This window comes from Haemorhous mexicanus, chromosome 3 (genome assembly GCF_027477595.1).
Source record: "Haemorhous mexicanus isolate bHaeMex1 chromosome 3, bHaeMex1.pri, whole genome shotgun sequence".
Taxonomy (NCBI): domain Eukaryota; kingdom Metazoa; phylum Chordata; class Aves; order Passeriformes; family Fringillidae; genus Haemorhous; species Haemorhous mexicanus.
In genome coordinates, this window is record NC_082343.1 from 10,016,567 (window position 1) to 10,155,416 (window position 138,850).

The window sequence follows — 138,850 nt, forward strand, 5'->3', positions numbered from 1 at the left end:
TTATTCTCCTCAGTGGAGGTTATGGAACAAGGAAAGCCCTGGAAGAAGCTCTTGGTAAGTTTCTTTTGATACCAAATGGTGTCCCCCTGGTGAAGTAAATAAATTCCTATTTCAATTCACTCATTTCCATTAATTTCACTTGAACTTTTAGCACAATATCAAACATTATTTTAATATTATATTTCAGTTGTTTTATTAATATTTGCTGGTATAATGCTTTGTTATTATAGAATAACAATGTGTGTACCTTATGGAAATGGAACATTTAGATTTTGTTGAATCAAAATATTCTGTTTTCAAGACCATTTGATTTGATTATTCTCATTAGTCATTTCTGGAGGAGGGAGAGGGAAGAGCATTTTATTTTGAAATTTGATTTAAAACAAAAATTACTTTTGAAATTTTGGGATTTTATCACTGACTAAAACTGCTGGTACCTGGCAGGGTTTTTTGCCAAGAAACAAAGAAGCTGACAAAATTAGGCACAAGATGAGCGAGGACAGGGTGGTTGCTGGTGGTCCTGTCTGGGGGCTGCAGAGGTTTCCTTGCAGGTCAATAGATGAAGCAGAGCTGTGTCAGAAGATAAGGGTACTCAGCTCTACAAATTAAATGTCTCAGCTTCTCTCTCAACATCTTATTGCCATTTTTTGTCCCTTCCTGTGCTGATGGCATTGCTTGAGTTCTTGCTGCCCCAGGAGAGAGAGACTGGGAGAATATCCTCTCTCTCCTTCACATTTGCTGTAGGGCTCTCCAACATTTTGCACACTGCTGAGCAGGTCGAGGTGAAGGACAGGCTTGTCCAGCCCATCCTTGTGTCCCCATAAACAGCCAAATTCACTGGGGATGCAGGACTGAGACACCAGGCTGGAACTGAGCAGGCCTGAGGTGCTTCATGGAGTCCTGTAAATAACCCAAGGATGTCTGACCTAAGGCTGCTCTTGACAAGTTACCTCCCAGAGAAAGTTAATTCCTGTGCTGTCTGTCTTTCTGGCACAACTCTCTTATATATGCCCAGAGAAGGCACAACCCAAAAGAAATGTAACTTAAAAGTGCCTTGAACATCCAGGAGAGCTGGATGCAATTAACTTGTGGATGAGGGGAGCTGGATGACCTTCACATCCCTGATGGATTCACTCCTGAGCTGAACACATCTAAGGCTCTGGCTGTGTCTATTCATCAGACTAATGGTGGGATGGTAGTTGTGCTTATTGGATTAAATCCTCACTGAGCCATGGGCTTATGCTAACAAACAGCAAGCTCCTCAAAGTCCTTGAAGTGTGTGATGTTGCTGGTTGCTCCTCCAAAAGCAATGGGAGGAGCAGTGTTGCTTTTCAAAAGCAAAACTGTGACAGAAGATGCATCATAGAGTGTAATAAAGACTTTTTACCATATCATAAAGAAGCCAGATCAAAAGTTTACTAATGCTAGCCATGAGTAAATGCATGCCAGAGTCTCAGATGTGATGGCTCCTTGCTCCTCAGGAGACCCCATAAACTGTAGGACTGTGTCACCAACATGTTTTATGGAAAATCCTTTCCTTAGGATTTTTTTCCTCCTGAGAAGCTGAGAGGCCTCAAGAACAAAATGTAAGCAATGATTACCTGCTGCTGTGGGATGCAACAGGTGGATCTGGGATTGGTCTCATCTGGTTGTTTCTAATTAATGGCCAATCACAGTCCAGCTGTCCAGACCTTCTCGGTTGGAGACAAGCCTTTGTTATTGATTCTTTTTCTATTCTTAGCCAGCCTTCTGATGAAATCCTTTCTTCAATTCTTTTAGTACAGTTTTAATGTAATATATATCATAAAATAATAAATCAGCCTTCTGAAACATGGAGTCAAGATTCTCATCTCTTCCCTCATCCTGGGACCCCTGCGAACAATGTCACAGGACTGCTGATGTGGCAGCATTTTACACTGGCCTGCTCAAGTCCACTCTTTTTCTCCCAGTGGTGGGAAGGAGGGTAGGAAGGTTTCCATGCACTGGAAAAAAATGGGTAAGTGACAAGTGTGGCATTTTGCAAATCCTTCAGTGGCAATTGCTCAAACCATCCTGGTGCTTGAGTGTCACCCTTTTGTTAACAGAAGTTTGGGCTGAGGCACTCTCAGGTACTATTGTCCATTAAATTTTTCCTCCCCAAAAAATTCCCCCGAGGTTCTTCTTTCTCATTCTTTATTAGTGACATCTAGTGACCAGCCAGAGTCATGCAGCAAACGAATAAAATCGTAATTAATAAGTTAGACTGAACTCACATGATAAGAAACTAGTTGGACTATTAGTTTAACAAGTATTTCTCACTGCTGCCAGTAGAGAAATCCATCAGGCTCTTGTGTTTGAAATTATCCTTTGCTCCTCAGCCTTTGGCAGCATGCCAAGGGCTGCCTTAGCTCCTGCAGGAGGTCCTATGAAGAAGGTCCTCAGCTGAGAATTCCCAGAACGTTTTATGATCCACATAACAGTCTTGGGGTTTTGAATTTTGATGTGCTTTAAAGGTTCTGATTTCCAGGCATCAAATTTTCAGCTTTTCTTATAAATCAGGTTTCCTCAGGATATCTCGGATGGATGGCTAAAAGACCCAACTTGTAACACCTCCTTTCAGCCTGCTTTCCTGAGAACAGAGGAATATTTTATTGCATTGCCAGGATTTAAGTGAGTCTCTACTCCCCACCACCTTGCAGCCCAAGCAACACAGCAGCAGACATCTCTGAGGCCATCGTGCTCCTCCTGAGCTTTGTGCAAAGAAGAAACCATGCAGAGCAAAGTGCCTGAGATGGCTGCACAAGTACTGAAACCCTAAGTAAATATTAAAAAAAAATCATTTGGGAAAGGAGGCAAGTAGGAGAGGCACTTTATAGTGCAGCTACAGCAAAAAACACTTGAAGTTCTTGTTTTCTAGTGCACAAATCTGGTTTGAGATGTAAATCTAGGGGGAAATGGGCTTGGCTTGGCCTGGTGTTTGCTACTGCAAGATTAATCTGTAAAAACAACCTGAGAAAGAGGCCTCTTTTTCCAAAGTAGTGCTGCACTGGGTGAACAACAGTGCCCAGGTGCAGAGCAGCCCAGGTGTGAGGCTGTTGGGATCCATGGAAGATGCCTCTGCCCAAATTCAGGTGTAAATCACACCATAGGCCAAACCCAATTGCATGGATTTTATTTGGCAGTAAATGTGAGTTAGAGAGGTAGAAAAGAGGAGAGGGAAAATGAGAGAAGAGAAGAGAAGAGAAGAGAAGAGAAGAGAAGAGAAGAGAAGAGAAGAGAAGAGAAGAGAAGAGAAGAGAAGAGAAGAGAAGAGAAGAGAAGAGAAGAGAAGAGAAGAGAAGAGAAGAGAAGAGAAGAGAAGAGAAGAGAAGAGAAGAGAAGAAGAGAAGAGAAGAGAAGAGAAGAGAAGAGAAGAGAAGAGAAGAGAAGAGAAGAGAAGAGAAGAGAAGAGAAGAGGAGAGGAGAGGAGAGGAGAGGAGAGGAGAGGAGAGGAGAGGAGGGGAGGGGAGGGGAGGGGAGGGGAGGGGAGGGGAGGGGAGGGGAGGGGAGGGGAGGGGAGGGGAGGGGGAGGGGAGGGGAGGAGGGAGAGGAGAGGAGAGGAGAGGAGAGGAGAGGAGAGGAGAGGAGAGGAGAGGAGAGGAGAGGAGAGGAGAGGAGAGGAGAGGAGAGGAGAGGAGAGGAGAGGAGAGGAGAGGAGAGGAGAGGAGAGGAGAGGAGAGGAGAGGAGCGGAGAGGAGAGGAGAGGAGAGGAGAGGAGAGGAGAGGAGAGGAAAGAGAAGAGAAGAGAAGAGAAGAGAAGAGAAGAGAAGAGAAGAGAAGAGAAGAGAAGAGAAGAGAAGAGAAGAGAAGAGAAGAGAAGAGAAGAGAAGAGAAGAAAGAGAAGAGAAGAGAAGAGAAGAGAAGAGAAGAGAAGAGAAGAGAAGAGAAGAGAAGAGAAGAGAAGAGAAGAGAAGAGAAGGAAAGAAAGAAAGAAAAAGAAACAATCAGTGAAAAGATCAGTGAGGATCCTGGAGCCTTTCTGGAAGTGCTCCCTTTTTACAGCCTTAGGTCAGGGTATCCACAAGGTGGTCACAAACGTTCCCAAAACCTTGAGGTGGCATGTGCATCAGCAGCTTGCCTCCTTTCCCACAGTTTGACACAGTGGTGGCTTTTGTCTGGATGCATTAGGCAGGATGTGCTCACCAGACCTCAGCTCAGCTAGGCCTGGAATTTGCACCTTCCTGCTGTGAATTTCTGCCATCAGTGCTTAGCTCAAGGTGCCTCTGTGGTGGCTTATTTTATGGCAAGTTCCTTCTGTGGCTTTGACAGTGTTTTCAGAGAGGCAGCTCTATTTTTTAAGTCCTTTTAAGAGGCAAAGCAGGGAGGCAGAGATGTGAATGAATGCCCCACAGTTTCTATTTTTTCTTGCCTCTTGGGAGATGTGGAAATACCAATCTGGTCTTTGCCAAGTGGTCCAGCTGAGGAATACAGCTCCCCAGCAAGGTTTCAGAAAGGTTTCTCAGCAACCAAGCCTCCACACTGAGTGGAGCTTGTGCCTCACTTAAAAGGCATTTAAAGGGAGCTGAATCAACGCTGGGGTTTGCCATGTACACTCACCAGGGCAGGACACAAAGTCTGTGCCATGCCTGGCCTGCTCCTGATACTGCCACAGAAAATGGGGTGGGATGGGATGGGATGGGATGGGATGGGATGGGATGGGATGGGATGGGATGAGATGAGATGGGATGGGATGGGATGGGATGGGATGGGATGGGATGGGATGGGATGGGATGGGATGGGATGGGATGGGATGGGATGGGATGGGATGGGATGGGATGGGATGGGATGGGATGGGATGGGATGGGATGGGATGGGATGGGATGGGATGACAGAACTGGAGACACCCAGCTCTCCATCCTGGCCAGGCTGCTGGTGCACCTCTGCTGCTGAGGGAATCTGAGTGTGAAATGCCAGCCCAGCACGTGGGAATCTGCAGAGCTGAGCTGAGCTGCAAGCAAAGCACAGTGAGGGAGGGGGAGCAGCAAGACTCAAAGTTCCCTCTGTGTCCCTGCTGTACTTGTCAGTCCAGTCCTGGGTCCCCAGGGGTCCCCAGGGGTGCCTAAGGGCTCTGGCTCTGCAGGCTGAGCATGCTCCAGCCCACAGGCTGGGGAGGGGAATGTCTCAGCATCATTTCCTCTGAGAGATGCTGCAAATGATAGGACTGGTGACAGACTGAATACAAGAAGTGTGGCAGCCTCGAGCAAAGCCACGGCCAGAAGGGCCACAGCATTGTGTCCTTAGTCAGAGCAGATGCTTGTGACAGTGGCAGTGACCTGAAACTGCTCGTCTTGTTACTCAGGGAGGGCTGCAGCCATGGGGCTGGCAAGTGTGGAACAAATAAACCAGGCTCTTCTCTCCTTCCTGAGCTGCCTGCCACACTCAGATCTCACTTAAGGCCAAGAGAACAGTGAAGCAATGGTGACAGCTGGCACAGCCCTCTACAGCCAACACACTGCTGGAATCTGCTGCTGAAACTAATTCTGGACAAGGATGGCTTGGCCAAGGCCTTGTAACTTTGATCTCCTTTTCTCAGACTCTATTCCCCTGCCTTTTCCTGAGGTTTCATTCTACCTTTACAGCACCAAGCACCCCAGGGCAGCGACCCCAGGTTGCCACTGGCATGTCCACCCTCACATGCACTTGCCCAAGAAGTTAACTCCTTTCCTCCTTGGTCCCCAGCACACTGACTCATGGGACAAGCATCCCACAGGAGTCCTGTTCTTGCCTTTAGGGCCCCTCTCTGCTCCAGGGCTGACACTTCTACAGGAGTAGGTGCAAACATCTGGAACAGCTGCTGTGAAAGCAAAATTTCTCCAGCTGCTCCTTCTATCCTTGAAGAGGAGGTGGAGAAGGGGGTGTGATCTACAGCTTGGGCAGCAAAGAAGGCTCCACTGTGGAAATTCTCCAAGCCCCTCCCCAGGCCATCCATCTTGTCTTGCACAGGACACACCAGAATCTCCTGTTTAATATAAGTCATGTCCATCCCCTGGGAGGTGGCTGTCCCTCTCACAGTCCCACCCTTCACAGTGAGTGCCATTCAGGGCAGAATTTGCAAGGCCTACTACAGCCTTGTTGAAAAACAAGACATCTGCCACTGGTGTTTTGCTGGATATGAAAATGCTTGACGAGTGATGGAATTTAAGGATGTGGAAGGCCTCAGACAGCACCAGGCTTTGCTTTCTGCCCTCCAGATGACTGAGAAATGTACTGTGAGAAATGTCTCTTTAGCAGCACACCAGGCTAAATGCCATGGTCAATGTACCAAAGCTGGGCAAGAAGAGAAATGGGGATTTAATTTTTATACAGCTTGTCTCTAAAAGTCCCACTTTTGATTTGGAGCATTTCCTTATCTTCAAGAAGCAAATGAACTGTGTGGAAACTTCCAACAGTTCTCAAAGGAAATGACAACACCTGCAGTGTGCCCCTGCCTTTGGAAAGTCTATAGACAACTGTAGGCACTAAGAAAAATCATCTTGGATGAAAATTGAATTTATTTGTTTTTTTACCATCACCTCCCTGCCTCTCTGGCAGTGTTGCAGGCAGTAACTTACTGGAAGCTCTAAGTAAATCCATGAAACACTTGGCTGCAGCAGTCTGCATCTGAATGCCTTTGCAATTTTCATTTAATCAGCTGGCAGCTGTAATGAGAGAGATGGGTCTGCAAAGGCATCTCTGTCTGAGGAGCTCTGACACAGTTCCTGGCAGGCACAGGTGCCTTGCTCCCAGACAGACTGCAACAGGAGGTGTGGCTGGGAAGGGCTGGAAAGGCTTTGGCAGCACCTGGAGCACAAACCTGAGGCAGGAGAAGTAGCTAGGAGGTGTTCAAGAAGAGAAGGCAGCCTTGGAGCACCCCCTGAAATGCTCCACAGACCTGTCACCCTATTGTGGGAGTCTGTGTCCATGCCCACCTCCCTCCTGATCCCAGCTGGGTCATGCTGATCATGGTCCCCCCTTGCCTTCCCGTCTGTAACTTGGCTCCACTTAAAAATCCTGATGCAAACAGGCAAACCTTTCAAAGCTGGTGCTGCTGCAATCATGTCAAACTACACAGTGTTTATCACCAGCTTAATTATTCCTAATTGCTTTACTTGCAACTGGCAGGAGCTCATTAACATGGCTAAAAAACCAATCAGACCAAGAAGCTCCCTGTATTTTACTGGGTATCTCAATTCAGGAGGGCAGACTTTCGCTCAGTTTTCCAAAGGAAACACTTTTGTGTCTGTCAGCGGCTGCTGTTGTTCCATTTTCCCTCCTTTAACATTTTCCCACTGTTGTGTCCCAAGCTGGCTTGATATGAAAGATACAAAAATGCTGATTTCTGTCAAACACCATGAATATAGGTGGCTGGATAGAAAGGAGGAAAAACAAACAACAACATGGCAAACACTATTAGCCATGATTTCATATTTACTTTAAACCCTCTAGTGAGAATATAAAAGTGTTTTGAGCCTCAGACTGATCCTCGAAGCTCCTATTTTATGGCATCCGACACCACATTCCTCTAAGATGCTCCAATTCAGCTTAGAGTCTACTTTTTTGTCCATGTGGTTCCTTTGTTCTGCTTTATTCAGAAGCCCATAAGAAGGAGAAAACAGCATTTCTATGACAAGACCATAAGGCCACAGTGGCTGTCATTAAACCTTATTGGCGTTCTCTCAGTATTTATCCACTCAATGCTGCATTCCCTTTCTCATGGATTGCTTTATGCTGGGGGGTTCAGTATTACTTGGATCACCAACAGCATCACTGGGAATTGTTCTGGGTACCCTGAGATGGGTGAAGCTCCTTTCCTGCCAGTTTTTCCATCCTGGGACTCCTCAACCTGGCAAGAGCAGACAGTGGCAGGAAAGACTCAGGAGAGGTTCACAAACAGCCCTCTTCTTTTCTGCAAGAAAGGAGATATTCCTTCCCACCTTACAGGCACTGCAGCAAACAAAATGTGTGTTCTCCTTCTGGCTTTTCTCAGCAAGTGCTGACCCCTCTCTGTTGGAGATCCCTGAACCCTTCACCCACTCTGTTTTATTCCTCTCCTGAAATGACTGGCAGTGCTGCCCAGAGCAGGGCAAACTTGTAAAGAAAGGTGTGAAAAAGACCTAAAAATTTTGCCTTCCTTTACAAATCACAGGTGAAATTCTCTGTTCTCTTCCCAGAAATGAAGATGTTTCCCGTGGAGAGCAGCTGGATGGTCAGCAGGGGTAATCCTCACCAATTTGTACCTGTCCAGGTGCCAACATCAACTGCCCCACACACACAAATTTCTAGTTTGGCATTTTCTACAAAGTGCCAAACAGACTGAGAGATCCACCTGGAACATCTGGGGAGCTCCCAAAAGGTTTTTAGAAACACCAGGCAAGAGGAGGCAAATTCTCAGTGGGTTAAGCATTATGTCCCCATTGGTATCAACAGGCTCTGGCCATCCCCAGCAGCTGATGCCAGGTCTGGCACCAGAAATTCTCCAGCTTCACTTTTACGAGATCTTGAGATGTACTTGTGGCTCACAGCAGAGCTCTGTGCCAATGTTGCCTTGCAAAAAAACCCCCAGTGTGTTAGTTTAACATTATTAGCAAATATTTAGCTCTGCTGCAGCAGCACTTTGTGGTTATTTGATACCTCCAGGGACAACTTTCTTGAAATAATAGGTGAAGTGCTGGGATTTGAGAGAGCTGAGTGTAATTCTCTGCTGTTGCAGACTCAGATCTTTGGCAGATCAAAGAGCAGTGCTGTGCTGTGCTAGGGCATCTGGGTACATCCCAAACCCTTGGGAGAGGGGGTGCAGAGTAATGCAATAATGGCTGTACGGTTATTTTGTGTGAAAGCATGGAAAGCTGTTCAAATCTGAAGGGGGTGATAAAACCTAAGAGTTTCCAGGAAAGCCCAGTCAACCCCAAAATGCAAAAAAGGGCATTCAGTTGTCTTGTCTCAAATATGAACACAATATTTTTCCAATCAGCAAAAAAAGTTACCCCAGCACCCAAGTGAGGCCTGTGTGGTTGTAAAGAAGGAGTCAAGATCTGGGTTCTAAGGAGAAGCATATTCAGGTCCTGCTCTGCAGATTTTAATGGTCTATGAGCAAATAACCTGTAATTCCCACATGTGTGGAGTTATCTGGCTTGTAAATGTATGTGCCTTACAAAATGCTGGATTTGCTTGATCTTTTCTGCTATCATAATAATATTTATCCTGCCTTTGCATGGAGAGAGTGAGAAGAACAAACTTTTAGTTCTAGAATATCATCATGGGCTGGGCTTCATGCAGACAAAAATGTCAGGTCTAGAAACAAAAGGTGGTGTCCTGGGTGCAGTCGTTGAATCCATCCCCAGCCTCGTGGAGAGGTATCCAAGAAAATTCCTGTCTTCTCTGAGAACGATTTCGTCAGCATTGAGAGGAGAGGGTGACATGGTTTGGGTGGCAAGTAACTCTGATCCAGGAATGTCATTTTTCAGCCTGACTTCTCCAGTACTCCCAGCTTTCATGTTTAGCCTGCAAAACAAAGCAAATAAAAACATCACAAATAATCAAACAGCTACCTTAAGATAATATATGAGAGGAGAGGAGAGGAAACTCTAGGTTAGTGATGAGTGGTCCATGAGAGTAACATACTCACTCCCCCCTGCAGTGCCATGGTTCCTTCAGCTGTGCATGCAGAGCTTCTCTCCTTGGCAGGAAAAGGGATTAATTATTTAGTTAATTAGTTAACGTGCAGCAATGTGAGGGTGGGGAAAGGCTGCAAGATAATTGTTACCATTATTATTATCAAAACCACACAGCAGCTTCTCATAAATGCCTTCTTTATTTCTCATGTAAATGATGTTGTCAGTACCAGAAGAATTTTTCATCTCAAAAATTTCTATTAAACAGCTTTGTACTGGTCTCCAATTTGAAACCTATTCTAACAAGCAGACAATATGAAACAATGCCTAAATTATTTACCACAAAGATTTAAAGCACAAAAACCGTGACAAACCCATCTGAATTTAACGGATGGATGCAGAACACACTGCATCTGATTTCATAAATACCTTGGTATCCAAACTGTTTTTTGCCCTTCCTATAAAATGTTTTTATGATGACAACTTTATTGGTGCTGAAATTGCTCCTTTCCTGATGTTCAGATCACAAGAACTTTGTTTGCCTTTTGTGCATTACCCACGATTATTTTGTCTCCTTACCATAATGCTCTCTATTATTTCCCTTTTTCTATATAGATTATTTTCTCACAGTCATGTCCCCCCTGTCCAGTGGAGGGGCGTGGCTGGGCTGGTTGTGCAGCAGCAAATAAAAGACCAACACACCTCAGCCTCATCCCTGAGGGAGAGGCAATGGGCTGCAGGGACCATCCCTTCCAGGACCTTTGTGTCCTATCAGTTGATATAAAAAGTCTGTTTGTGCTGGGGCAGCTCCATGGGTGCCACCAGCAATACATCAGTGAAGCTGCTTTTTTGTCCAATGTGTTTGTTTTTTCCTTGCTGACCTTTCCTTTGGAACCGTTGTATTGGAAATCGATGGCAAGTTTTATGTTCTGGTTTTTTAGCTTTGCTGTCACAGCCCAAAACTGGCAAGAGAGAGAAAACAGACAAAAGCCTGAAGAGGCATTTGGCAGGCAGAAAGAAAATAATTATCCCACGTGCTGTTTTTTAAAATATCTCACCAGCCATTCTGTGGCAGAAGCCTGGGCTCACATTACAGCTCTGGGAGTTCACTGGATTGCTCCTGCAAGCAGTGTGCATCCCTCTGCACTCAGTGGGACGTGGCTGAAATCACAGAACAGAAATCAAGCAGAGGTGATGCTCCAGACCTTGGTAAGGAAATGTGTGTGTGTTGCTAATCCAGCTCGAGCACTTCTAAGATATTGGGCATGGCTCATGTTTGGCAAGTGAGCAGCAAAGCACTTCCTGAGCCATTATCTGCCAAGCTGCTGGGCATTTTCTGTAGCTGCATCTGTGAGCAGTTCTGCCATCTCTTTCCTGTCTCCAACATATCTCCTTGATCACCTCTTTAAGGGAGCCAAGGAATGCTTAAAAGGGAATATGACTTCGTCTCATCTCAGATTTTGGGCATTTTTGTACTCAAATCATTAGCAGATAAGGAAGCTGTTTGCATCCCCTTTGGCAGTCAGGGATCAGTCTTTTCCAGCAGCTTCTTTTTGAATGTACTAGTTGAGAGGTTGGAAGAGAATTACTCCTGTTTAGGGCAATATAGATGTTTAATGCACATTTTCCAAAGAAATAGCACAGCAAACCAAAACTGGAAAAGACCTGGTTAAAGAATATTTAGAGAAGTTATGACATCCTGAGGAACAGCTGAAGTTTTTCCTCCTGCACTTTGTAGTCAGGTGAGAAGACCCCTACACCTTAAGAGGTTATCTCTGTAAATTCTCTGTGCCTGAGGAATCCAGGAAGGCAAGCAGAGGAGTTCATCTTTCATGACAGAATGTAGAACCAAGGAAATTGCAGTAATCTAATACCCAGAAAGGCAGAAGATAAAATTATTAAACAATATCTTAGTAGTCATCTAGGGAATAAACTGATAAAAACAGCCAGCATAGATTATTCAAGAACCTACTTTCTCAAACCATTTCTAATTTCATTCCTTGTCAGAGCAACCAGCCAAGTGGATAAAGAGGAGGCAGCAGATGAGATATGTCTTGAATTTATTAAGAGTATGACATTGTCTTGCATGACATTCTCTTAAGCAAAGAGAGAAATATGGCCCAGAGGGTGCACTCATAAAACTTGTGGATGGCTCTGTGCTGAGAACAGCACCAAGAGCTTTGGAGGGCAGGATTAGCAAAGGCTGGATTAGCTGGGAAATTAGCAGAAATCAGTGTAGATGACTTCAGTAAAGATAAGAGCAAAGGAATTCAGGCAGCTGTGAATGATTTCTTCTGGGGTATCTGCCACTGCAACCTGAGAGTTTTTTGCTGTAGGAGCTCTTAAGAAAAATGTTTGCCCTTCATCAAAATGAGTTGTGAACTTTCTTTCCATGAAGGGTCACTGGAAAAGCACAAAGCTATCAGACTTCATTTCTCAAAAAAAAAAAAAAGTTGAAATTCTCTGTGCAGGTTTGCTCTTCAGTTATTCCAGCCCCAAAGTGACTGCTGACCCATTCTTAGTTTAGATGGTGTATTCAGATATCTAGAGCTGTTATTTTTCAGCTAGACAGACTTCATGGAAAAGAGCATCCCTAATAAAACCCACATTTCCTGTGGCAGAGGAAAAGATGCTCCCTTGGGATGAATCTTTTGGAGTAATTAATTAATTAACCATGGCTTTCTTCAGTTCTGATTGAAAAGCAGAGGAAAGAGTGTTGCTGTGGAGTTAAATGCTTTGGCTTTATATTGCAGTGGATATTACATTTACCCTTTTCATTTTTGGGGAATGCAGCTGAACTGTACTGCTGGAATGAAGGATGTTGAGAAAATAAACACAGCAGACAACAACAAATTGCTTGGATGGAGTGGCATGTGCCAAAGCATGTGCCAAAGACTTTTCATGCCAAGAACACCAGGCTGCTACCAAAGCTGTATAAACCCTTATTAAAACATGCTACAAGAGTTTAGGATATCTAAAAAAAACCCCAAACCCAGTCTGCTAGATTTGGTTATCAGTAATATTAGGACCTGCTTGCCCTGTTTCAACAGCAGGAGTCACCACAGCACCAAGTGAGCCCAGGGGCAGGAACAGGGGACAGTAATCACTGACACATCATTTTCTTCACTTTATATGTATGTGACATAGCTCACACAGAAATACATCACTGATCTTTACAGAGATAGAAGACAAAAAAATAGAATTGGTGAGACAATTACACTTTTTGAAGAAATTTTTAGGTAGAAAACTTTTTTCCACTGGACGTTGAGCACAGCAGAAAGAAGGGAGGAGAAGGAGTATTGGAAAAAACACAGTCATGAAAACTCTTTGTTTGATGTTCAGTACACATTCACTCATTGACATTAAAAAATTTTTAAAAAAAACCACAAGTAAAAAAGCCTAGTGAAATCAAAAACCATTTTCCACTAAAAAATACCAAGTAATTCTTCAAGGAAGTATCAATGCCTTAACTGAAGGATTTTTCTGTGAGCTCTGTAGGGTTCATTTCAATGTTACCCAATGCAGACATACATTTTTGTCACTGCACTACCACCTGCTCTTAGCTTTTCTTTTGCAGGGAAGGTAAAAGCCCTGAAAATTCATAGTACAGCAGTAGAGACACCCCTTGCAATCTAAGGCAGAGATGTTCTGCACTAACCACTGACAAACAGTCTGAAAATCTTGAAAATCAAGTTGTGTGTTTGAAGAAAACATGTTTAGATATAAAACCGGGGAGCACATTTATGCATTTCCAAGAAATGTATATCCTGGAGCTCAGGTTAAACACGCACAGACTTTGCCTGTTATTTCTAGTATAAATTATAAACTTGCTTTTGTCTTTTTCCCTGGAGGGCCTTTGCAAAGTTAATTGTCCCTGACTCCTTGCCAGCATTACCTCAGTAAATACAATATATGTGCATTGGCAAATGCCTTGCACTGTGCACATGTCAATTGCAATAGATCAATAAATTATTTTCCTGTAATCTCCAATCTAAGAGATGTTCTACAGAGTTTGCAGAGAGCATATCACTCTGTGGAAGTGCTGGTGTAGCACCCCATCTATAAATATATTAAAATATTCAGAAATATATATAAAAATATTTTTAGCTGGATGGACTTCTGTATTGGGTGTCTCTGGCAAAGCTGGATGACTTCTTTCCTCAGGAACTCTGTCCCAGGCATGACTAATTGTGCCTAGAGGTGGGCTTTCCAAATGTAGGAAGAAAAGCACAATATCATAAGCTTAGTGCAGTTGTTTCCTCTGGATCTGGAGATGCCCTGACTCTCCCAGGCAGAAATTCCACTGCACAGCCCCAGCCACTTGTTTCTGGACTTCCACCTGGGTGCCCATACCATCACACTCCACACCCTGTCAGGAGTGCCCCAGGGTCTCCAGCTGCTTTCCCACAGCAGGTTAGAGCAGTAACATCCTTCAAGCCTTTAATCTCAGTGCCAGCATCATCACAGGCTCACTCCAGTGGAAGTCAGAGGACAACTTGATCCATTGCAAAATGATGGCTGAGTTAGATCATCATTTCCCCCTTTCACAGCTGCATTCATTGCTCCTTCCCATTTGTCAGTTTTGCAATTTCTCTGTCAAAATTCTCCTCTACCCATTTCGAGGTCAAAAGTTTCCCAGTACTGTGGCAGGTGTTTTTTGTGGTTTTTTTTTGGGTTTTTTTTTTGGGGGTCCAATTAGAGATGGATTGTTCATCAGAAAGATGTCAGAATTACAGCAGCACAATTAACCCTTATTGTTTCTAGTGGCAGGACAAGTCTCAGCAGCCCCAGGTGAAACCCCTTTGCTCTATAAATCCCAGCTCTGCTCACATTTGCTGTTACCAATCTGTGCAGCCTGACAGATGCATTTTTCTTAGCCTATGTACAATCTCCATTTGCATGGTAATGAGCCTTTCCAAAGGCATCAGCAGGTGAGAGGGAGATGAACTCCTTCCATCAGCTGTGGTTTTCAGGAACAGGAAAAGCTCCAAGAGAGCCTGGCCTGAGCTTAAAATTAAGATTTGCCACCACCAGTGATGGGACAAGTTGCTGCCAAATCCACTTGTGATATAACCAGCCATATTTTAAGATGCACTAATTTATATACACTCTTACCATAACATTGGATTAAAAGAGTGGACAGGAGACAAGGAATAATAATTTGACCAAGTTCTGGTGGGCTCTAACCCCAGTTTCCTATTGAAGGTTATTCTTAACACTGCACAGCACCATTCATCTTCCTCTCTACCTTTTGATGACTGACACTGGAGCTGCTGCCCAATTTAAACCTCATCAGACTCTCCTTGAGCTCTGGAAGATAATTAAATTCCCTGGGTACTGCCCCATCTCCAGCTGTTTTCTCCTGGTGTATCCTTGCCATAGTTCACCCCTTGCATTCATGTGAGCCTCTCCTCTCCAGCCCTCCCTTAACTCCTAAATTTTCTCCATCACTGTATTTCCAGGCTGATCAGTCCCAATCTGCTTATCCATGGTTTCCTTGTCCAACAGCTGTGACAGACTCCCACTGTCCCCTCTGGAATTGGTTGAAGCATCCCCTAAAGACCCTCCTGAGGTGAGCAGACCCTGTGCAAGGTGTGGGCTGACAGTGACCTCCTCCCACAGCCACCACAACGATCTTCTCCAGCCCTTCTTTAATGCCTCCAAACACCAGATTTGTTTTTCCAGCACAGGTGATATTTATCCAGGCACCCACCATCTGTTTTCACAACTTTCCTGGCACAGGTGCTGTTCACTGGGTAAGCTGTTTCCTCCTGCTGGGATGGTGCAGAAAAGCAGGTCCCAGCTGTTTTCTTCCTGGTGGTGCCTGGTTGTTTGTCTGGGCTCACTATTCCCATGCATTCCCACTATTTCCTTGCATTATCTTGTGAGTTACGTAAAGGTAATGTTGTACAGAAACCCCATTCCCCAGACAGTGATTGAATTTTTCTTATGTCATTAAAGGATTTGTTCCTCTGTTGTTTTCTGTAACACTGAGTAATTCCCATTAAATATTAAGTAATTGATTTGCCATATTTGTCTGGGGGCTTTTTTTTTTTTTTTTTTTTTTTTTTTTTTTTTTTTTTTAGTAATTGATTCATTTAGTCATTGTAATTACAGTAAATCAGCTAACTAAAAATAATGCCAAATAATTAATTTACCTAGTATTTAAACATTACAAATTGCCATAAATGACTGCAAATTACTTGCACACAGGGTAAATTTTCTTATCACTTGCAGGAAATGGAATGAATAATTTCCAAATGTCATTTATGTGTGCTCTTGTTTGGTGCTCTGCCGTTCCACCTAGTGAGCAATGCACAGGAAAATCCAGTTACTGAGGCTGATCCCAAAGCACTGAGATCCCTGACTTTCCTCTTCTCAGCTAAATGAGGCAGTGTAAAGAGAGGTTAAAAAACCCTAATTACACTTATGGGGGAGTCTGATCACCTTGCTAACAGGTCTAATCTCTCATCTGAGGATTTTCTGTTGCCTAATCAGTCTTAAATTCACATTTCTGTTGCTTCACTCACATGAAACATGAACATTCTGGCAATGCCTCCCCTATGTGGTCACCTCTTTGAGGAGGGGGGAAACTCTGTATGAATTTATAATCTTTGCAATCTCCCAGCTACTGGTAAATCTGGTTGAAACTATCAAAAACAGCAAAAAGGCATGGAGGGAAGAGTAAGGGAGACAGATACTGATAAAAAGAAACATTCACAGTCCTCTTGTTTCTATAGGAAGCCATGTGAATAAATAGGTTTCATGCCTTTCATCAGCTGAGGTGCCAAAGTATCTCTGTGCTGCTGAAGATGGGATTAAGCCAGACCCCCTCCAGTCTCTGCTGTGACAGAGCTTCTTTCCTCTGAAAACTCAGTGCTGAGGATGGTAAAAATTCAGCCTAATTAGATTCAAAAGGACAAAACAGTGGGCTGTCTTGGGAGTCCCACTTCTGTCTTCTCAGTCCTTCATGTGTTTGTTTTGAAGCATTAGTGAAATGTTCTTGTCTTCTTGTCACAGCCCCTGTGGGAGCAAAGCCAGTACAGAGAGGAAGGGGCTTGGCAGAGCCCCAGATCAGATTTTATGAGCCCACCCCTCACAAGCACTCAGGAGTTTGCTCAATTATAAAACATGTGATCAAAGAATCATAGAATCCTGGAATTGTTTGGGCTGGAAGGGACTTTAAAGATCCAAGGGCACTCACTAGGTCAGGTTGCTGGGGGCCCCATCCATCCTGTCTTGAACTCTTCCTGAGCCGATTTGGAACATGCACACAGGGATTATAATCCAAGGCAGGACTCCAGAGCTGATGAAATCCCCCTGCTGACCCTCTCACTGAGCTTTGGGTCACATTTGGAGCCTGCAAGAGAGATGTTTTTGTACAAACCTGGGCAGAAGGTGTGCTCCAGGAATGCAACTCATGGTGACTTAGGGGACATCATTCTGTCAAGGACTTGAAGTCCTCAGTGCCAACTGCTTCACACCACGGGACCAAAATCTTGTTTGTATCTCATTTTCTTCTTCTGTTAGGATGGGTTTTTTCATTCAGTCAGTGGTTAAACTTGAAAAGAGAAGTTTAGAGACATGAGACAATTTCATCCTTGGAAATATTAAAAACCTGAACACATTCAGCCATGAGCAACCTGCTCCTCCTGGCCTTGCTCTGAGCAGAGGGAACAGACCAGAGTCCTCCAGAGGTCCTCTCCAGTCTCAGTTATTCCGTGCTTCCCTTGCTTGTGTCACATATTAAATACATTCTGTCTGAAAAGGCCCACAGCCAGTGTCCTAGTGATGTCTCTCAAAGCTTCCTAGCACACACAAAACACACCTGCAGGATTTCTCCCTCTTCATCTCACCCTTGGTGTGCTTATGTGGGTGTTGAAAATCACTCCAGAGTATTTAACTAATTCTAATTGAACTATTCTCATTGTCTCACCAGTCTCACTCGCTCCATAAATTGGCCATCCCTCAAGTTTTGCTTTCAGGCCCAGTCTCAGGTTTGAGAGGGATTTCCAGAGCAGGAACAAATAACTAATGATGACATAATATTTACTCTGGCATTGCTGGCACTTGAAATTTAGAAGTACATTCAGACCCCTCCTTAGTCAAAATAGTCTTGATATTTCCAACAAATACCAAAATGTTTCCCCAAGTTCAGTGGAAACACTGAAGAAACGGGCAAAAGATTATTTCTTTTGCCCAATCATTTTTTTCACGTATTTTAAAAAAAGGAATGATGTTTGCAATGAATCTTTCATTTCCAAATACCAATAGGGAAATTCTCTTCTTGTTTGTTTTGCTTCTGATATGGTTAACTTGGCAGAAGCAAAAGGAGTTCCTCAAGTATGGCAGCATTGAGGAATTTACTTTTCACCCTGGAGGAAAAAAAAATTCAGCTGCAAAGCTGTGGCAGAGCTTTCCTCCAAAAAGCCCCCAGTGGCTTCTGTCGCCTTTGCTTTGTTCCTACTTCCCCTGCATCCCTTTACTTCATTTGTAATCCAAAGGACACTCCTCCAAAAGCTTCCCAGACCATCTTCCATCTGTCTTCTCACCAGGTGATCATAAATCAGCTACTTCTTTATCTTCTCCTTGGCATTCCCTGCTCCAGTGGGTCTCTCCATCCCCATGCTTGCCATATTTCTCTGCTCCTCCTTGGCTTGCCTTCAAGTAAATTTCCCTTCATCATAGTCCAATTTTCAGTCCTGTAGGAGACAAGAAAAAAAAAGCCAAGTGAAAAGAATTCAATGGCCTGCACAATCATAAGCATATTTGCCAGGCTAGATCAGGAATGAGTTGTTAATGAAAATGAAGGATAAAATTGTAACAAATGCAAGGGGTGCTTTTTTTTCTTTTTCCCCAGTTGAAAGTCTTTCTAGCTTGGAGGTAAGAACAATCATTTCATTATTTCTGAAAAGACCTGGCAGGAGTCCAGACCCAGAATTTGATAGTGTTGAGAACTGAGGTAGGCATAAAAGAGTTATTTCTATCTCAATGAGATTTGATGTTCCACTTAAAATCAGCAGATCCCCTGCTGGTGTTAATTGGTGTCAGAGAACTGTTTCTTCTGGAGCAGCTCAAAGAGACACCAGCAGAGAAACTGCCTTGCTCTATTTCTGTGTTTCCCTTCCTTCCCTTTGCCTCTCAAGGGAAAAAAAGCCCATCTGAAGTATGAATGCAGATGAGAAGCCTGAAATTTGCTGCTCCTCAACTCTTGTAGGGACCCAGGTGAGAAGAAATTGTTCCAAAGGCCCCAGTTTGCATGGCATTTAGGCACCTGTGCTCCTTCAAGCATTCCCTTTCTTGAATTGAGCCTGGAGTGTTCCCATCCCAGGGAGGGCTCAGCAACAGGAGTTTAAAATGCTGCAGTGTAATTCTCCTCTCACTCAGAGATTTCTGGTGGCTGAAATGTTTTTCACAGGGCTGTCAAAAGATGTGGGGTTTTTGCAGGGTGGCTCATTACTACGGCAACCAGCAGAGGGGCCTCCCCTTGCCCAGCAGCACTGATTTCAGAGATCAGGGAGGCATTTCTGCTGAGTGTGCACATCAGCTGTGGTGGCAGTGCAGACAGTCCCAAAAGAGGAGTTAAAAGGAAATTGAGTTAATCAACGTGCCCCACAAAGCCGAACATCTGGATGCAGCAGCTACATCTGGTGTAGGCATAGGTGCTGAGCAGCAACTAGGAGGTGACAAGGGTCTAGAAGAGTTTTTTCATCTCTGTGTGGTGACTGGCCTTTGACACAAGCTGGAGTTCAGTTATGTGCAGTGTACAAAAGCAGGGGAAGTTTGCAGCAGCACCTTTTCAGTCTGGGGAGGGGCAGAGAAAACGAGAGGCTGAGCTTGGAGAATGTTGTGTTTCCCAGGTTGCACAGGAGTTTAACTTTCCATTCAGGGCAAGATAAGCTTCTAAGAAAAATTACTCTCTTCCATATCTGTAAGAATGCAATTTGATGTGTTTTTAAGAGAGAAAAGGGTTTTCTTCCTCATTTCCAGTAATTGCCTAGCAGTTGCCAGGCAAAACAAACAGAAGGCAGAGAAGTAGTTTCAATCCAGGCGATCACAGCCACAGCAGCATTTAGCTTTTGCAAAGTGTGCTGCAGTCCTAACCTGCTCCTTTTCCTACAAGAGCAGCCACCAAGGAACCATTTGCTCACTCTTTCATCCTGTTCTTAGAGGGTTGATGTTGGTCCACCAGCACTGGCAGCTCCTGAGCCCAGAGAAACAGAAAGAGCCTGAATGAGGATGTGGGACTCCAGGGGCTCCCCAAAATGCAGTTTATTCCATCCAAGATGTTTCAGCAGCCCAGGGTGGTGGGTGGCAGAGCCTGTGCTTACAGCTGTCAGCTCCAGCTGCAGGCAGGCCTGGACACCCTTAGCTTAGGTTGCAATGCATTATATACTTTCCTTTGTTGAGCATCTTAACACAGAAGAATCAATCTATACCTTAACTTTTATCTATAGCCTATCATAACTACTGTAATTACCATGTTCATGTTACTGTTCTCCAATCACTAAAAGTCAGTACATTACAGTTTAACCCAGAAGTTGTTTTTCTGTTTTCTTGCAGTGGAAAATTCTGAGACCTTTTTCTACTGGCAACATTGGCATGTTTGTTTGCCTGTGGAATCTTTCTGCTTGGTAAAAACATCTTGTTTGAGGTGGGTTTATCCTTTGCCCTAAGCTATAAAAACCCCTTATAACTAAGAGACCCTTTGCTTTCTTAGTTACCCAGTAAGACTGGCTCAGAAATTCTTTTCTTCTATATCAAAACTTGCTTCCATCTCTATTCTTCTTCAGACTCTACATTCAAAAATCTTTCTGCCAAGCAGACATATCTGTGAGGCTTTCTTGTCAAATTTTCATCCTCCCCAACAAGAAACAGCCTGGACACCTGCTCATTTTCCTGTATGTGCAGACAGTCCCTTCCCACAAAACCTGCAAGGTGATTACCTCCCACAGCTGTTCCTTGTGCCTATCTTGACTTTACTTTTTCCTTGCACCACTTTTCCCAGAGAGACCTCTCTGAGATCACTTATTCCCTGGATACCAAGAGAAGGCAACCTTCGGGCAGGGATGGTGCAGTCAGGGAGAATGGTGGGACAATCACAGGGCTGGCAAGTACAAGTGCTGAAACTCAGAAATCTTAGCTGATACAAAGGATTATTCAGTCCAGTCAGACTGTTCTATCACGAGCTGTCTGCACCTTGTCACTCTGCAAGCTCTTGCCACAACCCACAAGAGGCATTAGCCTTCAGAAAGCACGAGGCAAAAAAAGTTGCACCAAACCATTAAGTCAGTTCCTAATTTCAAACCTGTTGGGACCCAGGACATTCCTCTGGCTGCCCTGGGTGATTCGAGACCCTGGCAGGGGGCTCAGAGACCTTGGCAAGGAGTCAAAGACACCTGTGCCTTCCACTTTAGCCCATGGAAACAATTACCAACTTTGTGTGAGGATTTACAAGCCACAAGGGTTTGAATAGAACGATAGTGAATTTATCACCGTTTGAAAAAGTAGAATTTTGGGGTTTTAGAATGGGGGTTCAAGAAGCAAGATGGAGGAATCTGGGAGTGTCCTGTCCTTCTTCGTCTTCTTCATCTTCTTCTTCTTCTTCCCCTCCATCTTCTGCTGAGATGGTGACACTTCTGGATTAGTTTAGGGTAGAGACAGACTGTCTAACATAGGTGATAGGTATTGGAAAATTATTGAAAGTAAAGTACACGTAGTTTCAATATAAAAAGATAACACTGCTCTGAGGGTGGTCAGTGCCACAGCCTGACCTGCTGGACAGATCTCCACAGGTTCAAAATAGAAAGTATTAGATAAAAGAAAATAAACAACCTTTAAAACCAGAGCTGAGGAATCTCGACTTCTTCATTTGCAGGGTGGGAAAAAAGACTCTTTAATACCTCAGGAGCCATTCCAGCAACAACAAATCCGAGAAAACCCACTGCAGCCAGAGGACAAATTCCATGCACTCACCCTGCCTCAACCAATCCTGCCAAAAATTGGTAAGGGGGGACTTTGGCAAGCTTGCACTGTCCCCTTCTGTCTCCTCCTGTGGCCCACACGTGCCTCCTCCTCTTGCTGCACGCTCTGATGGCTCCGTGCAGCACCCATCTGCACTGCCTTGGCGCTGCCAGGGGACTGGCCATGGCCTTGCAGTTAAAATCCAACAGGAGCAGGTGGGAAAACACCACACACTCCCTGGAAACTCTGCTTTTCCTTTGCCAAATCGGCTGCAACTGACTCCTCTCAGACATCCCAGATGAGGATGCTGCTTCTGCAATAGAGAGAGCTGCATTCAGATTGGATGTGATGAGATGTGATTTTTGTTGAGCTGCACCACATTCCCATCTGGCAGGTGTCAGCATGCCAGAATTGCTGGGACCATGCTAGTATCTATCCATCTGCCCATGTGGGTCATCATGCTTGAAATACCACAGAGACATAAAGCAAAAATCAAAATTCTCCTGCTCAACAGCTGCACACTCTGGTGATTTCCTAAAAGAAAGGGAGGGGTGGAGAAGTCTGTCTTCACGTGGTCACTCAACCTGTTAGTGGCTGTCTACAGCGTCACCATCTCCCTCCAGCTTTGGAACCCATCAGCTCAAGGCCTGGGGACACAAAGGGTGAGCAGTTAAGTTGGGCATCACTCATTTTCCCTGCTCCTGGTGTGTCAGATCAAGGCTGCTGCCAGCACAGTGCACACACCTGCAGGCAGTGACAGATTTACAGCCCTGTCCCTCTGTATCATTTGGCTCAGAGGCCCTGACCCCCAGCATCAAACACCCCAATGAAAACAAAGAGGCTGGACTCAGGTCAGTTCAGGGGAGAAGTGAAACCTCTCTGCAGTCTGCATCAATCCAGCCAGGGGCCAAGAGGGACTGGGTGACAGCTGGGAATGTAAAGTGTAAAACCACAGGGAAATGGGCAAGAAAAGGCTGGGAGGAAAGAGGAAGGTCTCAGCTCTGAAAAACAGATGAGCAGTATTTAATTTCAGCCCTGCTCTCTGTACTCAAAATACAGGCTATCTCACAGAAGACAGTGTTTGATTAACAAACATTAGCTGCAGCCTGAAAAAGGTATCTCCTGAGAGGCTCCACACCTGGCACTTGCTAAATGCACCAATATTTTGTGCCACTCTGCCATTCACTGGCCAGAGTCTGGCTAGCACAAGTCCCACTGATGGCTACCACGTGGCAGATGACCATGCTATGGGCAGGACTGAGACACTGCCAGGTAATACAGTGGCTACTGTGGTGCTCTGGATCTCTAATAATCTGACTGGTCAGAGCAAGACTGACCACTGACCATCACTACCTTGTGGGCACAATTCAAGTTTCCAGCATGCTTCAACACCAAGAATCACCAGGGGTTTAGGATTACTGTCAAAAAATGTTGAGTCACATCTCTACGTGCACCTTCCTTGGAGGTTCTTATGGGATTTTTACACAAAAGCACAAACACATCCTGGTTACACCTACAACAATATCAGCCCAGTGCAGCTGGTGTCCAAACCCAGTCAGATTCTGTCAACACCCATTTCTTTATTGCCTGTTCCAGTCTCTGCTGTCCCTCTTTGATCCAGTGGCTCAGACCTTTCTCCACTCCTGTCCTTCCAGGACAGACCTTCAGTCACAGACAGGTGAGAGAAGGAACATGTTACAGGGACTTGCATTTGGAAAAGCCTTCCTTCCCTCCTCCCACACTGTCCTGGACATTGCTATGGGGGGTGTTGAGAGTTCTACCAGGGTTCCTGTGGAAGGATTTCACTGCTCTCTAACTCGTGGTACTCAGGGACCACAGTAAGCATGAATCTGCATATGCCCAAAATCCTTCCTAAGCAGCAATTCATTCTGCAGCAGTGACCCCTTTTCTGTTCATGCCAGCTGATCTGTGCTGGGGACAGAGCTGGTAATCCTGCATTTTCAGCCTCAGAACCCAGAGGGCAAATAAGAGGAACGCCCATTTATCACCTTCTACAAGGCTATGAACTTTGTGCTCATCTTACAAGTTTGGGGAATTGCCTCCTGCTCTTGAACTCACAAACTTGACAGGGATAGAGTAAAAGCAAGTAGATTTTAAAAATTCAGTGGTCCAGGCTCTTTCCAGAATCTGTCACTCACTCTTTCCCCAGAGAGACAAGAAACTGAGATGAATGTCTCTGCTGGAGTTGTGCCACATGGACTAGTGAAGTGGGACTTTTCCCCTGTGAGCAGATTGACTTCAATTCACCCCAGCTCTATTTCAATGAGCCTTGTCCTAAGGCAGCCCCCTGGGAAGGAGGAAGGGTAATTAACTGATGCTTTTGGGAGCAGCCCTGCGATGAAGGTACCAAAAATGAGCCAAGGGCAAGAAGACGTGGTGCTTTCACATATGCATATTTGTGTGTGCATGTTTTCACAAGCAAACTTCAAACAGTGCCATCAGGGCCTTGCAGAAGAAGAAAGGCAACAGCAGTAAATCTAGGAAGCAGCTGTCTGACAATCTGCCTTCAGACAAAGTTTCTTTCAGACCTGAGTCCAGCCCTGTGCTTCCTAATACCCTGGCTTCTCATCTGTCCAGTTTTAACTCTTAAATACGTCAAAAACACAGTAGAAGCAAAAAAAAATATGTGTTTCCATTCCAAACCTATAGCAATGAATTAGCTGTGATTTTTAAGGAGGAAAAAAACCAAACCAGGATTCCTTAATTTGCTATCTGGCATCTCCTGCTTTTGCTCTCTGACCACTGTTCCCATGCTCTGTGGGACAGGACAGGAACCAGAGCTGCTCCCCCACCTCCACCCTGCTCGAAACTTTCAAACCTCAAATCTGGTCTGCCTTTGAAATCAGAGCTTCCCATCTGTCTTGATTTGGAAAGACAGGTGCCTGCTAAGGAAGGCAGGAGCCTCCCCTGAACTGGAAACTCTAAACCCCCTCCCTCTGAACTGTTATAAATTTGAAATTAAGGGGGGCTCTCAGGCAAATATATGGGGGCAGGAATAACAGTTCTTTTATTAGGGAAGAGAATAACAAAAATAAACAATGCAGTAAATCAAAACAACACTGACAGAGTCAGAACCCAACCTGACACCCTGTGGGTCAGGGTGTTGGTAGCAGTCCAATTGGAATTGTGGCTGCAGCCCTCCTGCAGTGTCAGGTGTGGTTCTGCTGGAGCAGGGATCCTGTAGAAGGGTGTAGTCTTCCTCTGAAGATCCAGTGGAAGAGGCAACTGTTCCTCTGGGAATCCAGTGGAGATGCTCTTCTGGTGTCCCAAGATCTCAGATTATATCCAGTTGGGAATGCTTGGCTCCTCCCTCTGGGCTCACATCTGCCAATGGGATGCTGTAGTTCTTATCAGTCATGCAGTGACATCCAACAGCCTGTTATCAGCAGGTGTCTCCCTGGAGGGAGGATTGGTTGTGGAAGAGATAAGGAAAACTGCCCACCTAACAGAAGACAACTGCCATACCCCTTACAGGTGGTAAATAGAATACACATTGCTTGGCAATCTAAAACACCATATTTAGTTTTTTCTTTTTCTCGATGCATGTCTCACTTGCAAGCAGAGGCAGGTGTTTGCCTCTGCACAGCAGGTTCCAGGATATACCCCTTCAAGCCATGTGTACAGCCAGATTTGGGAAGGGAAAAAATGAGCCTGGTACACTCTGTGGGTCCAAGGGTGCAGCAAAACCCCTGAGGGGCTGCTGAAGCCCTGGCAGGAGCTCTGGTGGGCAGCACTTCTTCCCCCAGAATGCCAATTTGCAGCCCTAGGTCTCCCAAGCTTTTTTTTTTGCTGTTTTTCTGACAACCACAGTATGTCTCCTCTCCCCATGCTGGCTACTTTTCTTCATCAAAATCAGTGCTGAAAATAAAATAAAATAAAATAGGGGAATTATTTTAATAGCTTTTAAACACCTAAAAATCACTACACCCCAGAGGAACCCCTGGCAGAGTTTAGCTCTCTACATCTGTTCTGACCTCCACTGAACACTTAATTCATGAGTTTCCATGGCATGGGGTGATCAGAAGCCAATGTGATTATTATTCATTGCATTTACACTTTGTCTGAAGCACTTGCAGGTGAGATGAAAACGCTTATTCAAATGCAGGCTCTAAAACACTGTTCACAAATCCATCTGGGCACCAATTAAATTACAACACAAATCTAAGATGTAGCAGCTTCTTTTATCTGGAGACAACCAGAACAATGCCTGGGTAAGGAATTCTGAGAGCACACAGCTTCTGGTTATAACTTGAGGCTTTCATTAGGGAAAGATTTCACTTGGCCCTCCTTTAGTGTTTTTTTCATCTTTTGCTGGAAGTCCTTGAATCACTCTTTCTCCTGGCTGATACTGACAGCTCTTTTTAAAACATGATTGATGGCCCATTGTCAATAGCCATCATGCTTCTGTCAGAGAAGTGGGAGACATGAAATAATTCCGTTTTCAATAATTCAAGTGATGTTGCTAAATTTGGGAAACAGACACTGGGAGGAATGAGGGCATGACGGAACCTTTTTGGGGGAAAATAATGAAGGACTTGTCACTGAGTTTTAATTTGATCAAGACTGTAGTGGTATCAATAGACCAATAGATTTGTATTCCAAACATTGCTCTCCTTCCAGTTTGAGTAATAATCACCCAGAGAAAATAATCACCCAGAGAACACATAACACATAATATGATATCTTTTCTACAAGAGTTTTAGGTGTATTTAGTCTTTTAGTTCACTTCTATTGTTCCTGAGTCCTGAATCCACCTTAGACTGTTGGGAATAGAGCAGACATCAGCCCATGAACACATCCACGAGGTTCACCCCAGGACCGATTCCGTCCCTGCACAGAGATGTGCTCCTGTACCCCGGGGGCAATGGAAGCAGACTTCATGCTGCAATTCCCTTCCCTGCCCATCAATAACATTTTACTTTCCAGCTGGTTCCTGCTGAGTCCTGCGCTGCAGGGCCCAGCCCAGCATTTGAACAGACTACTGATGGATGTTTTAAAACCAGTGAAGGTAGGAAGTAAACTTTAACAGATGGAAAAAGACCCCCAAAAATCCATTAGTGTGTCTTTCTCAGTTGAATTTAATAGTCTCTTAGCAGCTGACCTTGTCCCTGCTGGAGGTAATTACACCATGTAATCAAGCCACCAAATAACCTCCTTGTGCACCATTTACGTGCTACCACTCAGTAATGCCACTGCCTGGCTCTTCCCTGCTCATCCTCTCCAACATACTGCTCCAAGGGGTGGCAGGGCACCATACCTGCAGCAAGCTACACCTGAGCACCAAAGACTAGAAAGGCAATCCAGCTCTGTCTGAAAATCTCCCCTGAGTGTGACCACCTAGGAAATCTCTTTCTGCATCTGAGTGATGAGTAATTTTTTATCACTGGTGGATCATAGAATCACAGACTGGTCTGGACTGCAAGGAACCTCAAAGATCATCACCATGGACAGGGTCACCTTGCACTAGATCAGGTTGCTCAGAGCTCCATCCATCTTGAACACTTCCAGGGATGGGCTATCCATAAGTTTTCTGAGCCCCCTGTTGCAGTGGCTCACCACTCTCACAGTAAAGAATAATTTTTTTTTTTTTTCTCTTCTTTATCCTAACACCTTGGAACTCCCTACTGTTCTGCCAAACTCTGCTGAAGTGAGGCTCAGAGTTTCAGGTCTGAGGGCACAAACACATCACCACGAGCTAGCTCTCATTCCAGAGGAAACCAACCTAATCTTTCACTAAAACCCTAGGGCTGAGTTCTGGCCTTGGAAGACAGAGCCATGCCAGCCTGGCAAGAGTTTCATTAAGATCACACACATCTAGCTGAGGTTCAGGTCTCCAAATGGATACCTTGGCAAGGAACAGGCCTTCTCCTGCTCTCCTAACTTATGCAGGGCCATCTTAGCAGGGAGCAATCCAAACAGCATCCATATAACTGGAAGAAAGCTGATCTCATCTACCATGGGGAGGCAAAGCAGGCTCCTGACAGCTTCTCTGTTACAGGTCATGCCTACATATGGGATTGGAAAAAAGAAAAGAAGGAAAAAAGAGAGAAAGATCAATATAATAAATTTACTCTTCATGCTTCTCTGCTCTCATTCCACTTTGGTGATGGATGGAAGAAACAGCAACAAAGTGACTGGAATTTCAAGTGGCAACACGAGAATTTATCCAGCTGTCTCCTTTTCAGATCCCACTTTTCTCCCACCATTACACCTCCTTCTACCCCAGTTTTAGAAGTTCCTCTCCTAAGAGGGGAAGGAACTCTCCAGGGGCTTGAGAGACCCTGAAAGGTCCTCCAGTCACCCCTCCCTGTACAGGAACCCCTTTTCAAACCAGACTCCCTGTTCCCAAGCCACTCTCCTGACAGCTCCAGGGAGTTTGGATCCTGGAGAAGAGCCCCTCTATGTTTAATAGCCCACAATTAACTTTTCTTCTCCCAGATTGCCTGAGCATTTTTGAACCCAAGCACACACATATTGGCCACCACACCAAGCAGCATGAGGGAAAAAAAAGGTGATTTTTCAGAAAATTGTGACCACCCCATGGTGCCTGGGAGTGACTGTCTAGAACACCATCAGCCCTTCCATTCTCCATAAGAATGAGTAGACCAGGATGCTCACAGAGCACAACCATCCTCATCCTGCCCCCAAAAAAGCTGCCAATTAGAAGCTGGGAGCACGCTGCTGGGAAGAAAGCCCAAATCTGCAAAAATCCTTTTTTTTCATTCAATTTTTTTTTGAGTGAAATTCTGAATATCACTTTCATGACACAGGGAGTTCTGCATAAATTTCTCGTCTAAGCTAATTCTTGAATTCTCCATAGATGTCAAAATAAAACAGCTCCATAGCATGTGGAAGACTGAGCAGGATTAAAATACACCCCCATGAAAATGAAGTTCCATGGATGTCATAATAATGACCCATATTATGATGTCATAATAGTGAAAGCCCAAATCTGTAAAAATCCTTTATTTCATTCAAATTTTTTTGGAGTGAAATTCTACATATCACTTTCATGACACAGACAGTTCTGAATAAATTTCTCGTCTAAGCTAATTGTTGAATTCTCCATAGATGTCAAAAAAAACCAGCTCCATAACATGTGGAAGACTGAGCAGGATTAAAATACACCACCATGAAAATGAAGTTTCTCCTTCTCTGACCAAAACAAAGAACATTTAAGGCCAGAAAATGTGGCATGCACACACTGTATTTTTTTTTAATGGCAAATCCAAAATAATTCAGTGCAATTTTTCTCCCCATTAAAAATATAAATCAAAGCTACCATATTCTCATAAAAGAATTTGCTTCCAAAAAACCACGGCAATTTCTGATGGCAAAATCTGCTGTCTGGAAAGTTTCCTATTTAGCTGCAGAAGGAATGCACTGTGAGATGTTGCATTCTGGAAGTGCTGACAGAAAATAACCTGGTTTCTGCTCCCTCCCTCCTGTACATCCAACCTGCTGAGCTGTGCTTGACCTCTTTCAGGAACCGTGGGATCATGGAGGAGAGAATTGCACAGATTCCCACGATGATTCTTTTTATTGATTTTGCAAACTAAGGAACTCAGCTTTTCCTTCAGGAGCAGTAGAAGGGGTAGGTGATAACACAGTCAACACCACTGAGCAGTTTTAGCAGGCACAACAACATCTAGGTTGCAGAGTCAGTATTTTGCAGGAGAGGCTGATGGAGTATGTCCTGCTTTCTTTTTCCTAGAATGTTCTCTGCTCAGAACTGAGGGGCAGAAATGCTCCACTCTTCAGAGAACATGTAATTTTCCCTTGTGCTTGAACCCAAAATTTGTACCCTCTATCTCCCAGTTTAATTTTCCTCCAGGTGCAAACACAGTAGGGGAATAATACAGGTGTGTGCTGGACCTCAAGGGACAATAATTAGGGGGCATTAAGGGATGCAATCTGAAATGCCATACTTGCAGTCTCTGCTGATAAACATTGCCCCTAACTCTTGTTGGTACAAAATACCACTAAACCAGTGGGATTTGCTGTAAAAATTGCCTTTTTGTGGTCAGGCATCCAAATTTTGTCCTTCCTTGATGGATATTCACCAAATAGGTCTTTTATTTTTTGACAGAAGGAAAAATGGGAACTTTCAGGACAGTTATCTCTGCATAGTGGAGCGATACAGATTTAATCAGTTCCCATCATCTGAGCAGCACAGTTTCTACCAAGGACCCAAATGGTGCAGACTGCATCATTGTGCTTATTAAAGAGCCTGACTTGGCCTTCATTAGGACTAGTGGGGAGACTATCAATGACACCTAAATAATTTAGCAGTACGGGTCATTAAGGATAAGAAATTTCCTTCTGGCAAACCTGAGGCACTTCTGAAAAATCCCACTGAAGATTATTAAGTCCACCTGCCCCCGACAGGGCAGTTCTGCTGTGTCCCATGAAGAAAATCTCTTTTAAAACTGTACATTCCCAAAGGCTACTCAGTCGTGCTGTTGAGTCACTTCTCCCTAACTGCCTGAATGAAGCATTCCTATTTTTTTTAACAAACCATCTGCTTTCCCAACTGTGCATTGCTCCATAAACACGGTGATGTGCACATAAATGCCAGGAATGGCCACAAACGCTGCAATTGGGCAGGAGATGTTTGCTGACTGAAGGACTTGCAGCGGGGCTGAAGTGAGAGCCATCCCATAATCAGCCACTGGGAGTCAGGGGATGGTGGACACACTCTGCTCTGACCATCCAGAGCACAGAGGGAACAACAAGGGCACTTAAGGAGAGATGCCAAATCTCCTCTTTCAGGGCTCCTAATTTAGAGGGAACGAGGCACCATCCTTTTGCTGTCAGAGTGATGGGGTTTCAGGCAGAGTAGCTGGGAAAAGGAATTTCCAGGCTGTAGGGAGCTGAGTGTCTCATACAGCTGATTTTTCTGTGTTACTGGGTGCTGCTCTGACCCCTGTCCATGCAGGGGGAGCTCCAGCAAGGATCAATCAGCTGCTTAGTTGAGCCTAAAAGGGAATTAGTCACATTAGTGTGGCCTCGGGGATGTGCAGGAAAATTACCCCAGAAAATAAATGTTGCAAAGGAAGCAATTCTACCTGCTGCTAAAGTAACCCTGGCAGCAGAAAGGAGCCTTGCTTCATTCAGGGGCTCCTGAATTTCTTCCAGAGTGCCTTGCAGCAGTGGCAGTAGATGGAAGGAGTGATCTGTGCCTAGCAGAATTATTTCCTTCCTGCCTGCTTTGGCAAGGCATAAATCTCTTCCCTATTACCTGAGGTATCTCCTCCCTATTCCCTCATTGAATCAGGGAGCCTTTCAATTCAACAGCAACATTCATTTACTCTCCATTTCCATGAGCACAGGAAGCAGAACAGCCAGGAGCTGCAGTGGCAGTCCCAGGTCAAGGTGAGCTGTCCCTGTTGGCAGCTCCCACCTCAAGAGCCCTGGGCTGCCAAAGGAGATGCCTCTTCTCTGTACCACCTTCCTGGATTAAAGGAAAGGCTCCTTATCCATCAGGGCACAGCAGCAAATGAAATCTAGGCTGGTATTTCCACAAAGCACTGTGAGAAGAGAGAAAACTGTAATCACACCCTCCCCATCCCTCACCTTTCTCCCCTTCTCTCTCCTGTTGTCCAGCACTTCCACCTTCCTCAACAAATCCTGCATAGCATCTCCAATGGAAATCATTCCCCTAAGGGAAGATGGGATTCACTCCCTGAGGATGTCCAGTGTCTCTGGCAGCAACAGTTTCTCTCCTCAGCCTGTCCTTGAGGGCCTGGAGAGGTCCCTTGGCTTGGGGACTCTTCATTCTCAGAGGTGATCTCTCCCTCTCCATAGCCATGAGTCTGGGGAGGGATTCATTCTCTGGAGATTTCAGTCCAGCCCAAACAAAGAGACAAAAAAATTCCCATGCTGGAGTACTGCTAGGGAAGAACTCTGTTGGGATGAAGAAGTAACCTGTGCAAATTTTGCTGGTGCTGCCCAGAGGAAAGGTAGCAGCAAGTGATCTTGTGAATTCCTGCCAGCCCTGCTCTCTGTGATTTACCTGCTGCTGGTACCCAGGGCCACCAGCATGGCACTGACCTACCTGGTCACAAAAGGCATGGGTAGGGGGGAAAGGAGAGGACTGAAAAGCTGTGCTTAAATTGCCAGAGGGTCTTTTTTTGTCCTCCTCTGCAAGGGTGGGCACTGAAGAGTTGCCAGGAGGAGTCCTGTCAGGTATATTCTTAGCAGGTGGGAATATGAGCATGGGAAGGGATAATTTTCCTTTCAGCACCTGGACCTGCTGGCTTTCCAGTGAATGTTAAATTATGTGGCTGCCTAGGAAAGTTTTTTTAACTTACCTAAAGATTTCAATGGAATACAAGAGGAGCAAATCCTCCTCTCCCTTCAACCTTTTCCTTTCTTTAGCATTTTTCAAGTTTCTGTGCACTTCTTCCTCATACAAGTGTATTAGGTGCTTCAGTTACCCCCAGGGTGAAAAATGCTCCTCTTTTTATAAACCTTTTAGATTGTTTAAGCAATTTGTTCCAAAGGCTTAATGCAATGAGTGAGATTTTGTTTTTTGTCCTACTCCCCAGTGGTGCTCTGATCATCCTTTTCATAAACTTATTTCTTGGTTCAAATGAAGTGAAATGACATGGGAAATAAGCTGGGATCTCTACATTGTTCATAATTGATTTGATACAAATATTTGATAGTTCTGAAACTCAGTCATTTGAGCAGATAGCAGAGTATTTCTCAATACTCACAGAGAATCTGATTTTTTTTTTTCCTTCAGAACTGCCCCTCTTGAGAGCCTTCACTCCTAAAGTTTCAGCAAATTGACACAAAACTTTCAGCACATAACTTAGCAGGGTGGGTTTTTTAATCTATTTTTTCATCTAGACTGTCTTTCAAGACTTGAAATTCTCATTAAATGATTTAGGGCTTTTGTCAAGGTCCACTTTTCTGAAGAAATGTTTTTTGTTTACTCTGTTTTGTTGAAGGGGTTTGTTGTTAGTTTATAAAGGGAAACTGCTCTAATTAGGACTTCAAAATAAATATTTTTTGCCAATGGTTTCCCAATAGAAATTATATAACAAGGGAGTCTGACTCATGAGGGAAATTAGATGTATTCTCTGAAGGATAGCTCCCATATGACTCTCTGGCAGTTTCACCAAATAATTGTATTTCCATATACTCCTACAAAAATCAAATAAAGATTGCAATTTCACCAACATTCTCCGTTTTTTGGGCAATTTTCATTGCAACATTTTCCAATAGGAAAAAACCAAACAAACATCACTTTCTGTGGGCAAGGCAAGCAAGACATTTTTGAACAGCCTTGGGGACAACAGAGCTGATGTGCAAGAAATTAATGTGAAACTTTCTTGTGACAGGCAGGAATTATTGTCAGCACCCTGCTCCTCCAGTTAGGTGGTCACCACCTTCCTGCTGTTTAAGTCAAAAGGAGATATTATACCTCTGGGGGAGTGTGGCTCCTGTGGCTACATAAATTTTTTAAACTTACAATGATTTATTAAATAGGGTAATATTTTACAATACATATATTTTACAGTGTGTGTGTATTGTAAAAGAACAACGTGTGGATATACATAGAACAATCTTGAAATTATCTCTCTTGATGGGGATTTATTTCAAATTAAGAAGAGCTACAAATTTAGAGGCACAGTTAGCTGCTGTGGATGCTGGTCCAGAGTCTGGGGTTGTTGTGAAGCTACAAGAGACATTTCCTGCTCTGAAAATTTTTCAGGCAAACTGTGCATGGACCCCTGAATATTGTATGAAGTGTCATCACTGTGACATCATTAGAGATGAGAGATGTCAACAGAGGGAAGTGATGTGACCAGGAGTACACCAAAATTCAGTGGCACAGTAGTGACCCTGGCCCAAAGACAAACAGCACACCCCCAGTACCCACCAGAAGGCTGCTGAGGAGGCAGAGCCTCACTTCATTCTGGTCCATAGAAACAACAGAAATTAGCTGAAATTACAGATTCTAGCTGGATTTAAGAAAAAAATACTTTATAATAAGGATATTCAAGCACTGGAATGGGTTGTCCAGAGAGCTGGTAAAATTTGTGTTCATGGAGAACTTCAGGTCCCAACAGAACAAAGTCCAAAGCACCCTGGTCTGAATTCACATTTGACCCATTCTGTTCCAGGGCTTTCCACCAAACTGAATGAGCCTCTGATCTTGTGCAGCATGTTAACCTCACTGTTCTCCTTGTTTTTCTCTCAGTTTTGTTTTTTGTTTGTTTGTTTGGTTTTTTGTTTTTTGTTTTTTTTTTTTTTTTTTGTGTCTCTGCTCTTCTCTCTGCCTGTGCTTGGGTTCCTAGACAGTGATCAATACAGGTCAAGAGCTGGGCCGACAGCTCTGTGCAGAAAGAAGAAATATTTGCTTATTTCTGCTGCAGCTGAAACCACATCATAACACAGTTCCCCTTTCTTTGATAATTAGGAAGAGGCTGCAGCAGGAACACAAAACTGGTGAGCTGGTGAACAAGCTGCTGTCAAATGGATTTGTACTATTGGTAGTTATGGTTGTGATTGATGAGTTGAAAGAATTCTGCTGGTAAAACTGAGACAGCTTCTGCCAAGCACATCACAGGCATGGCATCATCTTCTGCACTGCACAGAGTGCTACGACCAGCAGTAAAGGCAAAGCTGTACAGCACTGCTCTGAAAAAGGGCCTGACTTGCATGAAGCCAGGAAACCAGAAAAGAAGGAAAATAATGCTCATTCTACTGGAACAAAGCCAGAGAAGAGGAGCTGGAGAAATTGCCCACACTGTGCACCTCTGCACCACAGCATAGAAGAGCTGGCATCACCCACAGTGACAAAATCCAGCCTCAGAGCTGTGCTCCTGGTGCTCATTACCCCTCACAGGCAGGGAGGGCACAGAGGAAGCCTCCTGAAGCTGGAAAGGTCACAGGGCAACTAATGGCTTTAAACTGAAGCAGGGTCAACTTGGATTAGAAAGAATCAAGTTTTTTATGATGAGGATGGTGGAACAGGTAGAGGTTGTAGCTGCCCTGTCTCTGGAAACATTTTTGGTCAAGCTGGACTGGGCTCTGAGCAAGCTGGTCTCAGTGAAGATTTCCCTGCTAACTGTAGGGGTGTTTATTTAGGTGGTCCTTAAAGGCCCCTTCCAACCCAGACTGTTCTATAATTCTATAATGAAGTCACTTGCCAGAAACTGTTCCCTTGATAAAAATCCTCTCTCTCAAGAGGATTTATCCCTTGCAAGAGGGAAATAGCACTGGGAAGGCATCACCATCTCAAATTATCCTCAGCCACCTTCAGTGATGCATCCTCCTGTGCAGCAGTACCAGTTTTTGGTTTCTCTGGGTCTGGATTGAGGACACTGGAGACAGTAGTTCATGTTTGGACTCAGATGTTTATTATTTCTTATCAGAAATAAAACAGTTTCACTGCTGTGAGTTTGGAAGCTTTTCATTAGCAAGGCACAAAATGGCTAACTATCTCTTGTTACAAGGTCTTTTAAGACTAAACTCTCCAATTAAGAGCTGACACCTGGAGTATTTTCCCTTTTAACCCAATAACTGGTCCCTGGAGGCCCACAATGAGGACTTTTCTGTCCAATTACAAAACATCACCCAAACCCGAGAAGGAAGAAGAAGCATGAAGAAAAAACTCAGGACAACACCCTGTGCCCTCCATCTTGCTTCCATCCACAACATACTAAAAATCCCAAAACCTAAATTTCTCACCAAGTGATACACTTACACTGCTCTCTATAATCTATTTCACACTTTTGTGGATTCCAGTCTATCTCGAAGTCTGTGAAACTTTCTCCATGAATGAGGGTCAAAGTCAGTGCTCCCCTGGGGGTCAGGGCACCCCAGAGCAGTAGAGAAATATTCCTGGTGCCCTGGGTTTCCACACTCCTGTAGCCAGCTCCTTCAGCACAGTCTGCTGTAAACACCCTCTTCACGTGCAGCTCAGAGCCTGGCTCCTGCTCCCTGATCCGTGCCACTTCCCAGGCCAGCAGGCACTGTGAGTGCTGAAATTAAACAGATCACTCACAACTGGCTTTCTGTGCAACAGCCCTGCTTAAATTGGCTTTCCCTGAGTGTTCAGCCCAGCGTGCTGCTGGCTTTTGCAGGAAATGAGCCGAAACCAGCTCCTGGTATGTTGAAATGAAATCCAGCTTTTCAACATTTGCAGGAAGAAATCAGGGATGGCTGAGCTGCTCAGGAGCACTCTGGCATGCCTGAATCCAGCCCCTGCTGTCCAGAGTTGGAGGCACCCACAGCTCCCTGGAGGGCATAAGGGATGGGGCAGGGTAGATCTGCATAACTTCAGCTTTGGCAATAACCACAATGGCACAGATCAGGTGCTCTGACCCCCATCCATGGGGAATATCAGCCACACCCCAACCCTTGGCATGTGGAGCTGCTGAGATTTCAACCTCCACAGATGGGAAGCAGCACATTGTGTCACAGCTGCTGTTTTGGTGCCACACACACGTTAGGCAGTGTGAGGATGGGTAATGCCATGTGCACGAAGGCAGGAACAAGTCAGGAGCACGTTGCACAGCCAGCTGTGGGAGGTGAGTTTATGACTCAAAACCCTGGATAGCTTAGGCTATAAAATACCCAGGATTTGGGGTTTTCTAAACTGAAGGTCCATATCAAATAGAAAATGGAGAAAAGCCTTTTTCACCTTTGCAGAAGATGGCTGCACAGCAAAGGGGCTCCTGCAAGAATGAGTTTGGTGCTGAAAACAAAGATGAGCAGCTTTTTTATGTACCCCCACCTTTCTCTTTCTTCTCCTGCCTTGGGTCTTTCCTGATTAGCTCTGCAGGAGGAAAAGCTCACTTTTGAGCATCGTTGTTACTGCCCTATTTTCCCCTGTGGAGGAGATCAAAATGCCCATCCACAGCTTGGCTTTTGGACTTTTCCTTATGGCAAGTTCAAGAGGAGTCACCTTGCTCTCTGCTTATGGGGTAGGATGCACCACAGGGGCAGCTTTGAAAGTGAGTGGGGCAAAAAGCTGAAGCATCACCCAGTTGGAAATCCTGCACAGGGACAGAAACCACGGGGCTGGAGGGGGTTCCACAAGGGATGAGACATCAGCAAGAGAGGCAAGGGAAGGTGCAGGAGTGTGGAGCACTCACTCAGCCTTGGGAGGAAAGCCAGAGGGAGCCCAGGGCTACACGGAGAGCTGCAGGTACAGAACAACTCATGCTTTCCCCACTCACACAAACATCCCTGACCTTCCAGTGGAAGGCTGGATGATCCAATTTGCAGTGAGAATGTAGTTCATTAGAAGCAGGAAGGAAAAAGGACGCATCATCAAATTGATGGAAATAACATGGTTTTGAGGGTGCTGACATGAATCACAAATTGCATGAAATTTGTTCAGTAGAATTGGGTAGGTCAGAGTGATTCAGATGTTTCATTTAAGCTTTTCTTTATGCAAGTGCATCCATTCTTCTCTTTGAAAGGAGACTTTTATTTCATATTTTAAAGGAATAATAGAAAGAGCTAAATAACCTGAAAGTTATATGAACTATTTTATCAAGAAAAATTCAAGGGGTCCAAGGTATAATGAGCACTTGAATAACAGCATAAAGTACTTATTTTACCTCAGCAATGACCCCAACACACCAGCTTCCCCAGAGCAACATGGGCCAGAGCCCTGAGGGACTCTGTCCTGCAGAAAGCTTTCTGGTTTGTGCCAATAAAATGAGAGCATTAGTGCACGAAGCTTGCAGAGATGGAGAAAAAATCCCTCAAAAGGATGAATGCTGTATGACAGCCAGAGGCAGAACAAAATCTCATTCCCTATTCATCACTATGGGTCTATTTTCTATGAGCTAATGCAGGTTCAGGTAATAATTAAAGGAGGTGGGAGGGACAGAAAAGCTTCCTCTTCTTCCCTTTCACAAAGTAAAGAAGTTTATGAATTATGGGATGTTTATTTGTAACAAAAGTGGCACCTTAGGTTTGTGATCTCTACACAGCTTTCATTTTGAAATCTAATTATGCAGGAAACTTTTATCATTGCTAATCATGTACTTGCAATTAATACATTGAGGATTATTTTCATTTCAGTGTCTCACTTCAGAACAAAAAGCAATTGCAAACCATCTGCCTTCCACTTGAATCTCTTGGAAAAAACTCCCCTAGGCCTGAGAGGAGCAATGCTTTCAAATCCATCTCAGCTGACACCTTGACACATTCTGCATTGGGCAGAATTAAGAACACCATCATCCAAAGGCCAAATGTTTTCATCAGGGTGAGAATTAAATAATGTGAAATCAATACCACGCTGTCAAACTTCTGCCTCCGAGAAGATTTCTGCCAGGTCCAACCTACAGGTGGCCAGGAGTTCACTCCTCAAACACACCTGCACTTAACACCTGCATATGGCATTACTCAGCTTCCTTCCTGAACAACGTGAGAGGAACATCTGCATTTTCCCCAAGGCAGTGATTCATGATTCCATCTCTCCTGCTGCAGCTGCTCAGGAGTGACGTGCAGTCAAAAAGGAGCAGAGAAGGAAAAGAAAGAGGTAGAAACGTTGTGAATTCCTGTTGGGTTGTGTTTTCCAGCAGTCCTGATTGAAAAGTAATTTCTCTCCATAAATTGGAAGCACAATTGTGCTGAGAAGGATGTGCTCAGAAAGAAAAGCCAATGTCAGAGAGCTTGAACCACACTCCTATTTTTCAATAACTTCTTCATCTGATAGTCTCCAGAATCAATCAGAAAAAAAAAAAAAAAAAAAAAAAACATTTCAGCTCCAGCTTTTCTCTGCACAAATGTCTCTAAGATTTCTGCCAACTGTCAGCATGTCTGGCTCATCAAGGAGAAGCAGAAAAACTTCTAAGCAAAGAGATCAAGTGATCCAATTCCCTGAATGTTTAACTCCTCTGATTAAATACTCAAGGCTGAGGCTCTGAGGGTTTATTTATCCTAAGGTGGAGCAACAAATTAAACATCTGATGCTTCTGCAGCCTGTCAGGGAGGTGTCACTCCCAGCTGGCCTCAGTTACCAGCATTTGTAGCCAACAAAAGGAAAGAAAAATGCACTCTTTGAAAAGCAAGGCAGAAAACGATAGATGGGAAGGAAGAAGGCAGGAAAGAGGAGCAACCTGCCCTCTCAACCTATCTGCAGAGGGCTGCAAAAAAAAAGGGATGGAGTGACACTGGCTGTGTTGGAAGGGGATTGCCAGCCCCATGAGCAGCAGTGGGTGTGGCAGGAGATGACAGCTCTTGGCTTGCCCCATTTTCACTCCTGCTTTCACCCCCAGTGTAGCCATGCCCTTTAGTGGGCTGCAGCCTGAAACTCTGAGTCCCCAGCTGCCAGCCCCTGGCTGAGACTCAGCTGTTCTCAGAAAACAGATCTGTACCCCTGGCCAAGGTCTTGCACCACCTGAGAGACATCCATCCTGGTGTTACCCTCACATGGCTCTTCCCTGGAAGGTTTGCATGGATCCATTTTGCATAGATCTTCTGTGGGTGCCAGGAGCACAGAGCCAGGCTCTGCTCAGTGATGCTGAGCAACAGGATGGGAGGCAAAAGGCTGTAACTGGAATGCAGGAAGTTCCACCTGAACATGAGGAAGAACAGGTTGCCCAGAGAGGTCGTGGAGTCTCCCTCACTGTAATATTCAAAAGATATTCAGGAAGTGTCTGGAGGCAATCCTGTGCAATGTGTCAGAGGATGAACCTGCTCCTTGAGCGGGGAGGACCAGGTGACCACTGTGGTGCCTCCCAACCTGTCCCACTCTGTGATTCCATTTGTCTGCCCCTCTAAGGCACATCTGGGTGTTTCCATCTCCTGACTGGAGGAACCTTCTGAAAACAGTACTAGCATCCAAACCAGATCAAGAGGAAAGTGAATCCTGACTGGCTCTTATTGCTTCCTCACTACTCAAACCTCCTTAGAGAAAGTTTGCAAAAGTACAGAAGAGAGAATTAATAGTACATTCTCATGTGCACAGCAGATGATAGTAATTTGTTCAGTGTAAAAGTTTTAAAGAAAACAAAACTGCAACACCAAAAAAAAAAAAAAAAAGGAAAAGAAAAATATCTTGCATCTGTTTATGGAAAATAAGGGTCCTACCCTGCCTGAAATTATTATTTTTCTGTAAGGGGAATGAATAAAGCCTATCCTAAATAATTTTTCAGCTCACTGGGAAAGCATCTCAGCAATTTATAGCCAGATATTCATTGGAAATTGCTGAAGCATAAGCAGCACTACCTAACAAAAACAATCCTAACACTTCATGAAAGTGTGTAGGTGGAAAGATGCAGATACTGTAGAGCACAATTAATTTCTCCAAGTAGTAAAATCACCCATGTTTCATAAGGGTCAGATTGAGAGAGTTAGGAAATGTTCCTCCCTGAAAATTATATTATGATCAGGCAGTTTATTCTGCAGTTGCCAGAACAAATTAAAAGTTACATATTGACAAAATTGCCCTGACAAATAAGAGCTCAGCTCCTGTGTAACCACAGCAGTGAATACTTACATCCACTAGCAGGTCCCAAATGAGTCTGGGATAATTATTTTGGGTAAGAAAGGAGAACCACATTATCACAGAATGGGTTTTTGGGTTGGAAGGGACTTTGAAGGCCATCTAGTCCAACCCCATGCAATAAGCAGGGACATTTCCCACTAGAACTGATTGCTCAGAGCCCCATCCAGCCTGACTTTGAATTATTATCACCATTTTACAAGCTAAGGAAACTGAGGCACAGAAAGATGAAGGAACTTGCCCAAAATCATCCAAGGCCCGTAACAGAGCCAGAAAACAACTTAGGATCCTAGGGTTTGGGACACTGTCCCTCTGGGAAGCAGTTTAGCTCCCTCTTGCCTCCACCAAGGCTCCCTGCCAAGCTGAGAACACCCACGGGCCAACCTTGCCAAGGTGTAAACCTCAGCACCAACAAAGGACCTCCCAAAACCTGCAGTGGACCACCTGCAACAGACAGGGATGTGTGGACCTGCATGCTTGCCTTCTGGGTGAATGTGGAGAAGCTGGACATCCAGTTCTGGGTGTCCAGAATTTCATCCTGGAGGTCACAAACTCTGAAGACCCACTAGGACTCAGGGGAGCAGTGGCAGTGACACAACAGCCTGAAGCCTGCAGCAGGAGAACCACAGCATCCACTATCCCACCCTTGGAGGAGTCACAGATTGATGCAGAGCTCCCTGTACTACTGGGAACCTGCTCTTAGGTCCTCCTGTGCCATCCATTCTCCAGGCTGAGCCTCTCAGGGCAATGCCCCAGCCCAATCACCTCTGCAGAACTTCAGAAACATGGAGAAGACACAATTCTTCCCCAGCACAAAAGGGGTGAGCCACAATTTGTCCTGGCCCATGAACACCTCTGTGCATGCAATCCATTTTCTCCTGATCCATCCACCACCCCACCACCCCAGTTACTATGCAGCAGCCAGATGAGTGTGGAGCACGTTTCCCTCCAGGATCAGCAATTCATCTTTCCTTGGCAGCCTCTCAGCTCCTGCAAAAACACTTTGTTCAGGCCTGCAGGGCTGGGAGTTTGAAGAAATGTTACTTCAGCTCTAGCACAGACCAGTAAATGTGATTTGTGCCACTGCTGGTAAAACGTCATGAGCTGCCTCATGGTCCTTTCCACTGCCCTTTCTCCTGCCCTGACAGTGCAAGAGCTCAGGGCATGCAAATACAGGAGGAAATGCACCAATAATAACACCATTTTGTGACATTTGGGTAATTGGTTTTATGAAGGGCTATAAATAAACACAGTTCAGGCAGCAGTTTGTGCATCCTTGCAGGAATGGTGGCAGTCCATCAGGGAGAAAAAGTAGCACTGCCAACCTTGCTCTAAACACCACCAAATTTGCGTAAACATCCCCAGAAGCTCCTTTTCCATCCCTCACAGCCTGAGATGTCCCTTCAAACAAGGTGTTATTTTGATTCACAGATGGCTTCTGCCTTGGGAGCTGCAGGTACCTGTGCTGAGCTCTGCCTTGCAAGGGAAAGAGGAGCTTAGGAGAACCAAGTAACCCAACACCATCCTTAGGCATCTGTCATTCTCAAAACTATTAGGTTTTGGTGCAGTCTGAAGGTTTTATCCACCTTCTATCGTACTCCATAATAACAAAAATTGAGCATACCAGCAAAACTGACCTATAAAAATAACCCTAAACTCATTAAAAGTAAGACATAATGATAAAAGTCAAGTTACTCCTGAGATTAAATAAAATTAGTGAAATATTCTCTCAGATCTCAAAATCCTCAAATAATGGTAGCTGGTAAAAAAATACAGATAAAAAGGAAAAAAGCCTCACACCTGAGTGTGAAAAAAGACTTTTCCTCTGCTCTGGCAACAGCCTCAGAGCACAGAGTTAGCTCTGACCAAGGATTGAATCATTCTATGTTAAGCACAGAAACCCAAAGGCTTCCTTCAATCTCACTGTTATTTTCTCCTTAAATTGAAGAGTAGGAAATAATAATCATGAGTTTGTCTGTGCTCTTACTGAAGATTTCTTTCGAAACCCAGTAACTGAGGACTGAGATGCAGCTGGTAACAAGACAAGCATCACTACAAACTTTCTGCCATTCAGTAGCTGCTCAGCAGCTCTTTAGTGGCTGTTTTGCCTCCAGAGAAGAGATTTTGCCTTCCACCACCCCAAGCAAGCACTGAAGAGAGGGGATCTTGTGCAGAGCTATCTGGGGACTCCAAAAAGGAAAAATATTTTCTTAACAGCCCACAGGAGGGTTTGGAGGGGACATTCTGGCTCCCCCAGACACCACAGCTGGCACTTGGTCATGCTATCAAGAGCCCCCATCATTTACTCAACACTTTGTCTAAATTCACATCCACCTCATTAAACTCTGGCTGTTAGCAGAAAACAAGAAATTTAGCCATGCCTGACCTAGGCACAGGCAGGACCATCCCCAGCCAAGCACTCCCAATTAATATTTGCACCTTCCCAACCTTTACCATTTGATATGAGACAATTTGCAGTTTTCCCAGTCTTGCATCAAAGTGGGGACTTTCACCTTCACAGGGAATGAGCTCTTAATTGATGGCACAACATCCCAGGAATGAGCAAGCAAGCAGCCAGCAAAAGAAAAAAAACCATCCTGATTTTCATTTCTTCTGCACAAGGATCCCAATTATGCCATATATCACATCATTTGCATTGCCACAACACAGCCTTTTATATCTGCTTGAGTTGCCAGCTATTTAATCTCAGTCCACCTTTAAAAAAAGACTTGTAGAAAATGAGATGCTTGCTTTATGCTGATGCAGTTAAGGGAGCTAATTTCAATTCCAAAGCAAACAAGATTTATGCAAGTCAATAGACTGAGGGGTCCAGGAGCCAACTAGAATAAGGCTCTCATTCTGGTTTAATAATCCCTGGGACAGTGACAGGAATTTACATAAACTGAATTCTCCAGATCTCATCTAATTTTGGGCAGTAATTTCGTAGGGTTTGGAGGACATTAAACACTGATATCAGAAGTGCACATACAACTTTTTCCAGCTTTGCATGTGGCCCTGAAACATATTTGGGGCAGCAAAAAGACAGTTTCCCATTTGGTGCTTGGTTGCCAGTATTGAATGCCACTGGGATCAAAAAAAGGGCAGTTTCAGTGTCTGCAGAGTCACTGATTTACCTGCCCATTGCAGGGTGTGCCTGTGTTCAGGAGCTCCAATATTTTCAAGCAGGGCATGTGTCAGCAGCTGCTTGTTCTATGCAAAATTCTACAAAAGCACAACAGGTTGCATTTCAATTAGACCAGAGATCTGAAGAATCACTAAATTAACCTATCCTTAATCTATTATAACATCCAGATTCTGCTTCTTTTCTCATGGCAGCATACTGAAAAATAGCTGAGTATCTCACCAAAATAAGTTAATATTTTTCTATCTGATCCTGGTTTTCCCGAAGAGCTAAATGTAAGGAGATATCTTCAGTGTAACATTTTCAGCAGAGCTCAGGAAAGTTCACAGCCCTTCCCTTCACATATTTATGTTGGTACCTGTATAAAATTTGTAGCAGCCACAAATACAATTTGTCAGTCTCTGGGTTAGACTGCTTCTCCAGGTACCTGCCAGGTACAAAGGATTAGTGGTCAAGGATGCTCATATTTCAATATCCCAATTCCCACACTTGTTTACACAGCCTCAGGATTTCTGTTTGCAGGGACATGACTGACAGAAGCCCTCCAAATGTTTCCATCACATCTGAGCTATTGAGAAAAAACACATTTTCTATTACAGAATAGAAATCCCATAGCAACAAAACCAATCTTTATCATCATCTCAGAGAACACTGTAAACACTCCTCCACCTAGGGGCAGATACACTTGGGCTTGCTCATCGCACTTACAACAAACAATTCTCTTCAGAAGCAGGACAAGAGAATGGGGTTAAATTAAAGTAACTTCCTTCAGTTTGCATAACTCCAGGACATGACTGAGAGGTGTCTGCAGGCAGTGCAAATACCCAGGCAAAGAGCTGCAAAAACAGGTGCTGATCCTGCAAGAGAGGATCTGTGGTGAACATCCAGGATTCTGAGGGGATGATTGATGTAGTCCTCCCCTCAGCCCTCCTGACTGACCAGGGAACATTGATCAGCCCCCTCTAGTGTCCTCCTGCCTAGGTGATCAGAGCAGGCTCCAGGCAGGCTGGGTCAGAAGCAGATGTACCTGGGAAGGATGCACACTCGGAAGCAGATGGACCTGGGAAGGATGCTGGGATAAGGAACAGGGCTGTGGCAGATGCTTGGCGCTGTCTTCCTTTAGCTGAGGGTAAGAAACCGGCTCATCTTCCATTCCTGTACATCTCCTGTAAGATGCTGACCCCCTGTGGAAGGATTTTATGTTACATGTATGAGGCGACAAGAGTTGAGAAAGGACGGCTCGACTTAGTCCCTGGTGTCTGGAGGATCCAGGGACCACTTTTCCATGCTGGAAATTCATCCAATACTCTTGCTTGCCCTGCTCTTCGCTGCTAGCAGTGCCTTATTCTCTCTTCCAGTCCAGGAGGCACAAGTGTGATTGTCAGACATCTAAGTTTCAGGAAGGCTTGTGAAACTGAATCTTCCACAAGATAATACAAATGCTTCAGTAAAATGCAGATACTAATGATTAAGCCCAGGGAAGAGCAGCCCAGAGGGACATCTGGTCACATCTACAGCTTAAGTGCTGGTTTCAGATGCCATCACACAGCATCTTCCCCAATGGCAGGGGTTCCCTCAACATTCTCTATAAAAATAAATTTTTTTAAAAAGTAAAACTAAATACATAAACCTTGCTTGCCTGTGTCAGTATTTCAGACCAAGTCCAGTGGAATGTGACCAAAACATGTTATTCTGGGGCCAGTGTTTAATTTCACACTCACTGCTCACTCTCACTACTTCCCAATCGAACTGGCTCTGTTGATATATGGAGGATGCTCAGTGGAGCACCTGAAAACCTGTCAGGCATTTTTCCTCCCACCTCTCCTCCCATTATCAGCTGAGAAGCTCTGCAGGTAGCACTGAGCTGACATTCTCTGTGACCAGGTGGAAAATTTGGTTTACAGCAGGTCTCCTCCTTGGTGAATCTGACCTTCCAGACCCCTTATCCTCTAATATCTGAATTCCTTGCTTTCCTAGCACAAGCATCTGCAAGAAGCACTTCCTACATTTGGAAAGTAGTTTACAAGATCACAGAGCAAATAAGTTTCTTGTCAGTTCTCCAATTTCCTATCAAACTGAGATCCCAGACAGTTTTGTTCATGCAAGCAGCTGGGCAAAAAGCGTGTCAGAGCTGTAGAAACATCATGTTTCATTACTCTTTCAACATCTCACAGAAGAAATCATTTCCACTGAACCATCTGGGGTGTGCAGCAGACACTGAAAATGTCGGATTAAATAGGAAAAACATTCCCATCTATGTTATCTGGCTAACACAGAAAGCAGTGAAAAGACCTGCTGTTCAGCTAGGAAAAGCAGGTAATTAAAAATCTGTAGTCAACTTAACCAGTCCCATGGGTTTCACCAAGGGAAGGTCAGTGTAATTAGCCAACCTGCCCAGCCCAGCCATGCTCAGAGGCCCAAAACTAATTTCATTTTATAGGTCATGGCTTGTCTTAAGAGAAGCCTGCTCCTGAAAAGTTCCCACATACCCCTTCTGGAACCGGCTCTGGGATCCCCAAGCTCATCAAGCTGTGATTCTGCCCAGATGGAGCTTGGTACACACAATGCCACCCAAGGGAGCTGCAACGTGGTGTCCAAAGAGCATCTGTCCCACTGGCTCTGGTACTGCACAGCTGCATTTGTGAACCAAAGTCTCCCTTAAGGCCCAGCCAAGCTTTTCTCCAGCCTCCTCCTGCTTTTAGCCAGTCCTGGCACCTGGAGATGGTAATTTTCCTCCAGGGATGCCAGGGCTTCCCTCCTTGGCCCCACAAGAAGGGAAAAATCCCCACTCTGTAGTCACTTCTACAGATGGAGACACCACCTAGGACAAGGGAGAGGGGCATGCTTAGTGTAAGCATCACTATTTCACTGAAACAACTCTTCTTTTGCTAGCTTTTATTCTCAAGACATAAAATCCATTCCCTGACCTGAGTCCAAATTTCTTCTACAGCTGGATGCTGAAAAGTGGTGGAGTTGGCAGGACACAATGTATGAAGTTTCTTAGCTTGTGGGGAAGAGAGAACAGTGCCTCCCGGCAAGGCATGGTGCAGTGAGGGCATCATGGGCCACTGGGGGATCTTCTCCAGCTGGAAACAGGGAAAGGTTTTCCCCATCATCAGCCCTATGCTCACACACACCCACATCTCCCTCCAGAAAGCTTAAAAATAGGGTCCAGCACACGCTCATTTATCACAGGGATGAGCATCTGAGCTTCTCCTTTTCTTCCCTGCTGCAAAATCCCACCAGCAGGAGCCCACCAGCTCAGGGAGGTTGGGCAATGCCCTGTGAGTGAGTGATGATACAGAGGAGAGGTTTCAGCATGTGTCACCTCAAGCCCTGGGTCCTGCCCCAGGGTGTGCTGTCCCAGTGAGCCATGACTCATGCCAGAGGGTCAGCAGGGAGACACTCAGAAGGGATTTGCACCGTGGAGCCTGCAGGTTTGCTGCTCTTCTCAGGAAGAGTCCTTCTCCTTTACCCTTCCTTGCCCAGGTGGGATGATGCTGCCCAGAGAGGAGAAACAGGCACCTGTCCTCCCACCTTCTCATCTGCAGGCCACCACTAAAGCTGAGTGACAAGAGTCATGGAGAGGCTGAGCATTGCCAGCAGGAATCCAGTTTAGGACATTTTCCTGCTCAACCCTGCAGAAATGACCTTCAGGTGACCATTGCATCCCACAAGGAAAGGGACATGAAGTCTTCCCTCTCCAATGTCAAGAGACAAGGCACCAAGATTCAAAACTGGATGTGTATTTGATTGGTAAATTTGACCTTCTGAGGGATCCACACTAGGGATTCTGAGGCTTTGCACGTTAACAATGAACACAAACAACCAAGCATCTTTAAACACCCCCTGAGAGGTCTCCATGCCTTAGGCTAAGGATACACCATGAGTACACTCACATCAGCAACACCACTGGGTGGCCCAGACTGAGACTGCAGGGTGATCCAAATCTTCACATGGTCATTTCCTTCCATAATTGCAGGAATTAGCCATTTCAGCTGTGTCCACACCTGATACAATTTCATGATTCAGAAGAACCCTGTAGGGCAACGACCCAGGGAGCAGCACAAGCAGAGAACAATGACCCAGGAGTTGGGAGCCACAAGTCCATGCGAGCACAGGTCTGTAAGGGCAGGCACTGCTAAGGAGAGCTACACTTCTCATATGGTTGGCCGTAAATCTGTCCCTGAGAACCAGAGCCAGGAAAAAGCCTTGGGTTCTTGAGCTGCAGCAGCAGCAAAGCTCTGACCCTAGTAAGTTTCAGGAAGAATGTCCCCAGAATTGATGTATGAGATGCAAGAAAAGCAAAGAAAGAGAGTACACAAAACAAGCACTTCCCTGATTACCTGTTCATATCTGACACCAACATTTCAAAAAGATAGGCAGAGAATGCAGCTAAAAAATGAGGGCTCAGTGTTCAGCTGGCCCAGTCACTGCCAGCCAGCCAAGCAAAAAGGCCTGAGAAGCAAAATACTCTTGGCAGGGGAACTTCCACTAATGCTCTTAGCCTGCTGCAAATGCAAAGCAACACAGCGGAAGGTGTTCAAATTAGGTCAGGCTTTTTTTGGCACTTCTCCAGGTGGGATAATCACCAAGGCTGACATTCAGCAGTTTGTGAGCATGGGGGAAGCTGTGCCATTCATTCATGCCCTTAGTCACTGGCATTTCAACAGGAAAATGCAGCACCTCCAGATTCAGGAGCTCCTAACACTCAGACTCCCATCTTCTCTGGCACAGCCACTTTTTTCCACAAGCTGTTCTGAGCTGCTGGATAATAAATACAACAAAATGCTGGAAATGCCTCATTATGTCTATCTGCACCTTCATTTCTAGCCTAGACTCTCTTTGATGGAGATCTGTGCAATTACCCACCCTCAAGCCAAAAGGATAGACGATTACCAGAGGCAAACTCACCTAAAGCACAAGGGAATCCCTTCACCACTGCCTTGTGCTTGTGCAGATGGAAGCCAAGGAATAACCATGTATGAACTGAGGAGACTGAGGACAACTGAGGGCACCTGAGCAGCCTGACCCAGGATTTCCAGGGTCAGTAGATGGAAATGTGCAGAGTCACTGATCTGGCTGGCAAGAAAAACCAGGCCACCTTCATGCAGAGCACTGAGAATGGGGTGACAAGGAAGGAAAAGAGGGATTTATTCCTACTGGATCTGAGCACAACCCAGATGTAGATCTTTGGTGTCAGGGAACCAGCTCATCCTCCCAACAACATGAACCAAGGTGCCTAGTGTTCCCTGCAAGCTTGGCAAACCTAGCAAATTAGGGGAAGTGGTATCTCCCTTAGGAGGAAGAACAACCCATGAGCTGGACTCACTGTATCCATGTGTAAGATTCCCACCAAAAGGAATTTGGAATTTATTTTTTACTTCAAAATACAGAAAAGCAAAAAGACAAGATGGAGCATTTCCTGTTTTAGCAGGACTGTGAAAAAACAAGAACAAACTCCATTGTTCACCTCAGCACCTTCACCCAAGACTCTCTCTTGACCTGGCACCTTCCCCTACTACCTGAAAAGGCAATTTTATCAAGGGGAGCCTCCTCCTTCCTTACAGCCTTAGAACAGTACAGCAGCCAGCACCCAAAACCATTACAGCTTCAGCTAATCTTCCCAAGATCAAGAGCTCTCCAAAGCAGAGTTCCTTCAGTGAAAACAGCTAAGCTTCCATCTTTTACTCAAAATCAGAGGCCAAGCTAAGGAACAAGCAGGAATGGTTTGTCTCCCCTGTGATCAGGACCCAAAATTCCTTCTCATTCCATTCTTAGGTGACAACTAAAAGCAAACCCTCCCTCCAAGACGGCAGAAGATCAAAGAAAACCACACATCATGGCAATTATTAATTAAGTTTTTATGTTTACAGTAGTCACTTAACATGGATACCAAGAGGTTTTCGTAAGAATTCTGATACTGGAGTGAATTCACTGGGAAAGCTGTAGAAGACCAAAACAGCTGCTCTAAAATAGTCATTCCAAAGAAGAAATAGTTGAGATCATACTGTGCTTTAAAAGTGAAGTTACATGGTTTAATTTGCATAGCACAAGCATACATCAGTAGCCAAGTTACAGGATTTGATAGAGCCCATCTCCATTTATGTTATTGCCTTTTTCTTTTCAATCTGAACAACTGGTTGCTGGTCTCTGCTGGACTCTAGGCAGGCTTACTGGCATTTGCTCTCCAGCAGCTCCACTTGGTTTATCCAAGGAACATTCAACACTACAAACTTGCAAATGGTGTGCTAAGGAAAGAAAGAAAAATGTAGTTAGGAAGATGAGAGCATGAAACGGTGTCATTTACCACTGTTCTTCACTCCTGTGGTTCTCTACATTTGCCCTCTCCAGACAAGTATTCTGGAGCAGCACTCTAGTCCTCAGAGCGACTCACATCTCTTAAATAAACCCTAAGAAATAAAGCTGAGCAGTCAGCACTGCTGACAATCAGGTTATCTCCTTTATCCACTCACAGAGGAAAGCTTTCAGCATGGATAATACCCACAGGCACAGCTAAGCCATGTGTGACAAATCACTGCAGTTGCCATAATGGTACACACCAGTTTCATGCTTCTCTTAGGTGCAGATATGCCTCTCACACATGCAGGAATAAAGGGCACATACATCCTGTTGCTGCCATCAACAGAAGGAATGAGGCACTATGGAAAAACTCCGGCCAGATGAAGGCAGATATGTTTGGTGCTCCCACCGAAAGAGCTCAACTACTCATTACAAAATGCCTGTGTAACTGTTTGGTGGGCACAGGGAGATGGTGTGATCTGCTTCTTTTGGGCAGCGCTTTGCCCAAAGTTCTATTCACAGCAATACAAATCCCACAGGAAAGCACGCCAAGCACGCTTACATCACCATGGGAAAGAAGAGATGAGAATTCTATGGGGACTGAGGATCCTTGGACTGAGAGCCAGGAGGCCTGTGGGCCTGACAGAGCTTCCTCCACGTACCCTTCTGATCCAGACCACGACTGTGTCTTAAGAGGACTGAGACACCTGCACTGCTCTGGCCTGAGCCCCACTTAAAAAACAGCCAAAAGGCCCTGCCTTCTCTGACATCAACTTGCAAGACAAGTTCTGCAAGGGCAAAACTTGCTTTGCCCTGTAAAGTATAAAGGCATAAGGTCACTGATGTTGGCTGAGGCAGACAGGGGACAGTGACCACAGCCATCTGTATGAAACCAGCCAGAGGGAAAGGGTTGGAAAGAGGGAAGGGTGGGGGTCAGCAGGCTGTGCCCTGGAGCCTACCTTGGCCATCTGGGGCTCCTCGTGGAAAGCACAGTGCTGGATATCAGTTGCTGGCTTTGTGCAGGTTGTCCGGGCAATCTCCACTTCCATTATGTACTTGACTCCAGCCACGATCTGCAACAAGACAAGTCGGCAGAGGCGACTTTACTCACAGCACACGGAGAAGGGCTCTCTGCCGAGAGAAGAAGCCTGGCAGGAAGGCAGACAGCGATCCTGTTACAGGATGGAAAACAGACTGTGAAAGTGCAGAGGGAATTTTATGTGGCAACCTCCACTACAGAGGCACTTGGCACCTCCTTACAAACAGGAAACAAAATCCAAGTAAACATGTCCCACAAAGCAGCTTCCTTAGCAATAAACAGAGACACGTGTTAACTCATGAGCAGCGCAGGGAAGTCACTGGGACCTTCCATAATACGCAGCACTCAAGGTCACCCAGACTATGACAAGCCAAAATATAAAAATAGGCCTTTTATTCACCTTCTGTGGGGAAAAAACCGGACAGCTTGCAGATGCCCCCAGGCTAGCGCTCTGCCCTTTTTGCACAGGAATGCGGCCGGCCTCACTCCCAGCCCCTCACAGAGAGTGCCGCCCGCGGTCTCTCACCTGCCTCCGGGCGCTGATGACCCGCACCACCCGGCTGGAGTACATGTCATTGCTGGCCCTGTTGTACGCCGTCATGGCGAACTGCAGAGCCCGCTCCAGCCCCTCATCGTTCTCGGGGTCCTCGACAGGCTGCGGGGCGCCCACCAGCGGCGGGCGGAGCCCGGCGCCCCGCACGACGCCGGCGAAGAAGAGCAGAGCCGCCGCCAGCAGCACCACCAGAGACACTCTATCGGCCGCCATAGCTGCGTTCTGCCAGCTCCCCCTCACGGCCGCCGCCATTTTAAAGCCGCGGGGCGGGGCGGGCCCGGCGGTGTTTTGGGCCGAGCCCCGGCCCGCCCCGCCCCGGCCGGGAGCCCCCGGCCCCGCCGGCGTTGGCCGAGGGCTTCCGGAGGGTCGGGGGGGAGGGGGGGGGCAAAGCGGAGGAGGAGGAGAAGAGGAGAAGAAGAACGATGATGATGATGATGATGATGATGCTGCTGCTGCTGCTTTCCCGCACGGGAAGTTGGAGGCTTTTTCCAGACTCTGCCTCCTCGTGGGTTATTCTTGTGTTTATTTCCCTCTATTGCAAAGGGAAAATAAAAGCCACAGAGCATTTTAAGCTACCGGTGTAGTGTTCCCAGCACACAACACCTTGAGTAATTTCCTAGCTCTGCCTCCGCAGCGCTGGTGTTGCCTCACCTACGCTTCGAGGGGCCGAGGCGGCTTCCCAGACAGACAGCTCTGCTTCCCGTCTGCTCCCTAAATACCAACATTATCTCCCTCATCCCATCAGGAACCCTAAGTTTGGAAAGACAGGACTTAATATAGCATGAGGGAGCCAACTCTAGTGAGATTTAAGACTTCATGGAATTGTTAGGCTGAGAGAGGAGGAGGAGGAGGTTTTGCACCTGAATATCCACAGCTTGCCTTGTAATGGGAAGGGCTTGTCTGCTGCCTGGAAAGGCTGCCTGCATGCCAGCAATATCCAGCATGGAAAAATCCCTGCAGCTGGCAACAAGCTGAGCTATCAACACTGACAGGACATTGGGGTCATTCTTGTAGCAAAAGAAATAATAATAGAATGGCTTGGGCTAGAAGGGACCTCAAAGATCATTTCACTCCAAGCCCCCTGCCATGGACAGGGATACCTTCCACTAGAGCAGGCTGCTCGAAGCCCCAGAATGAACACCACCAAAATCACCTGCAGACACCCAAACAGAAACAAGCTGCATTTGTTGACTATTGCCAGTCCAAACCCCATGAAATCAGGACTTGAAACAAAGCAATTATGAGGAGAAAAAAAAGGCTTGGCAAAAAAATTATGTTCTGTTGAATAAAGTGCACCTGGTTCATGAAATAAAGCTGCATTTTGTCCATTTGTGTCTGCAGGGTGCAACAATCTTGCTCTATCAGAGGTGCTTTTTTAAAAATATAAAACAGAAATTCATTAATAACCAGATAAACAAAGAAGCTGGTAATTAAAGAACTTACTAAGCAGCAGAAGACTAATGACAACATTGCAAAAGTTTGTAATACTGTGTGCCATCAGCATAACTAGAAAAGTAGTGGTTTAGCATCTTCTTTTGTGGTTGATATTTGACCAATATGCAACATATTTTCATATGCCTTTTTGTCTGTTTCAATTTCACTCAGGACTGGTGAGCTTTTTATGATACCAGGCTTACTAATTTCTCCATATAACTGCTACATCCCATGTCCTTTCTCTTGACGTCCCTCATCTGTCTTTCACCATTCAAAAATATAGTTGTCAAACATGAAAATTTCACAACCATAACCTTTCACAATTTTTACAACTGTAAGCATTACAATATGTGATGATGTGCAGGAAAACCTTCAAATAAATGTTCTGTAGCCTCCAGCCAAAGCTTCTGTATGGGCACAGAGATCCTGTAAAGTACAGTCAGTGAGGCTACTATCCAGTTGGAGAGTTATATGGACAGCTCTGTGTCTGTGGGAGTGAAAGATAAAATGCCCCCTTGAATTCGTTGGAAAGATTTGTAGGATCAAGCCTACAAAGACAGGGACAACAGAAATGGCAGATGGAAGCTGGATGACAACATCAATGGGTAGTGTTACTGTGGGCCAAGTCCCCAGGGTAGTTTTCAGAGCACAAAAATAAACCTGGAGGCTTGTGTTCTTAACGGAAAGAGTATCTTTAAATGTGTCAATTTCTCCACTTTGCAATTCCTAAGGTGTACACAGGGTAATTCTCTGAACACACTTCCAGAGTTTGGTTGAACTTCCCAGAAAAATCTCCACTGTGGCAGCCCCTCACGCTTTATCTGAGAACCTCCTCTCCAGGCCTGCTATCTGCATTTGTCTAAAGATAACAGCTTTCCTTTGGCTGGTTCCTGCAGGGCTGGAAAGCACAGCCTGCAGAGCTCTAATCTCGGCATGGCTCTCACAAGGAGGAACAAGGGCTTTTGTCGTCACCCAGTAATGAGATAGCAAACCTCAGATCATGAAAAATAATCACGCTCCCTACAGGTAGGAGATTACCTTTGAAATATCTCAGACCCAATACACTCTAAATGCCTTTTTAATCTGCTTTTTGACTCCTTTTTAAAAATCATCAATCATAAATTAAGGTTAGATGTCCAAGTTTTCCTCTGTCAAACTGGCAGTCAGATCATAAGGTAATATAATGACTATCAAAGTTTGCATATGTTCACATGAATCCCAGGGGCTCCAAAAAAAAAGGCCTCTTGAGCAAGACAGTCAGCAGTTTATGAGTTGGGTCTGAGAGTGATTCAATACCAAAGGCAAAACTATTTCACTGCAGTAGAAGAGTATCCTCTGCTTATGGAAACAAAGCCATCCCATATGAGCTTATTCAGTGATGGTGGGAGAAAGAGTCTCTTGAGACTCATGGTCACCACTCCCTGCTGTGGCATGCAGAGGCGTTCTTTTTCAGGAGAGGAATGAAGGCAATGCCATGACTTGTCCCTGCACAGAAAACCAGGTTTCTGTCTTGTCTCTCAGCTTCAAAAGAGTGGCCTCTGAAATCCAGACAGCTGATTTGAAAGTGCCCAATGAAATAGGACACGGCCACATCTCTACTGGATCTACACACACCTTCACATACTGGCGAGCTCTTGCCACAAGCCAAAAGCCAGTAGTGGCTTTTCTGGATAGGCTGCAAGGTGATTGCTCAGCTGAAAAACAGTAAATGCCAGAAGAGGCTTCAAGGGCACCAAAGGGCTGCTCTGAACATATTTCTGTGCAGGCAGTACAACTGGATTAGTAAAGACCCCCCTCTCAAGTTCAAAGACTCCTAAATAAGCTTAGCACTTAGTGCTGAGTGCACCTTTTGGACAATTCAGTGGAAATAGAGCTATTGGGAAACACAGGCTCTCAGTCTGGGTGTTGAGCCCTCTTGAAAGCCTTAGATTTCTTGGGAACAGGAAAAACAACTAACAGAAAAGAAGTGCAGGTAGCACTGAGGGCTGTTCATTCACTGGTGGTCACTTTTAGGAATTAAGTGCCAAACATCTCCCAGCACTGATCTCAAGTAGGTCAATGATTATCACCCTGCAGACAGGTCGGGACCTAAACAGCCCTCTGCTGAGCCCCAAGCTGCTCACATCACTTGTGGGGTGACAGCAGCACCTGCTTTGAATCCCTTTCTCTTATGCTATTGCAGAAGATAATCTGCCTCTAAGAAATGGGTATTCACTTGCAGACATCTGCTTAGTAATTACTGCAGTTAATCTGCCCTTATGCCCATGAGGGGAGGCATTGCTGTTTACACACAAGCAGTAAACAAAGTAATTGGCAGCAGGAAAAGCTGCATTTCAAATAACTGGATGCAATCAGTTATGGTCAGATTGTGCAACTGAAACAGTGAACCCACAGTACTGAAAGTGGGTGCTGGTTTAAGTGAAGTACTGGTGCACTTGGGATTTTAGCAAAAAATCCCTCTGCAGCAGAATCCTTTTTTTTTACTCTGAGAATAATAAATACCGGCACAGCAATACCATATATTCAAAATTATCACCAGAGATTTTCTACAATCTGGTGCCTTTGATCGCTACATTAGCTTGTATTTACTAAGAATAGTTTAGCCATTCTCTTTTCCCTGTATTCTTTATCTTATGTATTTGCCTCAGCCTGCAGGAGAAGTAGCTTAACTGTGTGAGATTTGTGTTCATTAGTTCTTATTGCATGTTTTTTTCTTCCCCAGGAATTGTTTCCCAGAGCTCACAAGAAAATGAGTTCTGTCCTTGGTCTCCAATCCAACCCAAAGCACGGATTGCATGTCTAAGCTTAGCTTCTGAGGAATACCAGTGACTTCACATGACTAAGAAGAAGCCTTAAATGAAGTGTATGTTTGTGTGCTGTGCAGAAACTGGCCCTCCAGCAGCCTTCTGGGATACTAGACTGGGATACAAAGAGTATCCCAGTATACTCTGAGGCTTTGCAGATCCCTGAAAGCCCAGAAGGGAAATCAGTAGCACCATGTCCATGCAGAGTTCCCCCAAGCTCCCCAGGAGCTGGTTCACAGTCACACCACTCTTGTTCTCTCCATAAATCAAATAATTTCTCTCCTCCCTCAGCAACAGCTTGTAATGTAACTTCACTACTTCCAAGTCCAAGGGCTTCAGGGCATAGCATGAATTTGAGTCTTCACTCAGCATGGTATCACGCTTTAAATACATATTTGTGTGAAGGCCTTTTTTCAAGAGCTAGACTACAAAGCCCTAATCCTTGCAAAAACACACAATTAAAATGCCATCCAGGACCTCAAGTTTTTGTTGGTTCAAGTCAACTCCTCTGCTGTGATGCCAGCAGAGCCAAGCCAGATGCCAGACTGCTTTGGATTGCATGGCTCTGCACTGACATGGAGTTGCTTTGTTTTTTTCATTCTGGGGTTGGGGAGGTGTGTTTGACTTTTTGTTTGCTTTTGTTCTTTTTTTTTTTAAGAGACAATTGTTGTGCTCTCAAATAAAAGATTTCTTATTGAAAGACAAATCAGTGATGCATAGCCTGGACATTTTCACAATTCCCATCTACAACCAGAGGTACAACCTCGTTTTAAGCTTTGAAGTGATAGCAGTTCCTGTCTGTCCAGCCTTTTAGAGCAGAAAATTCTGCCTGGTTAAGGCTTTATTGCACGGAATGGGGAAGCAAGACTTCAGTCTATGAAACATTTGAGTGCTGAGAACAGCCTGTCCTCAAGGGGCTGACTTGCCAGCAGGATTCCTGACTGCTTCTCATTAAGAAGGATTTAAACTCTTTTCTACATTGTGCTTGTTGGATTTGAAGCATGGGAAGGGGAAGGGATACCTACTGCGTTTAACAGTTGCAAGAGAAGAATCATCAAGGTAGCTTGCAAACAAAACCAGTCACTCATACCAGACAAACTGGGATACTTGGCCACTAAGATTTTTCCCTCGAGAAGGAAGTGAAATTGTGAATAACCTCAAAATTCACCCCATCAGTGGCTCACTTGCTGTTCTATGCATGCACATCCAGCAAAAAGACCAACCCACTCCAAAACATGAAAGGGCCTTGAAGAAGAGTATGATTGTCACACATAAATAAGATTACTGCATCACTGATCATTATTTAATTAACATACAGTTAATGTACAGGCCATGCTGCAGCCCACATTTATAGTTATCAATCCTTCAGGTTTCAGCAAGCTCAAGTGAACAAGTAAAGACTCACTTTCAGAGCAGTATTTTTACTCAAAGAACTGGTTATTTGTGAGTGAGGCAACTGCTTCGTATCCAGTAGCTGCTGTCAGTTCGCTCCAGTTCAAAAGTTTCAGTCATCCAAGCAAGGAGACAGAAAGCCACAGCAGATCACTGCACCTAACACAGTGGATGACACAGAACTGTAAAATGTGACCAGCACAAGCCTTAAGAAGAAATCTTAAGAGGGTGGAGGGAATAGCAAATAATGGGTCATTCCACCTAGGAGGTCAGCACTTACCAGTGGAGCTGTTCACAAAGACTTGCACAACCTTCTCCCAGCAATCTTATGTAAGACAAGTCTGTAAAAAACAGACCTAATGCACTAGATTAATCTGAACAGGAATAATTAAAATGTGTAAACATAAGGAGAAAAAATAAAATTCCTTCTCAGATTCCCAGCTGGATAATAATTCTTCGATGAACGTGACAACAGGGAAAGGACAAGGAAATTTTCATTTCACTGCAGTTTACTGGGAAGTTGTGTCTAGCTCCTGCAGGAAAAGCTGCATGGATCAGGTGTCTCATTGCTAAGAGCTCAGCCACAGTGCTGTGGTGTTGGTGGATCACAGTTCAGAATCCCAGCATGGGTCAGCTTGGAAGGAACCAGTGGGTCCATGTTGTCCCTGCTCAAGCAGGGTCATCCAGAGCACACGGCACAGGACTGTGTCCAGACTGTTCTTGAGTATCTCCAGTGAGGGAAACCCCACAGCCTTTGGCACCTGCTCTCCCTTTGGCAATTCCCAGGGTAATTCTCTGAACACACTTCCAGAGTTTGGTTGAACTTCCCAGAAAAATCTCCACTGTGGCAGCCCCTCATGCTTTATCTGAGAACCTCCTCTCCAGGCCTGCTATCTGCATTTGTCTAAAGATAACAGCTTTCCTTTGGCTGGTTCCTGCAGGGCTGGAAAGCACAGCCTGCAGAGCTCTAATCTCGGCATGGCTCTCACAAGGAGGAACAAGGGCTTTTGTCGTCACCCAGTAATGAGATAGCAAACCTCAGATCATGAAAAATAATCACGCTCCCTACAGGTAGGAGATTACCTTTGAAATATCTCAGACCCAATACACTCTAAATGCCTTTTTAATCTGCTTTTTGACTCCTTTTTAAAAATCATCAATCATAAATTAAGGTTAGATGTCCAAGTTTTCCTCTGTCAAACTGGCAGTCAGATCATAAGGTAATATAATGACTATCAAAGTTTGCATATGTTCACATGAATCCCAGGGGCTGGAACCTGAAAAAAACCCTGTAATTTATTATGAGATGTCTGAGGGGAAACAAAATCCCTAAGGTTGTGATGATACATCACTGCACCAGCCCAGCAGCAACACGTCATATGCAGAGATACTTATTATGCAAAATAGGTTTCTTATTGGACTAAGAGTAATAAATAAATAATAAAATAATAAAAACTAATAAAACCATCCACATACAAACACACACAGACACCTATCAAATAAACAAAATCCTTCCTGGATGAGAGCAAGAAGGGTAATAAAAATGATGTGTGCTTCTGTATCCTTGAGAGATTTTTAAAAGCCAAAATGCCACTCAGCTGTTTGAGCATTACTTTCTGATTAGGTAGGCAGTCTGGATAATGCACTGACATTATGCATTCAGCCCTTCTTTTCTCCCAGTGCCAGGGACCTCCAAAATCAGAGAGGACAGAATGAAGTTAGGCAGCTGGGTGTGGAATTAAGTAACCACACTGGCACTTGGTATTTTCTTTCCAGTTACTCTGAATCATTTGGTGTCAGGCTAAAGTATTCCATAGGGCACTTGGATGCTGGCTGTTAAGCTTCAGGACTCCAGCTGATCAGTTTTTTAAGTCGTAGGAAATCACTCAACAACAAAAAGGCCTGATTGCCATGGCTGCACTTCACTGGGAAAATAGAGAGCAGCTGAACATGCCTTGAGGCAGTCATTACAAGGACATCACAGCCACTTCAGCATCAAGCAGCATTATCCACCTACAAGTCCTGCTGTGCTGAGCAAAGCAAAAGCCTCACTGTGCCCAGCTGGTACAAAGGAAGAAGACTGGAGGGTGCTGGGCTCGAAAACACACAGGCAGCCACATAATGCCAGTCTCTCAGGTGGGGTAATGCTTTCTTGATGCAAACAGCAGAAGAGAAGTAACACTTTAGCTAACCTTAACGTTCAACAATGAGGACATATCTCCTGACCCCTTTGTTGGCTTCCCAGGAAAAAAATTAATTCTCCCCCAAAATGCTCATCTAAACTATTCACAAAGACATCTTGTCTTTTTCCTTCAAATTCCAGCATAAAACTTTGCTTGGATGAAAAACTGAAGCAGTGGACAGGAAGGCAGTGCACTAAATGCATCTCTCTGCTGCTTGTCCCTCTGTCTGGATCTTGCTTTTCCTGCTATACAATGAGTTGAAACTCAGAGTGGTTAAAAGAGCTGCTTCCTCCTCCTACGCTGATGCATCTGCAGACACCGACAAGGAGTTCAATGTTTACATGCCACAACCCAAGAAATCATTTGGAGTTCACAGGACTGAAGTCAGCTCATGCTGGGTGGGGATCCTGTAGGATCTTTCTACATTGTTCTTGAAGATCTGATCCTTCCTGGAGAAGTAAACTGTGAATTTGAGGTCAATATGGCCATTAATTGAACTTCTAGTACAACTGATGGCTTATAAAGCCAGTACAAGCAAGATTCTTGGGCAAGAACACACAAAATAGCTGAAAACATTGAATCAGATTTGACTCGAGGCCCAGAATCCGGAGAAAGAGACTGAAAATATGCCGTAATACCTCTCATTTAATCGCATTAGTATTTCTTTATTTCTTCCCTCAGCATATTTTCTTTCAGCCACAGGAGGAGAGTCCCTCCAGGAGGTCATTGTTAATAAACTGAAAACTGTATTTCATGTACTTCTGAGTGATTAACATCAAGGACTCGTTCCATGCATGCAATAATCCAACCTCACATGTGATTAACAATGTCCACTTTAATAATGGTCAGGAATGCAGGCTCTCTTCCCCACCACTTTGAAGGATTTTGGCTGTAAAAGGGTCCAATATTTCAAGGTCACTTCAACAGTCTAAAGTTTGGATGTAATTCACTCCTTTGCTGACACAGCCTTGCACAAGGTTAAGGGGTGTTTTAATCCAGATGAAAACCAGGCTACCCTCTTCTCAACCAGATGAAAGCAGCTGCTAGGCCCCAGTTTCCAGAATCACAAGAGAAACTAAGTCTTACCTTTCCTATTATGAATGCTGGCCAGCAGGCTGCTTTAGAAGAGTAAAAGGTTGCAGACCTCTTACAATCATAGAGATCATTGCAGAAAAATGCAGAAAACATCTATATGATACTTCACCTGCCTGAAACTCAGGAACTCCAACACCTGCTTCTACAAGTCCTTAAAGAGACAACTTGGAAACTCCCATCTTCTTCATCATGACCAACACTGGGGACCTTCCAAGGGTGTTTCTATAGCCAAGTGAGCATCAGCCAAGGGCAGGAATCATGTGGGTAGTCAGTGAATCAGCCTCCTTAAGACACAATGCCTGTGTAACTGGACATTCCCAAGCAGAAGATTTGGGGAAGAAAAAGTACAAGGATTCTCACTGTGAGAGAAGCAATACCAGGGGAAGCACAGCCCTTTGCATGAAGCAGAAGCTGAGGTTTGCTGGGAATCCACAGAACAGAGGAGGCTAAGAGAGCAGCCAAAGAATCATGAGACCTCTAAGCTGCTCCTGTTTTCCTCCCTTTCTGATTCCAGACTGGTGATCTGGCAGGGTCCAGAGATGCCTCCAGCTCTCACCCCTTGCTCTTCTCTCTTCTCTGCCTGGGCCCAACCAGCTCAGTCACTGTGTGGGACTCAGAGCTGGGGTGAGTTAAAGCCTGTGGCAGAAGTGAGATCCCACTGAAGGCAGAGGCCTCTGCAGAACTCTGACCCTGACCCCACGTGAAAGCCATTTCTCCAAAACCCTCTCACCCATGCTCAAGAGAACAGCCCAACAATCCATCCTCTGTTGTGAAGCCCACACTCTTGAGTTTAGATGGTGAAAGTGTCCTCTACTCCAGGAGTCATGCAGTCACCAAACAGCTGGAATTAGAGATTCTGAAAAGAGAAAACAAACAAACAAACAAACAAAACCACAAAAAAAAAAAAAAAAGTAAACCAACAGTTGTTCTCAAATTAGTTGCAGGCCAGGAAGAAAGAAATTAAATTATTTACAGAGGGTTCTCAAACAATCATTAGCAAGGCCAAGACCTGGGACCCAAGGGTTCAATCCCAGCCTCATGCATTTTTTAACTCTTGGGCATACCACAGTCTTGGTAAACAAGTAACCCCTGTTTCTGCAGCTGCTGCTTTTAGGCTGGAAGCAGTTCTCATCTATCTCTCCCCATGTGTCTGTTCCCATTAATACCAATTTTAAAAGAACCTTGCTACTTTTCCACTGCCGTCCTTGCTGCCAGCCATATACCATTAAACATAAGAAATAAGAGGCTTTAGTTGTAATTGTGGCTTTGCCTTTTTTGTAGAGAAGGCATCCCATGAAGACTGACACAGCTGAATACCTGCCTAAGCACACCAATTCTCTCAGCAGGAATTTTCAGAGAGAAAAATTAAATTGTAGCTGTATAATACATTGAGCAGACAATGCCAGTGATTATCCAGCAAAGTGAGATCAAAAAGCCCCAGCAGTGCTGACTTCCAAAGGGGCATAAAGTGTTCTGAAGAGTTACCCTGCAAAGGATGACAAATCCTTCAAGACCACATGTATTTTTTCCCTTTTACTCTGCTTCTCTGCAAGGCCTCTAGGGCCAGACCAGTCCTATAAAATACTGAAGACATCTCACATTTTCTTGCAGGAAGACATACTCCACATAAGCTGGCAAGTCCTTTCCCTCTCTGTCCCAAGCCATGAAAACTAGCCAACCTCCCAGTTCAGTCCCCTGACTGCATGACAAGGGAGGACTCCTTGGAATTCCACAGCCCAAGTGTCCCACTGAATGGAAGTCTGTCATTCTGCTTTCCCAAAATCCTAGGTATTTCTGCTACAATTCACAGCATGGCCAGGAAATTGCCTTCTTTCCCTTCATGGCCTCCCTAGCAGTCAGGAAACCCTTCTGGATGTTGCAAGTGGCCACTTACAGTAGGATAAAAAGCCCTGTGGCTCAGACAAACTCAGTGCCCCCCCTTGGCAGGGTCAGGCTGAGCAAGCCCACCCCACAGGCAGTTCAGAGAGGCCTTTTATTTATGTGGAGTACAAGCCCACAGTGAAGATTGTGGTGTCAGCCAAGGCCACAAGGAAGCAGTGGCTCTGCAGCAATAAACACAAATCAGGAAACATGGCAACCAGTGACATGCTGACCTAGGGCATGGCTGAGAGGAAGTGCAGAAATGTTCTCCAGTGAGGTGTGTTTGCAACACAACATCCCCAATACCAAGTGCAGAGGAGTCAGGACAAACCAGACATGGAAGGGGAAGTAGTGCAGGGAGATGCCAAATTCTGTAAAGGCATCTGGAGTCACAAGTGAGGTCACATTGCTTGCAAATCCCCACAGCCACGGTCCTGTCTGCAACTGTGCCAAGGCCAGTGTTTCCCAAACCTCTCCTTGACACCTGTTGGAGAACTAGGGAACAAAGGACCCACATTTCTCCTTTTTCTGGGAAGTATCTTCTTGACTTTTCTGGATGCTTCAGGTATATACCTCCAAAACTGCATGTGCACTGGGGGCTACCAAGAGACATAAAAGCCAGCAAGCCATCTGCTCTTTTCCAAGCTTTCTTCCCACCTGGACAAGAGTTCAGTGCTGTTCTTGTGTTCTCACTGGGCTCCTTCCATTTGAGTCATTGAATTCACACACATCTCAGGGTGCATGCAGAGGTGGTCTCCCTTTCTTCCAAACCTCCACCTTCTACTCGCTCCAGCAAGAATTCTGAGTCCCACCAGCCCCATTCTATGGTCATGCTTTCTACAAAGTCCTCACTTAGGAATCTGAAGTAGCAACTCAGCAACTAGTGTTGTGAAAAGGCCTAATGAGTTGCTTTGGAGAACAGCAAGCACTACAGATCTCTACAGAGCTGGCCATGCCACCTCTAACTCCTTCTCTCTCTCTCTTTGAGTGCTCAAAAACTTCTAATCTTCATATACCACCCAACAACTTCCTCTGAAATGTGTGTGCTCACCACCTATTAAAGGCTGGCAAACACAGATCAGTGTTTTGAGGCATGACCTGACATATGGCTCAAAGGCATGTTGGTTTAAAAGGGGTGAGAATCTACCCCTGCCTCTACCTTCTGGCAGCCTGACATACATGGTTTAATGCATGGCTTGGCCCTTGTCTTGCATCCAGCCCAGACAGGGCCATATGAGGTCAATAATACTGGGAAAAGCCTGAATTAGATGGAATGGAAGTGCTTGACTGCTAATTATCCATATGACCTCAAAGCCATGGACAGCCAGGGGTCTGCTATAGGATAAACTATAAGATACAGACACTTAGGCTCTGAGGACAAGGACTGATAAATAAGATCCAGCCAGCCTTTCTATGGTTAAGACATTTCTATCTCATGTATATGATGCCCAAAGCTGCAGATCTTACCTTAACAAAGTAACAAAACACATCTGGGAAAGAAAAATCACACTAGGGATAGCACTTTGTATATCCTAAGCATGGATGATGCAGGTCTAAACACAGTGGGGGATAGAGAGAATGTTTTTCATCCTCCAGCTACTTTCACACCACTCCACTGCATCACCAGGAGTGCAACCACAAAGTTTGCCACTACACAGCCTCAGGGTCAGTTCTGCTTGGAGAACTGTAATTCCCTCTCGGTGAATTCCTGCACTGGGCATGTCTTTCACCAAAAATTCAGTCATCTCCTCTGGGAAAACAAAACAAGGCAACAGCTTTCCCAGTCATGAGAAGATGAGCTCAAATATGACTTTGGGTGCTGCACTGAGCCACCTGGAAACATCCTGTGCTCAGCTGGTAAAAGGCAACATCCAGGTGGAACATCACCCACCACCCAAGGTGGAATTGTACAGCACCTGCTCAAAACAAAGCTGGAAAGCAAAGAACAGGGTGACAAAGACAAAATGAGTGATGGAACAAAACACCAAATCTGAGGTCAACATCAAAATCTAACCAAATTGAAATCTCCAGACAGAAACATTGAAGTTCAGAAGGAAAGAAGAATGAACCAAAAAAGTTTCAGGATGAAATTCTCAACCCAGAACAGAATAAAATTAGTTGGGGAACAAAACAAGAGACAAAAAGGGACTCAAGTAATGCTAAGGAAAGTTTGAAAAAAGAAGTGCTCCCACCAGAGAAATATTTTTTTAAAAATCTTTTATTTTACAGAAGTATTTACTTTTTATGAAAGTCAATATTGTCTAACAAAAAGAGACTAAACTCTGATTCCAAGATCACATGTGTCCTCATGCCTGCAGTCAGATCCCAAGAGTCAGACATTTCCAAACTGCAGAATTTCTAAGCCAATCTAAGGCTGTTTGTTTCTGTCTGGAGTATAAAGCTATGAACCAAGATTTCCATCCTGTTTGGTTTTGATTTCAACATCCTATCTGGAACATTCAGCTCATGTTTTCATGTTTTTCTAAGCAACCATGAGAGTTAATTTTTTTTTTTTTTAATTAGAAAATGGGTTTTCTTATGCAATGTCTTTCTTCCAGGAGCCTTTAAGGAAAAAAAAGAAATACAACATCCTGAGACTGCTGAGAAAGTCATAAAGCTTAGTAACCACTGCAATATGCCATAAAAAATGCTTTTCATTTCCCCTCCACACATAACTCACTTATTTCTGTCATTCAGTCTCTATACCAAAGGTTTTACTGCAGTATTTGCTGAACCAGCGTACTAAAATGAATATTTTTCACTTCTTTAAAGAATTTCCATTAAAGCATGACTTGGGTGGCTCGACAAGCAAATATCATTGATACTATACCTGTCATAGACAAAGAAACAATCATCTGTGCTTGGATGGGATCAAGACGCTGTTTTATAGAGAAGCAGTGTTCCAAGAACACCACAAAGTCACATGGGGCCCAGGAGTGCCAAATTTTAGGTTCACATCTCAAAGGAAACTCAAATAGGTGAAAAATCACAGGGACACAAAGCCCCTCGATGATTTCATCAACAGTTTAGAAGAGCCATTTGCTGTGTTTGTTCTGGCTGATACACAAAATATCTAAGCCCTCATCAAAATGCAAGTGTTGAAGCATGTAAATAAATGATGAAGCAAGTTCTCCCACTTTAGGAGAACTTTGGCTTTTTTTTTTGCCGATAGATATTCCCACACAGATGCATGCTAGCATATGCTGCTCTTCCAACACATTCCTAAACTCACCCTAACTTGAAACATTTCCCCTTGTCTCCCCTGGACAGCCAACTCCAGCCAGAGTCAGAAGGAAGCCACATTGGACTGAAAAGTGCCAGAGCTGTGTCTTTGGTTTCCTGGAGAAAAATTGTTCTCCTGGGAACTGCTTGGATTTTGAAGGACTTTTTTATCTTCCCTGGCATGATGTGACTCAGTTCCAAACAGACAGTGCACCCAGTCTTTCTGGATCCATGACAGGAAAGAGTCTGGGCCTAAGATGAGGAGACTTGCCAGGCAGGTCTCTAGAGATGTCCTTCCACTTCTGTCTGTGTGCTACAGAAACCTTTGCTGAGGATGTCCTGTGACATCTGAGGACAGGGACAGGAATTACACCACTTTTGTGCTGCTTTTTAAGAACCTCCAAGAAAGGGCAATAATTTCTTGCCTCAGTAATTTGGTCTACTGCTTTGCTATCCTCATCCTTGGAAACACTTTTCTGGTTCCAAACTCTGATGTCCCTTGCTGTGATCTAATACGAATACAGCTAGCAGGAACACAGAGAACACATTACTCTGCCACAGCTAACCTCACATCAATCACACCAGCCCCCAAAAAGGGAGCAGAGTCATTTTTCCAACTCACTGTAGTATTCTGACTACTAATTTTTCACCAATTATTAATTAATTAATCATTATTCAATTACACTAATTGTATTTCAACTATACCAATTATCTTTTCCTCCAAGTGTAAAAGACTTGTCTCCTCAGCAATGCAGGAATGTGGGAGGTTGAATTATGTGTTTGTGAAAGTGCCAGGTAATGGCAGGAAAGAAACCAGGCATTGGAAGGCAGGGGAGTAGATGGAAAAGGTCAGAATTACATTGTCTGGGGGAGTAAATGCTTCAACCCTGTAATCAAACAGAAAAAGTCATATCACTGGTGATTAAAAACTCAAATTAGTACCAAACCTACTGCATTGTGTCAACACTCTTTCTAGAAGCACAAGTGCCACCTTCTTCTCTGTATGTCAGCTAGCAGCAAGGGCATGGCTGCAGGCAGACACTCTCCAGCTCTACTCTGTATCAAGACTGTCCAAAACCAGAGTGAGGGAAAATGCATTGCTGTCACTACATTTCCACCTGCTCACTGTGTTTTCTGTCATTAGCCAGCCTCAATATTCCCAGCCTCAATGTTCTCCCATTCCTAAGAAACCTGCAATGAACGAGCAAAACCTATCCAAACACTAAATATTTTTTTTAAAGCCAGAGCAAGCACCACAGAGTGCAGCCCTTACACAAGAGCTGGGATCCGGTGGAGACTGAGGGATTTTTTTTTTGCCTGTTGGACTCTGTTTTCTCACCATAGGACTGGTATGAGGAATGGGAGCTCCCTGGTGGCAAAACGTGAATTTGCAAAGGTGGACTTGCAGTGGCTCCATGCTTTTCCCTGCTCCTATGGAAGTCTCGGGATAACAGGAGCACAGTCCTGTACTGCCCTCTCCCAGTGCACTGAGAGCAGTCAGACCTGAACACTGAACACAATGGTGTCTAGTGCAGGGGTGCCTGTTTCAGAGCCCAGCACAACTCCCAGCTCCTCCTCACAAACCTGGCATCCCTCCCTTTCTCCAGCCCAGGCATGCAAGCTGTGCTAGGAAACACATTCACAGGCCAGGAGGTTCCTGTGTTTGGTTAATGACAAAATCAACAACAAACAGAGTACTGTCACCCATACAGGTTTCACGACACCCCAAACCAGAAGACCCAGCCAAAATACAATGGAATTTAGCTGAAAAAGAGCTTGGACTGCCATGATTTTCACAAAGCAAGAGGCTTCCACTTTTTCCTACCTGATTTTTAGGCAACAGTCCCAATCAAGTGCCCAGCAGCCCTTAAACAGTTAGGGTCTCAGGGGATCTGGAGGAACCAAACCACTCCATCTCAGACAGCTCACATACAAGGTTTGCTCCTTAACACCCACCTTGACATCTGGTTCTGAGCTGGGTGCCACCACTGCTTTGTGCCTGAAGATCAGCAGACCCACAATCTGGAAACTCCTGGCATATCTAGTGCCTCAAGGGACCTGGAAAAGAGACAACAGTGACATGTCACCGATCCTTTCTGGCTGGTGCTCTGCCCTGCAGCCCCAGCACACAGATGAATAATGCTCATGCAACCTTGGGCAGCTCTTTAAAGCCCCAGCACAGCTACACCTCCAGCAGGTGTAGCAAATGCCCAGAGTCTTCACAGGTTCAGGTGGTGATGAGCCAAAACCAGAAAGGATGAAATCCACAGAAGGTTATCAAAAGTAGAGGCACAATGGCAAACTCAGGAGATTCCTGCCTGCACATGGGAAGATGGCAGACCATCTAGATGATCTCCTGCTGCCAACTGAGTGCCTTTCTTCCCAGGTATCTCTTGCCAGGAAGAGGACACCAGGCTAGACAGACTTCTGATTCGACCCAGGACAGCTCTAAAGGGAGCAGAGCTGTCACATCTCAGGCTGCAGCAGCCTGCCCTTGGGCAGTGCCCTCTGCAGCTCTCTAACGCTTCTTCCCAGACTGAGAAATTGCACCATGATCCAGGAATGCCCCAGAGCTGGACAAGTTTGTCTCTGTAAGAAATAGTCAACAATAACATCAGACAGGTGGGCAAAGCTACAGAGGGACCCAAAGCCTCAGAAGAGGGGAGGGAAGAAGAGGGGAAAATAAAAAGGAGAAAAAAAAAAAAAGTTGGAAACTGCTAGTTTGCATCTGGCTGAGAAAGTCAGGACTGCTCTCTGACAGACTTACAGACAAATTCCTTTCATGCCACCAGATGGTGCCGTGCCTTCAGTCACCAGCAGGCAGCTGCTCTGGGACATCAGCCCTCCCTCCGCTCAGCGGCGCCCGATGCTCTCTCACTGCTGGGAGGAGGGGAGAGACAGCCTCGCTCTGCCCCGGGGCCCGGCCACCCCAGCCGGACACCTCCCAGCTGCCCGGCCACTTCCACCTTGATATGGCGAGGCTGATGCTGAATCTGGGCCTGAGACAGTCGGGATCCAGGAGAGGAGGGGAAATGAGCCTGGAAGCCCATGGAGCTGCAGGGAAGCTTTTTGAGCAGTGCAAGAGCAAAGCATCAGATGTTGGGAGAAAGACTTCTGTGATGGGCAATCTGGCAGGAGAAACACTGGCCAGGAATTGTGTTTTGGTTACATTCAAGTGTTTTTGACCAAGAGGAAGTGTCAGAGCCCTAGGGAAGGATGACAGGGTAGCCTGCTCAGGGAAGAAGTTGCTCTGCCTGGCCAGATTCAGCCCATACACCATCGACTGGCAAGCTGTGCTTCCTGGCTCCCTTCAGAACTGCTGCTGTAACCATGCTCCATCCCAGCACCCACATGCAGCTTGTTGGGGGACCACCCATCCAGAGATGTGAGCTGTGCCACTCAGGCAATGCAAAAGCTCAGAAGAGAATGCTGCCTGCTGAAGACTGGGAATACACAGGCTCACCCAGATGGTCCATACCCCCACAGCAGCCAGCCTTTCTACACTGTGTGCCAGAAAAGAGCCAGCACACCAAGCACAGGCCACCAGTACAGATTCAGGCACAGAGAACAGATCTAAAGAGTGTGGTGGGAAAGGAATGTTCCACTCACACTAGCCTGTTTTTCAGTGGAGACTTCCCACAGCCACTTGCCTGGACAAGACCAACCACAGCAGGTATATATAGCTCACCATGACCCAGCTGTCAACCCAGAGCTATAAATACAGCCAGAGCAGAGATACAGCTATCAAGCCACTCTTGACACCATTCATAATCTGTCCACATCCTGCAAGCCCACAACACAGATAGGAGAGAGGTAAAGGAAACTGTCAGATTCCCATCCACTGCACACTTGCAGGAAACACAGCAAGACCTTCTTCCTTCCCAGTGTGTCTCTCTGCAATGTCCTCCTACTCCTGCACCTCAGCTGGCACAGCCCAGGTGACAGTAGTGGTAGGAGTGTTATCCATCCATGTGTGAGGCTCAGGTTCACCAGGAAAGCAAATCCCTTTTTGAGATTACCTGATGTACTGGAAGGCATAAACACTGATATGCTTGCTCTCCCCTGCACCACCCATATCACTGCTGGCACAGCCAGCTCCCACAGCACTCAGACCCATCCAGACCCAGGCTCTGGGCAGATTTGTCCTGCAGCCCATCCCAGTTGTGCTCCACAGGCACTGCCAGTCTGTGGCTTTTCTCCAGTGTCACAGCAGCCATGGCTGCTGTTGGGAAATGAGTGCTTACCTCTCCAGACCCACCTCTGCAACTCATGCCTCCCATAACCACCCTAAATTCCCAGAGCATTCCTCAGAAATCATAGTCAATGCTACTTAATTATCTTTTGACTGTTTTGAAGGGCTTTCCACTACTCTCTAGCAAATCCTCCACAGCTATAAGGCTGCTGTTGGTGAACATCCATCATGCTGACTAATATGTCTCATTGCTTCCTTTTTCATTACCCCATGTATTTCTTATGGTTAGACAGTAAGCAGACCAGGGCTGGGGATTTTCCAGTCTATGCCTGTACATCACCTTGCCCTATACAAGGGGTAGGGCTAATTCAACTTTCATCTAATCTTACCCACAGAAGCCCTCCATAAAATGAACTGCCAATTTTAACAAGAGCCAAGCTCCCTCCATTCCAGAGAGCCAAACCCAGACAGGTTCAGTAAGTGGCCACAGCCCTGACAAACACAGACAGACCTGCAGTTCCCAAGCTAAACCAAGGGGCCATCCTGCACGAGCAACACACCTCCAAAAGGTTTCATTATTCTGACGCAGCTGAGCACAAACCCTGTCATAAGAAAACTAAACTGCTACAACAACCTTCTGTCTGGGTTACAGAGTGTGAGGAGTGGGGGTTCACAACTTCAGGAAATAAAATAATTATTAATGGCATTGCAGATAGCAATTACTAATGGCAGCAGCAGCAACCACCTCCACACCTGGAACAAAGCCCACATGAGCCACAAATGCTTATTCTCCAAGAAATCCCTGCAGTCGTGCCGCATTCAGTGTAGCAGCACGATCTCCTTCCATGCGCAGAGCAGAGATGGCCCGAAGGGTCGGGTGTTACCCTGCTAAGGCAGCGAAGAATTCATCACACTCGCCACAGATTTCCTGCCCGAGGCTGTGGGAGCCGTGCAGCCTCTCTGGGCTCAGCCCTCCCCCTCTAGAAAAGGGACTGCACACACAGCCCTGTCTCACGGCTACAGCACAATCCCAGGGAAAGCTGCAAAGCGCTCGGGTAATGCAGGCAGAGATGTTGCTTAAAGCTTTACCCGCTGGTTCAAGGCCTCGCTGTACTCAAGGCGAGCCTCCCTTCTCAGACTGGCAGGGATTTAAGATCCAATTCCCGTGTATGCAAGGCAAACACATCATTGTAAGCTCTGTACATTGCCTGTTTTGAGGATTTAAGGGAGAGCTGAGCAGTGGCCAGCCCTTAGGCTGATTCTGGAGCAAGATGCATTTCATTCTCACATTAAAAGTATTTCAGACAGGCTTTACTGGCAACAAAACCAAAGCGGGGGAAAAAAAGCAGCCAGGTAGGAGAGTAGCTTGATTACATTCTTGCTTAAATTAACATGAAGCTGTTCCACTGCTGGGCTCCCTTCTTGTGTTATTTCCTCCTTTGTCTTTCTAGTGGAGAAAATGCCCCGGGGGTAATGAAGCACTGAGTTAACTTCCCCATCTCACTCAATCCAGACCAATTCTGATGAGGCTGATAAAATTCACCCAGTTTTACAGCAGCAAGCAAGGTCAAATTTTAGTCTGGTTGCTTATGGCCTGCAGTTCTTACCATGCAGAAGTCAGAAGGATTGCAACCTGCAGCATTTGTGGAGGTTGACAGCAAATTAAGGGGAATATGAGTTCTGGCATTCATCTGTAGCAATTTAGGAACAGCCTTTTCATTACTGTAAAAATAGGGAGTATTGATAAGCAACATCTAGCTCTGATCTGCACTAAATCTCAAATTGTAATACCGAAAAAGCAGGAACAAAGTTAACACTTCAAAAACAGGAAACTAATGCAAAGGGGAAAAGCAGCTTGTCCAGACTCAAGCCATGGACTAGATAGGGCTCTGGACCAAATACCAGGCTCTGGTTCCTGCATCCTGTCTGCTGCACCACCTCCTCACTAAAGGGATGGAGCATCACAGCAATTTCTGGAAATCACCCTTAGATTCTCCTGTCCCCAAATTTCCCTTTAAATTTTTACTCCAGCGCACCTGCTGAGCAGAATGTTTCAGCAATGCATAGCCATGGGCGCCTCGTGGGGTTTTTTTTCCTGCCAGTGAAATAGCTATGACTGTAAGGTTTACAGAGACTTTCTGTTCCTGTCTAAAATTATCTTTGCTGATCCTTGCGACGCCAAGACCACAGAGCCAATATTCCACAAGCCCTGAGAAAAAGGCGCTGTATTTCAGGCACACTCAGCTAGTGTTGTTACAGCAGCATCCATCAGCCACGACCAAAGCTCCGGGTCACCACCGTGCACTGGGGACACTGCCTGCTCCTTTGCGGCATCAGACAGCACAGAGTCAGGGTCCGGGCGCTCTGTGGTTGTTCAGCCAAACAGGAGCCTCTGTGATCCCTGCTCAGGGTAAAAGTGGATGAAAAGACGGCAGGTGGATGCAGGCAGATGGGGGAAGCGGGGCTAAGAGGGAGACAACAGCAATTAGCATAAGCAGCGGCAGCCTCAGCTCACCAGCTGCTTTGCTGATTGTCTGCCTCCCCGATTTCCAACAGCAAAGCAGCAATTTGCCGACGAGCACAGTCAGTAGCCAAGGCTGCCCCTCAGGACTGAAACCATCAGGGAAAACAAACGATTTCCATGGTAGAAAACCATGGCTTGCAGGGCTTTGATGTAGGAGTTTGCCTAAGTAAGGCATGGAGCATGCAGCTCAAAACAGACACTAAATACTTCAGAGCGAAAGGCTAAAAAAGGAAGGTTTTAGAGGAGGAAATGAGTCAGTAGCTTGGAGGACGGGAGGGGGAGTTCAAATAGCTGAGGCATATAAAGTAAGCAAGTAGTCACCATCTCAAAAGCTACAAAGTCAGCAAAATGGATGTATTGATCTCAGGTTTTTGTTGATGTAGGGTCTCATTCGAAAATGGAGACCACGGGTGACTTTTTATATTGACCATGCTTGATTTTGAAGCAATCCTTCATTGGGCAGACATTTGCCAGCTGCAGTTCACACCCGTGTTTCTGACAGGAACCTAAGTGGTCACCACCAGCTACAGAACTGCTGGAATCTCTCAGGGTTCCCCCTGGCTGAGGGATGGATTTTTGGGGGGCGGTGTGTGTGGGGGGGAAGTTTCAGGCTGATTGCAAATACCATTTGCCTTAAGAGCAGGAGAGGGATTCACCTTTCATGATAGTTCACCCAAACATGCAGCTTGAGCTTCCAGCCTGGATTATTTATAGCACTAACACTATGGAAAAAAGGGCAAAGCTGATTCACTGTTGAAAAGCAGAAGAGCTAGTAAAAAAACCCCTTATTCTCCACCATGCAATTCATAGCATTTCTGTCTGTCATTGTGACTACCTTGTATTGCACTCAGAGGCTGGGGACAAAGGGGTCTCACCCCAAGGCAGCTTTAGCCCCGCTCACCACACACCAGAGGGTGTAACAGGCTGTGCAACACACTAAGCCAGAGGTGCTGGTGTCAGGGTGGCATCAACTTCCTCACCTCGGCCCGGGTCCTGGTCCCACCCAAAGGCGGGCACTGATAGAGAGGGGAACTCAGAAACAGAAACAAAATTTCCTCCTGCCCTCCCCAAGCCAGGGAGCTCCCCCTGGGTTCGGGCACCAAGACAAGAGCGACACAACAGCTTTGACACAGGACCCTGCTGCAAGCCTGGGCTGAGGGAAGTCCAGCATTACACAGGGTCAGGGTGATGCTTAAGGCACATGAGGAGAGAGCTGTCAGGTCAGGGAGCAGCACAGGGCTGGAGAAGCTGGCCCCCTTTCCCTGCAGAACCAGCAGCACGGGATTGGCATGCAGCAGGGGTTCCCAGCCTGCCATACACACTGTTCCTCCCCAGCAGGCAACTCTGGGGCAGGGCTGGAGCTCTCAGTGCTGGAACAGCAGGGCAGGGCTGTGGAGCCCTGTGCTAAGGCAGGTACCTCCATAACCACATGCTTGTCCATGTATTTTGGTGCACAGATCCTGCCTCTCCTCAGTGGGCTATGCTGTTTTGTCTTCTGGGGAATTAAACATTTCAAAAAGCTGTTGTGGTTGTTGGTGAGTGAGTGCCCTTCCCAGAGCAGGCACATCTTTCTCATGAGGCAGGTTAAAAGTGAGAGTCTTCTCTTACTCTTCTGGTGAAGGAGTTCTTGTCCCTGCTGAATTTCCTTTAACTGGTTAGATACTTTCTCAACCTTCTGCAATGTTTCCAAAACCACCTCTCAGAGCAGACTGAGCCAAGAGGCCAGTTCCACCTCATTTGCCCTTATAAGTACATAGCATGAAATAGCCCCAGCCCTGTTTTCATGGCCTTGCATCATCTCCTCCCCTCCTCCCCAGGATGTCTCACTTCTGTACCCCTCTGTCAGAGTGAAACCAATCTAGGAAGAGCAAGCCTGGAGCAGTAACAGACCAATTACCCACACCAATACAACTAGAAAGCACGGCTGCCCCAGGTTTCTGTCACCCACCACCAGTGATGGAGGTCTGCTGTGGCTCCACTGCCACACGGCTCTGACCACCACTGCCTTGATTTCCTCTGCAAGCCACAATCACCGCAGTAGGCAGGACCAGAAGTTGTCCAGAGAAACTTACTGACAGGACTGAAGCTCTCCCTACTACACAGGCACTCTATCTGACTTTAGAACTACGTTTCAAAAGGGAAAAAAAAAAAATCAAACACATCCCTCTTCATTTCGTGGTAATACTTTCAGAGTAAGTCAAGATTTGGGGTCAAATTTATGCATTCCTTGATTAAATGTATCAGAAAGGGGCCTAGGGAAGAAGTATCCTCTCAGGCCAGTTAAAGTCTGAGTCTTGCTGGTAGCTCTTTTTTGCTAGTTTCATTACAAATCTGATGCAAGAGTTTTGCAGAAAAGGAACCCCTGGCAGCAGTAAGTCACCCAGCAGAAGAGCCTAATGAAACAGGATGGCTTTTTCAATGCACCCATGGGGTCTTTCAGCAACTTCTCTCTCAGGAGAACAGGCCTAAAAACATCTACAAAGAGCATCTACTGTGGTAGCCTCAAAAGAGGGGATATATTAAATAAAAATTAAACCCTTTTAACTAGAACAGCAATGTGGATGAAAACTGTAAGGTGTGTAAGCATTGCTCACACCTTTAGTAGTGGTTTCATGATAGTTGTAATGAAGTATTGTTCCTTCATACCCCAGCCCTGAAAACACCACCATCGAGTCTTGTTTTTGTTTCCTTCTTACAGGAAGGCACATACTCAACAAATAAGCTTTTGAGGCTGGGGGCTTTTTGCTCATCGACTCAAGCCGGGAACACCACTGCAGTCAGGATTCGGTGATAAAAACCTAACTTTCTATATATACATTTTGTACCATCAGCAGATGCCTTTGTACTCTGATTTACAAGCAGCCCGAGCCTCGCCGGCCAGAAACATTAAGGAGTGAGTATTTTCGTCAGGGCGAGCAGGACTGCCATGAACACGGAACTGCAGCTTCTCGGAACGCCCCAGCAGCAGCGTTTCCTCAGGGCCGCCTTTGTTCCGAGGACAACCCGCTCGTTGTTTCGGCCGCCGGGATGAAGCAGTGCCGAGATCCGGGATGCGCGGGTGCCGGCGGGAAGCGCCGGGCTCTGCCGCAGCAGCCCGAGCCAATCAGCACCGCCTGTCTGAGATCGCACCAAAGTAGGTAGTGAAAAACGCTCGGAGGAAGAAAAAAAAAAAAAAAAAAAAAAAAAAAAAAAAAAAAAAAAAAAAAAAAGATAAAAACTCCCACCACACTTCCGCCCGGCTGCCCGCCCCTAGCCGCTCCTGCCGCTGCGGCCGCCTCCTCCCGCAGGCTCCCCGCCCGCCCCAGTCCGTTCCAGCCGCGCTCCCAGCAGCTCAAATCCTGCTCGTGCCCCTCGCGCTGTCCCTCACGGCTCCCCGAGCCCCCAGCTCTGCCCTCAGGACCATCCCCGCACCCCACACGGCACACCTTGGAGCAGGTAATCCCGCCCGCCCGGCTATCCGTGTGCGCGCCATTGGCCGGCTGGCACGTCAATCAGCCTGTGCCTCCCTGTGATTGGTCGACCGGCCAGGGCGTGGCTCTGAGTGACGACAGGGTTGCCGCCCCCGCCCCACCCGCGCGTGCGCACGGGGCTGGGGCGTCGCCACGCGGGGCTCCCGCCATAGCAACCGCTTCCTCCTCCTCCGGGTACGGCGGCCGTGACGTCGGCAGCGCTTCCGCCCGGCTCGCGCCCTCGCAGCTTCTCTTCCTGCCGCCGGAGCCCGCGCCGCGCCCAGACAGCCGAGGGAGCCGCTGCCGCCGCACCGCGCTCCGCCGCCCGCCCGCCGCGCCCCGCCGACGCCATGGTAGGCACTGAGCGCCGCCAGACGGGCTTTTGGCTTCTCCGTCTCCCGCCTCCGCCTTCATCCCTGGGGGAAAAAGGGGGGAGGGGGGCGGCGGTACCGCCCGCCGCATCCCGGCCGGCGCTCTGGCTGGCGGCGCCGCGCTGCCTGGCCATATCGTGCCCCCTTTTTCTTCTCCTTCCCTTTCTTTCGGTCCTTCCCGTTCGCCTTTGAACTTGACGCGGCGGATCCGTTCTCCTCCCTTCCCCCCCGCCCCCATCCCGCCATGAGGCGACGGAAGGTTACTCCCACCCCGCCTTGAAGCGATGGAACTGTCCTCCCTACTTTCCCTCCCCCCCACTTTAAGGTGATGGTACGCTCCGCGTCGCACACAGGCGCTGGGGGCGGGCGCGTCCATTCGGCCCTTGGAGGGGGGGTTAGTGAGGAGCGAGGGCGCGGCGGGAAAAGGCCGGGTGGGGAGCGGGGGGCTGTGCGCGGCACCTCCCCGCGCCGCAGGGCGCGGCCGGGAGGGGACGGGGAGGCGGCGCCCCGCCGCTCCCCACGGGGGGCTGGCTTGGAGGGGGTCGCAGCCCCGCTGGAAGGCACCGGGCGGTGTCGGTGGGAGCCCGCCCTTCCTTCGCGGCCGGGGGCTTCCCTGCTCGGGAGGAAGCGCGGCCGCCGCCTCGGTCCCGGCGGGAGCCATCTTCGCACGGCCTGGGGGTTCGGGCCTGGCCTAGAAACCGGCGGCAGCTCCGCGGGCAGCCGGGGCCAGCACGGGCCCTGCCAGGGCCGGCCCGCGCCCCCCGCCGCCGGGCCCGGCCGCAGCCCGCAGCGCCGGTGGCGGACAAAAGGGGGAAGCGGAACCCGCGGAGGGGAATCGCTGTTTGTAAAACACAAGGTGTCGCAGCGGCCGCTCGAGGAAGCTGAAATTTTGGGGTAGTTGCTGCAAGGACTTGGTTTTTGTTGGTGTTTTTTTGTTTGTTTGTTTTTGGTTTTTGTTTTTTTGTTTTGTTTTGTTTTGCTTCTCCGGACAATGCTGAAAACATTCATCCGAGGCATAACGCTGGAAGCAAAGAAACAAAAAAGTATTAAGGATCCGCACTGATTTGCTTGTGTTTCTTGCCTTTCAAAAGAAAAGCGCTAGGGCTTGCATAAATGGGGCAGAATAGACCAAACGCGTGTTCAATTTCATGGTGGCTCATTCTGTTTGCTTTGCCCGTGCTCAAAGTTTGCATCCCCGTTTGACTCAGGAGATGGAGATTGGCAAATTTGCCTCGATTATTAGCTCATGCAGTTTTAACTGCTGCCCTGTTATTGCTTGAGTCATGCACAAGCACTTGTCCAGCAACACACACTTGCCTGGGTTATTTACCTGCATTAGAGGTGTTAAATATTGAGGCCTTCCCTTGGTATTTACCAGCAGCTCATTGAACACGTGGTATATCCGGGAAATAAATTTTTGGTCCGTAGGGTGGCAGACAGGATGTACCACTAATGTCCCTGCTTTCTCCAACACCCAAGCTGGAGCATCTGTGGCTGTTCTGCAGCGTGGAGCAGAGCTGATGGGAGCTGCAGATGAAGCTGCTAAAAAGTCTGATGAGACTCGCAGCTCTTGTTTAAAAGAGGCTTGTCTCAACAAGCCAGCTACCACCTCTGCAGTATGCAAACCTAGTTAAGTGTGACTACTCAGAGTGTCAGGCTTCATCTTGCTTTGGAACCAGGGAATTCCCAAGTCAGTCAAAACTACTATTTCTCATAGTTGATCTCCTTTTTGCAATAGGGTTTAGGTTGGCTTTTTTGAGAGGCTGCAAATGAACTTGGTTTTGGGCAGAGTGGAGGCCTTCTGGCAAAGTAGGGTAGTGCCAGCAGGAGGGCATCCTTTGCTATCAAAAGGGCTTGGATTTTCAGCTTTTGTGTCTTGCCACAATGTTCAGTTTCTTTGCTACTGGATTAAATGAGTCCAAGGTCTTTGGAGTACCGTGCAAATGATTTTTCTTGGTTGTTAGTCAGTGCTATTCCCAGATCTGTGTAATTACAAGGTACATATGCCTCATATACAAGATAACAGCCTCATGACAATTGGTGCTGTTGATGTCTGGCATGTTCCTACTCGCCTTGGCAGAATCACTATCAAGAGGCTCCTGCTGGGTGCAAGAGCTGACCTAAGCAATCCCATGTGAGAGTGCCTGACTACAACCAGGACTTGCTTGTGAAGCTGTTCTCGGCCTTTTCCTCGCTTGGTTGTTCAGTAGTCACAGCAGTCTCCTTGGGAGAGAAGGATCCCTCAGTAACAAGTATCAGGGATGCCCAGAGCTGGCCTTCAAAGCCTCATTTTGAGGGTGACATTTAAGCTTTAGGTTGCTGTAGGTGCCTGGAGGGCCACAAGAAAATTCTTAGAGGTGTTTAGGTTCATAACAGCTGATTTGTGTGCTGAATGTGTTTGTGAGAAGCTTTGATTTTCTGCAGGAGTCCTGTTACACACCAGCTTCCACTTGCATTACCTTAAAAACTTGTATTTCAACACAGGAATGGGTGCTGCTCAAAACTTCGGCCCTGCTACTACTGGCCACTGCAGTTCCTGTTTTTCAGTACTCTTGCTGGGATTGCCTTTTGTGGGTATTGCTTGTTCTGCCTACCTTGATAATTAAATTGGGAGTGAACTTCTTGGTGGCTCAGAGGAGGAGATAACTTCCTCTTTGGCTAAAAGCTGAAGAAATGACCTTCAGGAATTTGAAGGATAGTGTTTTGTTTTGGGGTCTTTTTGGTGGTTTTTTTTTTTTTTTTTTCAATAATTGCTTTCTCCTCATCTCGTCTTGTCAGTAATCTTTCTTCTTGCCAGGGTGGGGGGGAAAAAAATAAAAGCTGGATAGAGTTTCAATTCTTTCCTGCACACCTTCTCCCTGCCAAAAGAGACCAAATAATGCAGAATAAAAACTTGAGTCCAGCTGTCAAGCTCTTTCTGCAAGTGTTATGCAGATGATTCTGTACTTCTTGCTGCTTTGTGGTGTGCAAATAATGGCCTCTTATACAACAGTAGTAAAAGGCTGTTAGTTCTGTTTCCTGTCAGGCTTCAGATCTGAGTTGAAACCTTGGCCTTTCAGATGTACAAGCTGTCCCCTGTAAATGGAGGTGTCTCTCTGTCCAACTGTAGGTAAGCAGGGAATGTGGGCTTTTCCAGACTCCTGAAGTCACTGGTGTTCCCACACTGTTGCTGATCTCTGGGATGAAGTTAAAGTAGCTGCTCCTTGCATTTCCTCCTTGCACTGCTGCCTTTCCTGCTCAGTAAAGTGGGGATGTTAACATCAGATGTGTTTTCTTGAGTGCTCAGATAACAGATTGAAAGCCAAGCAGTATTTAATATCTTTATGGTTTTGACTGCTTACATTTTCAGTTGGCTTGTTGGCCTTAGGTGGTGACACCTTTCCAGAGGCCTGATTTGGCAAAGCTTTCTTTCAGCCAGGCTGTTACTCTCTCTTTCTGCTAAGTGCTCCCACCACTACCTTGGCTTAGTTTTCCCCTCAAGTTGCTGATGATGGCCCAGGAGATTCCATTGTGTGGCAGTGCAGGGGACAGTTCTGTCCCTGCAGGGTGCTGTCCCAGACCAGTTGGGTGGAAATAGGTTTAATTGCAAAAGTATTTATTGCAGAGATGTACTATGACACATTAGTGAGTCAGAGGGAAATGCCACATGGCTCCACAGGCAGCTCTGGCAGTGGCAGGGAATTTCAGAGGTAGATAGGAGAGCTGGTAAGCCAGGCATGAGGGAAACAGGGTTTGCTGAAGAAACTAAGAGCCAAATACATGCCAATAATGTGACCAGCAAACATGGGAGCACAGTGTTCTCACATCTGCCCTTGCTATTAAACAAGGCGTGCTTTAATACATTCTTGGTGTCAGATTCTGGAAAAAATTGATGATACTTTTCCAAGAAGCAAAAGTTTCCACTTGAGTAGCTGTGGATAGTTCACCCTGATGTGTATGATGTTTGTGAGTGGTTCCCAGACAAAACAAGTCAAGAACTGTATCTTGGAATGTCTCTGGAGATAATGCATGCCCAGGCACCACTGTGGAGAGTTCTTGGGCTCTAATCACAGGAGGGAAAACCAACAGTCTGAAATTCTCAAGACTTAAACTCAAATTTAGTCCTTCAAACTTGAGGCAAACTAAGTCATTAGTTTAAGGTCTTAGCCGTCTTAGAGTTGAGGAAAACAAAGACTCTTCTTAGATAGAATATTTTAAGTATTCAAGAAAAAATACTAGTGCTCACAGTATTCAGTTCCTAACAAAAGAGAAGTTGAATTTCATTGTGTCAAAGTTGTGTTTTAGTGCCGGCTTGCTGTGAATCCAGTTTATCAGGTGTCTGGCACGTCTCTCAGTCCTGAAATGGCTTTTCTGTATGTGGGGATTTTCTTGAGAAAGCTTTGGGTTATTCTTCAGTCTTACCCAATTTAGATTAAAATTCAGTTTGGCTACTTTGCAATGGAGGCAAAATGTTGGGAGCTCTTAGTGGAGGCAGCTAGGTCTGCTTCGTGCAGTTGGAAGCTTGCTGGACAGAAGGCTGCCTCTTTGGCCTGCGTGGTGGAGGGAGGGCATTGTGCTCTCCCAAGACTTGTGCAGAGCTTTGCACTTCAGGCAAGAGCGAGGCTCTCTGAACAAGAGCTGCTGTGTTCCTACAGAGCCTGCTGACAAGGCAGTGAATGCAGTGCCTGCCTCAGGTGCCTGCAGCAGGCTGTGTGACATCCAGTGGGGACACTGCCACAAGGGCCACAGGATAATGGGTGAGGGGCTTGGCCCCCAGCGTGGGCTGTGTCTGCAGCAGCTGTATGAAGGTGCTGGGGGACAACTCAGTTGTGCTGATTGCCTCAGAGAAACTTGTTCTGTCTCTTCCTTCCTGAATGTCTCTGTCCTGGCATGATTTTCTCATCTGGTAATTAGGTGGCTTGCCTGCTTGCTGCTGCCTTGTTGCAGTTAAGGGTCTGTCCCCTACAGGGAAATGTCACCAGCTGGCTGATGGTCATGGATCCCACAAGTGCCTGCAGTATGTGCTGCTCACTGAACCAACCCCCATGTGCCAGTCCACAGCTGGGTAACTGCTTCCATCCTGGAAAAGGAACAGGACCAGGCTGGCTGCTGGAGCTCTGCAGCATTCAAGCCACAATGCACAAAATAATAACCATTGTGCTGTATTGAATCCTCTGAGCAGAGCCATATCTGGCCAAAGAGGGAAAATCCAGACTAACAAGTGTTTACTCTGTTATTACTGGGAGGGTGGAGGCTTCTCACCAGCTCTTCTTCTGGACAAGGCAGCAGACACGAGGTTAAAATATCACTTGAGGACACGTATTTAGAGTCTGGAATTTTTCCTTGTTCCAGTGCTGTTAGCAGTCATCCTGTTGCTGTTCTACACAGAGTGGTTGCAGCTACCTTAAAACAAAAGCTGCCTGGGGTTTGAGTTTTTTCCTTTTTAAGTATGTTTGTGAAACCATTTGTGGCTGGTACAGGCCCAGGGTTGAAGAGGGAGCCCTGCAGTTAGGACAGTAGATCCTGTTTTCAGAGGGAATTGGTTTGTTGCACTGTCTCATATCAGCCCATACTGTAACACAGCTATAGGGTGTTCTCAGATGGAACAAATCTGCATTGTCCCTGGCAACACAATGGCTGCTAATGTCAGCTTGTGTGATGAATCCAGGGGTTGTACAGCAGCTGTGAAAAGGAGTAGCACCAGCTACTAACAGCCTTTTGCTTTGGAAAGCTAAAAAATACAGTTGTCACTATTGTCCCTTCAGCTCCTGGTCAGTCCCAGTTATCAGCTGAAGTTTTACAGTGAATTTTGAGTTTCCAGACTAAATACTTTCTACATTTTTGGAATCTGAACTGACTTGCCAGCAGTGTTCAGTTTCTTTTTAAAGAAACAACTTGTCTCCTGACTTGGAGACATGTTTCTGGCTGTGTAGTAGCACAAGCAAATGCACATGACAGCACAGTTTGCATCAACCTGCAGCTCTGTTGCTGCTGCTTCTGGCTCTAAGCTGAGCATTAACCTATGCTTTCAAAGTTAACATGACTTGGGGCAAGGGAATTATTTGTTGTAGTGTTTGAGCAAAGCTCAAGAATTGACAAAGGTAGAGGTAGGTGACATGTACTGCTTTTTCATTATAAATAGCCTCATTTCCATGGCAGTGCAGACTTTCTGTGCATTTTCTAAGAACCTTGGGGGGCTTTGTGACTAAAACCTGAGTCTTGCCACCCGTTGCCAGCTACTGAGGTACCTTTAGTTAGAAAATAGACCTCAGGGAGGAAAAGGCTTCCCTTGAATTCACTGTGGATTTGTCCTTAGTGAATGATGAAATAGCTGCAGTTGCTGCACTGTTTGCTTTATTAGGTTAACTTTGTGTTATTTAAAGTCTTCCCAAAGAGGCTCTTGCCCACACCAAACGCAGGGACAGGAGAAGACCTTTATTCCTCATTAGCTCTCAGTCACACTCTGACAAAGTGCAGTGTCTCTGTAGGGAGGAGGTGACACTGGAATGAGTCACTTTGAGTCCATGTTTGCACTGTAGCTTGAATTTGTCCTGGAATAGGCTTTCTCCATGTACTTTCCTCACCTTATTGGTGATATGCAGAAGGATGGCTGCCTGCCACACAGCTGAGGCGCAGTGACTGAGTTGCTGTTCCCCTGTCCCAAAGTAAGTGCAAGCAATTCTGCACAGATTACCACTTACAGACTGACCATGCATTGTAAATCTAGAGGGAGGTCCCATTGTATTTAGGTAAACCCTGAGAAAGCACTGCTCTCCACCCTAAAGAAAAGCTGTCTCAGACTGCTTGTGTATGAGATTGTCCTGGTTTTCTGTGACCAGCACTTGGGAGCTCTAGATACCAAACTCCATGGTAATAGATTCTGCCAGCTGTGCCACCTCTCCTCACTGGGTTAGCTGGCTATGCCAGCCACCCAGAGTTACAGGAGGAGGGATGTTGGAAGAAAGAAGAGAATCTGAGCTCATCTGAGGTCCTCTGTGATAGGCACTGGTCAAGGCTTTAAAAAAAAACCCACACATTAAAGTAGGTGTGCATTCCATAACCATCTCTCAAGGACAGCCTGAGCACTGAGCAGGTCCCCTGCTCTGTCCCCCTGGTTTTGCAGCTGAACTCTGCTGTTCCTTCAAAATGCAAAAGAAATCCCTTGAGCTCACATTTTGAGGCTGAAGATAAATTAAAAAAAAAAAAAAATTAAGAGCAGCCTTTAGCCTTTTTGAGTTATCTATCTCACCTGCTGCTGTACCCGACTGTTGGTACTGCTGACTGTGCTCACAGCAGTGACGTGTTGTGGTTTGCACAGAGGGAGGAAGGCAGTTTTCCTTCTGATAGATGGATATGAGTAATGTCATTTGAATTTGGAAGACACAAAAGCAGTGAGGGAGGAAGCAGGATTCTAAAGGAATCTCATTGTTTATACTGTGTGTAGCATTTTGAACAGATAGAGTTGTTCAGTACTCGACAGGCTTCAGTTTGGTCTTTACTGCTCTGGCCATGATGTCCTTCCAGCAGTGCCTGCTGGCTTCCCACATTTGCAATATTCACTCTTGCACAGCTGCTTTTAAACTCTCCAGCTTGGTACAGTCTGAGAACAAAACTCAAATGTAAATGCTTCTACTTCCCACTTTTTTTTTTTTTTTTTTTTCTGTCTCATTCCCAGAAAAGCATCAGACTGAAAATGCAATTCAGCCTTTAGTCATTCTTGCTAGGTCTTGTCCTCTTTATTCTGTGCAGCTGCTTTTAACATCAGATTGATAATGCTGCATGTGCACCTCTTGTTCCAGCTTACATAGGGGAATATGATACCACTCACTACAGTTTCCCAGCTGACTCCAAGGTGGGGGAGAAATGTTAAGGAGGGTTGAGCTTGCTTTAAAAAACTGCTGGAGTAGGTGCTGAGAAAAAGAGACTTTAACTGTTAAGACTTGCAGATTCTCTGTTTGAAATACTGAATTCAGAGCAACATCCCAAAATTGGTTTGTTCAGCTAAAAGCAATCCCAGTATCCTACTACATTTCCCTTGATCTCTAAACTAAGTCCATGTGACAGGTATGGAATTTGGCCAGTTTTACCTCTTTTCCTAAAGCTCCTAGCAAGCATGCTGGAAATGGCTGGGAAACTTTGAACAGAAGATCCTTGTGGGCTTGTCCAGCCAGCCTGAAACAGGGAAGAAAATTAAGCTGCTGTAATGCCAAAGGATCTGCCACAACTGAATCTCAGAGAACAAGGGGCTGCCAGGCCTGTAAAACTCCCCCAAAACAATGTTCTGGTGTAAGTGGGATTGTGCCTTCTTTGGAATAGTGTTTGGGTTGGCAGCCAGCTGTGGGCAGCAGCCAGACTCCAGATTCTTTACTTGGCTTTGGAAAAGAGGGGCTGCAGCCTTTTCTGAGGAGGCTCTCATGCCACAAGTGACTGTTGCAAGAATCTGTTGTCTCCTAGCCTTGGATTTAAGGCAGTGCCATGTTGTGGCTGGGAAGAGGAGGGGTGGAAAGCCTGAAGGTGTTTGCTGTGGTCTTTGCAGGCCTCCGGAGTACAAGTGGCCGATGAGGTGTGCCGTATCTTCTACGACATGAAAGTGCGGAAGTGCTCCACGCCGGAGGAAATCAAGAAGAGGAAGAAGGCTGTCATCTTCTGCCTCAGTCCAGACAAAAAGTGCATTATTGTGGAGGAAGGCAAAGAGATTCTGGTGGGAGATGTCGGAGTGACAGTCACCGACCCTTTTAAGCACTTTGTGCAGATGCTTCCCGAGAAGGATTGCCGCTATGCCTTGTATGATGCAAGCTTTGAGACCAAGGAATCCAAAAAAGAAGAGCTGATGTTTTTCTTGTGGTAAGCCACCTTCCCAGCTCTCATTCCTAGCATGCAGTCCAGGCTCTGTGGGTGAGGTCTCTGAGTGTTTGTATTGCCCAGGCTGGGAAAATGGCAGGCTTAAAGTGAGCTGGGCAGCCTGATGCCTGTGTTCTGGAACCGTGAGATGTTCCACTTGTCCATGGTGGGTAGGATACTGCTTCTGTCTGGGGTGGATAATCGGTGTCACTAATTTCACTCTCTGTGGTGTCTCCCACTAGGGCACCAGAACAAGCACCTCTCAAAAGTAAGATGATCTACGCAAGCTCCAAGGATGCAATCAAAAAGAAGTTTCAAGGTATGTAATACAACTAATGTTCCTAACTCTGCTGTGTCCCTGGAGTACACAGCAAGGCTTAATTAGTTTAGGTTTTGGGGTTTTTGTTGTTGTTGTTTACTAGTGAGAAGTGAAGTGTCATGTGACCAAGCTAAAATGAGCTCTGGCACAAATTTACATTATCTGACAAAATTTCAGAGGCACTGGGACAGTGCTCAGGACAAGAGCAGGATTTGCAATGTGTGATGGACCATATGGAGCAGCACATTGCACCATACAGGCTAGAAACCATAAGATTCGTAACACAGCACTGGGTTTTGTGCAAAGCTGCCTCAGTGGCAGAGCACTTTCATCCCTGTTTCTGTTAAAATGCAGTCTCATAAACTTACTGTGCTGTAGTAAGCCAGTCTGGCTGATAGCCAGGTAGCACTCTTCAGCTCCTCAGGCTGCACTGGGCCAAAATCTTGCACTGTGCAAGACTGACAGGATCTTTGTGCAGCAGTGCCAGCCTTCACAGGGTGGCTTGCCCAGGGACTGGAACTGCCATGGGAAAATGTTGTGTGCCGAGAAAAAGAAATCCCGAGGAAATTCTGCTTTCCACCATGTAAGGCAGACATGGGTTGGGCTCTCCAGCCTTGAAAAGGAGAAGAAAGCACTGTTGGCTGGGTAGCCCAGCTCTCAGTCTCTGCCTCTCAGGTTTGCAGGGTGGTGCTCTCAGCCACCTCTGCAGAGGCAGCAGGAGCTGAGCGAGCCCTCTCCATGTGCTTGCCTGGAGCTCCCTCCCCTGCTGTATCCAGGGCAGCACAAGAAATGAGGGATTTGCTCTAAGAGCCTGCTATGAAAGGCCAAGAGCCTGAGCACTGAGCTAGTGACAGATTTCTGCCTTCGTGTCCCTTCAGTGACATTTGGTGTGCAGCCAGATGTCTCCTGGGATGTGTCAGGGGAAAGCCATCAAATTCCCTAAGCTAAGGCAGGACTTGTCTGCTTGAGTGACTGGATTGCTTCTTCTAATGTTACTACCAGGTATGTTTCTCTGATTGCTTACCAGCATGTTGAAATACTGCATTATTGAGTGTTTTGCCTCTTTTTTTAGGCATAAAGCATGAATGCCAAGCAAATGGGCCAGAGGACCTGAACCGAGCTTGCATTGCTGAGAAGCTAGGAGGCTCCCTAGTCGTAGCTTTTGAAGGAAGTCCCGTGTAGATGTCATACAGTGCCACAACTCTACAAGCATTCCATGTTTTAATAGATCAGTTATATAAAGCAAACATTCTAGGCAAGGGTTTCACTAACAGTAGGGAAGCTGTCTTGTAGAATAAAGTAGATTTTGGAGATGTAGCTCGTATGTACAAATGACCCTAAATAAATCAAATTAAGGATTTATCTTGGTGTATTAATATTTGCATTGGTTGTCCAGCCCAGTACTGTCCCCAAGAATTAACACTAAAGGTCTCTAAAAATTGGAGCAGTGTATCATGAAAGGTGGAGAGGTGAGAATGATCTGGTTCCTGTTCTTGCTTTTCCAAATAGTAAAAAGCAAAATTCAGAAACTTTCCCCTGTAACCATTTAAGACAAAACCTGTAGTTTAACTTCAGCTGAAGCAACCTGTGAGCACCAAAAGTGGGTTAAATTCTTAGTGCTTACAGTTGCAGAGCTGTACTAAAAAAGCCTAATTATGAAGCGAGACATAAAACAGACATACTTTTTCTGGAGGAGTAGTCCTAATCCACTCTCTTGTAAACTCACAGTGCAGTAATAATATTTAAAGGTTCGCTTGTTCTGTAGGTTCAGTTTTCTTGTTATGAAGTGTCTTGAGGTCTCTTTCCTCCTGAGTGATTCTATAGAAATGGCTTTTTCTGTTGACACAGTTTAATTTAGAACTACCTGTCTCTAATATACACTTACTAGTGGATCAGATGCTTCTGAGGCTTTTATAAATGCAGATTCTTATATCAGAGCTCTCCAGTTATGGGCAGTAAAATGAAAAGGAACCACAACTTAAAAAATGGTATTTTCAGCCCCAGTCTTTGGTCACTTGGTCCATTTGTCCATAATTACTATTGATTTAACTTAGTAGAACCAATCAGCCTGACTAATATGGCTTGATCTGGGCTTTTTTGTCTGTTAGCTTCTTTAATTCTGTAGAAATGCATGGAAATATCACCTACTAGAAAGTTTGACCTGAAATGCCTTTTGTATGGGGGGTAGAAAACATTCCTGTGCCAGCTACAGAGATCTTAAAAGCTTCCATGTTTCATCAGTGGTTGATTAAAGCTGTTTCCTTTGTGTAATGTGTACATGGGAGTTGCATAGAGTTTTCTTGTATGTCTGTAGAGAAAAAGAAAAAAAAAAAACCAAAACCCTTAGCCTCCAGTGCATTACTGTGATATGTTCTGTGCGTGCCAAATTTGAACAGCCTAAATAAATGGGCTTTCCCTCCCCTGGGTCAGTGACTGATTGCTCTCCAGCCTCGGGATCAGCCCTCCTGCAGGGGCTGGCTCTGCTGGATCTGGGTAAGCACTTAGGGAGCTGCTGTGCCTTCTGCAGCGACTGCCCTGCTCTGCTCTGGGGAGCAGGAGTGGGGGGAAACAGGCTGGAAGGAAGAGCTGGTGAAGCTGGAGGGACCTGGGGGAAAGCAGGTTTCTCTCTGCAGTGGGTTCCCCTCTTTGGCTCTGCATCCCCCTGCTTGCTGCAGGCTCCAGCTCCCAAACCTCTCTCTGCCTTTAGGCTTTGGGCCCAAATTCCCATTGGCTGGGGCTGTCCTGGGAGCCATTTCCCTGTTTGCAGCCTGAGCAGCAGGAGCCCAGCCATGTGTTTGTTGTTGTGACTGCTTGCCCTGTGAGGACTGAGGGAGCTTTCTCTGGCCAGGCCCATGGAGCAGGGCAGTCGCAGGATGGCCCTTCCTCCCTGAGCTGTTCCCAGCTGTGCAGGGACAGAAAGCTGTGGTGTCCCCTCGGCTCCTGGCAGAGCAGTGCCAGCGCTGTGCTGCTGTGCCTGTGGGCCAGGGCAATAATGGGCCATTACCTAACTCAGCATGTGCCCTCTCTGGCCAGGCTGAGTGGTTAAAACCCTTCATTAAAGACAGGCATTGGCTGACTGCTCTGCCTTGGCACTCACATGGGTCACAGGCCTGGGAGCACAAGGTTCTCTGATGCAAAGGGACCCACTGGAGTGCAGCTTCCTGATTCTGAGCAAAGCAAACTGGCCTGGATTCTGCTGGGGCTTCTAGCCTGTCTTTCAGTCAACTGGGGCCTCACCCAAGTGTGTAATGATCCTCATAAACAGCTCCTCCTTGCCCAGGTGTCTGCTGTACTGATCTCTGTCCAAAGTCCACCTGGAGATAAGGAAAGCATTGTGACACACTGGGAGTGGTGCTGCCTGACAGCCTAGCCAAGATCCAGCTGATAGCTGGTGCCTCCAGGCTGCGGGCATCTTTATCTAGCCCAGGTGATGCTGTGGACACTTCTGCCTGGGATTTCCTTCCTTTGTCAGAAAATAGAGCAGGAGACACTGCAAAAGAGGAAGGATGTCAGACCTGTAAGGTAGGAGAGCATTTCCCACAATGTGAAAGCCCTTGGATCAGGGACTTGGGTTCAAAGTACCTTAGTCCCAGAAGTGAGTGATAAGAGGTGACACTTTGGGCCTTGGCTGGGTGTGGTGTTATTGCTTCAGCCCATTGGAGAGCTTTTAGAACCCTCACAAGAAGTCCCAAAATGTATTGATCCTTGTGCTCCAGAACTAACAGTATCTCTTAATCCTCAGAGCTACAGTGCTGTGGGCTTGTCCACATCCTGGGGTTTGTGGCAAAACTTCCCCTCAGGGCTGTTCTGCTTTTCAAGAGGATGAAACTCTTGTGACTGTTTTTAAGATTTCTCCCAAATGACCCACACCTTCTGAAAATGCAAGACAAGAAGGGAGAGAGATGATGAATGCTTCCTATAACTCGGCTGGTTGCTGGTGGAAGAAGTCACTTCCTAACAGGGGCAGACGAAGAAAAAGGTGAAGGAGTTGAGGTGGGGGAGGCAGCTCAGTCACACAAGCTCAGCAGGACTTGCTAAGGTAGTGTGAACATTCTGAAGTGCACATGCAGGCAGTGGTTTTCCAAAAGCCATTTTTGGCCCCTTGGCCTGTGAGAAGATGAGAACAGGAAATGGAGACTGATAATTCAAGCCTAAGTGTAAACAGCAGGCAGTGTAAATGTAATTTACGAGGAGGGTTAAATTGAGTTTCTTCAACTCTGCCTTGATAAGCCCAGGTACCCAGGCTGAAAGGTAATTCCAGGCATGGCTGAATCAGCAGAAGGATCCAGTGTTCTTATTCCAAGTCACTCCAGGTGAGCAACTTGTTGATCTTTATCAATAAAGGTACCTGCCTGCAGTGCTGGGGCTGCTCTGAGTCATGGGCTGACAAGCACCAAGCCTGGCTGGCTCTCCTGGAGGAAAGGAGGTGACTCTGGGTGGGCACATGGCAAAATCCCACCAGCTGGGGGGAAAGAGGAGCTGGCCAGTCCTCAACTTCGTGTGCTCTTGGGCAAGGTGTGGCTTTCTCTGGCCTCTCATGATGTCTTTCCCCTTCCATCTAGGTGCCAAGGGAATTAAAACATGGCAACAGTACCATTCCAGGTGTAAAAAAGTCCGATGAATGTCTTTCCCCAAAAAGAGTTCTTTTATTTCAGCTTTGCTCCACAAGAACAGTCCTCCTCTCTGTTCCTAAAACAGCCAGCAGGGCATTGTGTGCCCTGGGGCTGGGGACACTGCACCTGCTCTGGGGCAGCCTTTGGAGCCCTGCTGGAGCCAACCTGCTCCGTGGTGCACTTGGAGCAGCGCCTGCCCTTCCTGCACTGGCTGTGCTGGCTCTGTCACTGCTTCTGTGGGAGGCCTGGGTAGCTGCTGTCTGTGCACAGCAGCTCACAATAAAGGAAAGAATTGTTGCAAAAGCAAAAAAACTGCAAAACCAAAGGAACTGCGTCACTTCCCGGCACCTGCAGCTGCGGGGCCCTTCCTCCCCTGGCTGCTGGGGGTCAGAGCCACCCTGCCATGCTCCACAGCTCCCTCCTCCCTGTGGCTTGTTCGATCCTGACACAATGCAGGCATTCCTTTGCTTTGGGGGAGCTTCCATCCAACAGGTCAGGCATGCTGGGCTGGGGCAAGTGACAGTGCTGACAGGCTGAGGTCACCAGTAGCCCTTGATTCGTGTATTCCTCTAATGTGCCACTAAGTCCAGGAAGATAAGCCACAGGCTAACCCTGGCTGTGGGGCAAAGGTCTGCTTCCTTTGTCCCTCTAGGATGGGGAGAGCAGCTCCCTCTGCCACCTGTGCTGGGACAGGGAGTGGGGGGACACACACAGGGAGGGGGCAGGGGTGGCTCTCAGCTCCCCATTTTCTTGGCCTTTCTTCTTACCTGGTCCCAGCTGAGTCACACACAGCCCTCCCCCACCTTTCATCACAGCCCCAAAAGCCACAGTGCTGAGGGAGGGACAGGATGTTCCAGTCCTGTGGAGTCTCAGGGGTGCAGTACAGGGGTTGGTCACACACTGGCCTTCCCCAGGAACAAAATGGAAGCAGGTCTGCCCCTCATCCTCCTTCCTGGCCTTGGCTCTTTGCAGGCACTGGAGGGACTGAGGGGCCTTTTTCCTCCCCTCTCTCAAAGCCTGCTGATGTCAGCACTGGGCTCAGCAGCTTTGTTGTGGGGAGACAGGCACCAAGCTGTCACGTGGCCTCTGCCATTTCCCAAGAAACCAGCTTGAAAATAAAAAAGAAAGGAAAAGAAAATAATAATAAAAGAACAATTTTTTTAAAAAAGGAAAAAAAAATAAAAAGGAAAGCAACAAGGGAGAGCAGAGGGTTAGAGAGCCTGACAGTAACCAAGGGCCACCACCACCACCACACAGCACCCACAGGGACAGATTACAGGGGAGCACTAAAATTTAAAGCAAGTAGGAGGAATGGTCTTGTCCCCACCATGCCCCTACTGCCATGGTAAAAGTGTCAATCTCTTTGCCAAAACCCACACAGAGAGGCCAGCCCTGGACCAGCAGTGGGAAAACACAGTGGGAATGATGTTTATCTCCTTAGCTTGCAGTGAATAAAAACCAGAGGATGGCTTCTGTGACACAGCTCCTGGCCAAAGCAAAGCCCTTCTTCAGTGACCCCAAAGCCCTGCCTGGCTTGCAAACTTAAAAAAACCCAACACAAACAAACCTCCAAGAAAAATAAAGCAAGGACAAGCTCTCTTCACTACGTCACTTTAATTGCATCGACACCCAGAAATGCACGTGCCAAGAGCCACCCAGCCGAGAGGGCATCCTTCCATGGTGGGTCTTACTTTCACACTCCTTTCACTCAAAAAAAAAAAAAAAAGGAAAAAAGAAAATAAAAAGGAAAAAATATATAATTATAATTGCACTGGTTGATGTACAAGCACAGTCTGTTCCCTTTTCACACACTGTGGGTTCTGCTGGAACAGGAGGGTGAAGCCCCAGCGCGTGCCCGGCGTGGCCACAGCAGCTCCCCAGGAAATGAAGAGTTGTACAAAACAGTATGAAGATTTTCTTACAAACTGCAGTGTTTACTGGTTGGTTTTTTGGATTTTTTTTTTTGTGTTTTCTTGTAAGTTTCAAAACTAGGTTTTGGGTCACTAATGGCTTGTATCTTTTATCTACAGTAAATTTAGCATAAATTTTTATTTTTAGGAATGTGTAAGGCATTTTGGTAAGTTAACTGTAAGGTCCAGGGTGAAGACTCATCAAACTGAAGTCCCTTCCTTTGAACTGTCCTCTTTCCCCTGGAGAACAAAAAAAGAAGTGGGTTACTCAGCTGGCCTCACCCTTATTCTCATGGCAGCTCAAGGCCCAAAGCATTTCACAGCTGGGCCAGGTCCTGCCTGTGGGGCAGGGCAGACCTTGACCACCATCTCGTGTGGTCTCAGCCTTTCCCAAAAGCCACCCAAATGGTTTCTGGCAGCAAGGACCACCTTGCCTCCACTCTTAAACCCCTGCCTGCTGCACACTGCCCAAAGGGAGGGACATGGCCACCACCAGTACCATTTCCTGAAGCTGTTCTTTCAACTTCTTCACCATTTCTCTCTCTTTGGCCAGTTGGTCCTGGGAAACCTTCAGTAGCTCCTGTAGTTTGGTTGCTGCCTGGCCCAGGTCCTTTGTTAATTTTTTCTCTTTTTCAAGTCTTTCCTACATGGCAGTCAAAAGAAGGCACCTGCCTGAGCCTCCCTTTGCCACCTGGTGACTTTTCCCCCTTCAGAACACCTCAGGCCACCTCGGGTCTGTATCAAGCTGTCTCAGTGACCACAGGCCAGGGAACACCCAGTTCCCACCTCAACAGGGAGAACAGGCACTCCCAGAGCTCTCTCTGGCTCCCTGGAGATGCTGTGGGCTAGGACTGGATGGTTCCCCAGTCTGTGAAAAGCCCAGCCTGTGAGTGTTTGCTCAGGGCATCCCACTGATCTCAGCCTGCAGGGATGCAGTGGCTGTGGCCCTGCTGTCCTTCTGCCACACTGGAGCTCTCAGCCCTCTCCTGCAGGGTAACCATGGGATGGGCCTCACTCCCCAGTCCTCAGAAATGATAAATCATGCCCACAGTCCTGCTCACATGTGACTTCTGCTGTCATGGCACGGCCAACTCACCTTGAGATTCTGAACCTCCTCCTTGTCTGAAGCTGCTGCATGTTCAGCCAGTCTCAGCTTTTCCAGCTCTGCTTGCAAGCTGCGTGCCAAGCTCTGGGCCTGGAAAGGGACACACTCAGTGAGCACAGAAGCCAGCATCTCCCACACATCCTGCTCCAGCCACCCCGAGTGCCTGCTGGGTGTGTCCTGCTGAGGAGTTGGGTGCTGCAGACAACAAGGCATTGCTTCCACCGGGGAGATGGCATTTCTCACTTGGAGCAGCAGGAAACCCAGCTCAAGCCCATAACCCTCCAAGGAAAAAGCTGGCACAAGACATGGGGGGGGTTGGGAGAGCTGAATTTGAGGGGCCAGTGATGCCACATGGCTTTAGCACAGCTGCTGTAAGAAGTGGGAGGGAACGTCTCACAGTGATGTCTGAGGCGTGGACAGTGATGGGGAAAAGCCTTCAGAATAATTCTTCCATTTAATTCTGGGCTTCATTAGCAGCCAAGAATCCAGGAAGGCTTTGCACACCCTGGTATCCTCCTTGCCCACACCCACCTCCTCCAGCTCCAGTGCCAGCTTTTGCCGCAGCATTTGCTCCTTCTCCGCCAGCGTTTCGTTCTGCTCCAGCTGGGTTTTCAACTGTGTTGAGAAGAGGGGAAAACACCCAGAAATAGCATTTAAAAAAGATTCAAGAAATGAGCTAGCAGGCACATCACCAAGAGAGCTGGGCTGGACAGAAGAAATGAAAACAGAAGCTTTCCCCACAGCTCCAAAGGGCAATAGGTACAAGCATCCCCCTCTGCAGGGAGATTGCTGATGGCAAGCCCGGGGCCTGGCTTAGCACTGCCCAGTTTTGCCTGATCCTCAGGCAGCACCAGCTGGGATGTGGGATGAGAGGCATCCCATAGAGAAAGATGTGCCTGGCAGGCCCCCAGGAGTGGGAGAAGGCTCCACAGTTAACAAGATTAAAGGAGAAAGACAGAGCACTGCCACTGGTCAGAGGTGTCAGCCTGGAAGGGAACAGCTGCTGCTAATGCCCTCAGCTCAGCTGGAGCAGGATTTATGGAGCCTCTGTAACCCTAATCCTCCCTGGCTGGGAAGGGATCCCAGCACAGCTCTGTCAAGGGGGTGTCCCCTTCCTCTGAGGAGTCTCTGAACCCCACAGGGCGCTGTCACATGGCAGTGCTGTCCTGCCTGCATCCCCCAAAGCTTGCCAGAGGGCTCCCAAGGGGAACAGCCTGGTGAAAGCCAACTGCTATGGGAAGGGACACATGGTTAATGCATTCTCAGCATCCAGGATTCCAGCAGGGGGGTGCTGGGCTGGCTGTCCCCCAGCACAGGATGGGACACAGCACAGCTGAGACAGCCCTGAGCAGAGTTGTGTGCAGTTCTCCATGCGCTGAGAGATGGTGACACAGGACATGGGACATGATTAAGGGTCAGAGCCTCCCCAGGAGTGGCCTCAGCACCCTAATCTCAAGAGGTGCAGGCTCACTTGGCTCAGATGGTAACCCCACTACTCCTCCCTCCTGTACAGGGCTCTTTGCCTCACTCAGCTGCTTCCTGACCGGAGGGATGAGCAGCAAGCCTGGCTCAGTGACACATCCCTGTGACACATCCCTGTGCCACAGCCTTCCCACGAGCCACAGGGGCCTACAGATAAAGCCTGCCAGCTTTCTGGCCTGCACACCAGCTGGAATGCTTGGGAAACCACCTCAGTTTCTGCCAGAGCAGGACAATGGAATCTGACCAGGGCAGCTGCAGGGGTGCAGAACAAATGATTCTACTTCATCTGCTCAGAGATGGATGGATGGATGAATGGATGGATGGATGCATGGATGGATGGATGCATGGATGGATGGATGCATGGATGGATGGATCCAAACCCCTGGCTCAGGGTGGTGTTATGGTGACAAGGGTCCAATGGTGGGGCAGCTGGCTTTTTCTGCTACACGCCAGCTTGAACAAGCCTTGCTGCTCTTCCTTTCCACCCCATCACAGGAGGAAAGACAGGCAAATAAAAATCTCCTCCTGGGTCCCAGCAATCACCTCTGAACGTGTGGTCCCCAGCAGCACCAGGTTAACCCATGCAGTGGCTGTGCCTTCCTGCCCTCCCTCAGCCCATTGGAAGCGTGCTGGCCCCACAGCTGCTTTGCAAGCCAGTCCCAAGGACACAGCAAGGCATTCCCAGGGTCCCTCCTTACCAGGGCCAGCTCCTTGCTCTGCTTCTGTGTTTCAGTCTTTGCTGCCTCCAGCTGCTCCTGGGATTCTGACAAGAGCAGCCTCAACTGCCAAAGAAAGGAAAAAAAACCCAACTCCTTTTATGCACTTGGTTTAGGAACTCTTTGGTCCAAGGAAGCTTTTTTATGATGCAACATCTTCCCAAAGAGGTCATGTTGTCATCACATGCTGACATGCCTGCTGATGCCTGCTCAAGCAAATACAGCTGTGGGACAGGTCTGTCTCACCTGAGCCACAGAAACCCACACAGGCCACCCAGGAGCAGCAGACAGCACCTCCACAGAGATCTCCCTGACCCATCACCTTGCCCATGATTCCTGGCTTTAGGAGTCTGCAACCCAGACTGGAGCAAACATCTCCATCTGTTTTTCCTCTTTCTTTGCAAAGCTGCAGATCCCTGGGGCACTTCCCAGATGCCCAGGGCACTCTTCAAATCCTCAAAACCTGCATGGGTGGGGAGTCAGGGTTAGAAAAAGCTGAAGAAGGCAGCAGCCTCCACACTTACAGCTTCAACTTCTTTTGTGTAGTTCTGGCGCTCGGAGCTGGCTGTCTCCAAGTGATTTTCCAGTTGTGTTTCCAGAAGAGAGGTGTATTCCTTTAGCTGCATTAACAGACAGGAAAGCAGGAGGAGCTTGATTGTGTGAGGTCCAACACATCCCAAACATCCCATGGCTAAAGCCTGCCCTCCCCAAGGCAGGTCAGGAGATGGGGCCTGACTCAACCTGAGCACAGCATGTGTCTCTCTGGCACCTGTGCAGAGACCTCCCTTTCCCAAAAACCCTCACCTGATCTGTGCTCTGCAGATCTGCTTTCAACTTCTCCACCACACCTTCCAGGGATTTCAGCTGCAGGTGTGACTGAAGCAGAAAGGATCAAAGAAGGACACTGAGCACCTTTGGCTCAATCAAAAACTGGCTGCTTTTTGACTCCCACCCTTCCCACTTCATCCTGTACCCATCCAAGGGTAGCTCCATGGAAGAGCTCTCCTTCCCAGGGAGGACAAGTCTAACACACACAGGTCATAAATGGTGGAGCAAGGCAACAGCTGTTGCCTGCAGCATTTCAGATGGCTGCAGTCAGGTTTCAACACCCGAGAAACCATCATGAGACTCAGCACAAGCTTCCTGCTGAAAGCACTTTTTGGTCTGGAAGCAGCAATTTTCCAATGAGGCAGCATGGACTTCATTATTAAGAGAGGCCAAGCTGCCAGAAAAAGCACTTAAACGCAGGCTGGTTTTTGAAGAGGACTCTGCAGATGCTGAAGTGTTTGGAAAGGAGGAATTCACCTCCTCTCCACCGAGAGGCAGGATTGCTCTGGGAGCTGCCCTAGGCACCAGATGTTCTTCCCATCAGGAACACCAGCAGCAGCCACGTCACCCTGTGCAATCCCACAGCAGCCCTCAGCAGTGCTGGCACTGCAGGAGCCAGCAGTGGGCTGAGAAATCAAACATCTCTTGTACAACAACTTCCCCCAGCTCCCTGCAGTCCCAGTTAACTCCAAAACCCCACGTGATGCATGGGGAGCAGCCAGACCATGGAAAACAGCTCAATCTCAGTTCTGCATTCAGGAGGGAAGATTCTACATGAGGTGGGCTTTTTGTCAGCTGGCTTGGTGACAGGTGGGGGAGATTTGGGGAGAAAAGAAAGTTCCTGTGTCTCAGTGTTCACAGCTGGCAGGAACACTGAGAGCCACCAACCAATTTATAGCCAACAGATCCCCTTCTCCTGGAAGTCCAGCTCCAGGAGCACAAACCCAGCTGTGTCAGCAACACACACCTTTTGGAGCTCCTCTTCAGACGCTGTAAGCTTTGCCTTCCACACCTGCTCCTCCTCCTCCACACTCTTCTGCAGGTTTCGCAGCATCCCTTCCTGTGGGCAAAGCCTCAGCTGAGCCCAAACCTCCTGCAGCCCCCAGCAGGCTGAGCAGTGAAAGAGCTGGAAGCCTCAAAAGCCTCTCCAAGGATTTGGGCCAAACAACAGGGGACACAATTAGAATCAGGTGGGGCTGAGGGCTCCTAATCCCTGGCTCAACCAGCCCAGCCATCAGAGCCCTTGCACTGTCTCATTCCATCACCACCAGCAAGGTTTCCAACACAATCAGGCTGAAGAAGAGCTCTAGAAATTCACCTTTACCCTATTCCTCTGTCTCCCTGACAAATACTCCTCCACACAGCAGCTCCCCCCACACACCAAGGGATGCCCACCCTGAGCTCATGGGCAGCCTGGGCTGACAGGAGACCTCTCCAGAGGGGTTTCCAGTGGGAAGCCAACACAGTGCAAAGGGCAGGAACTTACAGTCTCTGCGAGGATCGTTCTGTACTGCTCACACTCTGCCTGTAAAGTGCTTTGCGCTTCCTCTGCCTCTTTTAATTTAAGAGCTGAATCCTAAAAGGAGAGGGAAAAGGAGGAGAGAGAGATGAAAAGAAGAAACATGTGACCCTCCAGCACACCCTTACCCCTCCACTTTCCAGCTATCACTTACTGGTGGCTCTGTTGTGATCATCTGCTGCTTTAGCACACCCACGGTCTTCTCCTTAAACTCCTGTAGCCACGTGTCATAATCCTGAGCTCGGAAAAAAGAGAACAAGAGAGAAGGAGGAAGCTTAGACCTCTTTCCTTCCCGTGTGGAGAGGCTCTGGAGAGGGCTGAGGAAGCCTGTCCCACCTGCTGTGAGGACACAGTGACTCCTGGGAGGGCGGAGAGCAGCGTCTGCTTGGTTCGCGTCTGGAGCGTGTCCAGCTGTTGGGCCAGCTCTTCCTGAAAGAGGGACAAACTGCAATGGATGGAGCTCTTGAGCACCTGCTGGCCAGGCTGACAACACTGGTCCTGCTTTTCTGTGCCTGCAGGGCTGGGGAAACCAGCCAACACAGAAAACTGCTGGTGCTGAGAACCAAAAAAGCATCACTTCCAGTTCAACCATGTCCCTGGTTTCCCAACCATGACCAGTATCAGGGATTCACTGCCCTCAAGAAAAATTCTGGAGAAGCTTGCAGAAGAGTTGGGCCAGTACTCTTCCTAAGTAGGCAGGCAACCCAGGGCAGGCCTCCCTGGTGGCTTGGGGAAGCTGAATGTTTCCCTTCCAACACCAGGGCAATGCCAGGCTCACCTTTGCTTTGGTAGCAGCGAGCAGTTTTTCCTCACACGCCTTCTCCACCGTGGTCAGCGCTTCCATTGCCTTCCAGTTCTTTTCCCGAAGGTCCTGTGGAGAAAACACACAGAGGGCAATAAGCCACACAAAGCTGCTTGCTGGCACTGCAGGGGATTTCAAAGCCACTGCTCAGGGTTTGGTCAGGAGTCTGTCCATAAGCATTTCTTTCTCCCCAGTCTTTCCAGTGGCTCCACACACCCCATTGCTCTGGCAGTGCCCTGGAGGGGACTGGAGTTCCAGAAGCAAGTTCAGGATGCCTGCAGAAGACACAGGCCAAGTGCAGGGATGCAAGGTGGCCTCCACACAAGTGACACCACCTTGCATAGAGGGATAAGGAGCAGAGGAGCAGGAAGGTGTGAAGGAGCCTTCTCAGAGATTGCCTTGGCCCTACCAAGGCAGGATCTCTCTGGCTTACCAGGTCCTAAACCTTCCATAGAGAACAAGTGACAGACCTGTCACCTCAGGCAGCCCACCAGGGGTATTCCTGTTCTCTGGCAGATGAGGCAATGCCTCCGGGGCTCTGAGGGGCTGGAAGAGCCTCTGGTCACACCCCGGAGCCATCAGTAGGTGACCACGATGGGCTGTCTGTCACTCACTCACGTTGTTTTTCACCTTCTGCTGCTCCACTGCCTCCCGCAGCTGTGTGGCTTCCCTTTCCAAGGCTGAGAGCTGGTTTGTCTTCTCCTGGAGTCTGGAAGGGCAGGATGCAGGAGTGAGCCTGAGCAGTCACCCCCCTCACGGGCAGCAAGCTCCTGAGACGGAGACACAGCCCTTCCTATCCTGGTCTGCTCTGGGATCTACACACAGCAGGAGGAAGAGGGAGCAGGACTAAAAACCACAGCCATGGCAATACTGGAGTGGGATCTGGTTTTCTACCCCCTTACCAGCAATAAAAAGCAATCACTGGCTGGCTGTACACACACAAGAAGAGGAAGAAGCAACCTGATGCAAAGGCCAGGAGTTCTGGCTTGCACCACTGGGGCTGCTCCTGTCTGTGGCTCATTAGGCTGAGAGAGCCCACAGCTCTGCCTTTTGAAAGTATCATCCCACTGCCTTGAGAAACCCTAAATCAGGGCTGCCAACCAGACAGCAGAAAGCTGCAGGTTCCCTCCACCCCCTCAGATCCCCCATCTGCCCTGAAGGGACCCTCAGTTTGAGCAAACCAAGGTTCAGGTCCCTGAGAAGAACTACACACATCTCTTGGGGTCTCAGGACAACTCAACAGCTGCCTTCTTTAGAGGGATGCTGGATGCTTGCTGGCAATGGGAGCATCTGAGAAATCCTCCCCCCATGCAGAGCCTGGGCCTTCTTGGAAGTGCCCAGCACATGGACAAGGAATAACAGGCAGGACTCATGACATGGGAAACTCCAGTTAAATGCCAGGAAACCTTTATGTGCTGGGGTTGGGGGAAGAGGTTATCAAACACTGCAATAGGAACCCAGAGTGGTGGTGAATCTCCATCCCTGGAGATACCTGGGAACATCTTTAAAAAACTTCCTCTGGTTGGCCCAGCCTTGAGCAGGGACTTGCACCAGAGATATCCCACACCCAGCACCAACACCAGCAGAACCTCCTGTTCTGCAGGAATGGTCAGACTCCATGTGCCTGCCAGCAATTCAGTCCTACTTCAGAATGGACTGGCTGTCATATGGGGCCAGCATCACAGCCAATTAATATTTTAATTGAAAACAGACCCCCAGGCCTGCCTGGAAGGCAGGAAGCCCTCAGCCACAGGCTCAGTGCTCAAGGAAGCCTGAGACACTTGGACAGCAAGCTGGAGTTGCCACTGCAAGGTATGCACCTGGACCCACCTTGACTGCAGTTGCTTCATTTCTGCTTCATTGGCAGCCTGGAAGAGAGAAAGCACTTTGATATCCTGCCCCAGACATGTGACACAGGTCAGCCCTTTCTGTGGCATCCCAGAGAGGGTCCCAGAGCAAAGACAACTCAGGGATTGTGTAAGCAGTGTCACCCACTCCCCCCCTCCCACCCCAATTAAACAAGCACACAACCTGCAGGTCTCTGTCTTTTTCTGCCTCCCGCATCTGGCCTGCCTCCAGCAGAGCTTCAATGGACTTGATCCTCTCCAGAAGCTTTGCATTCTCTGAGCTGGCATCCTGCAGTTTGCTTCTCACACTGTCCAACTCCAGCAGCTTACTTTTAACCTCTGCCTCGGAGCTCAGCAGCTTGGCCTGCAGCTCTGTTGGAGGGAAGGGTGACAAACACAGTAGGGCAGGTGCAAACAAACCTGGACACTCCCCACCCTGCTCTGCCCACGCAGGATCTTAGCCAAAGAAGCCTTCCTTGGCCAAGGATGCTTTGAGGAGGCACAGGAAGGGCAGGCAGGGATGCAGGCCAGCACAGGAGAGGGACAGAACCACAGACCAGCCCATGTCTTGCTCACACCAACACCAGGCACCCTAACTCATCCCTGGATCCATTTGTCCTGCCCCAAGTGGTTCTTCCAAGCTCTCAAAGTCTCCAGTCAGCCCTACAGCCCTCCCCATGCTGATCCCAGTTCCTCACCAGCAATGCTCTGCTGCTGCCCTTTGGTCTTTTCTGCATCTGCCAACAGGCTCTTGTAGCTGCTCTGGGTTTTGCGGAGCTCGTCGCTGACCTCATCCAGCCTCTTCTGCAGCATCACCTCTGCCTCCCGTTGGTAAGCCTGCAGGGCAGGAAGAGAAGGTTTCCTGGAGCGTGACAGACACCCCAGCCAGTTTGAAGCAAAGCTTCATGTGTCACATGTTCTTATTTATAAGCTGTGTTTTGGGGGACTAAAGTCATCCTCCTGCCACGCTCCCCCTGCGCAAGGAGCACCCCGCGTTGTGCTCACATTTTATCCCGTGCCAGCCCTCACACTGGGAAGCAGACAATACCCAAATGTCTCAGTCCTGGGCCAATTCCATGGCCAACCTCTCCTCTGGAGAGCTCTGAAAAACCTCCTGGAGCCCCGGTTCAATCCGCCCCAGCCCAGCAGGGAGAGGTGCTGGCATGGCGCTTGGCAGAGCACAGACACCCAACCACGTTTCCACAGGAGGAAAAACTGTCTGGGCAATTTGGGCCAGGGAATACCTTTTATTTTCCATCATGGAAAGCAGCAAGGAAGAGGCTGCAAGAGCAAGCATTTTGAGGGGGAAGGCAAAGAGGGAGGAGGATGAGTTGCAGCTCTACAGGTAAAAGTGGCACTCTTACAGAGGGAGAAAAATTGCTCTGCGTGGAGGAGACAGGAAAAGGTAAACCAGCAGGCCTGTCTCTGTCCAAGGGATGCTTTCAGCAACACCAGGAAAGCAGAGCTGCTCTGGTTTTTGAGGATTTGACTCAATATCCTCAGCTCAGAGCTCCAGATGTTTCTGTGGAACACATTCTCCCCAGCACCTTAAGCACATCCCTGACTTTAGAGTCAACTAGTGTGTTTTATTTAATTAGCATTAAGGTGTGCAGTGAGCTGACAGCTCTGGAGTTCTCCCAAAAGTATGTCTAGGAGCTCCTGCTTTGAGTCAGAGAGGCAGCTCCTGCCTTCACACTAGCTGTGAGCTCACATCACCCTCCTTGCTCCTCACCTGCAAAAGCAGCAGGAGCAAAATGCAGTGCACCAAACAGAAAGCCACATCCTCAGGCATACAAAAAAATAAAAGCAAGGATATGGAAGGTCCCTTGCTCTAGGAACTCCTCTACAAAACTATTTTGGCATGTGCAGATAAAGGTCTCTTCTACCACAGCCCCTTCATGAAGAGGCCAGAGCAATTCAGAGACACCCCTCACCCAGTCTGCTACACCAGATTAATGCTCCCAGCACACAGCTTAGCAACATTCAGCAGGATCCCAGGAGGAGCACTGTCAACATGCCAAGAAGATGCTCTTCCCTGTGTGAGTACAGCCTGCCTGCCAGGCACCAACACACCTCTGTGTGCTTAGAGGCTCTGCTTGGGAGGTGCCCTTTCAACACCCGTAAAACCCCCAAACCCAGCCACTCCCTGCTGGCAACCAAAAAAGCCACAAGCTCCATCTCCTACACCAGAGAGAGAGAGCAACAAGCTTAAAACCATCTGAGTTTGAGAGAGAGAGCACCTGCAGAAGAATGGCCTCAACCAGGGCATGCTGCTCCCTGGGCTCTGACAGTGATGCTACACAAGCTTTGATGCATCCACAGGGAACGTGACAAGCTAATGGGAGTGGAGAGCAATTAGGAAGCCTGTCAGGCAGCTTCCTTCCCAACCATGGACATCCATGGCCCTCCTAGCCCTTCCATGGGCAAGTGCATGGATGCATTCAGTCACCCAGCCCTGCAAGGGGACAGGGTGTGCCAGTGCCTGCCTGACCTGCAGCTGCTCGATTCGCTTCTCCGAGGCTGTCGCTTTGATTTCCCAGCTCTTCCTCTGCTGCTCCTCTTGCTGCAGCACCTCTGACTTCTCAGACAGCTCTTTCATCAGCTTGCTGCACTCCTGCCTCAACTTGGCCAGCTCAGCATTTTGCCTGCAGCAACAGAAGCAGGGTTATTTCAGCACACAGGCCAGCCAAGCCTCCCTGGTACTGGTCGGGGAAAACACATCCTCCTGTGGGCCTGATACAGGACTTGAAATGGTGAACTTTGTTTGCCTGTTTCTAGGACACTCCTGGTCCTTCAGGGAGGGGGTGGAAAGAGCCAACAAATCACTTTTTAAAAGCCCTGTTTCAGTCACAGGAGACATTCCTTTCTTATGAAGTAGAGGACACATGGATCTGTGTTCCCAGACACAAGAGGAAGCACTACAGCTGGAGTCCACTCTGTAATTATTTGCCTGCTGTTAATCACCAGTCATTTCAGACTGTCTATAAAAAGGAGTGTGAAATTCTTCTACCTAGCTCCTATTTGTTCTTCTCTCTGTAGCATCACTCCCATCAATCAGCTGGTTGCATTTCTTCTCAAGTTTGAGAGTATGAGCTCCCCTATGGGGGAAAAACACCACAGTACCTTCTGATGGGCTCTCCCCCCTCCACTGCCTGTTGGACCTGGCAGCAGCAGAGGTGATCCCAAAGGAGAGAGGGATTCCCTGCCCTTTCACTTGACAAGAAGTGTGGTTTCATCCTTGTTCCTCATGGTGCACCCCCAAAAGCCATTTGGCAAGCTCTTCCACCCTCATTCCCTCCTCCACCTCCAGCTAGTTGGGGTGTCTGTAGAAGTACCTTTGGGAAAGGGGGTGGTCAAGCCAAGGTCTGCCAGAGGGCAGCCCCAGGCTCTGCCCCTCCTCCCAGCCTTACTTGCTTTCCATCTGGCTGGTGGCCTGGTTGAGGGCATCCCTCAGGATGGAGTTCTCCTGCTGCAGGCGAGCCAGCTGCGTGTTGGGGCCGTTCTCCAGCTGTTCCTGCAGGGTCCGGATCTAGAGGAGCCCAACAGGGGTTAATGCCACCACCAGCCCTTCTGCTGCCCCTGTCAAAGCCCAGGAGGTGAGCAGGAGGGACTGGCAATGCAGGGGAGTGTGTGCTGATGCTGACAGCCCTCAGGGGTGTGACATCCCATGAAGATGCTCCAACGTGTATTCTCCAAAGAGGTTTGGAGGGGGCTTAAAGGGATTGGGGGGGGCAGGGGGTATTTATGGAGTGTAGGGGGTATTAAGTGGCTCTTAGAGGGGTGTGGGGGGACCTGATGGGGTTTGGGAAAGGATCTGGGGGAGTTTAAGGGCTGTTTTGGGGGCCTTAAAGGGGTTTTGGGGGGAAATTCAGCATCATGGCCCAGGAGCACTGCAGGCTCTTGCCCCTTCCCAAGGCTCTCGCCCCCTTGCACGGCTCAGCCTTCTCCAGAATGTCACACATGTGCCACCAGCAGCCACCTGGCAGAGGAAGGAGGCAGGTGCAGAGCACAGCCTGGGGCTCACCTTGCCCTGGAGCTGCTGGGTCTCGCTGACATGGTCCTGGTAGCTGGCCTGCATCCGTGCCTGCACGGCCACGATCTCCCGCTCGCGGGCCAGCAGCTGCTCCTTCAGCTTGCCCTCCACGGCCACCGCCTTGCCCCGCTCAGCTGCCAGCTCCTTCCAGGAAAGGAGGCCCCCAGTTAGTCCTCAGAGCACAGGTCTCCCCATTTTAAGAGGATGTGGCCTCCTAGCTCAGCAGACTACAAAGCTTAGCCCTTTCGTTGCTGCCCCCACTCCCAGGTACATTTAGCACTTACATTTCCTCCTGCATTTTGTTTTGGGCTCTGTGGCCACTGGATGCCACTGTTGTTCCATGTTGGGCCAGCTAAGAGAAAGGAGTAAGACACCTGGAATTTTATTTTCTTCCCCCAGGATAAATAACATCACACAACGTTTGGGGCAAAGCAGAAGAATTAAGCAGATGGATGTGACAGCCACAAGTTCAGCGTGGCAGGGATCTGTACTGCCTTCAACACCCAAAAAAAGGTGGAGGCAGGGGGCTGAGTCAGAGAAGGGCACTGTAAATAGGATCAGGTTCCTTTCAAAGGCACCATCTCAGCTCAGGGGAGCTGAAATGGGGAAGGATTTGTTTTTCTCCCTAGAGGGGAAGAAAGCTGCAATCTCTCACAGAAAGGGTTTTCCCCTGCTTCTCCCATGGCTGCCAACGGGCACTACCCTGCGGTTCTTTGGGCTGGCACCTCCCCAGACTGGAGCAGCCCCAACAGAGGAGGGCAGGGGGAGATCTCCTCTGCTTTTTGGGAAGAAAACAGCCAACAGGTGAAGGGTCCAAAGAGCCCCATCAGGGGGCTGAGATGCGGGGAGCGGGAGGTACATGGAGAGCCACCAAGAGCAGAGGCCACAGCGGGGATGCCAGGAGGGCCACCCAGGGCTTACCTTGCTCAGCTCCCGCAGTTTGTTCCTGGCAGCAGCTGCATCCTCCTGCTCAGCAGAGAGCTGCTTCTCCTTCTCCTCCAGCTGGCGTTTCAGGACAGCAACTGGGTCACCTTTCTGTGTGGCCTGCCAGCATGGGGTGGCACATCAGTGGGGACCACCACCTTCAGAACCATCCCCTCCATCCCACACACACAGGGAACATCCTGCCCTCTGCTCCAGGGGAAAATTCAGCTCCCTTCTCCCAAACACCCTCAGGGCCAGCCTGCCTGAAAATGGGGTGCTTCCCCTCCCCTTGCATTCCTGAGGCTCAGTAGAGCCCTACCGTGTGCCAGGTGTCCTGGATGATTCCTGCTTTCTCCGTCAGGATCTCGATGAGCTGCTGGGCCTCCCCCTCACTGAACACCATGCTGCTGACTGTGGACACCAGTGTCTTGTAGGGCAGGTACAGGGCCCCATCCGAATCTGTAGGTGCTAGGGAGGAGAGAGGAGGGATTGGGACTTCTGGGGACAACAGCAGAAATACTGTATCATCTCAGCTGGCTTCAAGCCCACAGCTGCCATCTCAAGCCATCATCCACTGAGATTTCCAGAGTCACAATTGGTACCTCTCTGAGTGAGAACAGTGAGAAAAGTGTTGGAGACGACACCACACACGTGCTCCTTGAGTCAGCTGCCACCTCAGCCTGGCTCAACAACTGGTCCCAGCACCTGCCATCACCCTCTACCAAAAGGAGAGACTCTCAGCAGGAGCTGGGAGTGCTTTGCCAGTGCCAGGGGGCTCAGACATGTCGGGCATCAGAAGCTGGACCACACCAAAACACAACCTTGCTGAAGGATGTCACTCCATGCATCCTTCACACTGGTGCCAGTGACAGCGAGGCCATCTCCCACCTTTCACCAGCCAAGTTTGTTCCAGCTCTTTGCTAAGGGAGCAACATGACTCCAACTCTTCCCCTGCTAACCTGGGAAGGCCAGGGAACATCAGGGAGCGTGATGCTGTTGTAGGACCTTAGTGCACGATACACAAAGGCAGTGGTTTAGGGGTTCCTGCATGTATCTGTGGCCCTGTGGGCTCCTTTTCCTAGAAAACCACAGAAGGAAAAGCAGTTTGGAGTCCAGTAGCTCCAGAGCCCCTGAAGTCATTAACACCAGGGTCTCCTGAATACAAAGCTTTGGATGCCCCAAGCAGCAAGGTTCAAAGAAGGAGGAGGAGGAGGAGGAGGTGCTGCAGGTGTCAGAGATTCTCCTCTAGAGAATGGACATGCTGGACAAGGCTCCTCCCAAAGGACTGCAGCCCATGGAAGGCCCTACACTGGAGCAGGGGGAAGGTGTGAGGAGGAAAGAGCTTGCAGAGTGGCTCAGACTGTGGACTGACCACAGTCCCCATCCTCCTGCACCACTCAGGCATGGGACGTAGAGGAGTCAGGAGGGAAGGAGTGAAGTTGAGTCTGGGAATAAGTGCTGGGGGGAGTAAGGCATTGTTTTCACTTCTAAAAAAATCTCTGTTTCTCATCTGTTTTAATGAGGAATAAATTAGTTTTCCCCAAGGGGAGTCTGTCTGGCCAGTGGCAGCAACTGCTAAGTGATCTCTGGTAGATCCATCTGGAATGGCAGCGCCGAGCCCTGGCAGCAGCCGTGTCTGGTCCCCAGCCACAGACACTTCCCAGCAGGGCACACCCTCTTGTGCCACCAGGGCCCGAGGCTTGGCTCATGCTTCACTCATGCTGGCAAGTGCAGGGCTGCAGGACAGCACACGGCATCCCCTGGCTCAGCCCTGCAGCGTGCAGGGACACACCAAGCGGAATTCTGCCCCTCTCCAGGTGGAGTCGCAGGAGAAAAATACCTCAAGCCACTCCTGTCAGGTTTGCCATCTGTTTCAGTGCTGAGGATGTGTCCTTGAGCACTCTGAACACCCATTTTTATCTGCCACAGAATAATTTGTTCTTTTGCATTTGAGGAGGAGAGACCACAGCTGCTGAAAACACGTTGGTCAAACTGCAGTTGGTCTCATGGCACAAATCCTACCAAAAGCTTTCCTTTGCAAAATCCCACAGGAGCAGCTAACACATCACTCTTCACTTTCAGGACATGCAGGACTGGCACTTCATACCCAAGGGAATCTAAGTCTGGAGAACCCAAAAACCTCCCAACTTAAATGCTAAAAGGTCATCTCCCAGCCATGTTCCCTCAGCTGTTACAGCTTGGATTTAGGGCTTGCATTTGTGTGTTTTTCACATGGGTGCATACAACAAACCAGTCACCTCCAGTTTCCCTAAACCCACCACCCCTGCAATACCCTCCAGGAGCAGCCACTCCAATCGTTCCAAACCCCATCACTGTGTGGAGATGGTCTTTAGTAAAATCCTTCCTCAGAAGAGCAGATTCAAGGGGTTTAACCCATCTTTGAAACCCAGCAGCTGCAAACGCCCTGCTGAGTAGCAGGCCCTCTTCCAAAATGTGGGTGTGGGAACTGCCAGGCTGCACAGCAGGTTTGGATGTGCTGCAGAAGGGCAGCAAGAAGGGATGTCTTTTAGTTTGGTGGGTTGTTTGGGTTTTTTTGTAAAGAAAGAAGGAAATCACATGACATCTTTGAGAACACGTGAGAGATTTCTGCCATGTGTCCACATGGGAACCCTTCCACCGGTCTGAAAGCACTCATGTTTTTAGTGCCTGTAATTATCACTTAACCAAAAATAAATCCCAAACTGTTCCCACTGGTACAATGAGAGGCAAGAATCCAACAAGAGAGCTGATTTTCCCCTCCCTACACCTTTTTTGTACTCTGCAGAGCTCAGGACCACCTGATCTTTTCCATCTCTGAGTCAATCAAGTAAGGCAAGACTTATGATGGGTAAGTTTTCCCTTTCCTGTGAGAGACACAAAGTCACTTCCCTCTAATTACTCTACAATCAATCCCCTGCAGTCTGAAACTCCATCAGTCCTCTCTGCTTGAAGAATGCTTCTTCACCTCCACCAAAGGAGGAGGAAATGCTAGCAGTGACCAAGTGTGGGAGAGCTCCTCTGTACTTTTAACAGTCAGGGTTCTATGGGGAAAACTCCTCACCCTGGCTTTCCACCCAGATGTGCAGCACCTTGGCAGCTGTCCCTCTCCCAGGACAGGGACATGCAGCCCTCATTCACTCCCATCTGCAGAGCCCAAAACACAAAGCCCAGAGGAACCTGTAACTCTCCAACACCCATGTGCTGGACCAGAGGGATACAGGCAGAGGAATCTGCCCTCACCTGGCTCGCTCTTCTTCTTGGATGCAGCCTTCTTCTTGGCAGGTCCATCATGCTTCTGGTCCTCCTGGGCTGGGAGAGCCTCGCTTTTCTTGACAGTGACAGAGCTGATGACTGGAGCACTTTGCTGAGTACCAACTGGGGGCACTGCCACAACAGGCACCTCCTTGGGGGCCACCTCCCGCACGGGAGAACTTTTGGGGACGCTGACAGGGGGTGGAGCCAGCACTGGGCTTGGAGCAGGCTCTACCTTTGCCACCTTCTTCTCCTTCTTCCTCTTCTCCTTAGGTGATGGGACAGGTTTCTCCTTTTCCTGGGGGACAACTGGCACCGCAGGGATTGGAGTCTCAACTGTTACAGGCTCGGGCACCACAGCAGGCTCAGGAACCACCTCCTTGGGAGGGTCCGTCACTTCCTGACTAAGCTGCTGCTCTGGGATCTTTCCATTTGGTTTCTCTTCCTTTTTCTTCGCTTTTCCTTTTTTCTCAACTGGTTTCTCTTTCTTCTTTTTCTCTAATTTCTGCTGCTGGGTCTTCTCAAGCTCCTTGCGTTGCTTGGCCAAGGCTTCCTCGTAAGATGTCTCCTTCATGGAGAAGGTGGACACCAGGAAGATCCCAATGGCTGAGATCACCATGAAGCCTCCAAAGACCATAACACCCAGCGTCTGAGGGTCGTACACATCCATCCTGCCTTGCTCTTCTGTGCCTGCAAGACACCAGGACAACAGTTAGGGGCAGCAGGGGAGGAAAGAAATGCAATGGCTTTTCTGAGAAGGATCTTCACATGGGCATCTGTGCCTTCCACTGGGAAGAGGAACACTCCAGATTCACATGGCTCAGCCTGACCTGCCTGCACACCCATGAGTTTGTGCTCCTCTGCTCTACACTGCCCAGGTCCAGTTGTACCTCAGTGACTAAATTTCATCTCCAGAAGAACCAGAGAGAAGGAAATAAAAACAGGGATGCAATCAGACAGCCACGAGCCTCATTCTATGTCCACTGGGGTGGTTTTGTATGACCCTAAGCCATACCTGCAGCAGTAAGAGAGCCCTCTTTCAGACTGCTTGGAGCAGGTTGGCCAAAATCTGGGCCTTCCCTGGAGCACCTGGCTTTTTCACTGCCCCCAGATGCATATCCAGGTGTCATCTTTGGGAGGAGAAAGCTTTGCAGCAGCCCTTCCCTCTTCCCTTTCCCTGCTGAGCAGCAGCAGAGACCACACTGCCTGCTCTGAGCTCTGGCCAGCAGGGTTTAGCCACACCTGGGGAAAGATGCTGCTATCTCCACTCCTCTCAATGGCTACTTGAACCTATTCTGGTTTCAAAGCCAATTTTTGGTGGCCCATCCCCGTGTTTCATCCACCAGGGCATCACTTCCATGTGGCTCTGAGGTGGCTCACAATCCCCCAGGTGCTGGTGTCAGGCAGTTAATCTGGGAAAGGACATTTTCCAGGAGTTGCCATGGCTGTGGGTCCCCATCACTGTTACTCAAAACAGAGTGAGCAAAATGCAGGAAGTCCTCAGCTACCAGGAGCTCTCATCCCCACGATTAGCTGTTGACATTATCGAATTTCCTCTTTAAGGGGGTGTGGGTCGAGGAGGGAGGGAGGAAGGGAGGGATGGGCTGGAAGGGGAGGAGGCAAAAATAAGACTAAAACTAAGGAGATCAGCATCTTTTCAAACCTCACTGCTTGCAGGGAGACACCTCAGAGGCCCTTCCTTTCTAAGAGCTGGAGCAGCAAACTTGAATCTGCAGCTCAAAACTGCTCGAGGTGGGGACAATGCAGTGAAAACTCATCTCCAGCACCCAAGCAGGGGGTGTAAACTGGGAGGAGCTGCAATCTCCCACTGGAGATACCCAATCTGCCTGGGAAAGGATGTTCTAACCAGCAGCCCAGCTCTCCCTGCCCACCTCTCCAAGGTAAAAGCAGCAGAGAGAGAAGCTGGCAGGCAGGAGGGCTCTCCATGCCAGCTGGAAACAGCCAGCCCTGTCAGGGCCAATTTTCTACCCCAGGGCACTGCTGGAGATCCCAGCTGATACTGCAGGCATCACTTATTACTATTTCACATCTACCCTGGCCATTTGGCACTTAAATGGCCTCAGCCCATTCTATCCCAGCACATCTGGTGCCAAGTCATTGCCTCCTGACGTTGCTTTGGGACGTCCTAACCAGGACAGACAGGCAATTCCTAACCCACAGTATGAAAAGACTGGAATTCCTCTCCCTGTCAGTAAATAAAAAGTAGGGCTGGAGAACACACACCCCCAATCTTGTGCTGGGTTTGGGGCTATACCAAAGCACCCAGGAGCTGTTTTAGGGCCAGAACAAGGTGACCTACATTTCTCACCCAGCAACCCCAACATATTTGTAAAAAATAAGCTCTGCCTGACCTCACAGCACCACAGTTTCAAATCTATATAAAAATCCACTGCTCCACCTTGGGGCAAGGGCATCCCCAAGTGCTGACAAACGCACTTCAACCCCAGCAGCTGGTACTGCCACCCTCCAAAGCAGCTGGATGGAGCCCACAGAGGATGGGAATAGGGCAAGAAATCCTAATCTCCACTAGGGAGGATGGATGAGAGGACAGGGGTGGTGAGGTGTGTGAGATGGCACTGCTGGATGTGGCATCATGGCACCAGAGCCATGTACCTACCCACTCCTTACCCCACAGGACTGTCCCCAGAAGCCCTTCCAGAGCCCCATACCCTCTGTCCCTCGCAGAGAGCCTCACCCAGCTCCATGGGCCTGCAGTAAAAGCTGCCTGTACCTTGCCTCCTGCTTTAAAGCCAGGCTGAGATAAGGATGCAAATGAGCACTAAAGTCCTTCCTAGCGAAACAAAAGCACCCCAGCAACCCCCTCCAGACCAAAAGCAATACAGGAACAAAGCAGCTGAGAGCTGGGAGGAGCTGTGGACCTGCAAAAGAGCCCTGGCAGCTGCCAGAGCTCCTGAGAGCAGCTGAGATGCTCAGAGACGCCATCCAAGCTCCCACTGCTTGACCAGGGGAACCCCATGCTGTTCCTGAGGACAGATGTGCCAGCAGAAGATTCAAAGGAAGGAGAGAGAGGTGCCAGCCAGGAAGTGATCCCTGGCAGCAGCACTTCCATGGCAAACCTTGGTGCTGTCCCAGTGCTCGTGCCCCGCAGTGCCGGCTCCAAGGGAGGAGCGAGTTCTACCTGTAGGGTTCCTCCTGTGGTCGGGACTTGGCACAACCAGCCCAGCAACTTGTTCAGGGAAGAGCCCATCTCTCCAACGGGGCACAGACAGCCACACAGGCTTGAATCAATCAAGCCAGGCTGGCCCTGACATTTGGGGGATAAGGAAAAGTCTTCCTGCGGGAACTTCCCGGTGCAGAGATGCCAGAAGCATTTATGCCACAGTGTTAGCAGCCAGGAGAGAAGCTCTGCTTTGACATTTCCTGACCTTGCCACCTTTGCCCTTCCAAGGGCTGGAAGTTTGCTCCTGGATTTGCAGAGCAGGACACCATCCCCCTTGCAAGCAAGTGTGCCCTTTGGCAGGAAAGCCCTCCATGCTTCCCACCTGGACAAAGTCTTAGCCAGGACACGGCAAAATAGGGTACCACAGGTAGTCTCACATGTTCAGCCTGACAGCCACGCTTTGGAGAGGCTCAAAGACTTCAGGATCTTCCCTCCTGTAGCTTCTGGTCCTCCACGGGGCATCACTCCTATGACGGCATTTTTCCACCTGCCTAGGAGAGGTCTGTGTGCCCAAGAAGTGAGTGGACACCAGCAGTCATCAGAGTCCATGCTCAAAAAATCAAGTTCACATCCAACGCTGAGCACATTTACTTCCCTGACGTTTCTGGAGCATCCTCCACTCCTCTCCCAGCCAAAACAGCAGAAATCATCTAATATCTCCACACACAAACTCCTTCCCCAAAACAGCAGGTAAAGCCTTTCCCCACATCAGAACAGGAATAAGGTGAACAACTTCACTTGGTGTTCACTTGGCCTCCTCATGTAGAGGAGCTGGCTGAAATGCTGTGCTCTGACTCTTCCACTCCTGTGGCTTTTTCCTGTTATCCATCAAGCTTCCCAAAATCCCAGATAACAGCCCAAGAGATTCACCTCCCTGCACATGCAGCCACCTCTGTTTGACCTGAGCCAAAGTCCAACTCGCCCTAAGGAAGCAGAACCAGAAAAGCACTCAGCCCTGCTGGTTTTTCAGCCCTAAACAATTTCCAGGATGAACCAACCCACAGACATGTGACATGAAAGCACCAGGGCAGTGCTCAGTGTCTTGTGGTCACATTTGTCACTGACAGCTGTGTCAAAAACCAGGCTGGAACTGTGCCACCTGCTCAGCCTGTCCTCCCCTCTGTGACCATACATGAAATCCATGGGAATTCAGCATCTTTAAGACCCAGCCCTCCAATACCCTCGTTTAAATCACCCAGGCCACACAACAGGTGGGCAGGAGCAATGGAAGAGTCAGGTTGTGCAGTAACTACAGAGATCTTATTTCTTCCCACAGCCAAAGGAAAATACATGTTATCTCCTCCTGCTGTCGACAGGTGCTGCAGACAGGAAAAGATGCTCTTGGCAAATAGGACATTGACCCCTTGCACCCCAAGGCTTCCACTTTGCCATGGTGTTAAGGTGGCATCTCAGTTTAGAGCAAAGCAGCAGGGGTGATGAGGGGCCAGAGGGCCAGAGAGAGAACTGGGTTCACACAGATGGGCTCTGCATAACCCACAGCAATGCCTGCCTGTGAAGCTCCTGCAGCATCCCTTCCTCTACATATCCCAGCAGCTTAAAAAAAAAGAGGGAAAGGGCAAGAACGAGGGAACTGGGAGGCCTGATCAGCAGCAGCACTGCTAGTAGATAAAAAAACAATCACCAGATACCTCTCCTGGAGTTTTTCTCTCCACCCTGTTGCAATAGAGACAAAAATTAAAAACAAACGAGAAAAGCCTGCACACCGTGAGCAGATCCTGCCCACGTTGCCAGCAGCCTCTGTTTAAATACATTTTCTGTGTAAGTGACTGTGCACTTCCAGCCTCCCAGCAGCATGTGCTACTCCACACAGCAACTCCAGATCAGCCCATCATCAACAGTTATAGCTCGACTTAATTGAACGTGTCTTAGTGCTCCATTAGCTCTGGCAGCAGCAGCCAGCTGGATTGTGCCTGCCAGCAGTGCTGCCAGCTCCCTTCCTCAGCCCAGGAGTGAGAAAACAGGCAGAAAATACATGTACATATAGGAGAAGAGTGTAACAGCAGCACAACACAGCTGCAGATTGACTAAACTCTGCAGCAGATATTAGAAATTCTCTCTTCCCTCCCTGGCCCGAAGAGGCATTTCACCGCCGGTCCTCATCAGCTCCTCCCTGGGGCTCACATCCAAGGTAGCCTCGACTCCTTCCAGCCACTTCCCGCCGGTGCAGGGCTTCGACGAAGGTGCGAGCTGGCACTCCAGGCGCGGACACTTCTCCATCCCGCTCAGCCACGTGTGCAGCACACGCTCTTCCGCTGGACCGCTTCCCCGGCGGGGCGAGAACCGGGCAGCCCGGCGGGAAGGCTGCTCGCGTCCCGGCTGCAGAGAGCCCTCGGCGGCCGGGGGTCTCCGCCTGTGGGGTCGATGCCTCTGTCTAATAAAAGCTCCGCGCTGCCGGGGGTCTCCGGGTACCAGCAGAGTTTCGTCGGGGGGGCTCATTTAAGGAAAGAAAAGGGACAAGGGACAGCGGCCCGAGCGCCGGGACCTTCAGCGGGTTAATCAGATTAGCAATTGTCATCCGGCCGGCGCCGGGGCAGGACGGCGGCGCTGGGGGCCGGGGGCAGCGCGGGGCCCGGACCTCGCCCTGCCCGCACACGCCGCCATTCCGCGCTCAGGGCCATTCATCCGCCCGGCCCCGCCGCACGGACCGGACCCCGCGCCGGGACCGCCGCCGCTGCCCGCGCCACACGGCTCCGCGCCGGGGCCGCCGCGCCTCGGGGCTCCCGCCCCGCTCCGAGCGCCGAGGCCGGGGCAGCGCCGGCCGGGGGGTCCCGCAGGCAGCGCCGGGGGATCGCGGAAGCGCTGGCCGGGGAAGGGGCCGGGGGAAGGAAGGGCTGCCCTGCCGCCGCCCCTACCCACCCGTGCCGGGTCGCGGTCCCTCCTCGCCGCCGCGGCCGTGTGGAGTCGTGGCACTTTCCGCCGCTGTCTCGCCGGGCTCGGCCGCCGCGTCCCGCCCCGCCCCGTGGCGTCCCGCCCGCCGCTCCGCGCCGCGCCGCGGGGCCCACTCAGCGCGGGGCCGGGCCGGGCCGGGCGGGGCGGCCGCGGGGCCCTCCCCGCGGGGAGCGGCGCTGACCCGCTGGCCCTCACGGTGCCTTCGCCGTCCCTCACAATCCCTCCGCCGTCGCGCCGCTCCGCCCGGGCTGCGGCGGGGCCGCGGGAGCCCCACGGAGCTTCGCCCCCGGGCTGAGCCGCCGGAGATCGGTGTGCGCCGGCCGTGGCTGCCCGCCGGCCTTGCCCCGGGTGTCAGCGTCATCCCTGGGGCACAGCGGGGAGAGCGCGGTGGGGGAGCCGGGGAGCTCCCGGCCGGCGGTGGGGGTGCTGATCCGTGCTCCTCAAGGGCTGGGTGTGAGCACCAGGGAGCAGATTAGACCTGAAAGATGCCCAGCCCCAGCGGGAGCCTTTACTCAGGGCTTGCAAACGTTGTGCGGTTAAACAGCGCTGGGACTGGTCCATCACCCAGCAGCTTGCAGGTCCAAGGACAGGGAGAAAGCCATGGCCAGGATGGCCAGTGCCACGCAGGATGGCGGCTGTCCTCTTGGCACATGCCTTCTGTGTGTCTCCCGGCCCTGTTGTGACCTCCCATGGCAAGATTTATCAGTCAAGTGCCTGCTCACATCAGAGGGAGTTTTCTATCTGGAAGTGAGTCAGAAGGGACTCCCTTTGCATCAGAAGCAACCGCTAGGCTGAACCATTGGAGAAGAGCCAGAGCATCTTCAGGAGATGCTGCATCCTGCCAGCCTGTAATAAAAATATGAGAACTGTCTCAGCCCCATCTCCCCAGGAACGTGTGTCCAAAACCAACCAACACCTGACACCCAGCTGAGTGGCAAAAAGGGTTGGTCTGACAGGGCAGAGGTTTCCTGCCTACTCTGTAACACACAGGTGGCATTGGCTGCACTTTTTATCCCAAAACAGACAAAAGGTCTGGTCTTGAGTGGGAATATGTCTCCCATGCCTCCATACCTTCAGCCAAGCTCAGAGACATCTCTTTCCCTACCTTGCATTCTCCTTGGCCACGCTGCGGGGCACAACCAAGCTTCTGCACTGGCTGTGGAGTAAGAAAGGAATCTATTAAAAAGTGTCTCTGAGGGAGTGATAATTCACCATCACAGCACGGGCTGCTGGGATCTTCCAGCCTCCTGGCCTGGCACATGAACATTATTGTGTTTCAGTGGCCAGACCTTCTCAGGGGTGGCCACTGGGGCTGCTCTCAGCGGTGTTCCTGGGATTTACATCAGCTGCCACTGGATTGTCACCCCCTGCACGGAGAACAAGCCGTGCTATTGAGCCAGGCTGGGGAGGGCAGCAGCTCCTGCCCGCAGCCTGGTACATCTCGACACAAGGGCAAGGGGAGAATAAGTGACTGTTTCATGAGGGCTGATGTGGTGGGAGAAGAGGAAAAATATGCTAATGGAGAAACATTTCAGCTAATTATGATTGCACAGCTTCTGCAAGGGGACCTGAAATGGACACAAACACTTCTTGGCACTCATGAGGACTTGGAGGCTCTTTTGGGCTTTCTTTTGGGGCAGGGCAGGGCTCCCCACTTTGAGCAGGAAAACCCATGATGGCCATGACGGCTCCAGGCAAAGCCATAAAGGTTTGGGATCCATCCCTGCCTCAGTCCTGGGACCATCAGCTTATTACACTCCCCAGGGACCTTCTCCAAACCAAAGCACTTGGATGCAGGAACACAGGGGCTGAACAGCACCGATGTCCCCAGCCCTGTGAGTCCCCATTTCCCTGGCTAGCTGTGTGTGGAGCATGCAGCCAGGCCCCCCTTCCAGCCCCCTGCCACGCCATCAGCATCCTGGCAGGCCATGGTGCTCTCTCATGCCTGCTGGGTGTGAGAGACCCGAGGCTGGGCTCTCTCAAGCTCTCTTAGCAAGGCACTGAGCACTTCACTGGGGCAGGGACAGGCATGCACAGCCCCAGCCAAGGGGGCCACAGGGAGCTGGGCTCTCTCTCACCACCTCCAGCCAAAGGAACAACTGAGTGTCTGCTTTAGCATGGAACAATAATGAGGGCAGAGCAGTGGGGAAGTGCACAGTGAGGGGTGAAACCTCAGGCAGACAGAGCTGAGATGTGAGCCTGGGTGTCCTCTGCCATGGCACAGATGTGCTCAGGGGAGCGCTCCCTCTGCTCCTTCCCCAGCTGTGTTTGGGGTCTGTAGACAGATGTCTGAAACCCTTGCTTGCCCTCAGTTCCCCAGCCCCTGTGTGGCTGGAAGCTGTCTCATTCCAGAGTGTTCTTCCCAGCACCCACAGTCACCCTTGGTCTATTCTTGGGTCTTCCCCCTCACTTTATAAGACATCAAGTGGATACCTCCCATCATCGTGCTTCCCTCTGCACGTATGCTGTTCATCCAGACCACTGGGATAACATATTATAACTGTCATTTGATTTCACCTTCATAATGAAGGCATTCTCCTTAAATACTAAATTCTCCTTAAATTCTCCCAACTTCTGCCCAGAGGGAGAATCCAGCCTAAATCCAGAGGTCTGTGTACCCTGTTGTTAAAAAAACCAAAGTGCTGACAATTTTCCACGGTCGTCTTCACTACTAGAAAAGTTTTTTTTGGGTTCAGTTTGAAAAGTGCTTGCTCCAGCTCAAGTTTTTCAGTTTCTAGTTATTTTTGCATCCACAAGTCTTTGGCTGTTGGTGAAGAAGCTGTTGTTTAGCCCTGGAATGGCTCCAAATCTTTCCACTGGGTGTATTAGTTATCCTGAACTCCTAACCATAGCTGGGGTATTTTTAGCTCTGCACAGCAGTCATCAAACAAACGCTGCCACAAGGTCTGCAGGACTCCCTGAGGTGCCCCGCAGCCCAGCTCCTTCTGAAGCTCCAGGCTCAGTTGTGCAGAGGTGACCATGAAATCCCACCTGGGGAGCCACCCAGGACCGTGACCAAGGGCTTTGTGCCACCCCCATGAGATCCATATCCAGGCTATGGCTGAGCACACGGACAGGCACAGCTTGTGCTTTCTTCCAGGAGAGCAGGAAGCTCTGCCTGGCCTTGGTGGTGCCCTCGTGGAGGTGTAGAGGTGCTTGCCCCCCCTCACTCCCACCAGGGAATTCTTCCTGCTGCAGAAATGCACCAAAATTCTGGTAGGAACAAGAGCAGGGCAGCCCCTTGCTCCAGACTCGGCTGCTGCCTGCTCTGTGGACGTGATGCTGCGTTGTCTCCTGGCCAGGCTGATCCTCCAAGCAGCACCACATCCATACTTGATCTTTTTGAAGACTCTGGAAACAGCCTTCCCTTTTTCATAAAAGAAGGAATCAGTCTGTCTGGCCTCCCCTGGCTCCCTGGCAGTTCCTCCCAGCCTGCATGCCTTGCCAAGCCCTTGCTGGTCTGGGTTTAATAAGCAGCAGCTCTGCTCCAGGGATGGAAATTAGAGGTGGATGCTGCAGCAGAGCAAAGTGCAGGGACATGGTGGCAAGAGCTTCTGGATCCCTCCTCACCCCTGCTTCTGCCATGGCACAGCTGAGGCCTGGCTTAGAAAAACACACTGTGCCACAGCTGGATTTGCTTCTGGAGCAGGGTGTACCTCCTGCATGGCCTCCTTGTTTTTCCACCTAACTCCACATGGGATTGGAAAATACCACTGGAATATGAAATATGAACCAGGACCTGCAGGATGACCCCACGTCAGTGGGCTGGCAGCCAGAGCCCAGTGGGACAGCCCAGTTCCCAGCAGACACTAAATCCCTGTGTCTCTGCAGCTGGGCTTTGCCCTGGGTGTTTGTAAAATAACACTTTGCCAGGAGGACTCCTGGTGTTCGTGCCTTAGATCTCTGTTCTGCTGTTCCCCTGCCCTGACAGCTCTGCTCTGTGAGGTGCCCCAAATGCTGGCAGGAGGAGTGCAAGTCAGGCAGTCACCAGAAGTCAAAAGTTCAATGAGTTCATCGTTGGGTCCACCAACAGTGGAAGTGTTGTTAGAGAAGTAGATTGGTAAGGAGCTTGGAGTTCAATCAGCTGATGAAGGGTTTAAGAAAGGGGACCTCTTGCTTTCCTCCCCTCCTACTTCCCATGTTGCCCACTGGCCTCATTGTGGCATCTTTCCTTCTGCCCTCCTGGCCATAACTGAGCTCCCATTCCCGTGGAACCCCATCTGAAATTGGTGGAATATTGCTCTGGGCCATCTCAAGGCATGAATAACAAATGTGGTTTGTGACAGGGCAAGGTCAAATATCCATGTGCTTCATCTGTTCCTCTGTTCCTCAGTGAAGATGTTTTAAGCAGAACTTAAACCTGTTCTCTGGGAGGATTTATTTAAACAGCTTCACCTCCACAGAGGGAGGGTTGTGAAGCTACACCACCCCTGTAGCTCAGCCAGCAATGAAGGAGTGTTAAAACCATCTCATTTTAGACCCCCAGAGGTATCTGCTGTGGATAAGGCTTGACACCAAAGAGATCTCCCAACCATTAGCTTCATGCAAGCAGCTCCTGCTCTCTGTGGCACTCAAGAGCCATTAAATCACGGCCCCTGATTATTTTCTCTGTGTGTGTATCTGTCTTGTTGGCACATGGAAAATATTTTGTATTCTCCTGTTAATTCTTTCCCAGATCTTTGCATTGTTTCAGCTGAGAACAATTCCTGGCAGAAGGAAAGCAGGAACAGGTGAGTGACTGGCCAAGGATGTGCTGGACAGGCTCAGACCCCATTTAGGATGGCTTGAGGTACCAGGAATGTGCATCTCAGCCTGTGCCAGAATTAACATTCCCTCTGCCACAATGACAGGGAGTGGGATGCACCCGTGTCCTGTCTCCTGCTGGTCTCTATCCAGCACATACCACTGTCCCCCCAAACCTCACAAAAACATTTTGGGCTGTTTGGGGTTTTCCATGCACTGGTGGCCTGCAGGACTGTAGGACCAGTTCTCTGCAGCCTCAGCATCAGCCTAAGGTTACTCAGAAAAGGCAGCTGGTGGACTGAGTGTGGCTGGATCTGTCCAGATGTGAGCTGTGATGCTGCAGTGGGAAACTGTATCCCTGTGCCAGGGCAGGCTTGTAACAGGAAAAGCCAGCCTGAGGGCAAAGCAGGAACACAAGCTAATTTGGGAGCACAATGGTTATGCTAATCAAAACACCTTCCAAAGGAGAAGGGAAGGAAATTACCTAATCCTTCACTGTGCAGAGTGGTGTCCCTGTGCCCAGGCTGAAGGACCAGGGCTATGCACAGCTTGGACCATTTCCATTCAAGGGCATTTCCATCTGGGCAAGGAAGAAACCCCGGGGACCTATTCCCTCCAGACCCTCTCCATCCACATTGGATGGAGGACAGTCCTCCCCTTCCCATTCCCAAACTGGCTTTAGGTCCCAAAAAATTCAGGCTTCTCTTGAAAGTTTGGCTGGACACAAACTTACGTGACCAGGAGCTTAGCAAGAAACTTCATCAGAATTTGGCAAATCAGCTGAGGAGGGCTGAAGCAGTTCAGGGAAGTGCAGCCTGCCTTGCTCCACTGCCAGCAGACTGGGATGGGGCAATCACTGGCTCTGTCAAGGGAACTCTTCCCACTTCCTATGGATGATCTTAGCAGGGTTCATGCTCATTGCCTGACTCAACATCTGGAAACTGTAATCCAACTGAAAACAGCGCAGGAAGGCTCTCCCAACAAGCCAGGAGCAAGCACAGCTCCCAGCTTTGAGAAATCCCGGGCCATGGCCCCAGATAGAGAATTTAGGGTATTTGGGGATGCCAGTGCTACAGAGCATGAGTAGAGGACAGCAGTGCACTTTCAGCATTCAGTAACAAGCCACAAAGTGCCTCTGGCTTAGAAGAAACACACCTCAGCTGAGGACAGGCTTCCTTGGTTGAGGCTCTCCCACATTCCCAAGGCTCCTCTGCCTACTGCCCCCACACCTCCAGGTAAAACCTGTGCAAGGCCTTTTCTCACCTGGCTGAATCCAGGAGCCAACAGGGAAAAAGTGAGAGTCCAGAGTCAGAGGTTTGGATGCACTTGGAGGGACTGCAAAATACAGGCACAAGAACCATGAAGGGAAAGCCAAGAGCTGAAGGGGTTTTTCTTCTGATGCATGAAAAAACACACTCTGTAAGTGGCACATTTTTCTGGATGAGAAGAGCCCCTTCATAGAATATGGATTTTTCTTCTCCCTTCATCACTCCAAATTTTACGTGGGGAAAAAAAGAATTAACTTGCCTTTTTCTCCCCTTTGTCCTGTTTGAATCTTTCTGCAGCCCACAGACACCAAAGGGACACCCATGGAAGGTGGCACTGATCTGTGAGACAGCAGTGGAGGGGAGATGGGAAGCCATCCCTCTGGTCTGATGGGGGGACAGGAACCTTCACTGTCTGAGCTGAACACCACCTGGGCTCACATAGCTCCCACCCCACTGCTCGTTCCTCTGCTCCTGTGCACCAGCAGAAAGCAGCCAAGTCCTCCACCTGCATTTTGTTAAATCTCTTTATTTCCATGTCACTTCAAGCCCCCTCTGCTCCACATGAGTCTTAGAGTGAATTTTTCTTGCTGGGTACAGGCATCCAACACACACCCACTGTTGCAAAGAGGACTTTGCAAAAGGCCAACAGCCCCTCTCTGTCTCTGCAGAAAAAAAAAACTTACTTTGAATCTCCTGGGATCTGCCACATCAGCATTGAAATGTGTCAGAAGGTCTCTAAAACAAACATACCTAGGGATGGTTATTTACCCGGAGAAGCAGTAGAAAATTAAGAAAAAAGAAGATAAGAAAGAAAAGGATAATTTTTTTTTAATTGTAATTTTTTAAGCAGTTTCTCTTCCAAAAAATGTAGCTGGAAACCTCAGGCTTGGGGTTAAATCTGTGTGTGAGGTGGCACTGAATAATGCCAAGGTAAATCCTAGCTCTGAATTAGTCTCCTTAGAGCTGAGCCATGTACCTGCACATTGCTGTCCAAGAACATGCTGTGCTCTCTGGCTGCACACAGCACTTTGCACTCAGAATCCTGTCTCTGAGCAGAAAAGGGTTTTTTTATATTAGCAAATAATAAATAAATAAATAAATAAATAAATAAATAAAGCCACTCCTGTCCAAGTACATATACAATTACACCCAGGTGCCAGGCTGGCATTTTGGCCAGGTGAGGGGCTTGAACCTGTTGCTGAATGTGGCTCAAAGCGAGCCCCAGACCTTGCTGCAGCAGCACAACGTGAAGGCTGGTGCTGCAGTGTCAAAACGTGGTGCTTGGGACTTGGGGAAGGTCTCAGGGTGTGCAGGAGGAAACTGCAAGTTGTGGGAGGAATTCAAAGTCCAGGTTCAGGCTTTCCAGAGGTGTCTCTGTTGTCCCCCCACCATGGCACAGGACAGTTCACACACCAGTGACTCCAGCCTGGCCTGACACCTTGCTGCCAACTCCTTGTTTTTCAGCTGTGTGGAACCAAACCTGCCCTGGAGGGGAAGGCACATCCCCAGCCACTCACACTCGGGCTCTGCTCTCCCAGCACGGCCCTGAGCACTGGAAAACCTTCAGCTCACATTCAAAGAGGACTTTTGGCCAGCACTCGCCTTGGCAAGGGGCAGTGTTATTTGGTGTTTGACAAGGCACTTAAAAGTAAAACTGGAGCAAAGGAGGTTGAATGGGAAGGCTGGGAATCAGGTCACCATGACTCTGGTCAGCTGGAAGTGCTCTGACACAGCAGAGCAGTGCTGTGGACAATGGCCTTTGGCGTGCTCATTCCTCCTGGGAGCTGAGCATGGATCCCTCCCAGGCAGCAGAAGTGCTTCCCTTTTCCACTGCCAGGGGCAGAGGCTCTTGTAAATCTCTTCATGCAGCCTAATTAACCCCTGGGAATGGCTTATAAAGAACAACATGTTGTGAAATGATGTGCCATAAGTGCTGAGATTATCTTTAAAAGCTCCTGCAGTGAATCCTTTCAAATAACACATTTTGGGGTCTCTCTGACATTGCAGCACATGCTTAAAACTTAACAGAGGGCAGGGAGTTACACTTCTCAGACTTTTTCTCAGCTGTCCTGGTTACACACACACATGTATATTTATACTGCAAGCTGTACTTTGGCTCTGTGTACTGAGAGAAACACAATGTAAAGCTTGTCTGCATTGCTGCCTCCACTCCTGTTTGTGTTTTAAAGACCTGTTTTGACTCCTGGATGAGATGCATTCTCCTAAAAGTGTCACATTTCCATCAATGCCTAAAAAAATCAAGAGCAGGTACTTGCCAGCCTGCCCTAGTTCAAGTGGAAAAGCAAGTCCCAGACTTTTCCCAATACCCAAGTGTTACTGAGGGCACTCTCAAGACCATCAAAGCCTTGCTCAACCATCAGCACCTGTGCTGCTGGGTGGAAGGATGGTGTTTCCACTGATGGCTCTCCATCCAAGGAGGAGGATCCACGGGCTCCACAGTGGCTCAGACCTATCCCTGCACAAGCCTCTGCTCTCCAAACTGCCCCCTCACTTTAGCTTCCTCTGTTTTTAAATGTCAGGCCATGTTCTTCTGTTCTTCAGAAGGTGCTGAACACCTACAGACAGGGCTTTTGCTAGAAAATTTTCCTCATTTAATAACAACCAACCAGAACATTTGGTTTACCCATGCTTATTTATTCACTGAGTCTATTAGTTGAATGTTCTGCCCTCCTCATGTGACCAAACAAATAAAGAGGGAATAAACTCAGAGCAAACATCTCTTCCAGGGAGCCCATGTCTTTGTGAAAGGCTGTCTGAGGCTCAAAAATAGGAAAAATATTAATAATGCTGTCTGATTCTGCTGAACCTTCTCCAACTGCCCCAAATAATTTGCAAGGGGCAAGTCCACAGTGGATCTTCTGAAGTTTTAAGACTGAACTGGGGCCAGCTGCAGAAGGGGACACCCAGGGACGTGCACAGCCCACTTTGAGGGAGCGCCGCCGCTCCTGCACCGGCAGCTGCCGGGAACAAAACGTTTTTGCAATCGGCCAGCAGGAGTTAAAGAAGAAAGCAGCCTGGCAGTAAATATACTTAACAAATTCAAACAGTGAAAGAGTTCCAGGAAACTGAGATAACCCTGCAGGCACAAAGATCCTGATCCAAAGCCCACGGAAGTTAGTGGAAAAGAAAATCCTGTTAGCTTTTTGATGAAGCCCGAAGAAAGTGAAATAAGAGGTCTGGTCCTAATGAGTCTGTAATTCTTCCCAATGAAACAGCCACCCAAATCTCACATGCCTTCCCTGGCAGCTCCTCCCTTACAGCTGGGCCCCTGCAATGGGAATTTTTACTCATGTATGTACCTACACATACATTTTTTACTCACAAACTGCTCCTGGGTCCTGCTCCTCTCTGGTGTCTGTGACCTTGTCACAAGACTGACAAGCTGGTGTTTCTCCTTGAGCTTCCTGTTGTCACAAGGGTATTTAAAGATTTCCAAAGGCAGGAAAAAAGCCCCTGAGCAGCCCCAAAAGCAGCACACTTCCATGTGACCCCACAGTGCTCAAAACCAGGGTGTGGGAACCATGTGTCACTCAGTGGGGACCAGCATCCCACAGCACATGGGCAGGGGACACATGACAGGAGCAGCCAGGGAGCTGCCAGGTTGAAGAAGGCACACTTTACACAAGGGTGCAAAACCCTGGCTTAAGTAGGATCTTTGTTTTGGCTGCTCAGCAGCCAGTGGAGCTGGCTGAGCACTTTACTTTTAAAATAAAACATGGGGGTTTTACTTCACTCCTTTTAACTGCAATTGCCTGGAATAAAAATTAGCAGTTCCACAGTGCCTGCTCCAGAGACTACTGACATCAACAGCAAATTGTTCCTGCCTTCAGTGGGCTTTGAATCAGATCCTAAAAATGCAGCCCAGCCCATCCACATCTGCAATACCACAGTCAGAAATGAGTTCAAGCATCCTAGTAATCCAGGGAGGTGGGGGGAAGAAACCCCCAAGGTGTCATCTAGGAAAAGAAATGTGCCACAAGCCAGCAGCTGCCTTGGAGCTCTGAAGGGGGATCAGGAGAATGGGAGGGGATTGCTTGGCATGGCCAACTTAGAAAGACAATTGCCCTCTTAATACCAACATTAGCCAGCTCCAGCCTGGCCACTCAGTTTCTCCATGCTGACAAGTTTTACTGTCCCTAGGCTGTCAGGGCAAAGCTAAGCAATGGTTTTCCAACAGAAGGATCCTTGTCAAAGAAGGAAGGGTCTTCCTGAGAATGATATGTTTATATGAGAAAATATAGAATTTGCTTTTTAAGCGTCCCTTTCCTCCTCTGGGTTTATAGCATTAAAACTAATCAGAGAAAAGGTAAGACTGCTGGGGTTTTAATTACAGTCTTTATCAAAGAACAGCTTTTATGACACTGGAAAGGAAAACAAGTTGAGACTTTGGACAACTTTTCCTTGAAACAGCTCCTTTTTTTGGTGTGATTTCTTAAAGCCATTAAAACCAAAGCTAGAGCTGCATCTGCTCAGTATTTCCCCTCTTTTAACATTTTATCCCCCTGAGCCCTTTCAAACAGATTTTTTAAAGAGTGATAGAGTTTTCTGGGGAAAGGCCTCTGAAGAAGAGCTCTCACAAAGCCTTCCCTTCCAACCAGAGAGGCTGCTGGGCTGGGAGGGCATCCAGCAGGGCACAGCTTGGCTGCCACAAGACCCAGAGGAAGGCCAGTGTGTGATCAAGGAGAGAAGTTAAGCCTGCTTCAAGGTAGAGATGCCTCAGGTTTTCCATGACTGCCAGAGGCTCTCTGGAGGTCAGGTCCCCAGGGAATGAGGCAGGCAGTGGTTTGCAAGCCACGTGCTTCTCACCCATCACCTCACAGCAGAGCCAGTCTCACCCTGCTTGCTCACATTTGCCCAGCATGGAAAGTATCCCTTGGCTGGCAGCAGGGAAAGCCCTGGCAGATGCTCTGCCCTGGCTGGGGGTGGCCACTCCTGGCTGCTGATATGCAGAGGATGTGAGCTACAGCTCATCCAAGGGGACAAGCCCTGCTGCAAACTCACCTGCCTCCTTCCCCCACCACGGTTCACCCCTCACCAAATCAGAGGCAGCAGATCAGATCTTACTTGCTCTGGCCATATTTGCCTTGTTTCAGTGTTCCCTGGTCACTCTCCACTCAAAGCTCTCCATCAGCACACATGGATATCAGCAAGGCTGCTCTTTGTCACCCACCTCAGCACTGGCTCAGACCCTGTGCCTGCCAGAACTTCTCTGAAGGCCAAGACCAAAGGGTCCCATCCCTGAAGGAGATTACTACAATTCCTTGCCAGCAGAGCTGACCATGGCATCTCCTCCAGCTCTCCAGGCTCACATTTGCTATTGTAACCACCCCCAGAGGCAGCTCACATTTAACAGATGTTCAGCTTTGATGCTGCCTCAGTGGGGTCCTGGGCTCACTCTTGCTTTTTGAGCACTTTCCTGCCTGAACACAAAGGTTTCCAGCTGCTTGCAGCCTCTCAGGGAGCCACACCAGAAGGTGCTAAAAATCCTTGGGCCAGACCACCTGCAGCTGCATCTCTGCCTCTCTGTGAGCTGATGTTCTTCTGCTTATCCACCAAATCACTGCGAAAAGCCTGCTCTGCTTTGTTTTCTTACAGTTATTTCCTCTTTCCCACAGGATTTTGAAGCATCAGGAGTTTTTTTTCTCTACACAAAATGCTTTCCCCCCCATCCTTGGGCAGCTCAACACCTAAGAGTAATCCCTTTACAGGACTCTTGTGGGTTAAATTATGTGGTGTCTGTTCTGACTGTCAATAATAATATTGGATTATTATTGTCCTTAAGACGTCCCTATGGAGATTCCCATTCCCTGGGGCTCTCTGCTGAACTCATGTGCTCACAATTTCCTACTGGAAAAATCAGGGATGTAAAAAAGGTCTGAGAGAAATATTCTTTCCTCCTTGCCAGCTAGCCAAGAGGAGTTGGCAAAAAAGACCAGTTATGGCTGCTCCCCAGTGCTCCATTTCATTTGTGTTTCCAGCATGTGGAAGGAGACTTTTGGTGGGCACAGATGTATTTTGAAAGGCTGAGCTCACAGCCCATCAAGCAGGCACTGTTCAGAGTTTAAAAAGAAATATCAGGGACCACCCAGAGTATACAAAAGGGAGGGACTGACTGAGGTCAGGCTGCAGCACAGAGCTTAAGATGGGGAATAGGAGAAGGAGAAGAAGAAGAGGATGTATTTTCAAATACAGAGAATTAGTCATCTGTGGGCTTCACATTGCTGTTTAAATGACATTATTTAAGTTGTTGTCTGAGACCAATCACATCCAAAGGTCCTGTTGCAGGTTTTCCTCACTCATGTCCAGCCTGAGCCCAGCTGTTCATGCAGATACACCAGAAAACACTGCAGAACACTGCTGCCTCTTTCTCTGACAAGTTCCCATATTAAAAATAAACCCTGGGGAAAGGATGCACCCTCTGGGCTTGGGAAGGGTGTTTGTATGAATGCAGCACCTCAACAGCAGAGCATAAAACCAGCTAAATTCTCATCAGCACTGCCAAAAGCCTCGACCACCAGAAATGTGTCTGCACTGTTCTGGTAATTCCCAACTGGCACATAAAGCAAGAGCCTTCACATAAGCACACAGCCAGCCCAAATCCTGGCCTCTGTCCATATCACTGACAGCTCAGTGATAGCAATTTGCCTTTCTGGAAGGAGAAATCAGGAGCTGACACAAGAACTGCATCACTGCTGGTAGCTGCAGCCATCAGCAGCTGCAGAGCCCATTCCCTTTCTCTGCCTCAAAGGAGCATGCACACCCAGGCTGGCTGAGAAAGCCAGGACCAAGTTCAGATAAGGCTGTGAGCAAGCAGGTTACCAAATCAGCAAGGCCACCCTGCAGAAGAACTGTGGCACCCTGCCCAGGAGCAAGCACGTCAGGCTGGGGAAGGGAGTCCTGAGCTAGGGAGATGAGAGGTCTAGGATGAGGGAAAGTTTCCTCAGAAACACAGAGAATGATTTTACCAGGAAATAGCCCAGTCAGCAGTGCAGCATTCAGGCAGTCAAAAGCACAGAAATGGTGCTGCCCAAATAGCCATAAGCTGGGAGTAATTAATAAGAATTGCAGGTTACACTTGATGAACTCCAAAGGAAACAAACACACTCCCACTGAGGAGCCACTGCTGAGAAAAGCCTGTCCTGTACCTCACCACAGCCTGTGCAGAGTGGGGCCACATCCCTGAGGTGTGGAAGCCTCAAACTCCCCTTCTAAAAGCACAGAAATCTGTCTGCAGGGCAGTCACCTTTCAGGAAAAGGGACCTTTACCGTGACAGCTCCACCCCTCCCTCCCCAAATTCCCCCCTGAGGGGCAAGCAAGATGTCTGAAGGGAACAGAGGTGTTCACATAAAGACATTTGTGCTTTTCTTTCATTGGAATGGCAAAGATGACTTTGGCTTCAGTAAGGAGAGTCCAGTCCCTGCTTGCTCACAGAAAGGGGGTGTCCCCAGCAGGGATAAACCACTGCTCCACACTGGTGCTCAGTGACAGCCATTTCTGCAGCTGGCAGCAGGGATGGCCAAGCCTGGGTCATGCAGAGGTTTCCCTGGCACCTCCTTTCCCCAGAACAAATCTTCTGAAAGGAAGGAGTGCTGGTGAAAGCCTTGTCCCCAGGAGAGGAGTGGGCAAGGAGCTCTTCCATCCTGCCCTGCTCTTGGCCCATCCTGGAAGTCCAAGTGGCTGCCAGCAAACCTGCAGCCAAAATCATGCCCATGATGGGAAATTCTGAAGGTCACAGATGCAAACAAATATTTGATGAGTTGATAAAATGCAGCCTTGACCAGTGCTTGCCCAGAGTCGGGAGGACCCCCCTGTGCCACGGCTGAGTGTGAATGCCCTCCAGCAAACCACCCACACTGTGTTTGAGCTGCCCTGCTGTGTGCACACCTCTTGCTTTGTTAATGTTTAGACTTCCCCCAGAAGGCCTGTCTGGGCTCAATGAGCAGGAATCAGAAACACGAATTCCCAGGAGACACAGTGTCCCCAAATGCTGCTGTTGTCTCTCTTCTCTAGGTGGAGGAGCCACGTTCCTCCTGGCCTTGTCTAGGTGACCTTTCCCTCCTCAGCTTACCTTCCCCTGCGATCATCTCACCCACGTTTCACCCACTCTGGCCACCAGAAACCCACCTGGCCACCTTCTTTCCAGCCCTTCTTCCAAGCCTGACCAGCCACAGCCCAGCTCCTGGAGGAATCTGCAGGGCACTGAGGGGAAAAAGGCATCAGCCCCACTGTGATGAATCTGCAGTGCTGCTGCACGTGTGACTTTGCCCTCAGGATGCAAGAAACTGCTCACAGATGCACGAGGGTCCAGAGCAGTCCCAGGGTTGTACTTGAACTACTGTTACTGAAAAACATGGATTTTGTCCCTGTAAAGTCATACAAGATGCCAGGAAACCTGATTTTGACATGCTCAGTAACCTGTAACCTCAGATTCTCCTTGTACCCAGCTCTCTGCCTCTCTGCATCTTTGCTTTGCCTCTTCCCTCCCTTATCTCCTTCCCATTTCAGTGCCATTTCTTCAGCCCAACTCCAAGGACAACCAGCAGCCTTGGATCCTGATGCAGGAATGTCATAACTTTGGGAGAGCCTTTTTCCTGCAAAATGGGGAAAGCTTTCCTCCCCTCTAAATTTTGTTGTGGGAAGCCTAAAAATTGTATGTCACAGTGTTCTCACATGAGGGAAATCTCCTTCAGGACATGAAGAAGAAGAAGAAAGCATTTTCCTGAAAGAAGAGGCTTGGTGGGATGGAGTTTAGATCTTGTTTCCTGACTCTGATAACTTGGGTGAACCAAGTTAGGAGAGGGAAGTTTTAGGTTGCCTTTTCTCTCTGTTCCTTGTAAATTTTCATATAGAAAAACAAGCCTGGCCATCTCACAGGCCCTCCAGCTGAATTTCCTGCCCCCTCACAGTCTGGAGACAAGGAGACTCACCAGCTTCCTCCTGCTCCCCACCCAGCACCTCAGCACGGCTCATCCAACCACAGCACAGACTCAGGGTTCTGCTGTCCTGAGCAAAGTCCAGTTTAAAGGAATTAAGAGGATGCTACAGCATTTTTAGAGCATTGGTTTAACTGATATCTATACCTCAGACAGCAACAAGCCCCAGTGCCCTGGTGAGCTGCAATACCCCTTGCTGCAGCACCTAGACATTTATTCTCACTCTATCCCCCAAAACCCTCCTCAGCACAGAGCTGCAAGAACAACAAAATGCCCCTTGGACCATTTTTTCCCCCTGGCCCTGCCTCATCTTCCCAGCAAACCAGGTTTGCAAGAGATTGTGTTTGAATTCTCCAGCTAGGTGGCTTTTTCTTTTTTCATGCCTGGCTGCCCAAGCACAGCTGTGGGGCTCAGTAAAGCAAGCTTGATTTTCAGCCTTTGAGGTGGTTTCAGAGCTAAACCACCAAAAATTCTGGTGCTAAAAATACACCTTGGCACTTTCAAGAAATGAAAAAAGTGGCTAGTAGTTGTGTTAATTCACCTGTTGCCTGGCTTTAGCATCCCCATATATCTGCAGGGAGCAATTTCCCATTCTGAAGAGGCATGTTCTCTTGTATCTTTTTTCACTTTTGGTATTAGTTTGCAACCTGTGATGGAGGGGCCATTTAAAAAAGCATCCTTCTCTTCTGCAGCAGTTTCAGGTGATCCAGCTTCTCCAAGCCATGCAGCTGCATGGGTTTCTGGCCTGTGTATAAAAAATATTTTTCTTTAAAAGCTTCTAAAAAATGCCAATGGGCAGCTCAGCACCAGGATTTCCAGGCTGGCAAATGGGTGTGATCCCAACCTGCCACTCTGGGGCTGGTGCCTCTCATCTGGTCTGGGGCAAGCCTTTCACTTATGGACCCTGTCCAGGCCAAAACCATCAGGATGGCTGAGCTGAGAGAAGCAATTCCCAAGTTTCCCTCTATGTAACAACCTGGCTGTGCTGCCTGCTCCAGCCCAGGCTTGATGCACCCAGCTGCAGGGCACAAAGAGGGTGTGAAACCTGGATTTGTGAGCAGGAGTAATCCAGCCTGCAGATCACCAGCACCTCCCACACCCACCAGCTCAGCACCAGCAGCCTCTGCATGGCTGCTGTCATCACACAAGTCTTGTCACAGCACTTGGCAGCCCCGTCTTCAGGGTCACTGACATACCCAGAGGACAAATTATTCAGTCTCAGCTGTTTCTACACATTTAGGCCAAGTTGATCCTGCATCTCTCCAGGATTTGTGCCATGGGAATGTAACTACAGGTTACTGAGGAGATGGAGCACTAAAATTGGAGTTGTTCATCAAGGGCCTGGCTGCAAACAGTGTTTTAACATTCTTGCATTTTAGCTCTTTGCCTGGGAGGGATTCGAGCAAAATTAGACAACAGCTGCAGAAGGGGCATTTCCCAGCCCTACTCTGCAATAAACCCCACCAACAGGTGGGAATCACCCCAAAATGGTGCAGCAGAAATGGGGGGTAGTTCCCCTGCTGGAGACCCCCTGGCACTGTGCAAGGTGGGTCTCAGCCTTTGCCTCTGTGGCCCCACTCTGGTGCTGGGCTTGGCTCTCAGGTGGCCTCCAGAGGCAGCTGAGCTGCAGAAGCTGTGCCTGTGTTTGATCACCCTGGCACGGCACCATCTGGAAAAACAGCAGCAGATGTCTGTCTGCTGAGGCTGAGGCAGAGATTAACGTGCTCAGGGCCAGGGCAAGGCAGCAAGGAGGACTCTGGCCACTGGGTTTCCCAGCAACATGCCTTGCATGAACATGTGCACCCTGTCAGCCTGGCAGAGGCAGCAGCAGAGCTGAGAACATACCCTGCTCTCATTACCCACTGATGGAAATGTGTGAGAAAAGGGTGAGAAACCATTTAGCTCAAGCAAAGTGAAAATTGATATTTAGAGAGACAAATGGTAAAAGCAAGGGCTCCTGCAGTTGTCCCTGTGACTGAGAGAGGAGGAGGCAGCTGCAGAGGGTTTGGTGGGGTTTTCTGAACCTGAAACCAAGCGGAGGAAGTGTGAATCAAAACCTTGCAGAGCCGAGATTTTGCATATTTACACGGAATTGCAATGCACAAGGTGTGCCTAAGTATTCCCCCACCTTTCCTGGGATCTGTGACACCAGCTTGCAAGAGTCTTCAGCAGCCAACTATGCTTGTGGCGACTCCAAGTGACATCCAGGGACCACCATCAGCTCAGGGCTCAGTCAGATCCCTGGCACACCCTTGGGACACCTACCTCCCCTCTGGATTGATCAGAATCAGGCACCCTGGGGTCTTGCTTCCCTGTCCTGGCTCTTACCCTCTCCCAGTCCCAATCCTTTCGAGGGACCCTGCCAGCAGGGCTGTTCCCCACCTCCTGCTTGGCTTTGCCTCCACGCCGGGCCCACGTCACCACCCACAAAGAAGGGCCTGTGCAGGAGCTGGGGCTCGTGCTGTGCTGAGAGGAGTCATAAAGCTCCTTTTAAGATGTCCAGCACAAAGCTGAGCCTGTTCAGCTGCAGGTTGGGGGCTGCTGCCTCCCCTCCCTGCCTCTGCCAGGCACTGAGTCATTGCCCTGCCACGGTGCTGCCAGCCCAGCGCTGCAGAGAGGGCCAGGGCTGGTGGCAAAGCTGCCCCAGACAGAACCTGTGCCTCAAACACTGCTCCTTCCCAGAGGTGCAAATGGGAAATATTATGGAAGAGACCTGGGGAAAGGGGCAGTGACATGGAGGGCGGGTAATCTGTGGGAAAGGGGTCACGGGGAATCTTCCTGGAGTTTGTGTTTTCCACCACAAATTGCTCTCGATGCTCTTTGTGACAGAGAAGGACACAAAGGTTTCTACCTGTGTCCTTTTACAAGGCAAGAGAGGGAAATTTTGAGATATTTTCCAGCTTGCAAGACTCATGGCTCTTGTGGTGTGGGTTTCTTCCTCAAAGACCAGAGCCAGGATTGCAAAAAATCCCTGATGTTGTCTAAAGCAGCACAGGAGACACACAATCCTCTGCCCACAGAGAGAAAAATGGTTAAAAGGTGGATCTCAGCACTCTTTCAAGTTTTTAAAGCACTTTCTTGGCTCTGTCATTTTTATGACACTCTGAGCTGGCAGAAAATCTCGCAGGTCAGGGATTTTACTGGTGCCCAAGGTATTGAGGTGCTGGTTCTTTAGCTCTCTCAAAAAATAAAGCCTGGTTCCTTGGAGGAAGATGGAGACCTCTGTAAAGATGTGATGCCTATCATGAGCAGACAGGAAGCAGAGCTAGAGACAGACACTGTGATTTCAATCTGCTGCTAAATCATAGAAATACAAAAGATAAATAAAAGGCAGGGTAAAGTTGGGAAAAGGGTCCTGCTGAGGGCCAGCAATTCCAGGTGTTGGAGAAATGCTCTCCTAACTCCTTTACCCTCCCATGCCTGCAATCCTGGTACACACTCCTTAAAGGCCAGTTAGAAACAGCAGGAAAGTGCAGCAGCCAATTTAGATTGAGGGAAATAAGAGATTTGGGGAGAAAAAAATAATAAACTCCTTGAGCAGCTCGCCTGTGCCCAGCTGTGCAAGCTCAGCAGCTGGGAGCCTTGGGCACTCACCGTGGCAAAGGCTGAGTCACACTCCTAAGAAAGTCCCAACTGCCTGGTTCCACTGAGTAATTGCCTTTTCAGATCAAAGAACTGAAAGCAGGAGGTGAGGGGGGAGACAAGCCAAGCAGGTTAGAATCTGCAAGCTGAGAGAAAGTAACTTCAGCACATCAAAAAGGGGGACTCCATGCCAGGCAGGAGATTCATCCTCTCCATTCATGCTTGTCTTCCTCTGCTTTTCCTCTCTCTTTCTTTTCCAAGTTATTTAAGACAGGAGAGCCTCTGTCAGCATCACCTCCATGTCTTCTGAAAATCTGAAGGCAAGGCAATCCCCAAGGACCAGTTTATAAATTGGCATCAGTGCTGCATGAGCTGATGAAGGCTTCCAACGCTCTACCCTGCCCTGCATCCAAACCTACACCATTTTTGGGTTCACAGATATCATGGGTGCTCTCTGACCAAGTGGGGGTTTGTCTGATGCCATGATCCTGTCTGGACCCAAGCACAGGTCCTGTTCTTACAGGGATCTTCTCACAGATGTTAGTGTTGACCTCCCTGGTCACAAGAGGTAGATAAGCCTTCACACACCCCTTCTTGTACTCTTAACTGAATTAACTGGTTTTTAAACGATTTTGCAGGGACACAGGCTGGAATAGGACTCACTACCAAAGCTATTTTAAACCAGGCTTTCCTCTGCTTCCCAATGGTCAGCAATTCCCTCCTCCCAGGAGGATGCTCTGCCCACACAGCCCACAGTGCACTGGAGCACTGAGGCACAGTGGAGGGGGAGGGCTGGGAAGCCACTGGACCATCCAGGACTCCCAGCAGCTCTTGGCTCATCCCCCAGCTCCACTCTCTGCTCAGAGCCCTGGGGATGCTGGCCCTGGCTGGGAATCTCAAGCTGCAGCCATGACAACAAGTCTGCCTGAAGATCCCTTAGCCCTTCCATCACAGCCAGCCAGGAATGGTCTCCCCTGAAACACATCTGGTGAATCCAAGCTGGATCCTTTCAGGTGGACCAAAGCTGGATTTGCCATTCATTGAGCTGCTTTGACAGCAGTGCACAGTGCTGCAGACAGTCGAGGGCAGAACAACCAGCTGAGTCACTCCCTGCCACCCTCCATTTGCCAGAGGTCCAGATTAACCTCACTGCAGTCCTTCCCCCTCTGCAGCTTCTGGAAGTCACTGCATCCTGCTCCCTGAGCCCTGGCATCCACCTCTCCCAGGCCTCCTCTCAAAGGGCATTTCCTTTCAAGGAAAAGCCCAGGCAAACCATATCCTCTCCCTTTCTTTAAACACAGTCCTGTTTAACTTCAAAGCCTGGCTGGGGCTGGCTGTGCTCCACAGAAAATCCATGTGGGTATTCCCACCTCTGCTTCACCCAACAGGAGATGTGTGAGATTTTCTGGGGTGGTCTGTGCTACTGAGAGCCAGACACTTGGTGGGGAAGAGAGAGAAAAAGAGGGACAGAGGGTGGTTTCTCAGTTGGTTCCAGCTTGCTGCAGGTCAGCACATGGCCATCAAGTTTACATTAAAAGCTACTTGATTTTGGTGGCAATCCTTTCCTTTCCCCAGCCATAAAAAGGGAAGCCAACCCTGCTGCTCATGGCAGTAACTTTGAACAGCTCTCCTTAGAAAAGAGCTTGGATATGTATTCCATTCCAGGCACACAATAAACACACAAATCAGACAGGAACCTGCTCAGGGAACCTTCAGGCACTGATGTGCACAAAGTCCTGGCCTGGCTGAGCCCCCTTGTGAGGGCCTGACCTGCAGCCTCCATCCAGCAGCTGCATGGAAGCCCTGCCAAGCGTCAGGAACTGCTCCTGACAGCCCTGCACAGAGCCCTCCTCAGGGTGCCAGGACCAATTAGTGAGCATGCAGCAGCCAGGGCAGAGAGCACTGCCCACATGGCTGGGTGCAGTCTGCTCCTGCAAAGGGACCAAGGCACTGTGACCCTTGAGAGGGGCTCCTGCAGGGCCCTTCAGCAAGAAGACCCTGTCCTGTCACACCCCCCTAAAAGCTGTACTTTGCCAGCAGGCAGTGAGCAAGGACCTGCAGCTTTGGCTTCCCACACGTGAGTGAGTTTTGGAGGGTAAGAGCCACCAACAGGCACGGGTATGATTTGGAGAAACTGTAAAATTCCTGTCAAGGCACTGCAAGAGAATGAGGCCTGGCAAATGCCAGGCTTGGCATTTGCAGAAGGTGCTGAGGTGAAGAGCTAAATCCTTACCCTGTAAAGGCAGCTAAGGAGTGACACTGCTCCACCTCTCTGCCTCCCCAGTTTCTCTTCAGGAGACTTTCCTGAAGCCCTTTCCCCAATATAAAGGTCCAAGCAAAAGCAGCTCTGAGTTCATGGATGAAGACACTTGGTCTTCTGCATCTCACTCACTTAGAGGGTCACAGAAAGTCCCAGAAATTCTGCCCAAGGGAGATAAGAAACTTCCACCCAAAGTGACTGAAACATTCTTCCAGATCCCCTCCTCCACCCCCATATCAAATGTTTTCCTTCTTCCCACACTTTATCCCCTAACCTTCACTTTTCACATAGTCTCAACCACGCTCACTAGGGATGCTCTGGCTACCACTCCCATGGGAGTGGGAAACTCCACCTCAAACAGGACCAGGATCTGAAAAGAAGCCACAAGCCCCCCACAGGGGTGTGGAGTCTGATGGGGCAAGAGTTCAGATGGGGCAATGTTTTTCAGAGTAGCTGGTGTGTGCTGCCTGATGAGGTTCCTTGGCCTACAGACACCTTCCTGCCCATCCCCTAGGACAAGAAATCCTCCTGGAAGTCCTGCTGTTGGGCAATGAGCAGAGCAGGGTGGACCTCTGTCCAGCTCTGATCCACCTGGGAGGGTGAGGCAGTGCTCCACCCACCACGAAGTTGTGCCCCATGCTGCTCTCATCTCTGGCTGGCTGGAGATGGGAAGGAAGGACCACAGTGTCTGTCTGCCAGGGATCCTTCCCTTCCCCATCACACTGACACTGGCAATCACCCTCAGCCCCCCTTCCCCCTACCTTAATTACCTTCATTTTCCCTACCTTAATTACCTTCATTTTCCCTACCTCCTTACCTTCATTTTCCTTTCACTTTTAAAGATTTTTCTCCCCCCCTCCCTGCCCTTCCTTCAAGCTCCAGATTGCCTCTGTGACCCATTGCTGGGTGCCAGAGGTGGCTTTTTTCTTTGTGGAGGTAATTTTGCCAACCAGCCCTCACACGTGTTCTGCAAGTGGTTGACAGGCACCAGCAAAGAGTGCAGTGAGTGCCTGCAGTCCTGGCCCAGAGAGGACAGCACAGCCTGGCTGGCTGCAGAAGGATGACAGAATGTATTGAAAGAGCTCATTAAACTCACTTTGGTCATGCTCCAAAGCATGTTGAAAGTCAGGAGAGAGTCCTCCATTGACATGAACAGGGTTTGGATCAGGGTTAATTCCATTAACCAGGGTGTTTGGTAGCTGCTGAGCCCAGCTGGGTCCTGGGGTTATTACTGTGCATGTAAGCTGTCCCTAATAAAATAAAGAAGACAAACTGGCCACCTGTGTTTAATAATCTGTGCTGACTTATGAATCATCTGTGTTTGTTAAGACCCATCTCGTACACAGACTCATCTTTCTCTTGCCAGCACCCAGCTCACCCTTCCCTGTGGAAACCACAGCCAGCTTTCCTGCAGGAGGTGAATTCCTTTCAGAGTTACATTTAATCTGCTGCAAGCTACCCCTTTAAATCCAGGCTTTTACATCCAGTTACTCCAGAGAATATGAGGAATGCCTCTGCTGGTTTTTCACTGAGCCTATTTAGCCTTTTTTGGACAGAAGGAAGCATCTGAGAGGGAGGGTGCATTTTTCCCTCTTTAAATCACAGAATGAACACCACAGCTCATTCCTCATGTCCAGACTGCTTAACTCTTCCCATATCCTAGCAGTCCTCAGCTGCTGCTCCGATGGCTCTGGAGCCCCTGGCTGTCCCTTTTCCTCCTGGTCTGAAAGCCTGGCACACAGCTCAGCCACCCTGGCAAGCAGAGGTGTGGGGTTCTCCATCCTTCCAGGTCTGTAGCCAAGACATTTGTCCCCATCTTGATCCTGCCATTCCAGCCACAGCCTGACATGCAGCCCGCAGTTCCTTGCACAGCAGGGCCCCAGGCAGGAGAGATTCTTCTCTCTCTGAAACAAGGAAAGAGTGTTTTTCCTTCCCACTCGTTTATGCGCTGCCACAACAGCTGCTCTCCACGGGCTTACTGTAGAGCCCTCAGGCTTAGCTCGGTTTTCAAGAGCACTAAATTTGCATCCACACCACATGACCCAGGCTTTAAGCCTGCCCACATGGCTGGCAAAGCTCCTGGGTTTAAGTTTGGCTGCAGGGACCGACTTTGTGATGACCATAGCATTACTAAGAGATTCCCTCACCCTCTTCTCCTCCTCACGCTCCCATGGGATGGAGTGCCATGCCAAAAGTCTGGGCTGGAGAGCACAGGGAAGGGCAGAGCAATTGTGGGGCTCCCATACAATTTTTATTAGATAGAGATATAGATGATATAGATATAGATAGATATAGATAGATATAGAGATAGATAGATAGATAGATAGATAGATAGATAGATAGATAGATAGATAGATAGAAAGAAGGAAAGAAGGAAAGAAGGAAAGAAAGAAAGAAAGAAAGAAAGAAAGAAAGAAAGAAAGAAAGAAAGAAAGAAAGAAAGAAAGAAAGAAAAGAAAGAAAGAAAATTTTTTTCCTGGTGTTCAAGCAGATGTTAAATTATCCATACAAGCAAAATCAAGGGTGAAAACAAAGCAGATCACATCTCTCTGCCAGGGCCTAAAAGCTGGCCACATTCTATAATCATAGATTCTGGGGGGGTTGTACACCATCCTTAAGTTAAAGTATTCCCCAAGATGACTTCAGGTAAGCTTTTGTAACCGAGATGGTGACTGAGATGCTTGTTTGGTAAAAGCCCTGCTCTTAATAAATAGAAAATCCCACATGACAAAGCACTGACAATATGAAAATCTGACAGATGTGCCTGTCTGAAAGGCTGCAAAGCGAAATTGTGTAGCAACAGTTTTACAGTGAAAGAAACAATTGATGTCAGATGCTGCAAGCTGTAGGGACTTAAAGAATTCTCACATCTCAGCTGTGCCACATCAGCATCTGCACCTGCACTCCCAGCAGTGGGGAAGACCCAGGGATGGAGCAGCAGTGAGACATGGTCACAACCACTGTCCCATCCCAGCAGGTAGTGCCAGGACTTAGGGACAACATCCAAGTGCCAGGGCTGACTGTCCTCCATCAGGAACACAGCATCTGTGCTCCAGTCCACTCAACAGCATACATTTCATCTCAGTTTTGCACAAGCAGAACACCCAATTTCTACCCAATTAGCTGTGGTTCATGGAGTTTATGTTGCCTCTGTGCAGAAAAACAGGCAAGCCATGGTGCAGTCAGTGGGACACAGAGACAGGCAGCTCCTGATGTGGCACAGAGCCTTCCAGTCAGAAAAAAAATATTCAACAAATCTGAACCAGAAAAGTGAGTTTGCATGGGTCATTAGTGCCTTGCATCACGGGGATGGGATATTTTCTGATGTGGTTCTCAGGAACCACAGCCTGCAGCTCAGGGAAGGAGCGTGGCAAAGGATTCACCATGTGACAAAACAGCACGGCTGTCCTCACTTCATTCTGGAGGGCAGAGCCTTGGAATGCAGTTAGGGGAGGACCACACAGATGAACAACCAAATTTCAGCTCCTCCAACGTGCTTCCAGAAGAGCCTAAGAAACTTAAAACAGTAAAAAAAAAAAAAAGCAGGAAAAAACACTCACAAGGTTAGGGATCCCCAAGATGGCAGGACAGCAGCTGTGTAAAACACTTCTAAGCTGACCAAACCTCTGCAGTTGTGGTGGTTTCTGCAGGTGGCCAAAAGGACAAGAATAGTCTGTTTCCCTTAACAGCTTCACCAGCCCAAGGCCAGGACTCCTCTGAAGGGACACTGAAGTGTGGTGTGCTGAGGGAAGGAGCTTTCCCAGCACTTGCCCTGTCTGGAATAAAACAGGTGTCCTATAAACACTGAACCAGTGATGGGAGATGCAAGGACCCAACAGGTTTGTGCCTCCCCAGTAGCCACCATTTGTCAAGGATGGGCACCCAGCAACCAAGGAGAACAAGAGGAAGAAAATGTGACCTCCAGCATACTCTGGAATCTCCTCTGGAAGAGGAAAACCTACTAGAGAACAGTAACAGCGCTTCCAGCTCTTCTCAGGGGTTTCCACACTTCCTTAGGTTCTAACTAAAGAGAGGCTGGAGACCCATCTCTGGCAGAGGCAAAGATGTGGCTGTAGCTGCCTGTTCCAGCAGGAAGGAA

At 48.2% G+C, this 138,850-nt stretch overlaps 3 protein-coding genes and 1 long non-coding RNA gene across 10 annotated transcripts; 1 reads left to right on the plus strand and 3 right to left on the minus strand.

Moving 5' to 3' along the window:
- Window positions 1-49,064: 49,064 nt before the first annotated feature.
- Window positions 49,065-51,381, minus strand: LOC132324567 (cystatin-like). Its single transcript, XM_059840790.1, has 3 exons — window positions 51,088-51,381; window positions 50,482-50,595; window positions 49,065-49,470 (listed from the first exon to the last, which is right to left on the minus strand). Exons 1-3 carry the CDS (start codon window positions 51,364-51,366, stop codon window positions 49,393-49,395), a joined length of 471 nt encoding a protein of 156 aa, XP_059696773.1. The 5' UTR covers window positions 51,367-51,381; the 3' UTR covers window positions 49,065-49,392.
- Window positions 51,382-56,628: 5,247 nt separating this feature from the next.
- Window positions 56,629-74,263, minus strand: LOC132324568 (uncharacterized). 3 transcript variants are annotated; one of them, XR_009485670.1, is made up of 3 exons: window positions 67,893-74,263; window positions 67,082-67,183; window positions 56,629-60,878 (listed from the first exon to the last, which is right to left on the minus strand). It is a non-coding gene; the product is annotated as an uncharacterized LOC132324568 (long non-coding RNA). The 3 variants fall into 3 exon arrangements; XR_009485671.1 differs by having other exon boundaries at window positions 56,629-56,903; window positions 57,025-60,878; window positions 67,082-74,263; XR_009485669.1 differs by having other exon boundaries at window positions 67,082-74,263.
- A 1,223-nt stretch (window positions 74,264-75,486) lies between these two features.
- Window positions 75,487-87,146, plus strand: DSTN (destrin, actin depolymerizing factor). The gene is made up of 4 exons (XM_059840797.1): window positions 75,487-75,643; window positions 84,177-84,484; window positions 84,724-84,800; window positions 85,873-87,146. The coding sequence occupies exons 1-4, from the start codon at window positions 75,641-75,643 to the stop codon at window positions 85,980-85,982; spliced, it is 498 nt and encodes a 165-aa protein (XP_059696780.1). The 5' UTR covers window positions 75,487-75,640; the 3' UTR covers window positions 85,983-87,146.
- A 3,862-nt stretch (window positions 87,147-91,008) lies between these two features.
- On the minus strand, window positions 91,009-114,067 carry RRBP1 (ribosome binding protein 1). Of its 5 annotated transcripts, none has more exons than XM_059840791.1 (23): window positions 113,911-114,067; window positions 107,820-108,521; window positions 104,899-105,047; window positions 104,577-104,699; window positions 103,647-103,799; window positions 103,033-103,151; window positions 102,114-102,267; window positions 100,321-100,459; window positions 99,807-99,994; window positions 99,606-99,643; window positions 98,394-98,484; window positions 97,752-97,844; window positions 97,310-97,402; window positions 97,128-97,208; window positions 96,941-97,030; window positions 96,422-96,514; window positions 95,431-95,502; window positions 95,151-95,246; window positions 94,609-94,692; window positions 92,960-93,043; window positions 92,420-92,518; window positions 91,823-91,966; window positions 91,009-91,563 (listed from the first exon to the last, which is right to left on the minus strand). In XM_059840791.1, exons 2-23 carry the CDS (start codon window positions 108,499-108,501, stop codon window positions 91,525-91,527), a joined length of 2,904 nt encoding a protein of 967 aa, XP_059696774.1. In that variant the 5' UTR covers window positions 108,502-108,521; window positions 113,911-114,067; the 3' UTR covers window positions 91,009-91,524. The 5 variants fall into 5 exon arrangements, with proteins under 5 accessions (XP_059696774.1, XP_059696776.1, XP_059696777.1 ...); XM_059840793.1 differs by lacking the exon at window positions 113,911-114,067 and adding an exon at window positions 113,176-113,571; XM_059840794.1 differs by lacking the exon at window positions 92,960-93,043.
- Between the last annotated feature and the right edge of the window lie 24,783 nt (window positions 114,068-138,850).

Excerpts from the sequence above, each read along its gene's own strand:
- DSTN (XM_059840797.1), top strand. Across the intron at positions 84,485-84,723 it reads GAGCTGATGTTTTTCTTGTG|GGCACCAGAACAAGCACCTC; the intron begins GTAAGCCACCTT and ends GTCTCCCACTAG. Across the intron at positions 84,801-85,872 it reads AATCAAAAAGAAGTTTCAAG|GCATAAAGCATGAATGCCAA; the intron begins GTATGTAATACA and ends CTCTTTTTTTAG.
- LOC132324567 (XM_059840790.1), bottom strand. The coding sequence starts at position 51,366 with ATGGCGGCGGCCGTGAGGGGGAGCTGGCAGAACGCAGCTATGGCGGCC. Across the intron at positions 50,596-51,087 it reads TCATCAGCGCCCGGAGGCAG|ATCGTGGCTGGAGTCAAGTA; the intron begins GTGAGAGACCGC and ends GTCTTGTTGCAG. Across the intron at positions 49,471-50,481 it reads AGGAGCCCCAGATGGCCAAG|CACACCATTTGCAAGTTTGT; the intron begins GTAGGCTCCAGG and ends TTCTTTCCTTAG.
- RRBP1 (XM_059840791.1), bottom strand. The coding sequence starts at position 108,501 with ATGGATGTGTACGACCCTCAGACGCTGGGTGTTATGGTCTTTGGAGGC. Across the intron at positions 105,048-107,819 it reads CAAGAAGAAGAGCGAGCCAG|CACCTACAGATTCGGATGGG; the intron begins GTGAGGGCAGAT and ends TCTCCTCCCTAG. Across the intron at positions 95,503-96,421 it reads CTGAAGAGGAGCTCCAAAAG|TCACACCTGCAGCTGAAATC; the intron begins GTGTGTGTTGCT and ends TTTCTGCTTCAG.